At 61.1% G+C, this 120,383-nt stretch overlaps 13 protein-coding genes, 1 non-coding gene and 2 pseudogenes across 33 annotated transcripts; 11 read left to right on the top strand and 5 right to left on the bottom strand.

The window, feature by feature from the left end:
• Positions 1-5,439: 5,439 nt before the first annotated feature.
• On the top strand, positions 5,440-7,419 carry PRR35 (proline rich 35). Its single transcript, XM_060119975.1, has 2 exons — positions 5,440-6,533; positions 6,798-7,419. Exons 1-2 carry the CDS (start codon positions 5,440-5,442, stop codon positions 7,417-7,419), a joined length of 1,716 nt encoding a protein of 571 aa, XP_059975958.1.
• Positions 7,420-10,170: 2,751 nt separating this feature from the next.
• On the top strand, positions 10,171-10,572 carry NHLRC4 (NHL repeat containing 4). Its single transcript, XM_060079397.1, has one exon. The coding sequence runs from the start codon at positions 10,201-10,203 to the stop codon at positions 10,570-10,572; it is 372 nt and encodes a 123-aa protein (XP_059935380.1). The 5' UTR covers positions 10,171-10,200.
• A 1,648-nt stretch (positions 10,573-12,220) lies between these two features.
• Positions 12,221-31,268, top strand: PIGQ (phosphatidylinositol glycan anchor biosynthesis class Q). Of its 4 annotated transcripts, none has more exons than XM_060077782.1 (11): positions 12,221-12,357; positions 15,726-16,424; positions 18,235-18,366; positions 18,508-18,628; positions 20,187-20,313; positions 20,610-20,763; positions 20,896-21,007; positions 21,622-21,702; positions 22,247-22,361; positions 23,891-23,952; positions 24,780-26,159. In XM_060077782.1, exons 1-11 carry the CDS (start codon positions 12,221-12,223, stop codon positions 24,930-24,932), a joined length of 1,893 nt encoding a protein of 630 aa, XP_059933765.1. In that variant the 3' UTR covers positions 24,933-26,159. The 4 variants fall into 4 exon arrangements, with proteins under 4 accessions (XP_059933765.1, XP_059933768.1, XP_059933766.1 ...); XM_060077785.1 differs by lacking the exon at positions 24,780-26,159 and adding an exon at positions 31,021-31,268 and having other exon boundaries at positions 12,274-12,357; XM_060077783.1 differs by lacking the exon at positions 24,780-26,159 and adding an exon at positions 26,550-29,318 and having other exon boundaries at positions 12,274-12,357.
• Positions 31,269-32,006: 738 nt separating this feature from the next.
• Positions 32,007-62,288, top strand: RAB40C (RAB40C, member RAS oncogene family). Of its 3 annotated transcripts, none has more exons than XM_060120349.1 (7): positions 32,007-32,030; positions 32,789-33,007; positions 49,738-49,798; positions 50,278-50,338; positions 59,279-59,356; positions 59,638-59,860; positions 60,392-62,288. In XM_060120349.1, exons 2-7 carry the CDS (start codon positions 32,866-32,868, stop codon positions 60,670-60,672), a joined length of 846 nt encoding a protein of 281 aa, XP_059976332.1. In that variant the 5' UTR covers positions 32,007-32,030; positions 32,789-32,865; the 3' UTR covers positions 60,673-62,288. The 3 variants fall into 3 exon arrangements, with proteins under 3 accessions (XP_059976332.1, XP_059976334.1, XP_059976331.1); XM_060120351.1 differs by lacking the exon at positions 32,007-32,030 and adding an exon at positions 32,186-32,205; XM_060120348.1 differs by lacking the exon at positions 32,007-32,030 and having other exon boundaries at positions 32,665-33,007.
• LOC132476403 (protein TFG-like) lies at positions 53,881-56,408 on the top strand (annotated as a pseudogene).
• A 1,943-nt stretch (positions 62,289-64,231) lies between the features above and the next one.
• On the top strand, positions 64,232-66,593 carry WFIKKN1 (WAP, follistatin/kazal, immunoglobulin, kunitz and netrin domain containing 1). The gene is made up of 2 exons (XM_060078750.1): positions 64,232-64,402; positions 65,115-66,593. Exons 1-2 carry the CDS (start codon positions 64,232-64,234, stop codon positions 66,591-66,593), a joined length of 1,650 nt encoding a protein of 549 aa, XP_059934733.1.
• Positions 66,594-67,040: 447 nt separating this feature from the next.
• Positions 67,041-68,814, bottom strand: METTL26 (methyltransferase like 26). 4 transcript variants are annotated; one of them, XM_060077926.1, is made up of 6 exons: positions 68,509-68,814; positions 68,194-68,356; positions 67,913-67,972; positions 67,487-67,554; positions 67,333-67,411; positions 67,041-67,253 (listed from the first exon to the last, which is right to left on the bottom strand). In XM_060077926.1, exons 1-6 carry the CDS (start codon positions 68,703-68,705, stop codon positions 67,206-67,208), a joined length of 615 nt encoding a protein of 204 aa, XP_059933909.1. In that variant the 5' UTR covers positions 68,706-68,814; the 3' UTR covers positions 67,041-67,205. The 4 variants fall into 4 exon arrangements, with proteins under 4 accessions (XP_059933909.1, XP_059933907.1, XP_059933910.1 ...); XM_060077924.1 differs by having other exon boundaries at positions 67,041-67,411; XM_060077927.1 differs by lacking the exon at positions 67,913-67,972.
• Positions 68,815-69,215: 401 nt separating this feature from the next.
• On the bottom strand, positions 69,216-69,286 carry TRNAG-CCC (transfer RNA glycine (anticodon CCC)). The gene has a single exon. It is a non-coding gene; the product is annotated as a tRNA-Gly (tRNA).
• Positions 69,287-75,741: 6,455 nt separating this feature from the next.
• MCRIP2 (MAPK regulated corepressor interacting protein 2) lies at positions 75,742-80,818 on the top strand. Its single transcript, XM_060078453.1, has 5 exons — positions 75,742-75,978; positions 76,084-76,201; positions 79,958-80,085; positions 80,321-80,422; positions 80,651-80,818. The coding sequence occupies exons 1-5, from the start codon at positions 75,927-75,929 to the stop codon at positions 80,719-80,721; spliced, it is 471 nt and encodes a 156-aa protein (XP_059934436.1). The 5' UTR covers positions 75,742-75,926; the 3' UTR covers positions 80,722-80,818.
• A 1,126-nt stretch (positions 80,819-81,944) lies between these two features.
• On the top strand, positions 81,945-98,055 carry WDR90 (WD repeat domain 90). 3 transcript variants are annotated; one of them, XM_060079489.1, is made up of 44 exons: positions 81,945-81,992; positions 82,191-82,282; positions 82,412-82,588; positions 82,681-82,789; positions 83,004-83,165; positions 83,421-83,535; positions 83,699-83,766; positions 84,140-84,243; positions 84,321-84,539; positions 84,678-84,740; positions 85,004-85,072; positions 85,716-85,826; positions 85,896-86,041; positions 86,112-86,169; positions 86,611-86,729; positions 86,822-86,965; positions 87,068-87,198; positions 87,270-87,386; positions 87,716-87,951; positions 88,158-88,297; positions 88,503-88,633; positions 89,147-89,277; positions 89,567-89,728; positions 89,928-90,056; positions 90,238-90,368; positions 90,456-90,496; positions 90,688-90,819; positions 90,965-91,132; positions 91,217-91,306; positions 91,440-91,537; positions 92,111-92,213; positions 92,442-92,563; positions 92,736-92,895; positions 92,993-93,183; positions 93,272-93,440; positions 93,581-93,692; positions 93,849-94,020; positions 96,015-96,137; positions 96,290-96,464; positions 96,573-96,703; positions 96,811-96,954; positions 97,024-97,143; positions 97,257-97,341; positions 97,629-98,055. In XM_060079489.1, exons 1-44 carry the CDS (start codon positions 81,983-81,985, stop codon positions 97,784-97,786), a joined length of 5,568 nt encoding a protein of 1,855 aa, XP_059935472.1. In that variant the 5' UTR covers positions 81,945-81,982; the 3' UTR covers positions 97,787-98,055. The 3 variants fall into 3 exon arrangements, with proteins under 3 accessions (XP_059935472.1, XP_059935470.1, XP_059935471.1); XM_060079487.1 differs by having other exon boundaries at positions 81,959-82,282; XM_060079488.1 differs by lacking the exon at positions 86,822-86,965 and having other exon boundaries at positions 81,959-82,282.
• A 269-nt stretch (positions 98,056-98,324) lies between these two features.
• RHOT2 (ras homolog family member T2) lies at positions 98,325-103,959 on the top strand. 4 transcript variants are annotated; one of them, XM_060079485.1, is made up of 19 exons: positions 98,325-98,457; positions 98,577-98,635; positions 98,734-98,815; positions 98,899-98,942; positions 99,851-99,904; positions 100,399-100,451; positions 100,530-100,638; positions 100,734-100,835; positions 100,908-101,006; positions 101,135-101,243; positions 101,338-101,458; positions 101,660-101,744; positions 101,821-101,963; positions 102,047-102,147; positions 102,233-102,363; positions 102,460-102,540; positions 102,653-102,775; positions 102,867-103,069; positions 103,352-103,959. In XM_060079485.1, exons 1-19 carry the CDS (start codon positions 98,421-98,423, stop codon positions 103,476-103,478), a joined length of 1,863 nt encoding a protein of 620 aa, XP_059935468.1. In that variant the 5' UTR covers positions 98,325-98,420; the 3' UTR covers positions 103,479-103,959. The 4 variants fall into 4 exon arrangements, with proteins under 4 accessions (XP_059935468.1, XP_059935469.1, XP_059935467.1 ...); XM_060079486.1 differs by lacking the exon at positions 98,734-98,815; XM_060079484.1 differs by lacking the exon at positions 102,867-103,069 and having other exon boundaries at positions 98,331-98,457.
• A 1,853-nt stretch (positions 103,960-105,812) lies between these two features.
• Positions 105,813-108,518, top strand: RHBDL1 (rhomboid like 1). Of its 3 annotated transcripts, none has more exons than XM_060120135.1 (8): positions 105,813-105,946; positions 106,396-106,554; positions 106,772-106,996; positions 107,081-107,229; positions 107,358-107,470; positions 107,545-107,645; positions 107,729-107,789; positions 107,864-108,518. In XM_060120135.1, the coding sequence occupies exons 1-8, from the start codon at positions 105,908-105,910 to the stop codon at positions 108,133-108,135; spliced, it is 1,119 nt and encodes a 372-aa protein (XP_059976118.1). In that variant the 5' UTR covers positions 105,813-105,907; the 3' UTR covers positions 108,136-108,518. The 3 variants fall into 3 exon arrangements, with proteins under 3 accessions (XP_059976118.1, XP_059976116.1, XP_059976119.1); XM_060120133.1 differs by having other exon boundaries at positions 106,393-106,554; XM_060120136.1 differs by lacking the exon at positions 107,545-107,645 and having other exon boundaries at positions 106,393-106,554; positions 107,358-107,479; positions 107,864-108,081.
• Positions 108,519-108,663: 145 nt separating this feature from the next.
• On the bottom strand, positions 108,664-110,058 carry LOC132503581 (uncharacterized; annotated as a pseudogene).
• Positions 110,059-110,157: 99 nt separating this feature from the next.
• On the top strand, positions 110,158-112,580 carry STUB1 (STIP1 homology and U-box containing protein 1). Its single transcript, XM_060120137.1, has 7 exons — positions 110,158-110,442; positions 110,959-111,157; positions 111,246-111,411; positions 111,613-111,700; positions 111,857-111,913; positions 112,002-112,118; positions 112,196-112,580. The coding sequence occupies exons 1-7, from the start codon at positions 110,284-110,286 to the stop codon at positions 112,319-112,321; spliced, it is 912 nt and encodes a 303-aa protein (XP_059976120.1). The 5' UTR covers positions 110,158-110,283; the 3' UTR covers positions 112,322-112,580.
• JMJD8 (jumonji domain containing 8) lies at positions 111,472-114,267 on the bottom strand. 5 transcript variants are annotated; one of them, XM_060120142.1, is made up of 9 exons: positions 114,138-114,267; positions 113,962-114,060; positions 113,702-113,750; positions 113,528-113,624; positions 113,370-113,438; positions 113,156-113,275; positions 113,001-113,068; positions 112,794-112,923; positions 111,472-112,709 (listed from the first exon to the last, which is right to left on the bottom strand). In XM_060120142.1, exons 1-9 carry the CDS (start codon positions 114,227-114,229, stop codon positions 112,693-112,695), a joined length of 741 nt encoding a protein of 246 aa, XP_059976125.1. In that variant the 5' UTR covers positions 114,230-114,267; the 3' UTR covers positions 111,472-112,692. The 5 variants fall into 5 exon arrangements, with proteins under 5 accessions (XP_059976125.1, XP_059976122.1, XP_059976123.1 ...); XM_060120139.1 differs by having other exon boundaries at positions 112,789-112,923; positions 113,019-113,068; XM_060120140.1 differs by having other exon boundaries at positions 112,789-112,923; positions 113,189-113,275.
• Positions 114,268-114,481: 214 nt separating this feature from the next.
• Positions 114,482-119,842, bottom strand: WDR24 (WD repeat domain 24). The gene is made up of 8 exons (XM_060078722.1): positions 118,728-119,842; positions 117,358-117,535; positions 116,537-117,209; positions 115,889-116,007; positions 115,689-115,810; positions 115,491-115,595; positions 115,066-115,406; positions 114,482-114,891 (listed from the first exon to the last, which is right to left on the bottom strand). The coding sequence occupies exons 1-8, from the start codon at positions 119,206-119,208 to the stop codon at positions 114,538-114,540; spliced, it is 2,373 nt and encodes a 790-aa protein (XP_059934705.1). The 5' UTR covers positions 119,209-119,842; the 3' UTR covers positions 114,482-114,537.
• Between the last annotated feature and the right edge of the window lie 541 nt (positions 119,843-120,383).

Below are 120,383 nucleotides of genomic sequence, written 5' to 3'. Positions count from 1 at the left end.
TCCCTGGACTCCTGCTTTTCCCAACATGCTGAGGCCTGGCCTCCTCCCCGCTCTCTGGTGCTCCTTGGTCACCTGGCTTCACTGGGCTGTCCCCTCCACACGCTGAGAGGCCCCTCCCTTCCCTTGGAGGACGGTAACACCCTCCAACCAGCCCGACCCCTGTGCTGGCAGCATGGCCTCCCCAGACCCTCGGAGGAGTCAGCAGTTCAGGGCCAGGAAGCATAGAGCCGTCCCTGAGACCCCCACCCCCACTGGCTCAGGGTGACCTGTGCCCCCTGCCCTCTCTGGGCAGTGCCCAAGATAGGGGCCCGGGCCTGGCTGAGTATGTCCGGAGTGGGGTCTGTGTGCAGAAGGAGCAGGCCTCCCGGCCCCCACTCTCCACAGGGCTGCTGGCGTGACGACCGCTCAAGCTGTCTCCCGGCCTGGGGCTTCCTGCACGGTCAGCTGGTCAGCTGGGCCAGGCCAGGCGGGCAGAGAGGACAAGGCTGGTGGGCTGTGCCACCCACAGCAGTCCTCCAGACCCCCGCTCTGCCCTGTGGACTTTACGGGGAGAAATGGGGTCCCCCAGGTTGTGTCAGGGAAGGTGGCACTGGGCAGTCACCCTCACATCAGTGTCCTTGCACTGGGCACCCCCAGGATATGGCACCCTGCTCCTTACAGACGTCTGTCGTGGCTGACCAGAGCCCCAACAACTGGGCCATGGCCTGTCACCCTCCTGCACAGCTGGGGAAACTGAGGCCAGGTTCACAGGGCCCAGGAGGCACTAGACTCTAGACCTAGTGTTCTCCATCCCACAGACCGCTACTGGATACTCCTTTTTTCCCCAAAGCACCCCAGCCCCCCAAGCTGAGCTTGGGATACCCCAGGAGCCTGTAGCTGAGCCTACAGGGAAGGCCAAGTAGACCCTCACGGGGACCTCTGTGCCTCCACGGAGTGGGCCTGGGGCAGCACACACCCCTCCGACGATGGCAGACCCCACCCCATGCCTGAGATGGCACATCACTCATCTCTGGATTAAGGCACATTCCCCTGAACAAAGGCACAAATTTCTTGAGAAATGTGACTGGCCTGTCTTGAGTATCTGTGTCCACTTCTGGAATGGTCCTGGCTGGTCAGATGAAATTCCGCTAGGACCCAGCTGAGAAGTGGGCTCCAGACTGTTATGTTAAGTCTGGACAGTTCGGAGATCAACATGGAGCCTAGTACCCTGGGAGGTGGGGCTGGGAGCAGCTCTGGCCGTGAGGACATTAGGGGCGGGGGTTTTCTGGTGGGCCCTTTCCCAGGCCCCGCCTCATTCACCCGGGTCCTCCCAGGAGGGACAGCCAGTGGAGAGGAGTCCTGCCAACAGCAGGCAGATGCAGCCCTCCTTGGGCACCTGCCAGGGGAGTGAGGAGTGGGGGCTGGGGGGTGATGCTTCTAGAAAGGGGGAGTGAGTGCATGTGACCCTCTTTCTGAGCCGGTGGCCGTCAGTGGGCAGGACAGGGGTTTGGGGGTGCAGACCCATTCAGCCTCCTGTTTGGAGAAGAGGGAAGGGTACTGCAGGCAAATCTTGGCCAGAAAAGGAGGTTTGCTCCACCGTGTGTGCTGGGCTCTGCTGCCGGCTCTCCGCTGCAGCCCTCCCCGAGCTAAGTTCTGTCCCCTCCCGGGCTGGGCTGCAGCCCTCCCCAGGCTGGCTCTGTTCTCCAAGGTCCCCCTGTCCCGGGGCTCAGCCCAGAGGCCCTGGCTCAGGCGGAGGGGCTGTTAGGGGCCAGAGCCCTGCCCTGACGGATGAGTGCTGACGGCCCCACTCTCTGCGTCCTCGGCCGCTGACACCCCATCACACCGCTGCGGGGACCCCGGGAGACCTGGCTGCCTCTGCGCACCCCCGCGGCAGCCTGCAGGCGACGGGGGCGGGGACGGTGCCAGGAGCCCCTCATTCGGCAGCACACCTGCGTCTCCACTCTCGGCTCTGCCGCGACGCTGCCCGTCCCTGCCCTGCTCGGGTGGTGCCACTGGTGTCACCGGCCACGGCTCCATCCAGGAGTTGTCGGCGCGGCGGAGACTGCTGAGCCGGTCCCGGGCCCGCGAGGCCGGTGAGTGCGCGGAGGGGGCGACTGTGGGCAGGGAAGTGGGAGAGACGGGGGTGCACCTGAGGTGGCCGGGGTGGGGGGGGACCGCTGCCGGCGCTCGCGCCCCCACCCCCACCGCGAGCCCGGGTCGGAGGTCGCTGCGCCCCCCGGAGCCCGGCGCCGTGGCGCACGCGCGGCCGCTCCCGCCGCCAACTTCTGTAGGTGCGAGTCGGCGTCGGGGGGACGCGGTCCTTGGCGGAGGCTTCGGGGACACGCTGCCTAGTGAGTGACCGCAGACCGCGTGGGGGCCGCTCCTCAGTTTCCCAGGCCGGAGTCCGAGTTGCGCCCCGAGAGCTTGTGCGGGTCCCGCGGGGTGCGGGGTCGCGGCAGGCGCCGGGCGGGGAGGGGCGCCGGGCGGGGCGAGAAGTTCCCGCGGGGTCTCGGGGCCACGCGCTGACTTATCGGGGCGCCGCAGGCTCCGCTCCGTCCAGGGCGCAGGTACGGCGGGCACGGGCGGCGGCGGGTCGGAAGTTTGGGGGCCGCGGGGACCCGGCAGGGCGTGAGGGGCGCCGGAGTGGCGGGACGCCAAGCTTGTCGGGGCGCGGGCGGGGCAACCCCAGTCCCCACGTCCCCCACTTCGCGGCGTCCAAGCTCGGCGCACCGGGACCATCAGGGCGCAGCAGCCCCATCCCTGTAGGAGGGCGCCCTCCGGGCTTGTGTGTGGAGGGAAGCGGGGAGGGAGTTGGGGTCTCGACTTCAGCCGAGGAGGAGCCTGGTCACCTCCTCTGTACCACGCCCTGTGGGGGTGCTCCCAAGTCCCAAGGGCGCCAGCCGGGATGAGTGAGCTATAATCAATCCCCTGGTGGCTGGTGGTGGCTCCAAGCGCTGGGTGCCCCCTCTCCCACCCTGGGTGAGGCCTCCTGCACCTGGTGTGCCACCAGTTCTCCCCCAGACAGGGAAAGGTTAGTGGGACCAGGTGTCTACGCAGGCACACGGGGTGCAGGCCGCCCTGGGCACACGCACCCAGTCACGGGTTGGGACACACGTGCGAATGAATGTGACTTTGTGGGGGTGTGCTGCTGTCTGGGGGTGTCTTCTGCTTGTGCACAAGCACGCTGGGCAGGTGCCAGGTGTTCTCTGGGCCCCTGTGGGGTCAGCAGCTGCTGAGATGGTTCCCAACTAAGCCCCCCCACCCCAAGCCAGGTGACTGATCTGAAGCAGGAGCACAGGAGGGGCCCCTCGCCCCCTTAGTCCAGAGGCCTAGGAGGAGCCCCCCCAGCCCAGGGGCCCGGCTGGGAAGTGGGGTGGGTGGTGGCACCAGGTGGCACAGCTGTGTGGCTCCCAGGGCTGGGTGATCGATGGCCCCCGCACAGCCGCCTCTGTCTCCAGAGCACACACACCCATTTGTCATCTGTATCTTGGGGGGGTGGGGGGCAGGGATGGGGCCTGCCTCTGCACCCACCACCAAGTCCAGGGAGTGTCTGCAGCCCCTAAGGGAGCCCCAGTTCCTCTCCTGAGCACAGCCCCCTCCTCCCAACCGGGTGCTCCTCTGGGGGCCCTGTCCCCTCCCTGATGTGGACATCCCTGCACAAACCAGTCACTTAGCCTCTGCTCACCCTGCCCTCCACACCCTAGCCATGGCTATGACAACCCCACCTCCGCAGGGCCCATTTCGACAGGCAGCCCTCTCCACCCCTGTGGCTGTTTCCATAATGGGGGTGCCCATCCAGTGTTTGGGGGCAGCAGACATGACTGCCTGCCATGTGCAGAGCCCGAAGGCCAGCAGGGAGGACGACCTGCTCCCAAAGGCTGCCCAGCTACCCCAGCCCTGCCCTGCCCTGCTCAGTGCCCTGGCCGTCCCTGAGCCCCGGGAGCAGGGCAAGTGTACATGTGTCTACATCGTGACTGTGACCCTGTGTGTCCTCGGGTGTGCGTGTGTGTGTGTGCATGTGCCCTGTGCTTGTTCACACCCCCGGCCGTGCCGAGTGCATTCATGTGTGCAGTGACCCCGTCCACTCTGAGTGGAGTGTGAGCCTCGTGTGCCCGGGCCCCTTGCATTTTGGAGGCCGCCCTGCTCTCTGTTCTGAGTCAGCCCAGCCGTGCAGAGGTGGTCCCTCCAGGCGCTGAGTGAGGAGGGCTCAGCGGGAGCTGTACGCTTGTGTGCACACACTCGCCAAGCACCCGGCTGAGGCGCACACTGGGGCGGTGGACAGCCCAGGTGGCAGCCCAGATGGAGTGCAGAGCGGCTTCTGAGCAAGCATGCGGGGGCATGGGGAGAGGAGGGTCTTGGCCAAGCTCTGCCGCTGCAGGCTCGGCTGCCGACCTGCCGGCAGCCACCCAGATGGAGCCAGGCTGAGCAGGTGGCTGTGCCGTGAGGCCATGCTGGACATCCACGCCCCCCAGCCTGGCCTGGCCCACACAAGGCTGGCTCCCTCAGAGACCACAGTGCCCACCCAACGCCCTGCAGAGCAGGGACACTGTGTAAACAGGCGCTCAGAACCTCTGCTGGTTTCTCATCTCACGGCTCTTATCTTGGCTTTCCGGCGGGCAGGAAAGTCTCTGGAGGGGTTAAGACAAGGAAGGGCCGTGTCCCCAGGAGTGAGTCTGGTCATACTTGGCTTCCTCCGGTCACTCACCCAGTGCCCGTGGGGTAGACGGAGACCCGGGCTCTGCTGGTGTTGGGGAGATGGGCGTGGATGGAATCACACCAGAAATGGGCCTGCTGGGGACTGGCCAGGCCTGAGGGGCGAGATGCGTGTAGGGTCAATCAATAAAGTACAGGACTTAAGCTTAAATTTCAGATAAACAACAAATAATTTTTTGAGTGCACATTCCAAATATTGGCTAGGTCATACTTACACTAAAAAAGTATTTCCTGTTTACCCGAGTCCCATTTACCTGGGTGTCCTGCATTTTTTTATTTTTATTTTTTTTTTATTTTTTTTTTATTTTTTGCGGTATGCGGGCCTCTCACTGTTGTGGCCTCCCCCGTTGCGGAGCACAGGCTCCGGACGCGCAGGCTCCGGACGCGCAGGCTCAGCGGCCATGGCTCACGGGCCCAGCCGCTCCGCGGCATATGGGATCCTCCCAGACCGGGGCACGAACCCGTATCCCCTGCATCGGCAGGCGGACTCTCAACCACTTGCGCCACCAGGGAGGCCCTGTCCTGCATTTTTTCTGCCATGTGTCTGCTGACCCTACAGAGAGTGAGGCAGGGAGGCCACTTCTGCTGGCAGAGACCGGGGAGGGGGATGGGGCGGGTGCCAGTGCCTGGACGCTTAGCCTCGAGCTGTGACGGAGGGGAGGGGGCATCGGCTGGGGGCGGCTGGCAATGACCGAGGTCCTGTCCACAGGTGGCCATGGGGCCGGGGCTCGCCCGTTAGCAGCTGCCATGTCCGGAGAGGCAGGCTCATGCCGCCTGGGCCCCGGGGCACGGGCCCGGGCGAGGAAGCCTAAGAAGCCACACTATATCCCACGGCCCTGGGGCAAACCCTACAACTACAAGTGCTTCCAGTGCCCTTTCACCTGCCTGGAGAAGTCCCACCTCTACAACCACATGAAGTACAGCCTCTGTAAGGACTCCCTCTCCCTCCTGCTGGACTCCCCCGACTGGGCCTGCCGCCGGGCACCGGCCGCGCCCCGGTCACGTGCACCCACCCCAGGCCACCCCGTGGACTCCTCGGACCCCATGGACCCCAGCGGCCGGCCCCGAGGAGCGCTGGACGCTCCCGCCACGCCCGACCACGTGGTCACCGACGTTCTCTCCCTGCACCGCTGGGTTGGGGGCCCCAGGCCAGGGGCCCAGGGGTCCCCAGAGACACTGCTCCCTGAGGTCAGGGACCCCCAGAAGGGTGTGGGCCTCGGTGGCCTCCTGGCCGAGTCGTGGAAGCCGGGGAGAGGTGGGGACCCGAGGAGCACGGCCGGGGTGGACGCGCCTGCCACGGGCCCTGAGGGCAGTGTGCCCTGCTACCCCCCGCCCACCCCCGGGGAGTTCCCTGAGGCCCAGAGCCTCCACCTGTCCCTGCTGGGCGTCAACTACCCTCTCGGCCCGGGCCTCTTTTCCTACCTGGGGCCCTCCCTGGCTGCTGCCGCCCACGTGCCCTTTCTGGCCTCAGCCAGCCCCCTGCTGCCCCCGGCCACTGCCTTCCCTGCCCCACAGACCACCGAGCGCCCGGCCCTGGTCCCTCGCCTGTACTACCCCCTGCTCCTGGAGCATAGCCTGGGGCTGCCGGCAGGCAAGACTGCCCTTGCCAAGCCCCCCGCCCCCACCAAAGGGCCCCCCGAGACTCTGGTCCCTGGGCTGCTGAAGTTGCCAGTGCCTGGGCTGGGTGGGCCCTGGCCCCGTGGTGCTCTCAGGGACCCGGGGCAGGAGGGGGAGCTGGAGCAGCCTGCCCAGAGCGACCCCAAGAGGAAGCTGGCCTTGGGAGGCAGGCCAGAACCCCCGCAGGACCCCTGCAGCAGGATGAAATTCAGTTCCCAGAGCAGGTGGGTGTCAGGGGCCCCAGTCGTGGGGGTGTTAGGAGAGGTGGGAAGAGGGCTGGGGGAGAGGGTGGCTTGGTCCCCAGCTGGAGCTCAGTCACCAGGAATAGGGGCTTCAGGCCGCAGAGGGGAGACTGAGACCAGAGAGCCAACCTGTCCTTCCTTCTGGGGTTCCGAGGCCCTAGGCCAGGGCGCCAGGCTGGACAGGGGAGTGAGGGGGTGGGGCACTGTGCGGGCAGCACAGCCTCCTGACTGGCTTCTGCCCGCCAGCCTGAGGACCGGCCCATCCGTGATGCTGTGGCCTGAGGACAAGGAGCTAAGTGACCTTGAGACCCCTGGTCCTGCGGCCCCCCTGCCCCAGCAACCGCTGGGCCTGGTGCTGGGGGGCCCTGGGCACGTGGGCGAGGACCTGACTCGCGCCCTTGGCGACTGTGCCAGGGTGGAACAGCGCCTGGGCCAGTTGGTGCCTGCTGGGGGCCTGGCCCCACGGCCTCTGCGGGAGCAGCTGGGGAAGATCCGCCGGGAGCTGCTCACCATCCACCAGGCACTGGAGCGGGCCGTGCGGCCACCTGACACTCCCCTCGACCTCTCTGTGAAACGGGCACCCACCAAGGGGCATGAGGTGCCCCCAGGGCTCTGGGGGCAGCCGGAGCTGGGCCCCATGCTGGTCCGGGGGACCCCCAAGCCACCCGGCATGCTGGCAGCCCAGCCTCTGTCCAGCCACACCACCAAGTGTGAGGCTGACTCCAGTGTCCCTCCCCCGGGTCTTCCCCTCCAGGCCCCAGAGGACCCTGTCCTTCCTGGCAGCTGGGGCACCCGCGGTGGGCCTGGGGGCTCCTGGCCCCCTGAGGCTGTCTCTGGCCTGCAGAACCCCACGGGTGCCGAGGTCTGACCACAGCTCCTGCTGCTATCTCTGTCCTTAACAGACAGGGGCCCTTCTCCAACCCCATGCCTGCTGCCTGGCCCCCCACCTGTCCCAGCATGCCCGTGGACAGACCCCACCCGCCGTGGCCACACCCATCTCTGGGGGCACACAGGCACAGCAGAGGGTCATGGCTCTTTAGTGATCACAGTTGTGGACATTAAAATGGAAACCACCTTCACACCCCGTCTGGGCCTCCTTCATCCCTCGCTGGTCTAGCGTCACCTTCCGCAGAAATGTCCCCAGACTGAGTGTCAGGGGGGCAGTGTCCGGACCTCCTCTTGTGGACTGGGCTCTCCCTGGGGGGCCGGAGTCTGGGGAGAGAGTGGGGAGCTTTCTATGGGGGGGCAGAGTGGGGCAGGGGGAGGCAGGTGTGCACGGTCTCAGCCCTGGTCAGGCCTGTGTTTCTGCACATGGGCTGTGGGCAGGGACCCCTGGACATGCTCCAGCCCCCATCTGGCAGGACAGGCCTAATGTCAGATTCATGCAGGAGGCCGCTCCCTCTGTGGTTAAACGGTGCCCCCACATTCTGTGGCCCAGGGCTGTTCGCCCAGCGTGGCCTCCACTGGGCCCCTGCCAGCCCCTGCAGCCATGATAGGCATCGGTGGCCTTCACAGCTCGCTGCCTCCCTCCCAGCACGACCAGACTTGGCTTTTCCCACAGGCGGTGGTGGGGGACGGGGGGCAGGCGGGGAGGGGTGCCCGGCGGACCCTCGGACCCAGCGAATCACTTCTGTTCCTGGGAGCTGGCCACACCTCCACGCCCACTCAGCAATGGCCCCAGGGAGGGCAGTTCCTGCCTGTGCCTGGCTCCCCACGCTGGGCCAGCCGGGCTGGGGCCAGTCGGATCAGGACCTGCGGCCGCCCCATTAACCGCGCCAGTAGCAGATAGCATCGCCGCCCGCCCCTCCGCAGTGTCCAGAGCTGGGGTGCAGGCGGTCAGGTAGGGAGTGCTGTGGGTCACAGACATGGCTGACCCCCACCTTCCAGTGGCTTCCTGGAGGGGCTGCGGGCTGAGTCAGGCGGTGTCTGGAGAATCCCCAGGTCCTGAGTCTGAGGGAGACCCACCCCACCTTGGCCTCCCATTAGCACCCCTACCTGGCTACCGCACCCCGACTTCTCATCACCCAATGGACAGACATAAGCCTGACCCGGCTGGCAGTGCATGACCCCAGCTTCACAGGTGCAGAAACAGGATCAGAGAGACAGGACCCAACCTGTCTAGTCTGTGGGGGTGCAAGATGCAGCCCCTGGAGGCCCCCGCCCCGGACTCTGGTGAGTGACCCAGCCAGCAGGTCGGGGGCACAGCCCCTTCCCCCAGGTCCTGAGCTTTCGGTCCTGCTGGGGGACGGAGGCGGTGCTGTCCCCTGTGACAGCAGGTGGTGGAGACCCTGAGCCCCCTGGGGAGGGTGGGCTGAGAGGACCGTGAGTGCAACCAGCCGTGCAGGGGCAGCGTGAAGAATGTCCCAGAGGCCAGAGCACAGGCCCCGAGGCAGGAATGTGGCAACACTGGAAGGTACCTGGTGGGGTCAGCAGCTGAGTGATTAGACTCCTCAGAGCTTCCTTGGGTGCTGCTCACAGGTGGCCCAGCCAGAGCTCTGCCTCCCTGCCCCGCTCCCCCCTTCCCCCCTCCTCTGCCAGGTGGCTCCTCCCACCCCCTCAGGCTCTGGTTTCCAGCAACAGAGCGCGAGCCCCCCAGGTAGGAGACCCCTCCCCACAGCCAGAGAGGCCTAGGAAAGGACCCCTGCTTCACCCCTGAGGAGTTGGAAGTCTCCAAGGGCTGTGTGGGGCAATGGGCAGGGGCTTGGGCTGCCCCCAACAAGGGCCACTTTCCCTGCCTGGAGGAAAGGTTCTGTGGGCAGAGGCATTTGAGAGACACTGCTCATCTGTCACCCCTCCCCCCACCTCGGACACCTAGATGCCCCTGAGCTCATTCCGGCCTCAGAACAAAACCCACAGCAGCCCTCCTGGGTCATGTGTCTCCCAGAATTGTGTTCAGGGACCACACCTGGGAAAATAGGGCCCAGAGGCACGGCTGGCGGTCGGGACCTGGTGGAACAGAGCCAAATCTGTAAAACAGGAGGAACTAGCACCGCCGTCTCACTGCTTGGCACATGGTGGGGTGTTGTTTCTCTTGCAGCCCCAAACTTGGCCCAGTTGGAGGACTGGCTCAGAGAGGCTGGGACTGTGATGTCTGCCCACCCGCCAGCTCTCTGGCCTCTTACCATGACCTCTTGGGCCTCCCCAACTAGCGGGTCAGCCGCGTCCCAGGGACCGTGCCTCACGCTGGACCTGCCTGGAGACCCCGCTCACTCCTGGCGGCCCCGGCTGCTTGGGTGGATCCCAGTGCCTGCAGGGGCTGCAGGGGGGCCCTGGGGCCTGCACTGCTCCCCAGATGGCCTGCTCTTCCTGACGGCTGGGACTGCACCCTGCATCCATGTGCTGGACCTCTAGGGACGCTCCATCTGCCACCTGCCCTGCCTTGTGCCAGGGGCCAGGGCCTTCGTGCCGGAGGACGTGGCTGTGACAGCTGCTGGGCTCGTGGTGATCAGTGACCTGGTCCACAGGGCTGTCCGTGTGCTGCAGCACACTGCCCGAGCACCTCAAGGCCACTGGGTGACAGTGGGCACCTTCTTGGCCCCCGGGGCTAGCTGTGGATACCCTTGACCACCTCTTGGTGACAGACTACGTGCCCGGGGCCGTGCACAGCTTCACACTGGGCCCTGCCTTGGAGCCACTGGCCCCCGCCTCCATGCTGGGCCTGGAGGGCCCCTGCTGGGTGGGCCTGGGGCCCGATGGGGGCCTGGCTGTGAGCGAGGAGTTCGGGGACGTGTGGCTGTTTGGCAGTGCCCGCCATCCCCTGTGCTCCCTGGGGGACCTGACTGGGCACCACTTTGGCAGTCCGGCAGGCGTGTGCACTGACGCAGCGGGCAGTGTCATTGTGGCGGACAAGCAGCAGCGCCAGGTGACCCTGTTCCCCCGGGCCAGGGCGCCCATCTGCCTGGTGTCCGAGGGGCTGAGGTGGCCCCTGGGTGTGGCCTGTGCACCCCAGGGCCAGCTCATGGTGGCGGACGCAGAGGACGGCTACATCAAAGTGTACCAGTCCTACTTGGAATTGGCCTGATCCGGTGGGCTTGAACGGGAGCAGCCCCTCACTGTGCGTGGGTCCAGCCCCCGGAGTTTGGACCATGACAGGAGGAATGTTCAGGGTTTGCAGGGTCCTCCAGGGCTGCTGGCCATGCCTTCCTGACCTTGTACATTTGCTGACACTCCTGAGCACTGCTGTCGGGCCCAGGCCTGGCCTCCTGTCTTCTTCCTGGAGAGGATTCAGACTTGGTCCGCTGCCTGGATCAGCTGCTTCCCAGCCTCCAAGGCCCAAGAGGCCTGCGCTTTGGGGCTGGCAGCTGAAGCCTGGAGATCTTCAGCGTGTTGGGCCAGCTACCAGCACTTACCCAGGCAGGATCTCCCACCAGGTGCCCCAGCCCCAGCCTCCTAATCAGACAGAGGCAGGCAGGGAGGGTGTGACTGGGCGGGCAGGGCCGGGCTGGGCTGGGCTGGGCGGGGCAGCCTGGGCAGGGGTGCGGCCCTGCACTGTCCACCATTTTCAGAGGTGCCCCAGGTGCCAAGCCTCCCGAAGCTTCTCTGGGCCCAGCTGAGGTAAGGGGGGAGCAGAGGAGGGGCCCCCCCGGAGGTGCCCTGGGGTGACACATGGCTGGGTTGGAAGCCTCCATGCTCCTGGTCCACTTCTCCCATGTGACACTGTCTGAGCCTTCATTTTCTCCACTGCGAATGAGGATCAAACAGCTCCATGCTCAGGGGTGGGGTTGCTGGGAGAGTTCTGGGCAGTGGTCAAGTGCAGAAGAGCCTTCCTGTGAGGACAGACTCCTGCTGCTTAAAAATAGCAGGAAAATGGGGCCGGAAGGGGTAGGGGGTGTGTGGGGTTACTCTGAGTCAGGGGCCCAGCCAGGCTCCTAGTTCCAGTGGGTGGTCTTCAGGGGAAAGGGCCAGTCCCTAGTCCTGCCCCCGGGGGCTGGTGAGGGGATGGTCTCAGAGGTCTGTGGTTTAGGCCATTGCCTGACAAGGTCCCCTCCATATGTCCCAGCCCCTGCAAAGGTGGGGCAGTATTAAGTGGGTCGGTGTAAGGAAGTGTGTGGGGCAGGTGCTCTGTAAACTTTAGTAGTTGCTGCTGGTGCTAGGGGTATTGTCCCCTGGAACAGGAGGGGCCAGGGTTGCCTCCTGACCATCAGATCAGATGGCTTCAGACCCTGGGCCTCCAACCTTTGTAGCTCACTTGGCCTCTGCAGGGACTGGGGTGCAAAGGGGCCAGTCTGGGGCTGGGGTGGCAGCTTCTTCTGGGACCCCACCCAGGGCCTGGGGGTCCTTTCACCCTGGGATGGTGGAGACAAGGTGAGGTCTGGGACCCTCAAATGTCAGGTCTACTGGATCCCTCAGATGAAGAAACCAGGCATGGGGGAGGCTTGGTGGCTGTGGGAAGGTGGGGAACTGGAAGGCAGGGGTGTTGGGGACACTGTGGGTAGACTGGAGGGGGAACAAATATGCTGCGAGGGGGACAAGGACATGGGGGACAAGGACGTTGTGCACAGGGCATGGGGAGGACAAGGACGCAGGAGGGACAAGGGCGCTGCGCGCACGGGCCACGGGCTCCGGGGCCCGGAACGTTGCGCGCACGGAACGCTCGGGCGAGGGCCGGCGGGCAGCCCGGGCGCCTTTGGGGTCGGACCGTCGCGCGGCAACGCCGGGAGCGGACGGAAATGGGGCTCGTGTCCCGCGGCGCCGCCGAGGCGGGGCTGGGGGCGGCGAGCGCTGTTGACCGCCCGGGCCCGCCCGACGCGGTCCCCAACCCCATCCCGACCCCGCCAGCTGAGGGCGCGGACCCGGGGAGCAGCCGGTGAGCAATCGGGGGGCGGGCCGGCGTCCTTGCGGCGCGACCTTGGGGAGCCGCCCCCGCCGGGCTGTGGGCCCCGACTCTTGCCGCGGCGGCCGCGGAAGCAGGCCCGGGAGCCCGAGGGTCTCCGGAGCCTCCTCCCGGAGGCGGCGCAGGCCTTTTGCCTCTCGGAGCCTCTATTTCCTCATCTGTAAAATGGGGACGCCGCCGGCCGCCGGCCGCCGGCCAGGGTGGGCCTGAGACTTGGGAGGGCAGTGAGGACCCTCCAGCCCCTGCAGGAGCCCGCCCGCCCAGCCCCGGGTTTGTGGCCGGGCCGCGTGGATGCCCTGGCGGGGAGTCGGGACCCCCGCCCTGTGGGGTGAAGGGCGGCCGGCCGGTTCCCTCTGGCCCACCCCAACCCGAGTCCCTCTCTGGACCCTTTGGAAGGGCATTCATGGTCAATGGAACTGGCTGTCAGAGCTTCACAGTTGTTCCTGACTGCAGTACAGGGCAAAAAACAGAGCCCGAGATTCGTGTCCATTTTTCTGAAATGAGAGAGGGGAAGAGCATTCTTTACTGAATGCTTGTTGTTTTTTAAACACGAACACATGGAGTAACAATGAATTCTTGTGAGCTACTGAGGAACAGTGACCAGGAGGCTCCGCAGAGGATGGTTTTAGCCAGTGAGATGTCCCTGGCTAGTCATAACTGGGCTTTTGCTCTGAATCAGTTCTTGTGGAGGATGACAGGATGTCCACTTCACAAGGTAGATGGTTGAGTTCAGGTTATGCGGGGAGGGTCGTTCTAGTGACTGATCTGGAATGGGCTGGGTCACAGGGAACCAGGTGTCATTCATAACAGAAGCAGCTTTCCCAGGCCTGTGCCCTTGTTTTTATCACAGTCTTTAAAGACGCACACGGCCGCGTGTTACTGCCCCGCTTTCTCCCATCTGCATCTCTGCTATCGATTGCCTCCTCTTTCATCTTTTCCTGGCTGTCTGATCTGAGCGGACTTCTTTGTGTTGGTCACTCCCAGAGGCTGAGGTAGTGGTGGGGATGGGAACTTACCCCGTGATTTAAGAGTTCTCTCTCACTACCCCACAGATGGGAACACCAACCTCTGCCCTCTGCTCTTCCCCAGACATGAGGAGCTTTTTTTTTTTCTTTAAGGTAAACTTTGTAGATGAAGCATAAAACACACAAAGAAAGTGCACAGATCGTATGTGTACAGCTCAGTGAATTTTCTGAAAGTGAACCCACCGTGTAACCAGCTTCGCCCAGAGCATCTGCTCACTGTTAGGCCAGTTGTGTTTATTTTCTGACAGTAGCTCTCGGCAGTTTTCCTTAGCTCCTGTGAAAGGAGTCCCTGAGCAGGGTGTGATTGTGTCATTTGGCTGAGCTGGTGGGTCCCGACAGGCTGGTGCTGAGAGGCTTGGACCATGATGGCTGGTCCCCTATGGTGGTCACCAAGCGAGATGTACTGGGATTCTCACAGGCAGAATTGCTCTGTGCCTCTCACGATGCCCGTGTAGAAGTGTCAGGAAGACAAGGTGGTCCTTGATGCCTTTGCTGATGGCCACAGGAACTTAGCCCTGGGGCTGCCTTTGGGCTCCAGGCTTTCCCCTGCTGACACCCATGTTTCCTGCCCTCTCTGGTCTCTGGGGGGGAGAGGCATTTGGGAGTCCAGCTGCTGCTGGACTCAGAGGGACGCTTTTCAGTCAAAACCCACAGGTGGGAGAAGCCTCGCCCCTCCAGCCCCGCTCTGGACTGCAGGGGAGGAAAGCGGCTCCACCAGTTGCCTTTTTTTTTTTTTTGGCTACGTTGGGTCTTTGTTGCTGTGGGCGGACTTTCTCTAGTTGCAGCAAGTGGGGGCTACTCTTCGTTGCGGTGTATGGACTTCTCATTGCGGTGGCGTCTCTTGTTGCAGAGCATGGGCTCTAGGCGCGCGGGCTTCAGTAGTTGTGGCACACAGGCCTAGTTGCTCCGCGGCATGTGGGATCTTCCCAGACCAGGGCTCGAACCCGTGTCCCCTGCATTGGCAGGCGGATTCTTAACCACTGCGCCACCATGGAAGTCCTACCAGTTGCCTCTTAAGCCCTGGGCATTTGAGGCCCCTCCCACAGCCCCCCGACCCTCAGGAAAGGGCTTCCTCAATGTCGCACCTCCCCACCATGTGTGTCCCTCTCTGTCCCCCTCTCTCCGAGGGCCTGTTGAGCACTGGGGCCTGGAGGGCCAGGCTCAGTCTGAGGCCTGTGTCCCTCCCTCAGGTGTAGCTCCAACTTGGGGGTCTTAGCTCAGGACAGCTGCTCTGCCCTTTGCGCTGACACAGTGGGGTAGTTAGTGTCTAGGAAAGGGCGAGCTCCAAGGTGAACCTCCTGCCCATCAGGCCCTTTCTAGGAGGGCTCAGGTGGGAAATGAGTTGCTTACTGAGAATCCACATCCGCAGTGAGCTGACTCCTGTGCAAGGCAGGGCTCACAGTCCCGCAGGATTCAGGAATTGCAGCTGCTTGGGGATGTCCTTGCTGCTCAGAGGTCCTGGGAAGGCTGGTGTCCCCTCAGCCATTCTCCAGGGCTGGAGAACTTCTCCAACTTCTCCCACCCCCATTTCTAGAACACTACCTGGTTGGGGGAATAGGTAGTCCTGAAGGAGGTGCTCAGCTGTGACAAGAGGATGGGGCTCCCAGGGAAGGATGGGCACAGCCGCAGGCTGGAGGGTTGGGGTAGAAAGAAGCAGAAGCCGCATGGAGCTGAACCTGTTCCCTGAGCACCAAGGCTCCCCCAGGGGGCTCACTGGGAAGGGAGGTGGGCTTTGGCACCAGGCATGTCCCCAGGCATCTTCTTGGGCACCTGTACCAATGCCCACAGCTGCCAGCAGTGTGGACGCGTCTGATTTCCCTCAGCTCAGCGGCAATTTGTTTAAATGTTCATCTTTATTCTTGCTAGCTTAGTAAGTAAATCAAGGTTTGTTAGATTTTTAATTTAACTTACTTTAATTGTTAATGAGATTGTAGATTTTTCCATGTGCTACACATCAGAAACGAATCAGTTCCCTAAAAACAAAAATTAAACCCTTGTGCTCACCCCGGCACAGCCTGTGAGCAGTGCTGAGCAGGTCACGTGACCTCACATGTATCAGCCTGCCTGTGTCTGGAGGGGGAAGCGTTGCCCTGCCTCAGGGTAGGGATGGGAGTGGCCTGGGCCTGTACTCACAGCAGCCAGGGGCAGAGGTGGACAGCTGGGCCCCCCTGCCAGCCTCGTGACCAGACCCAAAGCTGGGTCGCCCCCACCTATGGGCCCAGTGGCCACGTGGATGTGTCTGTCAGGGCCACCCCGGGTCCTCGGGGCACAGTGGCACTGGCAGCAGCTCTGAGCTGAGCCCCTCCTCTCTTCCAGCGGCCCCGGCATGGTGCTCAAGGCCTTCTTCCCCACGTGCTGTGCCTCGGCGGACAGCGGCCTCCTGGTTGGACGCTGGGTCCCGGAGCAGAGCAGTGCCGTGGTCCTGGCTGTGGTGCACTTTCCCTTCATCCCCATCCAGGTCAAGGAGCTCCTGGCCCAGGTGCAGCAGGCCAGTCAGGTGGGCGTGACTGTGCTGGGCACCTGGTGCCACCGCCGGCAAGAGCCGGAGGAGAGCCTGGGCCCCTTCCTGGAGGGCCTGGGCGCCATTTTCTCCCACAAGCCCTGGTTCCAGCTATGCCGGGAGAGAGGCAGCAAGTCCTGGAGCTGCAAGACCACCCGCTGGCAGGGGCCCGCCTCTCCCGCCGCCTCCGGCGAGGACCAGGTCATGCTTATCTTCTACGACCAGCGCAAGGTGCTGCTGTCCCAACTGCACCCGCCTGCGGCCCTGCCCGACCGCCAGGCCGGGGACACCACAGCCAGTGCGGGGGGCCTGGCCGCTGTCTTTGACACAGTGGCGCGTAGCGAGGCACTCTTCCAAAGCGACCAGTTCGATGAGGGCCCCGTGCGGCTGAGCCACTGGCAGTCGGAGGGCGTGGAGGCCAGCATCCTCGTGGAGCTGGCCGAGTGCGCGGCAGGGCCTGTCTGCCTCTTTCTGACCTGCCTGCTGTCTCTCGTCTCGGCTGCCAGCGCCTGTCGGTAGGTGCCCCTGGGCCAGGTGAGGGAGAGTCGGGCCCCTGAGACCTAGGCCCACCCCTTGGTGTGCAGGGGTCATGGAGGCCCAGATGGCCCTTCTGAGGCTCACGGCTGCCCCCTGCACCCCGGTTCTCATCCCATGCTCCCTCTGCACTGTAGCTCAGAGGACACCCTAGTGGTGGTTTCTGTTCTGGTGCCCCTCGCTCCTGTGGCAAAGCTAGGCTTCCTGGAAGCCCCTGTGGTTGTGTGGGACACACTGAGTAGGGATACATGGTGACCCTCAGACAGCTCAGGCCCCTGAAAGGAGAATTAGATGATGAACAGACCTGGGTTGTTGCCGCGCAGGGGCCGCTGTTTGCCTTGCTGGCGAGTTGCTTGTCCTCCTGCAGACCCACAGGCCCACCTGCTTCCCTGGCCCCGGCCTCGTGGGAGAGGCAGCCCTGGGAGGCTGTGGGACAACATCCACTCGCTGTCTATGGGGCTGGGGGCGTGGTCCCCAGCCTGGGCCGCTGTCTAGAATTACCGGAACACTCCTGGCTGCAGGACTGGCCGAGGGATTTGTAAAAGCCCCTGGGGGCCCTGAGGATGCTGGGGCAGCACGCGGGTGTTCTGACGAGTTAGCCACAAGACCCTCTCTCTGTGAGAAGCCACCTCCCTGGTGGCACCGCCTGGTACGGGACAACTGTGCTGCATCCTCAGGTCCAGGGGTTCGGCTGTCAGGTTTGGGGACTGGCCTCGCCGGCTCACCAGGAGCTCTGGTAACGCTTGGGCCTGTCCCTGCAGAGACACCCCAGCAGCTATGTGCGCACACCACCTTGGGCTGTGGGGGCTGCTGGGTATCCTGACCTGAGCGGTGGGTTTCAGAGCTTCACAGCCCCTTGGGATGAATCGTGTGAAAGTGTGTCTGGGCCTAGGTGCAACTTTGGGAAGAGAAATTCCTTTTGTCAGCTCTCAAAGAATGCAAGAAAGGTTATGAACCGCTCGAGTGCCCTGAATCCCGATCTGCCCCTTAGGCAGGCAGGTGCTGGCTATTGGCGGAGGTCAGGAGCCCTGTGACGTCCATGTGGGGCATGGCTGTTGCTGCCCAGGGCAGGTGCAGGTGCTGCCCAGGGCTGGTCTGAACCTCGGGGAGACCCTGCATGGAGGTCTCTGCAGCCCATGCGAGGCTGCCTTCCACTGGACTGGAACGGGGGGTGCAGTGCGGACCACACTTCACTCTTGGAATTGGGTCAGAGTGGCTTGGCTGAGGACAGAAGCTTCAAACCTTCAAGGTCAAGACCTCCTTCCTCCCGAGGGCCTGAGCGTGGTCATCTGGCGGCTCTGCACTTTGCACGAGCCCTTTAGGTCCCTCCTGCCGGCAGTGGGGCTCTGGGTGGGAGCCAGGCTCTGAGTTGCCATTGGACGCTTTCTCCACCTTTGCTTGAGAACATCTCCCCTCAATGCCTGCATGTCTGTGAAGTGTCTGGTGCTTTCTTTGCTGCGTGAGAGATCATTCTCGTTGAGCAGTCAGGTCAACTGAAACCCTTGACACGGACACCCGTCCGGCAGGCACTCAGCTTCAGTGCCTGGAGTCAGCACCTTGCGTTCCCAGTTGATGGTCGTGAGCGACCGCAACCCCTGCTGGGCTGCCCACCTGGGTCCTCCCCCCGTGTCCCTGCCCTGCTGAGTTCAGGAGTGTGGTATTTGGGGCGACGAGGGCCCTTCCTCTCTGCACGTTGAGGGATATTGGCCACGGCTGAGACGGCCCTCCCTCCCTGGCGGGCAGGAGAACCCCAGAGGACCCGGAGGCCCATCCTTCTCCCCTCCTCCGCAGGGTGTTCAAGCTGTGGCCACTGTCCTTCATCTGGAGCAAACTCTCCACGTGCGAGCAGCTCAGGCACCGGCTGGAGCAGCTCACACTCATCTTCAGCACCCAGAAGGCTAAGAACCCCGCCCAGCTGATGAGGTGCGGGTCCTGCCCTGTTCTCCTCCACAGTGGCCAGACGTGCCACGGGCCCAGCCCCTTCCCCACAGCAGACCTGCCCAAGCTGACCCTTTCTGGCCATGCCACCCTCACCACTCGCTCCTGTTGGACCTCTCCTTCCAGGAAGGCCAACATGCTTGTCTCTGTGCTCCTGGATGTGGCCCTTGGCCTCATGCTGCTGTCCTGGCTCCACAGGAAGGACCTCATCGGGCAGCTGGCTGATACCCTCATCCCTGTGGCTGATGTGAGTTGGTTGAGGTGTACTTGAACACCTGTTTCCCAGGGTTGGGGGGCAGGACCCTTCCTGGGGGCAGCAGAGGCCCCTCAGCCAGCCAGAGCAGCTCACCCCTGACCCCAGACAAGTCCCCTAGGAGCTGCTGTGTCTTACAGAATAGGTGGGGCTGTGTAGACCTGGGCCCTCCAGCTCCTGGCCTCTTCCTGCAGGTGGCCTGTCTGGAGCCCCCTTGTGTTGGAGACTTTTAGGGGGAGCCACCTCCCTGCCAGGCTCAGTGTCATGGCATCCCCATTGCCTCCCCACCGTGCATGACCATTTCTGCTCTCCTGGCTCTTCAGGGTGGCTCACTTTCGGCCTGGGCACTCTGCACAGTCAGCATCACAGAGACCTTGTGTGTGTCCCGGTGTCTGTGTGGTCGAGCTCAGCCTCCCACCCTGCTCCCTGCACCAGTTCTGCATCTCCCATGCTGAGAGCCAGAGGCACCAGCTCATCGGCTGTGCTCCTGAACTTGCCCTGCACAGTTTGTGCGCCGTTCCCAGGGCCTGGGCGCCGCCCCAGCCTCCTCTCCCTTCCACAGTCATCCTCCCACTGTCTGTCCATGCTGGCTCTGAGCCTTCGTCTTCTCTGCCTCCTTCGGAGGCCCTGTCCCTTCTGTTGGGAAAATGTCTTCTTGCCTAGGGCAGGCCCTCTGGTCCCTCAGTGCCCCCCCACCCCCTCTGCCCAGGCCTCTGTGGGGCTCCTGGCCCTGGGTGTGGTAGAGCCGCTGCAGCCTGGCTGCGAGGTCCTTGTGGGCTCAGCCGCTGCCTGCTGTCATCAGCGTCCAGGCACAAGTGTGCACTGGGCCTGCTTGTGGCCAGGCCGGGACCCTGCAAGCAGGAGCCCCTACAGGCCAAGAGTCCCATAGCTTCCCAGTGAGGCCTGGCCCAGGAGGGAGGAGGGAGGACCCAGGGGCTGGGGAGGGGGCTTGGCTGCTTCGCCCTGCTCGTCCATGCTCTGCCTTTTGGCCAGCTTCATCCTAGGCCTCCCTTTTGCAAAATTGCTCAGAAATATAAATATTTAATTTAAAAATGAAAGCCTCTTCCTGCTGCCAAGCTCTTCTCCTTTAAATATTAAATAAGGTCTATTTGTAAAGAACATTCTGTTCCCCTTCTCACTGCTCCTGACACGGCAGAGGCCTTCACCCAGGGTTGGGAAAGGCCTGCATTGGTACGTGGGAGGGAGGTGGCACACTGGGGGGCAGGGATGTCAGTCCTGTGGCCTCAGTGTTGGTGATGAGGCCAGGAGTCCTGCAGGCCTGCCTCCCAGGGCTGGCACAGCTTTCCTCTTGGGGCGGCCAGGACAGCAGTCGGCCTCCCTGCTCGCTTGTGAGGGTCCCTGTGCTATCTCTGGTCCTCGCTTGACATTGTTCTTCCCTCTGCGGGACCCTCCAGCACCCACCTCTGCCCCGTCTGCCTGCTACGGGGGCCCCTGATGGGCTTGACCCCCTCACTCTTACTCAGGGTCACCCAGATGGGTAACCGACGTGGGGCCAGTTGATGGACGGTGTGGCCCTCATGTATCCTCGCAGCACGTGGCCGAGGAGCTCCAGCATCTGCTACAGTGGTTGATGGGCGCACCCGCTGGGCTCAAGATGAACCGGCCGCTGGACCAGGTGCTGGGCCGCTTCTTCCTGTACCACATCCACCTGTGGATCAGTGAGTGCCAGCGGTCAGGCGGGCCGCATCAGGGTTTCACCCAGCCCCACTGACCTGCACCTTGACTCCTGAAGCCTGTGCCCCCAGGGACATAGACCCTGGCTGAGGGGGGGGCAGTGGGGCCCAGCCAGGCCCTGTCCCCTTGGTCTCTGCTTCCTGTTGACCCAGCATCCCTTGCTATGCTGTGCTGGCCACTCACAGTTTCCAGAAGCTTGGGGCAGCCATCCTCATGGTGGACTTGGGGGGACCAGGACCTCCCTGGGCTCCCCCCTCAAGGCTGACCCCCATCCCACCAGGCTACATCCACCTCATGTCCCCCTTCATTGAGCGCATCCTGTGGCACGTGGGCCTCTCAGCCTGCCTGGGCCTGACGGTCGCCCTGTCCATCCTCTCAGACATCATAGCCCTCCTCACCTTCCACATCTACTGCTTCTATGTCTATGGCGCCAGGTGGGTGTGCACCCCCCCACCCCTGCGGGCTGACCCAGTGCAACCCCCGAGCCCTGGGCACCACAGACAGGCTTCCGGGGCCGGGTGGGCATGGGGTCACCAGCCCAGCTCTGATGGTACCACGTCCTGCAGGCTATACTGCCTGAAGGTCCATGGCCTGTCCTCACTCTGGCGCCTGTTCCGAGGGAAGAAGTGGAATGTTCTGCGCCAGCGCGTGGACTCTTGCTCCTATGACCTGGACCAGGTACCGGCTCCAGCTCCAGTCCAGCTGCCCCTTCGGATGGGCCGGCGCAGCTGCTCAGGCACCACAAGAGGCAGCCTCACTCCTGTTCTGCAGGGCTCCAGGGGTTGTGGGGAGCTGCAAGGGGTAGGGTGTATGCGGGACCTCAGACAGGGCAGAACCTTGCCCAGGCGGGGATGGACCCTGCTCTCGGGAGGCCACCGGGCTGCAGGCGCTTAAGGTGACCTCTCACAGGGCTTGGCTCTGGCTAGTCCCATTAGCTTGCTCAGACCTGACACAGGGACCCTGAGTGCTGCCTTCCAGGGCATGTTTTTTGCTGCCTAATTTTCACCACCCTCCTATCTTTGGTGTACGGGCTGTATACCCTATCAGCTGGTGTCCCCAACCCCTGTCACCCCATGTGTCACCGGGTCTGGAGGCAGGTGTCCCTCCCATTACTGGAGAGAGCTGTCCTGAGCGGGCTTTCCCAAGTGGTCTCAGGAAGCCGGCAGGCGTTCCATCTCTGCTCAATTACAGGACGGATTTGGTGGGATGGGTATCAGGGGTGTGCCCAGTGCTGGCAGGGCTGTCGCCCAGCACGGGGCTTTTGCTGATGCTGGCGTCCTTTCTCCCTGTAGCTGTTCATCGGCACCTTGCTGTTCACCATCCTGGTCTTCCTTCTGCCCACCACGGCCCTGTACTACTTGGTGTTCACCCTGGTGAGCCAAGTGCTGTGTACCATGTGGGTGCTGGGCGTGTCACCTGGCCAGTGGACCTAGCCCACAGTGCTTGGAGTGGTGACTGCCAGCAGCTATGGGCAGGTCGTCCATCCCTGCCAGCCACATGGGGTGTGACTGTTTTGGACTCTGGGCGTGTGTGCTGGCCCTGTAACAGTCAGGGGTCCCACTCGGGGGGGACACCACTCACTACTGCTCTGGGACACACAGCTGGGTTCACAGAGGGCAGGGGTCTCCCGTGGTATGGGGGAGGCGAGTGCAGACAGCAGGAGGGGAGTGGCCCCCAGGTGGCTGGGCCGAGGGCCCAGTGGCATTCCCGGGGTTGGAGCACCACCTCCTCTGACCTGGCAGCAGGGCAGACCGCTCCAGCCTGCGGCTTCCCTGCCTCCCTGTGCTCAGGCCTCAGGTTCAGGGCGGGGTCCCTGCCCCCTCCTTGGGACCTGTTAGGCTGTTCTGCTCAGGGGCATGCAGTGTGGCTGTGGCCACAGTCCCAGGTCAGAGACCCTGAGCACTGTCTGTGATGCAGCTCCGGCTCCTGGTGGTCGCTGTGCAGGGCCTGATCCATTTGCTTGTGGACCTCATCAACTCCCTGCCCCTGTACTCACTCGGCCTCCGGCTCTGCCGGCCCTACAGGCTCGCAGGTAGGTCTGCGTGCTGGCTAGGCGGCGCACCTGTGGGCCCTGGATGCGGCAGTGTGTGGGGCGGGCAGGGAGGACAAGAGCCTGGTCCCGGGGCGTGAGCCGGAGGGAGAGGCCCCCCGCCCTCAGGTTCAGAGGCCGCACAGGCAGCCCTCCCGCCTCCTCAGCCTCCCCTGTGACGAGTGTGGACGTTTGCTCTGAGGTCTGTCTGCAGTAGTCCTGTAGGTGGTGCCTGAAAGTGGCTCAGAAAAGACGTGTCTCGTGTGGTTGTGTGGAGCTGTGTGTGCCTGCTGGTGCTCCTCCTCCTGGAGGGGACCAGCCAGGGTGGAGGACGCCGGGCTGGCCAGAGCTGTGTGACAGGCGTGCCTCCCGCCCCGCCCCCGGCAGGCCACCACCTGCGGGGACAACACGCACCAGCCCAGCTGCTCCTGCCATCCCCTCTGCAGGCGATGCCCCTGTTTGCATGCTGACACCAGCCACGGGTTGGCCAGATGCCCCTGACAGGAGGCTGTCCCCACTGCAGGCCTAGGGAGGCCCGACCCAACTGGTCACTGAGTTGTGGGTTGGCTCATCCAGTTCAGGGGCTTTGAACATAACAGGAAACTTGGGGAGTTGCTGGCACGGCCCCGGAGCTGACCAGCATGCCCAGGAGGCCCTGGACTAGTTTGCAAACGGCAGCTCAGCCGCACGCCAGAGTTCACGGCTGCTGCTCCCAGCCAGTTCCGAGTCAGAAGACATGAATGTGCGTGTTCCCTGGGCTTTGGGCCTTGAGTCTGCCCGCTGGATGTCCTCAAACCCTCTTTCCAAGCCATGTTCTCCACAGACCCCCAGGTGGCCCAGGCCAGGGGCCCATGTGTAGTGCTGCCCATGCTCCCTGGTCCCCCAGCCCTCACCCACACTTCGGCACGCCTGGAAGCAGGCAGGTGGAGAGCCTGGCCCCGGCACCTTCCTCTCCCAGCCCTCAGCTCACGGCTGGAGCAGAGTCCTTTTAACTTCACATAAAAGGCCACAGATGCCGCCTCTTCTCTCCACCGAGTTTGCCTTGGGGCCTCTTCATCAATTGATAATTAGCTCCTGTTTCTCCTTTCAAGAACCTTCCGCCTTGGGAATCCCCAGGCTTGAGAGCCCACACTGCAGGCCAGAGTGTGGTGGGTCCCTGAGTCAGCCTGTGCACACAGCAGTTGGAAGGCACTGAGATGCCAGCAGGGTGCCCACCACCCAGCAAGTGCCTCGTCCACTCTGGGAAAAACCCCATCCTACTCAGAAAGCAGCACAACCTGCCGGCTTTTCCCCGCCTGCCAGACCCGCGGCTTTGGTCTCTCAGTGCAGTTCTGCAGGAGGCCCTGACGAGGGCCAGGCTGCAGCTCAAGGAGGCAGATGGGAAGGACGGGCTGGAGAGGCGAGCTGCTGCCCGGGCAGCCTGTAGCCCTCGGAGTGCCGCTCGGAGCAGGAGTGCTGGTGGGGGCGGCCTGTGGGGCCCTGGGAGCCCTGGAGGGCCACCCTACCTCACGGGGACCTTGCTCTCCTTATAGCTGGTGTGAAGTTCCGAGTCCTGGAGCACGAGACTGGCAGGCCCCTCCGCCTCCTGATGCAGGTAAGGCCTCCACGCAGCCCTCATGCTGTTGCCTGCCATGAGGCCGCCCATGTTCTGAGGCATGTTCTGTGCCGTCCTGGGTGTGGGCCTCACGGGCCTGGGTGAGGTGCAGGCAGGAGGGCCCAGCAGAGCTGAGGGGTGGGGCCAGGGGGAGGCTTGCCCACCCCCAAGGCCTCTGGGCACCATGATCCTCTGTGCCTGGAACCTCCCCCAGCAGGGCCCATGTATGGGGTCCCCTATGCTGTGCCAGACACCCTCAGCCACCCAGGGCACCTGCCTGCTGGGCCTGCATCCCTGTCTCCTGCCCTGGGCCCCCGGGTTCTCCTTCCAGGCAGAATAGCAGAGACTTGGCAAAGGCCTCGGGACACACCTGAGGCCTACTCTGTTGAGCTCCTTTATCTTAAGCAGTCTGGGGACTGTCTTGCGGGAGGGAGCAGACCAGGTGCCGGTGTTGCTGGTTGCACGTGTCCGGTTGGCCTGAGGGGAGAGGCCAGATGCTGAGGCAGCCGGGCCCTGTGTGGTTTTCTTGAGGGTGTCCTGAGTCCCACTTGAGGAGGCTCCAGGGAGCTGAGTGAGTCCTGGAATGGAGGGGTCGGTGCCCCACAGCCGGGCCAGAGTGGAGCCCGCCTGACCGTGGCCCAAGCCTGCCTCCCAAGCCACTCACCCCACCGTGTACCCCAGGCGAGAACGCATCTGGCACAGAGCTGGCCCTGCCCCACGGTTGTCCAGCCCGGGGACCCCCCACGAAGGCCTGCTGGGCCTACAGAGCTGGACTCCCAGGGAGTTGGGGGCTGTGTCCTGGCTGACCGCTGCCCTTGTGCTTCCAGATAAACCCCCTGCCCTACAGTCGCGTGGTGCACATCTACCGCCTCCCCACCTGTGGTTGCCACCCCAAGCACTCCTGGGGTTCCCTGTGCCGCAAGCTGTTCTTCGGGGAGCTCATCTACCCCTGGAGGCAGAGAGGGAACAAGCAGGACTGAGGGGCCCTGGCCACCAGCCGGCCCAGCACCACCTCCTGCCAGGGTGTCAGGGTAGCACATGGTCCTGCTCTTTGCCTTCCTGCCCCTGGTTGTCTGGGGCCTCTGCAGGCCCTGCCGGGGCCCTGCCCATCGCATCTCCTCCTGACTCTGAGGTCGTGGGAGTAGTGAGCAGGAGGATGCGGGAACGGCCAGTCAGGCCAGCGGCCCACGCTCCAGCACCAGCACATTTGCCTCGGGAACCCCCTTCTGACCTGTTTTGATGGCACGGTTAACCTGGTGCACACTGGCCCCCCCAGGCCTATCCAGGAGCCCCGTCCTGCCCCCCACCCCAGTCTATACCCAGACCCTAGGAGGGGGTGCAGAGCCCTGCCTCTGCCCACCATGCCCGTTCCCAGTGGGGTGGGCTGGCAGGTCTTTCTGGCTGCTCACTGGCGCCCCACCCTGTCATGAGGTGGAGGGGATCCTTCCCAGGGTGCACTCAAGTGTCCTTGAGACTCTGGCCCCCAAGCATCTCCTTCTCTGGGGGATGCCCTCCTGGGTCCCCAGTGCCTTCCAGCTGTCTCAGTGGAGCCACAGCCAGTCTGGGGGACCCAAGCCACTGCTGACCCCAGTGCAGTCCAGCAGCTCCAGGAAGCTGGGCAGCAGCGCCCCTCACGCCCTGATTCGCACAGGGCTTGTTGATGCTCCTGGAGAGACTGCTCTGCAGGAGGAGCTGCCCTCAGGGCTTTGGGTGTCCCTGTGTGAAGCCAGGCCACATGGGGTGCCTGGATCTGTCAGCAGAGACCCACACACCCAGCTGCCCCGTTCCTGCCCTGTACCCCTGCAAATCTTCCATCTCGCTCACTGGCTTCTCCTGGGCAGATGCTCCTGCAGCCCCCAGGGAGGGGTCCTAGCACTCAGGCTGCATCTGCCTGCTGGCCGCAGGCAGAATCTGAGTGTGGGTGTGAGCCCCAGAATCCCCAGGGGGAGGAAGCCTCAAGATGCGGGTGGCGTCACATACGGTGTGTCATCGTGGAGTTGGAGATGTTCATGCTGTAGGCAGCGGGGCAGCGCTCTCTGTCCATCCCAGGCACTTGGGACTGCCCACTTCTGCCACCCACGCTCCTTGGCTGTGGGCCACTGGGAGCGGGCCTGGAGGAGTCCCCACCAGCCCAGGGTCGGGCAGGAGGGGTACTGGCTCTGTCTCTTCTGCTGGGACAATAAAGCCTCCCACATATTTGGAGTGTGCGCTCTGCCTTCCCATCACCACGTGGGCAGTGGGTCTGAGGAGGCGCCCCTTCTCCTGGGGTGGCGAGACAGCTGGCCCCCACTGTTTGTCTTGAGATGACTACCATACCTGTTTCCTGTTTATTGCCAAGCTGTGGGGCACTGGGCTCCCTGTCCCCTAGAGCAGGCCTCTTTGCAGGTCTGGTGCGTGTGTACGAAAGGCTCTGGCCTCTTGAAGATGTCCTCGTGTGGACGGATGGACCCAGGGCCACTTGCTTTCCAGTTTTGGCCTTGCCGTGGCCTGAGGAGCTCCCAGGGCAGGGCTGGGGGCAGGGGTGCAGCCCTCTCTGGGAGCAGGGGTGAGCTCTGATAGATATATGTCACCACCTGAAACCTGTGGACTCCACACAGGAAGGGGCTCTCTCTGATGGACTCTGCCTGACCTGCAGCCTCCAGGGACCCTCAGGTGGCTTCCTCTGTGCCTGCTGTACTGGCTATGGAGGCGAGGGGTTGGAGCCCAAAGAGGTCACTCAGCAACTGCCAGGCCTGCATCACCACTGAGGGTCAGCAGAGGGCCCCACATGGCTCCTGGTGGGCAGGACCACACCCCAGAGCCTGCTGAGAAGAGCCTCCATCACCTGCATTTCTGGGGCCACCTTCCCAGTCACCAGATGCCAAGACACGGAGGCGGCCCGTGGGGCCTGCCTCACCTCCCGCTGAATCCTCTCCCTTGCTCCGCCCAGCCTGCTGGGCAGTGGTGGCTGTGTTCCAGGCCTTTTCTGGCAGCTGTCCCTCTCGTGCCAGGTGCGGGGCTGCCTGCCCATCTCCCGAGGGCCAGCCCAGGCCTGGCACCAGAGCTGGCCGAGGGAACAGTGGTCACTCCAGCCACTAGCAGCCACCAAGACGTGCCACCTGCATGTCCTAGGCTGCTCCCATCCTGTGTGTCGTCCCTGGACCTGTACAGCCCTTGCCTAGGGACAGTCTTCATCTGTGGCTCCTCATCCTCAACCCAGGGCTCTGACCACCCCTGCCACGCTGACCTGGCAGAGCCTTGTCCTACAACTTCTCTGAGGCTGACCCTCAGACTGCCCTGAAAAGCGGACGATTCCCCTTTCAGCTGGGGCCGCCACCTCCCAGACAGGTCCTCACGGCCACCCACAGAGAAGGGCCCCGTGCTCTTCCAGTGTGGAGACAAGCTCAGAGAGGGGCGGTGAGCTGCTGAAGCAGGCAGTCTGAGCCACATAGTTCACTCCCGCCAGCTCCCTCCCGTCCTTGAAAACTTACTTTGATGTGATTTCAACTCAAAGAAACAGCTAGCACATCACAACCTTCAACAAATTTCCTGGGGCTAATATTCTGCCACAGCTGCTTTTTCGTGCTCATGCTCTAACTTTTCTAAACCATCTGATCATCAGTTGCCCCTAATTGTGCTCCTAAGATGCCCAGTGTATGTATATCTTGTAAGGCCAAGGACTGACCTGTGTAACCAGGGCATGGCAAGGAGCATGGGTGGGGCCACCTCGCTTCCCGTGCTCCTGGGCACCAGTCTCAAGGACCCTTTGCCCTCAACCACCCCACAGCCGTCTCTGCCTTTCCCAGCACTGGGGTCCTCAAAGATCCAGCCAGTCACTTGGTAGCCTGTCCCTATGTGGGGTTCGTCTGATGATTCTTGAGATTCCGCTCCTGTGCTCTTAGTGGGAACATGTAAATGCCACTGTGTCCTTCTCAGGCATCGCCTTGGGAGGAACACCGTGTCTGCCCAAACCAGTGACGTCAACCTGACCCACCAGGTTCTCTTCTGCAAAGCTACTCTCCCTTTTACATAACAAGTGATTAGTACAGAGATATTTTCGACCACATGACCGTCCTGTCCCTCCTCCCCCTCTGGCCCACTAGCTGGCAGCGTCCACCATTGATTCTTGCCGGGTGCACACAGCTTTCCACGGCCTCTGCCTGTAGGACTTGAGTGGGGCCTCTCCTGGCAGCAGGCCTGGACTGGGGGTCAAGTAACTGACACTCGTGTGAGAGCTCCTAGGGCACAGGGCCAAGGTCTGTTTGCCCCAATGGGTGGTCCCCAGGCCCTTCTCAGAGTGGACAGCTTTGGGTATCCTGGAGTGGGGGGAAGGAGACACCCCAGACCACTCGTTTGTTCCCTCCTGGACAGAGGCTGAGTCTGGAGGCCTAGCCCCCATCCTCGCTCGGAGCCAGTGGGTGTGGGAACTGCAGGGGAGACTGTCAGGGCTCTTCACCAGACACCTCTGGGGCCTCCAGAGGGACTCAGAGTTACCCTCGACCACCCAACACCTGGGCGCCTCGCAGGGCTGACCCAGGACCTGGGAGCGGAGGGCTGTTCTGGGCTGCTTTGTCCTTGGCCTGAGGTTCCTCCAAGGTCCCCTGGGCCAGGCCTGGCACTTAGTGGGTCCCAGAGCGTCCTTGCAGAAGGGCATGCAGCTACGTTGGAGGCCAGCTCCTCCACCCACAGGGCCTCCTGGACAGTAGGGAATGGCACCCCTCCAGCCATCCCTCCCTCGACTGGGCCCCACTGCCCCAGACCCTGTGGGTTCCTGCGGTGCCTTTCTGCTCTGAGGTTGGGAGGTCGGAGGTCAGAGGGAACCGGAGCAGCACAGGAAACCAGTAAATCAGGAGGACAGGAAGCACCTGACAGAGGTTGCTGAGTCTTGCTCCCAGGATCAGGCTCCGTGGACAGGTTCTAGGGATGGTCACGCCTGCTGCACAAGCTGTGCTGGGAAGGACCCAGCCGGCCTCACTTCGTCCCTGGTGATGGAGAACCAGGCAGCGGGGCCTACAGCTGCTAGAGCCCCTTCGGGGGAAGTCCTGATGTACAAAGGGTGCTTTTGGTTTAAATTCTCTGCAAAGTGGAATGATAATAGTTTCTCACCCATCATCCCTTCTGGGCAGCCTCAGAAACCGAGGACATGTCAGCCCCACATGGCTTCCGGCCCCAGAGAGGGGCCTCAGTGACTTCAAAGCAGGGAGTAGGCAAAGCCAGGCTGAGGCGGGCTCCAGGTTGGGTGTAGTGACCTCTGCCAGAGAGGCTGGCTTGGCCATGTTTGGGGTTGGCAGGTGGTGGGGACTCAGCTCCCTGCCCCCACCAGCTGAAGGCTAACAAGACTCCGCCCACTGGCTGTCATTTCTGTAAACACTGTGCTGTGGGTGCATGTGCCCTTTCTCTTTTTTTAAAAAAATAAATTTATTTATTTTTGGCTGTGTTGGGTCTTTGTTTCTGTGCGAGGGCTTTCTCTAGTTGCGGCAAGTGGGGGCCACTCTTCATTGCGATGCACGGGCCTCTCACTATCACGGCCTCTCTTGTTGCGGAGCACAGGCTCCAGACGCGCAGGCTCAGTAGTTGTGGCTCACGGGCCAAGTTGCTCCGCGGCATGTGGGATCTTCCCAGTCCAGGACTCGAACCCGTGTCCCCTGCATTGGCAGGCAGATTCTCAACCACTGTGCCACCAGGGAAGCCCCATGTGCCCTTTCTGTACACGCTGGGGGCCGTGTCTGCTGTAAGCCATCATCCAGTGTTTGGCCACTCTGTGGATTACGAATGAGCAGGTGGCCTTGCCCATCCCTGGCCAGCCTCTGCTCTTGAATGTCCCAGAGGGCCAGGAGAATACCAGGAGAGCCTCTCCCTGAAGGCAGGTGAGAAAGGCCCAGGTGCTTGCTGCCCACCCAACAGAGAGACCAGCTCCTCAGGAAGGCTCCCCAGGCGCCCCACCAAAGTGAAACAGCAGAGTCCACATGGCCCACTGCCCAGTGAGGGTTATCTGCAGCTTGTGGGGGGTGGTCACTTGGTGTTGTGCCCTACCCAGGCAGGGGTCTGCCCTCTGTGAAGACCACCTGCTGCTGGAGACACAGCCCAGGCTCAGTGATCCCTTGGGAGGAGTTCTTGCTGCCGTTTCTCGCCTGCTGGACAGATGTGCCAGCCCAGCTGTCCTCAGTGCAGCCCTCGGGGCCTGGTCACTATGATGATGTGCTTGTTCTCTCTGCACAGATCTGCTTTTTAGGGAGCCCCAACTCACACGTGGCCTCTCCCTAGCACGCACCCTCAGTGCCTCGTCCAGCTGAGTCTAGTGGCTCAGCTTGGACAATGTATCCTTTTGATTGATTTATTATTTTTAACAGCTTCATTGAAGCATATTTTATATATTATAAAATTCACCCATTTCAAGTGTGCAATTCAAGGATTTTTAATAGCTTTACCAAGTAGTATAACCATCACCAATTTTAGAACATTTTCATCACCCCAAAGGGAAACAGGGTACCCACTAAGCAGTTACTCACCATTTCCCCCTCCCCCAGGCACTGGCAACCACTAATCTACTTTCTGTGGATTTGCCTATTCTGGAAGTTTCACATAAATGAAATGTAGCAGGTATCAGCACTTTATTCCTTTTTATGGATGAAAATCCATTGTGTGGATAGGCCACATTTTGTTTATGCATTGATTTGCTGATGAATGTTTGGGTTGTTTCCACCTTTTGGCTATTGTGAGTAATGCTGCTGTGAACATTCATGCACAAGTTTTTGTGTAAATGTATATTTTCATTCCTCTAGGAGAGAAATTGCTGCATTTTATGGTACTTTTATGCTGAACTTTTTGACTTACTAGTTGTCAATTACATGTCATATGTGAATATGTTCTCGTGAAAATGTTATCAATGACGAGAACATCACTCTCCACCTCCAACCCCAAAGGAAACGATGCTGTCCATTTGGTGAGCATCATTCCAGGTTTTATCCTGTGCATACATTACATTTCGCTATATGTAAATCTAGAATGAAATGAATTAAGTTTTTAAAGCACAATCGTTGAAGTTACACTGGATATACTGTACTATCATTTGCTTACTTGTGTTCTCAGGTCGGTATTGCCTGCATCTTACCTTGTTCATCGAAGGGGCTGCGTGAACCTGGTTGATTTAATGGCACCCTGTCGGGGGCTCCAGATGGCTTCACTGCTTTCACCATCACCACAGCGCTACAGTGAAATTCTTTGAGCTCATTTCTGAGAATTTCTCCAGGCTCAATGAGATACGGAATTATTAGGCTGTTCAACCTCCCTCCCAGAGAGCTGTTCCCCACATCCTGGCCCACATGCGACATTGCCAATCTGATATGTGAAAAGGGTATTATTTTGCTTCACTTTCCATCTTGCAGAGTAAAACTGTATCTTCGCACGACTTCATACGCTTTTCATAACCCATCCATTCTGTAAACAACCCCAAAGTCACTTCCTCCTCGAGGCCCCTGGTCAAGCCTCAGAGCCTCACGCCCTGACCCTCTTCCTGGGCCCTCCTGGGTCCCCCACCCGGCCTGACCCCAGGCTGCCGTCGTCTCTGGAGCTGGAGGACCACCAGCCCGCTGACCCCGACGTTCCACAGCGTCGGGCTTTCGGAGCGCCGCTGTCACCTGCAGGCCCTGCCCAAGGGAGGGGCAGACGAGGGGCCAGAGCAGAGCCGCCGCGCTGGGGACCCTGCGCCCCCGCCAGCACACCTGCGTCACCCCACCGCCCCCACCTTATCTTACCCAACAGCCCCTCGGCCCCGCCCCCCACGCGGGAACGGAAGTCTCGCCTCCCAGGCCATTCCGAGCGCCGATTGGCCGCCTTCATCCCGCCACGCCCCCGCCACGCCCTCGCCGCGCCCCCGCCGCGCCCCCGCCGCGGGACAGCGGCTATCGAGAGCGCTGTTCCGGTTGGGTCCCGCTGTCCTTTCTGGGGTCTCTGTGGGAGCAGCGGCCACAGCTTTCTAGGGGGTTCAGTATTGCTGGACCCAGCCGCGTCCCCTCAACTCGGGGACCGCCACTATCCTGCTCCGTCTGCGGAAGGAAGGGGGCGTATGCAAACAACCTGGAGTTCCAAGTTCCTGATTGGTGAGCGTCTCGGAAGGGAGCGGGAAGCTCGGGGTGAGCAGGGCGGGCTTAAAGGGCTGTGATCGACGTGCGGAAGGTCCAGTGGCTCTGGGAAGATCGGCAGCGGTGGCCAATGGCGAAGGGGAGGGGGCGGGCGAAGGCCAAGGAGTTGCGGAGGCAGTGGGCAGGGTTGCTGGTGAGTCTGGGATGCTCTGCGGGAAGCGGCGGGGGCGGTAGTGCTGTGACGGACGTGCAGGCGGACCACTGTTTCTGGGAAAGCGGGAGGCGAAGGGCCAATGGCGACGGCTGGAAGGAGGGGCGGGGCGACGATGGGACGGGGCAACCGGAGGCTTCGCAGAGCTGCGTGGGAAGCGGTGGGGGCGGGGCATCTGTGATGGACGTGCGCACGGGCCAATGGCCGCGGGAAGGGGGCAATGGGTGACCTATGGCAACAGTGTCGGGGCGGGGCGGTGACGGGGCGGGGCGAGCGGAGGTCTCGCAGCGAAGTCTGGGAAGCGAGGAGGGGGCTGGGGCGCTAGTGGTGCTGACGGATGTGGGCAACGGCCAATGGTCGCGGGAAGGGAGGTGGCAGGTGGCCAATGGCGGCGCGCGGGGCGGGGCGGAGCGGCGGGTCTGCGCGGCGCTGTGCGGGAAGCGGTGGGGCGGCGGCGTCGGCGCTGAGGCTGAGCAAGAAGAAGCCAGGCGGGGGCGGTGGAACAGGTGCGGGCGGGGCGGCCTAGCCGTCCGCCGGCCCCGCTCACCCGCGTCGGCGCCCGCAGGTCGGTCGGAGGCCTCCGCCGCCGGGCTCCGCGGCGCAGTGGGCATGCGGGCGAGGCCCGCGCGCGCGTGAGCGACGATGGGGACGCAGGGCAGCCCGGTCAAGAGCTACGACTACCTGCTCAAGTTCCTGCTGGTGGGCGACAGCGACGTGGGCAAGGGTGAGATCCTGGAGAGCCTGCAGGACGGCGCGGCCGAGTCCCCGTACGCCTACAGTAATGGTAAGGCCGGCCGGCGGGCCGCTGCGCGCACCTGGCGCCGCCCGGCGACCTGCCGTCCGCCTGGTCTCGAGCCGGGGCCGGGCGGGGGCCGGGGGAGCAGCGACCCGAGCTCGCCGAGGCCCTCTGGGGCCCGCGGCGTCTTTGGGGGCGGAGATTTGGCCGCGGGCCTCCAGAGGAAGAAGGGCTTTTCTTTGGTCGAGGGTCCGCACCAGGTATGCATACTTGGGTGTACTCAAAGGCAAGCCGTTGGCTCAGGGCTCAGAGCATCAATGCCTTGTGGTGGAGGAAGATGCCCGTTCCTGACGGGATTAAACGTTCTCTCCGGATTTCTGGACGTGTGGCCAAAATACACAGCAAATACCCGTCATTGGCACCTGCCTGAGCTCCCCTCAGCTTCCGCGGTTGAAGGGGCCAGTGCAGTCCTGTGGCCGTTACCCCTGCCCTGCGGCCCCTCCCAGGCTCACGGGCCCTCCCGCCCCGAGGACCTTCGTGCTCCTGGCTGGGCTGTCTTTCCTGAGGAATTCTGCTTCTTGGCGTTCTCATTCTGCACACCCTTTGTGGCTTTGTGTCTTGGGCTGTTGTCGGTCCCGCCTGACCACCGCGAGCGACGGCTGTTTGCTAAACTGCTTGCCTGTAGCGGCCGAGAGTGTGGGCGCTGCTTTCCCACTCTTTCGTTTTAGGACTCGTTAGGGTCGTGGGGTTACCTGGGCTGGCCGAGCACCCTTCCTGCTGGGGGCTGTGCCGCCTCCCCGAGCACATGCTCCCAGCCCCAGCGAAGGCCGGGAAAGCAGGGCCCTGGGTTCGTTTTAGGGGCGGGAGGGAAAGCGGGAGGTCTCCGGGGCTGAGCCGGCCCCTTCGCCGCCACTGCCAGGTGTTCCTCCAGATGCAGATGGTGGGCGCTTGAGTTGCCTCCCCAGAGGTGTTGTTGCTTCCCGGGAGCCCCACGCCCAGGAGGCTGGCGGTTTGTGTCCGGCAGAGCGTGAGGGCCTGGGCTCCGTCAGGGCGGCAGCGGTTTCCCAGGACGTGATCTCTGCTTCCGAGGGTCCTCCAGCCGGGTGCAGCGAGTGCTCGGGGACACACAGCCACAGGTGGAGAGGGGGACCCGCCTCCTGTCCCCGCTGTCGGAGAGTGATGTGTTGCCGCACTTCCTGTGACACGCTGACCGAAGCAGGGCTGAGGCCTGCCTGAGGTGGTGGAGACCGGAGGGACTCACAGTGACCTGGGCCAGCGGGAGGGCCGTCTGCCAGACCGGTGAGGAGAGCCCCCTTTTAGACAGTCCTTTCGGTCAGGGCATCAGCTCGCTCCCCTCGGGAGCTCTGATTTCCTTTCTCTTAATACCCAGTAGTGGTCTGAGGGGAGGGGTCTGTGCCCGCGTCAGGACTTGGCGGCGGCGGCGTTGTCGAGGCTCCTGAGGGCCGGCCGCTGGCTAGTTAGCAGGAGTCTGCATGGTGGAAGCTGGCAGGAGGGAGGGCCAGGCTCTGGAAGCAGCTTCTCCCCAGTGCAGCGCCAGACTCTGCTCCATGCTGGTGGGCCCTTGGGGCGCTGGGCTAGTGTTGGCACCGAGGCAGCATTCCGGGTGCGCCCCGGAGCTCGGGAAGCGTTCTGCTGCCATGCTTGGGCCCTTCCCACTCTACCGAGGGCGGTGAACAGCCTCCGTTAAGGCAATTCCATTCTCCGTATCCTGGTTCCCAAGAGTCTTCACGTGGAGGATTGGGGGCCTACAGGAAAACACATCGTGGTTGATGTGCCCACGTCCTGGAAGGCTAGAGAGTGGGCATAACTCCATCCTCGTTGTCCACTCCTTGGGGTCAGTGTTGGTGGGAGCTCGCCTCCTTTGAGCCCAGGGCGTGGGGGAAGGAAGGAAGGAGGTCTGATGGCCGGAGGATCAAGGTGACTGTGACGGGTGTGCACAAAGCACGGCCAGCGTGGAGGTCTGCCCTGAACCTGTGGGGCCTGCTGGCTGTTTCTGTTTCCGGGACCCAGTGATGCTGTGTGCCTGCGCCCCAGCGTGCCAGTGAGTCACCATGTCCTTGGACAGTTCCAGGTGTTTCTCTGGCTGGAAGTTGGTTTCTGTCCTCAGTGAAGTTCTAAGGGAAACTGCATCTTCAGATGCTCTCGTGCTGGACTTTGCACGCCTGGTGTTTTCTCCACTGCTTTGTCCCCAGTGCGAGCTTGAGAGCTGCACGCGGGAGGTGCAGAGAGCAGCCTGGTGTGGCACCCCTGTGCTGATGGTCACCACGCGACCCCTCCCAGTCCCTTCTCTTTCTCTGTGCTTGCCTGGGTGCCTGTGTCTGGATCTCACCCACTTTTCTGGGTGATTTTTTTGGGGTTGCCTTTCCTCTGTGAGATGCCAGGTTCTGAGGTGAGGTGTGGGCCCAAATGTGATGTGTGCCAGGCACTCCTCATCCTTTCCTCCCCACCACCCTGGACGAGGCACCAGTATCCTCCCATTTTATAGGTGAAGAACCGAGGCTCAGGCAGCGCTGGGCAGCTGGGCGCTGAGCTCCCGCAATTAGAGTCTGGCTGCCAGGAGCCCGGCACTGTGGTTGCGGGGGTGACCCCTTCTCACCACTCACTCTTGGGCCCTTACCCTCGCCTCCACCCTGGGCCTGGGCCTGGCTCCTCTCTCTGATGACCACAACCCTCCCCTCCAGCGCTTCCTGTCCTCAGTGCATCCCAAGCTGAGCTCTTTCTTTTCTCCCGGCACTTTCTTGCCCTCCTGGCATCTCTGTCCCAGGTCCTGGGGCCCCTCCCTCTGCTTTGGGGCCTGGGACCAGTCAGCAAGGCCCATTTGTTCTAACTTCACTGCAGTGCTCCTGTTCTGCCTGCCTCTCTCCTGGGTGTGCCAGCAGAGCCCCAGGAGTGCCCAGGGTCAGCCACTAACCAGGACAGCAAACCACCAGTTTCCAGAGAAGTTTCTGGAAGCCAGACAGGGCCACACGTAGACCCATCTGCACGCCTGGCGGGATTCCTCTAGTCTGCCCCTTTGTGGGAGGTACTCACGTGCTGCATGTGGTGTAAAAACCAACCTACCCTACCCAAGAGGATGGCAGGCTTTGAGGGACGGATTTTGGTACCTGCTTTGGATTATGCTAGTTAGGTTGATTTGTAATTTGGATAGGCATGGCTTTTGCTAGATTTTCAGGTAACAGTTAAGTGTGTAGCTAGAATATTTTCAGTTTTAGGAAGCCTTTCCCCAGCTTTCAGCACATGCTGTAAGTTTGAGCAGAGGACAGCGAAGGCTTCAGTGGCAGGCGCGGGCAGCGCAGAGCTGGTCTCCCTTGAGGGGTTGCGTGGTCCTAGCAACACTGCTGTGTTGTGTCGTGCACACATGATATCATTGTTCCCATCAGCAAGAGCGTTTGTGGCTTGGATGATGAACCAGGTAGAAGTGTGTTTCAGGAAGGAAACCCTAAGAGGGGGTGGGGAAGCAGGTGGGAAGGGTCCTGGGGCACTTTTGGCTCCTGTTCTATTTGAATTGGAATTGGCAAGGTGCATGGTGGCTGGTCCGTGAAGAGCTGGCCACTTACCTGGTCTGGGCCTGGGTGGAGGAGGAGGAGGAGGAAGAGGAGGCAGGGTTGCAGCCAGGCTGGGGAGCAGGGAGCATCTAGTGTGGGGACACGCTGCTCACAGGGTGTCGTGGGGCCTGGGGCCACATCAGTCAGGGCGTCGTCCATCAGGCGCTTGGAGAAAGTGGGGAAGGTCTCAGTGTCCGTGACTTGGAGTGAGCTGCAGAAGGAATGCGCGAAGGGAGGGAGAGATGGCGGGTGGGCCTGGATTTACTGCCCTGGGCGCTGGGGAGAAGGGCGTTGGAACTGAGTGCAGGCATCAGAGACCGAGATGGGGCCCTCCGCGCCAAAACCGGGTGTGCGGGGTCACCCTTAGTGTGGGAAGGTGGGCCCTTTAAGTCCTTTGGGAATGAGCTGGGAAATAAAAGTAAATAAAGTGAACTTGAACTCTGAGGGTAAGGTGGTAACCTAGGTTTTCCAGTCATGACTGAGGTCTGATAGTGACGGGCAGACTCCGGTGTCCACAGTGCTGCACGATTTTCTTCTGCGGAGGTCAGAATGTCCAGGACCTCGTTGGCTGTGGACATATGTCTTTCAGAAGGTAGAGGAGGGACAGGGGAACAGAGGTGATGGGGTAAACTGATGCTAATGGAGGCGGTGGGGCATGATCAGGCAGCCTCGGCTCTTCACGGCCCTTTGGCTAGAACGCAGAAGAGGAAAGCTGTTCACACAGGAGGAGGGCTGCTTGTCAGACAGGCTTCCAGAATCGTGAGGAGGGAAGGAAAGTGAGGAGGGGTCTAACCGAGGTTTAGCCAAGGAGTGCAGAGGGTGTGGTGTCATGAGGCCGGCATACAGAGAGGAAGCCCCCATCCCCAGAAAGGAAGAACAGAGTGGAGAAGGCCCGAGCCCTGGACATGGACCGGCTCTCCACAGGCAGCCAGGTGCCAGGTCTGGGCGAGGGAGTCAGTGTCACCTCTGGGCAAAGGTCTTGGCTGGTGATAAACACATGTTTGTGAGCCCGGGAGGCCACCCGGTGTGTTGTGTGAATCAGAGCAAAGCACTGTGGTCCCTGGGGTTGGGCAGATGCGCTGGGACTGAAGCGGTTCTTGGGGGCGTAAGCTGAGTTGTCGCCGGCCTGCACCTTCCCGCGCAGTGGTTGTCCATCACCTGGGCAGAGGGAGGGTGGGTGCCTGCAGATGAGGTCTGTGCGACATCTCGCTGGGAGGGCTGATAACAGGGACATAAGATGCTTTATGCAGCCTTGGAACACGGAGATGTCTAACAGGGTGCCGAGGGTCTGTGTTTAGGTCCAGAAGCCACCGCGGAGGATTTGGGAGCTCCAACTCGGCAGCAGCGTTGCCTGGCCACTTTGCCCACCTGCCGCTGTTGGCCATTACCTCCTAAGCCCTGGGCTGGTGTGGCTTTTAACAGTCCCCTAGTTTTAGCCAGTTGTTTTGCATTGATCTATGCTTCCCCTTGTTTAGGCCTCTCTCTCTTCCCGGGTCCGATGTTGTTGGTCCTCAAACCACCTGCTGGTCCACCTGCTGGAGTGTGTTGGGAGCTGAGTCTGATTTTCCTGCTGACATAGTTGGGGCAGGAGGAGGTGTGTCCTTGAGCACGGGCTCCGGTGCAGCGTGGCTGGCAGAGGCCCCTTTCAGCGCGGCCTACGCTCACTGGCTCACACGTGCACAGGCACACACATGCTCAGGCACACACATGCGCACAGTCTTGTGCACACGGCTTGGGTCCCAGTCGGCAGCGATGAGGCCCCTCAACAGGTAGGAACAGCTTGGTCGTGTTGTCATTGCTGGGAGTATCTTCCTTACTTCAAGTCACTTGGCAACACGTAGACCCTTCAGAGAGGAGGTTCTGGTGAAGAATACATGGGAAGATGTTTAACCTTAAAATCCAGCAGGATGGAACATTCACCCGGGAGCTCCTCACAGAGCAAGTCTGACGGCGCTTGCCGTCTTGCCGGGGGACTCAGCAGCCTGTGTCCGAAGCTGTGAGACACTTCCCTTTCCACCAAGTGATCAAGAGTCTATCCTAGGGAACATAGGGGACACAAGTGGAGAAAAGCAAGGCCTTTTTTCTTTTTTTTTTAAATAAAAATGAAAAACTTGAAGCAGCCCAGGGGTCTGGCAGGGGACATATGGTATATCTGTAGAGTGAGATATTATAGGGCCTTTAAAAATGCTGATTTGGAACAATATTTAATGAATATTCAGTGATATGGGGAAATCTCTCTGTTATCTTGTTAAGTGGGGAAAAAAGCATGTCGAATTACGTAGTGTATAAATGTACGTAAGATGAAGGACAGAATCGTCGAGTGAAATCTAGGAGAATGTTAATGGTAACCTTTGAGTTTTGGGGTTATGAGGAGTTGTGTTTGTTTTTATAATGTTCCGTGTTTCGCCAGGTGTTGTGTGCGAAGTGTGCTTGCTCTTTATGGATGGCAGAAAGCTTTTGCTTTGGTTTGGTCTGGCATGGTTTTTAAGGCATTGAGGAAACCAGCCCACAAACCGCCCTCGAGCTGCTCCCCATCCCGCGTGCCAGCATACAAGGACATCTTGAATTGTATGAGGTGTCCTCTGTGTCCTCTCTGTTCCTGAGCAGCCCTGGCGGCAGGCTGGCACATGCACCCATGGTGCCGACCCTGTCTGGAGAAGGGCAGGTGCTGGAGCCAGCAGATCGTCCTTGTCCCTAGAACGTCCGCATGGTCAGCACGTTAGATGTGATTCTCTTGTGCCCCTTTGGGTCCCCACTGGCCTGCTTCTTGTGCCTCTAGGTTCCTTTTGCCAGTGCTTCCTGTAAGTGGAACCATACAGCATGGCCTTTCTCATCTGCTCGTTCAGCTCAGCAAGTCCATTCACATTCTCATACTGCAGCGAGTGCCGTCCTATCCCTGGTAGCACTCCTGTGCACGCAGGCACCTGGTTTGTTTGTCCATTTACCTATCAATACGGTTTGGGTTTCCTGATTTTGGCTACTGTGAATGATGCTGCTATGAACATTCTTGTACAAATCCTTTAAAATTAAAAAAAAATTTTTTTTGTGGTGAAATACACATTTATCATGTTGGCCCTTTGTAAATGTCTGGTTCAGTGACATGAGACATTCAAATGCACAAATCCTCATGTGTACGTGTCTCTGGGAGTGGGGTTGCTGGCCATGTGTGTGTCTGCTTCCCGTACAGGGAGTGGTCAGACTGGGTCCTGAAGTGACCTTTCATTTTGAGTTCCCACCGGCAACATGTAGAGTTCTATGGCTCTACCTCTTGGCCAGCATCGGCTGTTGTCAGCCTCTTTCCCTTTTAATCAGCTTTATTGAGGTATAATTTATGTAACCAAGAACCTGTATCTGTGTAAGGCCTGAAGTTCAGTGGCTGTGCTGACAGGTGCACTCACCTGAGAAGCCATCACCTCCCTCCACTCTTTGCAGACTACACCCCCTGCCCCAGACCTGGCCACCGCTGACCTTTACATCACAGACTGGTTTGCATTTCTGGTGTTTTTCTATGAGCGGAACCACACGGTGTGTAGCTGTGTTTGGCTTCTTTCTTTCCCCGTGTCATGTGGGCTTCAGCCACGTCGCTGTGTGTAGTTGTGGTTCATGCCTCCTTTGTGTGCAGCGTTCCACGCGTGAGGACAGCAGTGTATTCATCTACTCTGCACGTGGGCTTTGGGAGACTTTCCGTGTTTGGGTCACTCTGAGTAGTGCTGCTGTGAAAATTCTCACATGTGTTTTTGGTGAGTGAATGTCTGTGTTTCTGTCTGAGAAGCAGTGAGGGGTGGGATTGCTGGGCTGCAGGTGCAGCCTTAGTAGATACCACCCAGTGGTCCAGAGCAGTTGAGCAGTTTCTGTCCCATCAGGAGGGTATGAGAGTTGTGTTCGCTCTTCCATCCTTGCCATGCTGAGGGCCATACAGCATTCCATCCTGTGGATCACCTCCTGTTAAATCCTCCCAGTGGGTGGATTTTTAGCCTGTACTGAGTCTGTTTATAATCGAAAACGATGCTGAGGTGAATACCATCGGTTACTGGTACCCTGGGACGTTCCCTCTCTGTTGCTGCTGTACCTCGTCACCTTACTCTTCTGTAGGTGTAGTGATCAGTCACAGTGTAGGACCAAGGTCCCTGTTCCTTTGCTGGCTGTGAACAGAGGGCTGTCCCAGCTTCTCAGGGTCACCTGAACTCTTCACCATGTCCCCCTCCTCCACCTCCAAAGCCAGGTCAGGACCCTCCTTCCGTCTCATCTGTCAGACTCGTTGGCAAAGGGTCCCCACTCTGAGGGCCCCAGATGACATTGGGCCCACCCGGGTAACCTAGGGTCCTCTCCCTTCTTGAGGCCCATAACCCATCACATCTGCAAAGCCCCTCTGCCCTGTGGGAAGCATGTCCCCAGGTTCCAGGGACTAGGACTCTCCAACCACAGCCTGATGAAAGATTCTTTTTGTTATTTTGTGTTGGTAGGGTTTTACAGGCTGGTCGGAGGAGTGCACGTTTGCATTTTTGTGAGATACTGCCAGGATTAGTTACTGCTGTGGACTGAACGTGTGTCCCCCCAAATTCACACACTTACACCTGACTTTCAGGTGGTGGTCTTAGGAGGTGGGGCCTTCAAGAGGTGATCAGGTCAGGAGGGTGCGTTGTTGTCCTTGTAAAAGAGACCCTGGAGAGTTCCCTCGCCCCCTCTGCCCCTGAGGACACAGCGGGAGGCCGCCCCACCAGGCACAGAATCTGCAGCCGCTGTGGTCTTGGACTCCCGGTCTCCAGACAGTGGGAGATAAATGTCTGCTGTTTGGAAGTCCCAGTCTGTGGAATTCAACCCAACCAAGAAATACCACAAACTGAGTGGCCTAAAACAGCACCTACTTATTAGCACCCAGTTCCTGTGGGTCATGAATCTGGGCATGGCTTGGCCGGGCCTCACAGGGCCTCTGTCTCTCACAGGCTGTGCTCAGGTGTGGGCTGGGGCGGAATCCCTTCCGAGCTCATGTGGTTGTTAGCAGCAGCCGGCCACCCTCCTTCCTGGCCACGGCCCTCTCCCCGGCGCGGCTTGCTTCACGGAGCAGCAGGACAGTCCCGTGCAACGTGATCACGGAGGGGACGTCGTCACTTGGCCCTATTCCAAGGGTCAGAAGCCAGTCTCAGATCCCACTACCCTCGGGAGGGGCATGTTTGGGGTGGGAGTGCCGGGAGGCAGGACCTGTGCCCACCTGCTAGTGCCCACACACTGTTCTGAGACCCTCCTCTGTCTCCATGCATGCCATGGTGCGAGGTGTGTGGCCTTGACAGAGGCCTGTGCTGTGGCCTCCCCCTTGGGAGGATGCGTAAAGGATGGTCAGGCATGTCCAGGAGGACCGCTTAGCCTAGGGCTGCCTGCACGGCAGTGTGTGGGTCCCAGACACTTCTGTGTGTGTGCCTGTGTCACTGGAAGTTTTTTCTGGTTCCAAGAGGACCTAGACATTTTTTTGTTTTTGTGTGTCTCTGGGAACTCGGCGAGACCTTATTTTTCCTCCCTAAGGAGTAACACTAAGAACAGCGGCTGCCTGTCTTGGGTTTGGGAGCAGCGCCCTGATGCTGTGCGTTGGCTTCGTGTTGGAAATGCATGGGGACCCTGACTGGGTCCAGGAGGCGAGGTCTGGGAGCTCTACTGGAAAACCAACTCCTCCAGCATGGGAACCGAGCTGCATCTTCAGGCCCTCCCCACCCCGTGAAACTGCGGGCTCCCCTGCTGCCTGCAAGGGCGTGTGCTTGGGGCCACGCTGCCTGGGAGCTGTGTGCCAGTTTTAGGTGCTGGATTTAATACTGCAGAGGAAGGCATTGATTAACATTTTCTCTTTCATTCCTAACTCAATCTTTTATCACTCAGTTTTTGTTCTTTGTTATGAATTTTTAACAAGTTGTCCTGTGGCTTTTCATGTTGTTGGAAGGTAGCTGGATGGTTAGGCACTTAGTGTCAACTGAACAGACATAAAGACAGAAGAGAGGTTGAGGGATGTGCTGTGTGGTGGGACATCCCTCCTTGCCATTCCCTGCAGGTGGGTCTGAGTTGAGCCTGGACAGGTATGTGGGAAATGCCTCCACCCGGGGTCAGTCAGGCTGTGCCTAGTGGTCTTCATTCTCACTGGCTCCTGCTCCCTAGGAGTGATGGAGAACTAGGCTTTAAAACATCTGCAGTCTTGATTTGTACACACAAGCTGAAGCTGAGAACTAACTTGGTTTGTTCCCTTTGCCCTGATTACTTGATAATTTCCTAGGGGTGGAGTGAAGATAAATTTTCTAGGGGTCTTTTGTTCTGAGTTGGTGCCAACAGATGTGGGAAGTGTGACTCCTGAGGGAGGACCGGCCGTGTGGGAGAAAAGGAGCCCAAGGAACGTGGCTTCTGCACCAGGTCAGGTTGTCCTTGACAGGCTGGCGCTGTGGCTGTGGATGCCCCACTCAGGTGGAAACGCCCCATGCCCGAATGTGGGAGGCTGCGAAGACAGGGGTGTGTCCTGCTGGTCAGTGCCACCCAGCGCTCAGCCTTCCTCCTGTGTGTCCCTGTCTCGGGGGGCCTGTGGGGGTGCCCGGTAGACTCCCTAAATCACTAGGATGTGGGCAGCTGTCAAGATGAAACTTGAGGAATTCCCTGGTGGCGCAGTGGTTAAGAATCCGCCTGCCAAGGCAGGGGACATGGGTTCGAGCCCTGGTCCAGGAAGATCCCACATGCTGCGGAGCAGCTAAGCCAGTGCGCCACAACTACTGAAGCCCGCACGCCTAGAGCCCGTGCTCCGCAGCAAGAGAAACCACCGCAATGAGAAACCCGCGCACCGCAATGAGGAGTAGCCCCCTGCTCACCGCAACTAGAGAAAGCCCACGCACAGCAACGAAGACCCAACACAGCCAAACAAACAAACTAACTAACTAAATAAATAAATAAAAGAAAATATTTGTTAAAAATCTTAAAAACAAAAAAAAAGAAAAGAAAAGATGAAACTTGAGTGACCTTTTTAGTAGCCTTCTTCCTTCTGCCTCCCCCATCTCTGAATCTGTGCTCTGAAGCACCTCTTGCACAAGCGGCAGCATCAGCAGCCAGGCAATTACAGTGCTCCTGCCTCTCCAGCCTGTCACATTTTCCCAGAGCTGGTGAGCTGCTTGGTGCCTAGCTCCTCCCTGCTGGGTGCAAGGCCAGCGACGCAGAAATGGGGTCAGGAGGCCGGCAGGACCACTGCTCTGCAGCATCCCCTTTACTGTCCTGGAAAGGAGTGAAGTTAGGAGATCATCTGTTCTACCCACACTAGGAGCTAAAACACACACGTACGTATACATACTTCGGTAACGTAAAGGAGGAAGAAGGGGGTGCAGTGGGATGTCGTAAGATCGTTTGTGGTTAAGCAAGTCAGTGCTTGGGGACAGTTGTACTAGATGCTGAGAAAGTGACAAGGAAACTGTACCTGGTATAGGTATTACTGTGGGTGATGTGATTTTTTTTTCCAAAATGGTGAACAATTCTCATTAAAATTCTGAACAAACAAGACACAGTCTCCGGTGATTCACAAGGTGGAAGCATCCCTGCAAAACGTGGTGTGAGGGTGGGGCCCGCACGTTGTGCGGGGTGGGTCAGGGTCTCGGCTCAGAGCGAGAGCCACTGGTGCTGTGCCGTGAATACCCAGCCGGCAGGGACGCGTCGGTGGGAATCTGAATGCTCAGGCTGCAAGTCCTGGCCGGGTGCTCCCCGAGACAGCTGGGTGCCTGGTGGACAGTAGAAGTTTAAAAAGCCTCTTGTGTCAAGTGAATTGCACTCCTTTCAGAAACCCCATGAAACAGTAGGAAGACCTTCTTGAGAACTTGTGAACACCTCAGATGAGAGGGGCTGACAGTCCGGGAGGTGCAGAGAGCTGAAGCCTGGGCTGTGACGGGCCAGCAGGAACCCCCGAGCCAGGGGCCAAGTGGCTGGGCGGCCCCCAGTGGGGACACAGGAGGTCTTCTCTGGCCCCTGGTGGCCTCCCAAGCCCTGTGTCCATCAAGGAGTGTCTGCAGTCCTAGAGCCTGAGGCCTGGTCACCTGGGGACCCCTCCTCTTGTGTGAGCTGCCCCTGCCCCCTTGCGCACCAGGCAGCTGCCCCAGCTCCTGAGAGCTGGTTTGTGTTCTCAGCAGTCATGCCTGTGCTGTACAAGGTGTTAGATGCTTTCCATGAAACCTCTGTTCCTCACGTTCTCAAGCACGGGTGGGGTGAGGTGAGAGAGAGGTGATCGAAGTTCTGCAACAGCAGATATTGAGACCTAAGAGCTGTCGGAGCTGGTTCAGCCGTGGAGCCTGGCTGGGACCGTCCTTGCCTGCAGGAGGTGCTGCCTCTTCGGGGAGGCCTCTCTTTGGACTTGCCGTGTCGGTATTTTCTATGAATTTATAAAGCACGCCGTACATTTTTATCCAGATTTGGGAGGTGGGCAGGTGAGAAGCAGAGCAAGCGTGAAAAATACATGTGAGTTTTTTTGTTTTGTTCATTTAAATTTTTTGGCTGCACCGCACAGCATGTGGGATCTCAGTTCCCCCACCAGGGATCAAACCCCTGCCCCCTGAAGTGGAAGTGTGGAGTCCTAACCACTGGACCATCAGGGAAGTCCCCTATTTGAGGTGTTTTGTTTGTTTGTTTGTTTGTTTGTTTGTTTTGTGGTACGCAGGCCTCTCACTGTCGTGGCCTCTCCCGTTGCGGAGCACAGGCTCCGGACGTGCAGGCTCAGCGGCCACGGCTCACGGGCCCAGCCGCTCCGCGGCATGTGGGATCTTCCCGGACCGGGCCACGAACCCGTGTCCCCTGCATCGTCAGGTGGACTCTCAACCACTGCGCCACCAGGGAAGCCCCCTACTTGAGATTTTTTTGACCTCCGAGGGAGCATGTCAGCCTGCGGGCTGTCCGTGTTTTCTGCACGGCCGGCTCCCTGGCCATTCTCAGCTGGACACTGCCGTCTGCTGTGGCGACCTGCCGTCCACCGCCCTCAGTCCCCTCATAAGGCTGCTCAGCCTTTCTGGGGGTGCCAGTGCTGCACTGTAGGGAGGGCTCCTGGGCGGGAGTCTCACTGGTTTAGTGGCCCATTCCCTGGGATCCCTGTTCTCCGGGAGCCCTCTGACCCAGCTGGTGGACTGTGGGAGGTGCCGGGGGGCGTGCTGGGAGGAGAGCAGAGCTGACCCCCCATGGTGCCCGCTCCTGGCTCTGAGTGCCTGTCTCCACAGGTCTCTCTTGGGCATTTGGCAGAGCTTTGAGCAGAGCCCCTGGAGGGTGGGGACTGGTCATCCTTTCTGAAGTTGAAGTCGTGAGTAAGGGGTCGGTCAGGCGCAGGTGGTGGGTGGGCAAGGCGCCCAGCTGTGCAAGCCTCACGGTGTGCAGAGGCTGGCGTCCTCCCCAGAGGTGGGCGAGGGCAGCAGCCCCGCTCCCTGTGCCCTGCTTCCTCCTGGGCCCTTCCTGGGCGCCCGCTCCTTCCTGCAGCTCCAGGCTGGGCCTTTGGGCCATGGTGCCACCTCGGTCGGGGTCCTTTCATGGGGGCTGCCCTTGGCGGAGGGTGTCCAGTCCCTATGGCCAGAGCCTGCTGGGCTGATCCACCACATGGAGGTGACATTGCATAGAGGATGGGCATCCCCATCCACAGCCTTCCTGGAAGTTGCTGTTTCCAACACTGTCCTCATGGGGCCCAGCTCACAGCAGCTGTAGAGCCAGGACTGAAAGGAGGGTGTCCTGGGCCAAATCTGAGCTTCCTGTTTGACAGAGAATTCCAAGAGTTTCCACCCAAAGAAGTGGGTTATCAGCACACAGTTGGGGGGAGGGGTGGATGCAGAGGAAGGACGGTGGAGACGGGCCTGAGTTCTATTCCTCCCTGAAGAGTGTTTCTTTAGCTTGAGAATATGTGCAGGAGAATCTTCTTTCACTTAAAAAAAAAAATGTGGCAAAATATACACAACATAAAATTTACCATTTTAAATATTTTTGGGTGTACAGTTCAGTGGCACCCCCATCAGCTCCAGAACTTTCTCATCTTCGCAACTGAAACTGTCCCCAGTAAGCACTAACTCCCCACCCCCTCCTCCAGCCCCTGGCGACCTCTATCTACTTTCTGTCTCTGAATCTGATACTCTAGGGACCTCCTAGAAGGAATCATACAGGATTTGTCCTTTTGTGTAGGGCTTATTTTACCGAGCATAATGTCTTTAAGGTTCATCCATGTTGTAGCATGTGTCAGACTTTCCTTCCTTTTTATTTTTTTTATTATTTTTTAAATTTTTTACTATTATTATTATTTTTTTGGCTGCATTGGGTCTTCGTTGCTGTGCACGGGCTTTCTCTAGTTGCATCAAGTGGGGTCTACTCTTCGTTCCGGCGTGTGGGCTTTCATTGCGGCGTGCGGGCTTCTCATTGTGGTGGCTTCTCTTGTTGCAGAGCGCAGGCTCTAGGAGTGTGGGCTTCAGTAGTTGCAGCATGCGGGCTTGGTAGTTGCAGCATGCGGGCCCTAGAGTGCACGGGCTTCGGTAGGTGCAGCGTGTGGGTTCTAGGGTGCGTGGGCTTCAGTAGTTGTGGTGCTCAGGCTCTAGAGCGTGGGCTCAGTAGCTGTGGCGCACAGGCTTAGTTGCTCTGCGGCATGTGGGATCTTCCCAGACCAGGGATCGAACCCATGTTCCCCCTGCATTGGAAAGCAGATGGTTAACCACTGTGCCACCAAGGAAGTCCCTTTCCTTCCTTTTTAAGGTGGAATAATATTTTGTTGTACAGATGGACTTCATCCATCTTTGGACACTTGGGTTGCACCCACCTTTTGACTATTGTGAATAATACTGCAGTGAACATGGATGTGCAAATATATACGTGTTCGATTTCCTGCTTTCACTTCTTTGAGGTATAAACCTGAAGTGGAATTTCTGGATTACGTGGTAATTCTGTGTTTAATTCTCTGAGGAAATGCAATACTGTTTTCCATGGTGTCTGCACCCTTTTGCATTCCCACCAGCAGTGCACAAAGGTTCCGATTTCTCCACATCCTCACCAATGCTGCTTACTTTCTGGGTTTTTGATGATAACCATCTAATGGGTGTGATGTGGTATCTCATGTAGTTTTTTCTTTATTTTAATTAATTAATTAATTAATTTTTGGGCTGCGTGGGGTCTTCATCATTGGGTCTTCATTGCTGCACGCAGGCTCTCTCCAGTTGCGGCAAGCGGGGACTACTCTTCGTTGTGGTGCATGGGCTTCTCATTGCGGTGGCTTCTCTTGTTTGGGAGCTTGGGCTCTAGGTGCGTGGGCTTTGGTACTTGCAGCACACAGGCTCAGTTGTTGTGGCTTGCAGGCTCTGGAGCGCAGGCTCAGTAGTTGTGGCACATGGGCTTAGTTGCTTCGCGGCATGTGGGATCTTCCTGGACCAGGGCTCGAACCCTTGTCCCCTTCATTGGCAGGCAGATTCTTAACCACTGCGCCACCAGGGAAGTCCCTCTCATGTGGTTTTGATTTGCATTTCCCTACTGATTAGTGACGTTGAGCTTTTTTTTTTTTTTTCCCCGGTACGCGGGCCTCTCACTGTTGTGGCCTCTCCAGTTGCGGAGCACAGGCCCTGGACACGCAGGCTCAGCGGCCATGGTTCACAGACCTAGCCGCTCCACAGCATGTGGGATCTTCCTGGACCGGGGCACGAACCCATGACCCCTGCTTCGGCAGGCGGACTCTCAACCACTGCGCCACCAAGGAAGCCCTGGAGAAAGTCTTTTGCCCATTTTCTAATTGGATTTTTGTTGTTGTTGAGTGGTAGGATTTCTTCATATTTTCTGAATATCAGTCCCTCATCAGATATGTGATTTGCAAATATTCTCTCCCATTTCGTGGATTGTGTTTTCATTCTGTTGAGTGTCTTTTGATGGGTGGGAGCCAGGTTTTGACACATGGTTAGAAGTTAGCCAGATGGAAGGACATTGGGGGTAGAGGCTTCACGTGCAGCTCTCTGAGGTTGGCTTTGCACATGCACACACAATGTGTGAGAGCAGTGTCTGCATTAAAAATGCCCATTTCCGGGCTTCCCTGGTGGCGCAGTGGTTGAGAGTCCGCCTGCCGATGCAGGGGACACGGGTTCGTGCCCCGGTTTGGGAAGATCCCACATGCCGCAGAGCGGCTGGGTCTGTGCGCCATGGCCGCTGAGCCTGCGCATCCGGAGCCTGTGCTCCGCAACGGGAGAGGCCACAGCAGTGAGAAGCCCGCGTACCACACACACACACAAAAAAGCCCATTTCCAAGCCTTCTTAGAGCAAGTGTTATAAACAGCCAAGAAGCTGATGACATCTTTAAGGCTTAAGGGAGGAGGAGGAAAGACAGCTTTTAGGAAGTTTCCTGATGGCCCATAAACCAGTTGAAGATCTTACATCTAAAGTAATGCATCCAGCACTGGCCCTGCTCCTACCCACCTTTCTTTTTTTTTTTTTTTTTTTTGTGCGGTACGCGGGCCTCTCACTGTTGTGGCCTCTCCCGTTGCGAAGCACAGGCTCCGGACGCGCAGGCCCAGCAGCCATGGCTCACAGGCCCAGCCGCTCCACGGCATGTGGGATCTTCCCAGACTGGGGCACGAACCCATGTCCCCTGCACTGGCAGGCGGACTCTCAACCACTGCGCCACCAGGGAAGCCCTAACCACCTTTCTTGAACTGACTTTTTTCGCTTAAAAGTATGAAAAAATAATAAACAAGGATCTACTGTGTAACATAGGAAACTATATTCGATATCTTATAGAAATCTATAATGGAAAAGAATCTGAAAAAGGATAGATATATATGTATAGCTGAAGCACTTTGCAGTACACCTGAAACATAATTCAACTATACTTCAGTTTAAAAAAGTATAAAGAATAAAAACTAAAGACATGGCAAGCAGAGGTTCTCCAGATACCTCTCCAGAGAAATGGCATTTTAGACGTTACTGTACCACTAAATCATGCTCCAAGCACACTCCCATTGTCAGTACCTGGGAGCTGCGGTGAACTCAAGAACTCAGAAAACCCATTAGCTTTGAGAAGCACACAACGTGGGCCGATGCTGAGACCAGCTGCCCTCCCTTTGGCCGGTGCCATTGGTACCCGGCTTGGGCCTCTGGGGTGACAGGAGGGTGGCCAGCTGGGGTCACTGGGCTCCCTGGGCTGGAGCCACACTTCCCCTTGGCTTCAGGGACTGGGCCCTGGCCAGGTGGGTCCTTCAGCCACCCTCTGCTTCCTTGCAGGGATCGACTACAAGACCACCACCATCCTGCTGGACGGCCGGCGGGTCAAGCTGGAACTCTGGTGAGTCAGGCTGTGCGGCCAAGGTGCCTGGCTGCCACACTTCAGTTGTTGCGCGGGCTGGGAAGCCAAGTGAAGTGACTCAGGAATCCTTAAAGAGACTGGAAGCCGCCCTGTTTACGTGTCAGTAGTCTAGCTGTTGATACCGCCCCTATATAAACATGGGCTGGAACGTGAGGCAGAAGGCCCAGGGCTGCTTGTTCGGGCAGAGCCCAGCTCCCTTTGCCCACAAAGACTCACTTCCACAGGGGCCATAGCCCCTCTCGCCTCGCCCTTTACTGGGCTCCACGTTAAGGGCATTTCCAGAACCTCAAAGTTGAGATGTAAATCCCTCCATGTTTGGGGTTCCCCAGCCCCGCAGTGCAGTCTCCTGGGGTGCCCAGGCCCATGGAGGTTGGCCAGCATGTGCAGCAGAGTAGGAGGGGGTCATGCTGTGCATGCTGGGGTCCCACGGGCCGCATCCCCAACCCCCTTTGTTTCAGGGACACATCGGGCCAGGGCAGGTTCTGCACCATCTTCAGGTCCTACTCCAGGGGCGCACAGGTAAGACCAGCGGTGCTGCCGGGGCTGTTCTCCAGAGGGGCCGCTCTCCTCACACGTGTGGTGCTGTCAGACACCACGTGCAGGGTTCTTTCCAAGGAAGTTTTATGTTTGAACATCAGCCTTCCATCCAGGAGCCCAAACAAGGATGCTCCCGAGTGGAGGGGCCTCAGCCTTCAGAGGGTGCCAGGGCCCCACGAGCTCCTGTGGCCCTTGCTGCCCAGAGCTGCTGCGGGAGGTGTGTGGGAACCCTGTACTGTGGAGAGGTCCCCCATCACCTGGTTCACCAGAGGTGACTTCTCCCTGTGCTGAGTGAGGAGGCTGCTGGAGCTCCCAGGGCCAGCTGGTCTGGATCACTCATCAGACCGCGGGACTGGGAGCTGGAGCCGCCATGGGAGGGGCTGCCACACATCCTAAAGGGCAGGGCATTAGCAGGGAGTGGAGATGGGCGCTGTCCCGGGCGGGGCCTGCCCTGGAAGAGCACCTAAGCTGTGGCCTGCGCAGGGGCGAGGGGGCTCACTGGGGGGCCTGGGGACTTGCTCATCCTTCTCTGTGTCTCCTGGGCTCCCTACGACAGGCTTGCACGCTGACCGGGTCTGTTTGTGATTCAAGGCTGGAAGGAGGGGAAGAAGCAGTTGTGTGAATAGACCAGCTACCCACTCGCTGCTTCAGTGTGAGGGGACTAGATTCAAGACCAGCCCTGTCTGTGCAGGGCGGGGCCATGACCCCTTGGGCTTCTGGAATTGCTGAGGAGAGCCCTCAGTCAGCCCTGTCCAACCGTTCTCCCCAGACAGGGTGCTCTGCCAGGGGGCCCATGGGCCCGTGTCAGGGCCTCTGGCTGTGTGGGGCCTGTCACCCCTTCAATCTGGCCTGGGTAGTGGGGAGCCCCAGGCGTCCTTTCTGCCTGGTGAGCAAGAATCGATGGTGTCTTCAGGTGACCTCCTGAGCCGGAGACGCTCAGGGGTGGTGAGAGCGCCTCCTTCCCGCTGAGGTGTGAATATGGGTGGAGGGCCCTCAGGCTGGGCTCAGAGGCTCCGTCCTGCGGTGGTGCTGCGGTGGTGCTGCGGTGGTGCTGCCTGTCCGCTGGCTCCACCCCCCAGTGTGTGCCTGGTGTGAGGGGCCGCAGAGGTGGTGCTTAACCTGGCAGTTCCACCTGGAGCAGCTGGTGCTAGGTGGTCAGGGACAGCAGCCCTCAGGTGTGGATGGCACCGGATGTAAGGTTAAGGAACGACAAGGCCCTCACAGCCGGGCCCTCAGAGGACGCACGGGGAGCGCTTGAGCACCAAGGAGTGTGTCCCGCGGGCCACCCTCTGTAGAGGAGGGACCCTGACAATGATTCATACATACAAGGAAGTGAGAAAGCCATGTTCCGAGGGGAGGTGTTCATTATTTCTGGACCATGGGATTACTGATGAGTTCTGTTGTCTTCCCTTTGCTTTTGAATGTTTCCCAGTTTTTTATGGCACACACGTTGTTACTTTTTCGATAAAAAAAGAAAATGAAGAGATAAGGGGAGTAGTTACCTTGGGTTATGATAATTGGGTGATTGGGAAATATCAAGGAAGGTCCTGGGAGACTGAACCTGGACGGGCTCAGATGTCCGCTTGCTCGGATGTGAACACGGAGCAGGACAGAAGGGCACGCCTGAGAACCTGGGCATCCGCCAGAGCACGCGCTTTGGGGAAGGGAACACCTTTACCACGTCCACATCCTCTCCAGAGCAATCAGCAGTCAGTGTGTATGTGTCGTTACTTGCGCTTAATTCTGTGCTAATTCCAGAGGTTCTTGTTGCTTCTGGGCTGTAGGAGCCAGTTGCAGATTCTGAGTGCGCATCTCGGGCCTGGATGGTGGGTGGATGGGTGGTTTTTGGCCGCAAAGCTGACCGTGGGTGCTCCTACCTAAACAGTAGTGCTTCGCCTTTCCTGTTTCCATCCTGCTTGGTTGGTGTTTTCCGGAGTTGGCACCAGCGTGGCTTTGTGCGGCCCGATGGTGCAGACTGCCATAACTGTCTTCCCAAGTCTTGTTTTTCCTGTCACCCTCCTACCCTCGGTTAAGAACAAAGAGGCCTTGCAGATCTCTCAGGGCCTAGGCCACAGAGCCACCGACCAACCCCTGGCCCTCTGTCTTGTGGCCCTTGTTTTCTGTTGCCGAGGTCTGAGGTGGCCACTCGTGGCCCAGGAGGCCCATGCTTCCCGCTCAGGGGGAGAGTGGTCCCCTGCGCCAGTTCCCCTGGGGCTGCGCGTGTGGAGGAAGCCAGGGGTGGGTGACGTCCTGTTTAGTTTGGGTTTGGGGTCAGCTGGATTAGGACCAGAGGGAGCTCAGTCAGGCACTGGCCTCCTGGAGGGAGGGTTTCGGGTTTCACGTGGGGAGTGGTCTGGGTGCGTGCTGACTAGGACACCAGCCTGCCACTTGGCCCCGCCTGGGTGGGGCGCCTGTGGGTCAGCAGCTTTGACGGCTGCTCCCCTTGTCAGTGCACTGGCTTCTGGGCAGAGCCCATGCATATATGAGCGTGGGCAGGTGTGTTCAGCCACAGTCTCTGGTTCCTTGGCAGCTTTATCACACAAATGCATTACTCACTCCAAAACTAACTTAATTAAAAACCGCACCTCTGTGCTCTAGTTGGAGTGGTGATTGCACAGGTATATATATTTGTCCAAAGTCATCAAACTGTTCATACCTAAAACCTGTGCGTTTTTTGGTGTATAAGCTCAATAAATCACCTTGGCAACAATAAGGGTGCGCACTCCTAGGCCCAAGCTACACATCCAGATTCTCTCTTACAGCTCGAGTTATATCGCTGATGTTTGTAATAAAATTAGGTGCATTACCTGAAACCCAACAGCAGTGCTAGCTGATGAGCCTGGCATAAGGTGCTGGCCGCTGTGGGGGAAGGGCCCTGCTGGTGCCAGGCGGTTTGCACCATGACCCAGTCCGGGTTAGGAAACGCCTGGGAGATGCTTGAAAGACAGGTGATTTCTGGGCGGGTTAAGGGACCAGAGCTTCTATTTATACCCTAGAGTACTTACTAACTTTTAAAAAGCTAAGCAAAAAAAAAAGAAAAGAAATATAGTGAGAATCTCTTTGCCCCTCCTCTGGCTCTTTGAGATACACAGCTGATCTGGAGTCCTTTGAGGGGGTGGTCCTGGTAACCAGGAGCCTCATTTTGGTTTCTCAACTATCCCACCTGTGGTCGACCCTAGGTGTTTTTCCCTGCCAAGCCCATGATCACTTTGGTCCCCGTCTGCAGTGTGACCAGCTCTGTGTCCTTCCTCCTGTGACCTCTCTGTCATCACCCTGCCCTGTCAGACTTAGGTGGTGGTGGGCAGAGGCTGGCGCCAGCCAGGGAAAACAGCCAGGGGCAGGCTCCTCAACAGCCTCAGGGTGCAGTTGAAGCCTGAACCCAAGAAATGGGCTTCTCCTCATTTGCTTGAGCTTTTAGGCCCGCCCCTCTTCTTTCCCCACCTGCCAGTACTGGCCCGAGCTTTCGCTAGGCTTGGTGGGTCTGTGTGATTGGCCGGGGCCCGTGAGAGCCTGCCGGCAAGATGCAGCAGCCCTGGGGAGGACAACCAAGTGGGCTGTGACCACAGCCTTCCCCCAATGCCGCAGAGTCCAGCAGTGGCAGCCTCGCACCGATCTGATCAGCAGAGACCTGTGGAGGGGCAGCAGCAGTGACCTGGACAAACCATCTTTCTCTAGACTTTTATATATAGAACATCCTGGAGTCCAGCATGATTGGGCAGTTGAATCTGAGTGGGAAGCTAATCATTAAAGCTCAACTTGGGGAGGATATTCAGCGAATCCCATTCATAATGAAGATAATATTTATGATGAATTAGTGCTATTGATGCAGCGACTCTTCAGAGGAAAACTTCTGAGTAATGATGAAATTACAATAAAACATAAACATGAAGATGGAGTTAACAGTTTTTGATAGTTCTGACCTTTCCTTTGCAATTCAGTGTAGTAGGATACTGAAACCGACATTATTTGTTAGCTGCCAACCAACACCCCTTGAATCAAGTCAGGTGAAATACCTTCATCGAGAACTGCTGGAACTTCTAAATAAAGTGAATCACTTATTGGATAGCTTGGAACCACCTGGAGAACCAGGACCGTCCACCAACATTCCTGAAAATGATACTGTGAATGGTAGGGAAGAAAAGCCTGCTGCTAGAAAAGGACATTAAAAAAAAAAAGCCTGCTGGGCTTCCCTGGTGGCACAGTGGTTGAGAGTCCGCCTGCTAATGCAGGGGACATGGGTTCGTGCCCCGGTCTGGGAAGATCCCACATGCCGCGGAGTGGCTGGGTCTGTGAGCCATGGCTGCTGAGCCTGCGCATCTGGAGCCTGTGCTCCACAACGGGAGAGGCCAGCCACGACAGTGAGAGGCCCGCGTACTGAAAAAAAAAAAAGCTTCTGATTCTTCTGGAAAACAGTCTACTCAGGTTATGGCAGCAAGTATGTCAGCTTTTGATCCTTTCAAAAACCAAGGTGAGGGTGGGAGGGAGGGAGATGCATGAGGGAGGGGATGTGGGAACAGATGTATATGTATGACTGATTCACTTTGTTATAAAGCAGAAACTAATAAAAAAAAAAAAAAAAAAAAAAAAAAAAACCAAGGTGAGGGACTCCCTTGGTGGTCAAGCAGTTAACACGTTATTGACCGGAGATGTATCAATATGTTTTTAGAGAGTGATAACAATTAACATCACCATGCAAAGTTGTTAGAGCTTAAAAATGATCATGGGTTCATTATACAACTTAACGATTGTCGTTATCATTCACATTTTGCTCCGTTAGGTTTTTGTTCCAACCTTGTGTATATTATAAATGTAAAATTTTCAAAAATGATGCATCGCGAAATTTTGAGTGAAGTAGAATATTTCGGTGAATTTTATGCAGATATTTTCTCTGATTGTCCAAGCGACATATGCACTAGTGTCTCAGGAGATGACAGTTCTTCAGAATATAGTTCTGATTCAGACGATGTGAATAGTAGACCAACAAAAAGACAAAAAACCTTAGTGATTGATTCTGCTACGGCACGTGAAAATGAAACTCCTTTGCTTCTGCAGAAAAGTGGATCGAAGACAACATTTCTCAAAAATTAGAGGACTTTACAGGTTTGTCAGGTGTAACTATTGAATGTGATAACCTGCAAAGTGTTAGTGAAATAACAGAACTAACTTTTTGGCCGGCCAAACTAAAAATTGCCAACCACAGGCGTTAGTTTCTGCAAAAATCCTCCGGTCCATAATGAGTTAAGGTTCCACACTCCCAATGCAGGGGGCCCAGGTTCGATCCCTGGTTGGGAACTAAGAGCCCACATGCCACAACGAAGATCCTGCATGCCACAGCTAAGACCCGGCGTGGCCAAATAAATAAATAAAATAAATAAATATCTAAGGGAAAAAAAAAAAACCAAGGTGAAATCAATAAAAATGTCCTGTCAGCGTTCGGCTTAACAGATGATCAGGTTTCAGGGCCACCCAGTGCTCCTGCAGAAAGAAGACTGTTGAGGAACTCGCAACAGCATTGCTTCCTCCTCTGCAGCTTACCCACCAGGAATTCAGCCACAGCAGCCACCATGTACAGGAGCTCAGACTCAAGCAGGTCAGAGTGAAGGTCAAGATGTGCCAGCAGTACCTGCAGCAGGCCGGCCATGGCACTCAGCAGCCACAGGCACCTCCCAGCCACTACAGCAGAATGGTATTCAGTATTCAGGCTGTATCGGCCAAATGTACCTCAACAGCCTCAGCAGTTCCAGAGACATGGCCAGCAACCAACTTCTCAGGCACCGGCTCCTGCCTTTTCTGGTCAGTCTCAGTAACTTGCCTGCTCACCCGGCTCAGCAGTACCAGGCGAGCAGTTACCCACCCTCCATAGACTTACAGCCCACTAATTACACTGTGGCCCCTGCCTTACAACCCAGTATGGCTCCAAGCCAACCCAGGTCCTGTCAACCAAGATCAGGTTTCACTCTACCTCCTGGAAGTACCAAGTGGGTCTAATCCTTATGCACGTAGCCGTCCTCCCTTCTGTTAGGGCTATACCCAACCTGGACCGGGTTATTGATAAAGAGGCTCAGTTACACTCCCAAAAGACTCCAATACTACTATTTTAATTCGTACTGAAGTACAGAAATTTTAAAAGCAGAGTATTTTTTATGATATCATTGTTGCTGTTAATTGAAAGTATAATTTGCTGGGGAAATAAAAGACCAAAATGAAAGGTTTTTTTCCTCCCCTGCTTAAAAGTAGCAGCTTCCTAGTCATTTTGGAACACTACTCTTACATGTGCACAAAGTGATTGACTTTTCTAGCTTGCCTTGTCCAGAGGATATTAAAATGCTAGGTTGGGGACTTCCCTGGTGGCGCAGTGGTTAAGAATCCGCCTGCCAATTCAGGGGACACGGGTTTGAGCCCTGGTCCAGGAAGATCCCACATGCCGTGGAGCAACTAAGCCCGTGTACCAGGACTACTGAGCCTGCACTCTAGAGCCCAGGAGCCACAACTACTGACGCCCGCGCACCTAGAGCCTGTGTTCCGAAACAAGAGAAGCCACCACAATGAGAAGCCTGCGCACTGCAACGAAGAGTAGCCCCCGCTCACCACAACTGGAGAAAGCCCACATGCAACATCGAAGAGCCAACGCAGCAAAAAATAATAAATAAATAAATTTATTTAAAAAAAAATGCTAGGTTGAAGTTCAGCCATCTTACTTGGCTTTTTACTATTAACACGATGTACTAAAGTAGATCCTTTTTTTCTTTTTCCCCCCACCACACGGCATGTGGAGTCTTAGTTTCCTGACCGGAGATTGAACCCATGCCCCCTGCAGTGGAAGTGCAGAGTCTTAACCACTGGACCGCCAGGGAAGTCCCCTAAAGTAGATCCCTTTGAGAACACAACTAGATATTATGTATAAAATGTAACATTGATAGGTTAATAAAGATGGTAGAATCCAAAAAATAAAAAAATTAATAAACATTACATAGGAAGCATAAGCAAGAAAATAAGTCCCCGTCCAGCCCTTCCATGTGTGGTCACGTCTGTGGAAACCTTTTCTGTGTGGTGTGTGGAGTGTTTATACTTGTATTTTTAAAATTAATTTATTTATTCATTTATTTAATTTTTGGCTGCATTGGGTCTTCGCTGCTGCACGCGGGCTTTCTCTAGTGGCAGTGAGTGGAGGCTACTCTTTGTTGCGGGGCTCAGGCTTCTCATTGTGGTGGCTTCTCTTGTTGCAGAGCACAGGCTCTAGGCGCGCGGGCTTCAGTAGTTGTGGCGCACAGGCTTAGTTGCTCAACAGCGTGTGGGATCTTCCCGGACCAGGGCTCGAACCCGTGTCCCCTGCATTGGCAGGCGGATTCTTAACCACTGCGCCACCAGGGAAGCCCCTATACTTGTATTTTTTTAAAAACTGCCCTGTATGTAACGTTTGGGATCCCTGTTTGTCACCTTGCAGTCTGTTATGCATGTGATCAGCACGGGTGCTCTCAAGTGAATCCTTACTTTCATCGCCTGCCTGCCTGCCAGGGGAGTCTGCACCTCGCTGGACTGCTCAGCAGCCCCGGGGGCCGCATGTTTAGTTTGTTTCCTGATCTTTGTCTTACGAGCAATGCCGTGATGAGCATCTGGCAAGGCTGGTCTTTAGATAAGTCCTCAATTATTTCTTAGAAGGGGGTTTCCAAGTTGGAAGGCGGGTGGCTCTACCCCCATCCCAACACCACGGGAGAGGGCTTTGGTCCCTGTGCCCCTGGGAACAGGATGAATTCCTTGTCAGTGTACTCTGTCGACCACCACAGCAACCGATTCCCCTCCAGGCCTGGCATTCCTCCCTAGCAGGCAGCTCCGCCCTGCTCTGCGTAAGACTTTCCATCCAGGGAGCAGCAGCCACCAGGATAGGTTCGAGTAATCTCAACCTTTGTCTTAACAGGACCTCATCTTCTGGAATTTGAAGGACATTTTTAAGGGGAAAGGCTTTAAAATTCCTCACTTTGAAATGGAGGGTGCCCTGTTCCTTCCATCTCAGCTGCACTTTTCTCCTCCCCTGTGTGTGATAGAGACGTGGGCTGAATGAAGAAGACTTCCTGGGGTGGGGAGGGGTGTGAGTCCTGCTTGGGGTTGGGTTCTGGCGGAGACTGCTTCAGGGTGGGCTGTAAGGCCAGAGACAGGCAGTGGGCTTGGGGGCCACACTCACTTGCTGGAGTTGCCTTCCTGAGGCTCGTGACAGGTCCTCGCTGAGATGTACCAGGCACAGACGACAAGGAGAGCTGGGCAGATGGAGTAATTGGTCTCTAAGGAACGTGACAGGAAAGTCCCTGCAGCACATCCTCTGTGTGGCTTGTGGGGGCAGCTGCCAGAGTGACTTGAGTCCTCAGCAAGTGTGGGTTGGAAAACTCAGAAACACCTCTGCTCGGTGCCCCCCCGGGAAGAATGCACTGCTGGGTAGTGTGGCGATACAGCCCCTCACCATACCTGGTCCTGTGTGCACCTTAGGTCGAGTGACTTAAATGATCACAGGGTAATACAACGTGCTTGGAGGACAGACACTGAAAAAATGCCAGTTCTGCCCCAGCTGAGTCCTCAAGGGGAGGTAGGAGGCAGTATTGAGTCCACGAGATCCCTGACAGTCAGGCGGCCCCCACACACGGACAGCGTCCAGGGCCACAGGGCCAAGCCATGGTGAAGAGACAGGGACAGGGCTAGCTGAGCCCTGTGCACAGAGCCGCCCTGAAACACAAAGAGGAAAGCTCAAAGCACATTTCCCACGATGCCACCTGTTGAGTAAACTGTATGGTTCACCAGACAGCTGTCTGGCTGGTGCCCCAGTGTCCCTGGCCCTGCCTGTGCTGGGAGGGAGCGGTGTAGGGCCAAGCCTGAACAAGACCCCTTTCATCCGGGCGGCCCCTGGGCCTCGTAATGCCCGCGTTTCCCTTGCAGGGGATCCTTCTGGTGTATGACATCACCAACCGCTGGTCCTTCGACGGCATTGACCGGTGGATCAAGGAGATCGATGAGGTAGGTGTGCTCCTGTGGACACCCCCTTCCAGGGTCACCCCTCCCCAGCATGTGCGCTCCCATCCCCCATGAGGAGACTCTGTTACCCCCATTTTCAGCCCCTCCTGTGCCCCGGCTCTGCATCTTCTCATGCACTGACTGCTATGGCACTCTCCCAGTGGGGTCCTGTGCCCCAAGGAGCCCCACCTCATCACAGAAGCGACAGAGGGCCCCCGGGGGGGGCAGCACAGAGAGGGGGCGTCCCACGTTCGTGCCTCTGCTGAGTCCTGTGCGCTACCCAGCACGCACCCGGGGTCCCCCGGATCCTGGTTGGGAACCGGCTGCACCTGGCCTTCAAGCGGCAAGTCCCGACAGAGCAGGCGCGTGCCTACGCAGAGAAGAACTGCATGACCTTCTTCGAGGTCAGCCCACTGTGCAACTTCAACGTCATCGAGTCCTTCACTGAGCTGTCCCGCATCGTGCTTATGCGGCACGGCATGGAGAAGATCTGGAGGCCCAACCGAGGTGAGGAGTGTGCCCAGCGGGGCTGGTTGTGGGGCTGGGGGTGTGGTGCAGGAGGGGAGGGGCCGTGACTGACCTGTCCCACCCGCAGCAGGCAGACAGGTTCCAGGCTCCGCCTCCCAGGCCCTTGGACTCAGCAGTCCCACCAGAGCAGAGCTGCCAAGGCGGCCAGGGAAGCTCAGTAGTCGCCCAGGCTGAGGGGCTGGAGGTCTAGCCGCCGAGCCCTGCAGGGTCTCCCAGGGCATCTCGGTGTGCCGTGGCTCCGGGGATGAAACGGGAGCAGGGCATCCAGTGGCTGCTCTCTGCATGCCTGGGGCAGGGGCAGGGTCCAGGGGTGTTCTGGTTCAGGAACCCTGGGAGCTTTGCAGACCTCCCCAGTCCCCAGCCCCTTCTAGGCGTCACTTGGGCTTACCTGCTGGCGAGATTGCCACTGGCCACCGAGATCTCCCTGCGCCTCACACCCACCTGCCCATGGTCTGATCCTCCTCCCCACGGTCTGACCCCGCCCCCCCATCTTCTGACCCCCACCTGCAGTGTTCAGTCTGCAGGACCTCTGCTGCCGGGCCATCGTTTCCTGCACCCCCGTGCACCTCATCGACAAGCTCCCGCTTCCTGTTACCATCAAGAGCCACCTCAAGTCCTTCTCGATGGCCAATGGCATGAACGCTGTTATGATGCATGGGCGCTCCTACTCACTGGCTACTGGAGCAGGGGGCGGCGGCAGCAAGGGCAACAGCCTCAAGCGGTCCAAGTCCATCCGACCACCCCAGAGCCCACCCCAGAACTGCTCGCGGAGCAACTGCAAGATCTCCTAGCTCGGCAGGCCGTGCCCATCCAGATGCACTCTGGGAGGGCTCACGCTTGGGGAGTGCTCCCGGCTGGGCGCTGGGCCCAGCGCTGTGTGCAGGGAAAACTTTGGCCACACAGTCCCTCCTGGGAAGCGTGGGGATGCCCCTAGTAGGCTGGTGGTCTCAGCCAGACCAGCTCCACGGGACAGTGGAGGGCCATGCTGCTGGGATGGTGGCGGATCACGCCCAGGACCCCGAGGTGTGGCTGCGAAGACCCCCGGAGGCGGCTCTGCCTGGCCCCAGCCTTGAGGGGGCTGTCCCTGGGGACTGGGAGACCAGGTTCCCTTCCTTATTTATGTAAAAGATGGTTCACCCCTTTTGTACATTTTTAAAGGACCAGCAGGGAAGCCTCCGTGCAACCACGCAGTGAGCCCATGACAGCTGAGGGGACGAGCTTTGGGACATTGGGAGAGAGGAGGTGTTTGAGGCAAAGATGGGAAAGAATCCACCATCAAGGCTTGAATTTGAATTCAGATAACACTTCACATGGGGCTATGGGCTGTGTGGGGGCCAGTGGAGAACATGTGGAAGCTTTGGGCAGCAATCTTGGACTTCCCAGCTACATGCATTGGCCTTTCTGAGCATGGTGGTCAGTGTGCCCGCCATGTGCTGAGGGTGCGGGCCCCAGTAGTCTGCGTGGTGGAGCTGCAGTTTCCAGGGCTCCCACCAGCCTTCCTGGATGACATCCGTGTGTGTCATGGAGCTACGGGTTCAGAGCCAGGGGTGACTCGCAGGTTCCCACGTTGCTTGGAAAAGGGGAAGCGGGGTGCACCTCGCACGTCCCTCCCCAGCTCCCTCTGTCCCCACGTGGGGGCCATCAACCTTCCTTCTGTGATTCTGCACCTTCAGTTCCGTTTACATCTGTTGCTGCATGAAACTGGCTCAGCGTCTCTCCGAGTTGACACAGAGCTATTTGTAGACAGTGCTCACTGGGGCCACCAGGCCCTGGGCAAGTCTGGACTGAGCCTGCCCCACTTGCCTCCTGGGGTGTCTAGACCCTTCTCTGGCCAGCTTCTGTCTTCTGACCTTGGGTGTGATCCCATAGCTGCTCCTCACCCAGTTTCACCCCTCTGTGAGGTCACACGCCACCAAAATCTTTCTCACCCGTTTCTTAGTGGTGGACGCTGAGCCCCTCCTCGAGGACCCACCGGCCAGCCTGAGCTGGAGGCCTGGCCTCCTTCCGTCCACCTGGCTGGTGACGTGGCCACAGGTCACTGGTGCTCAACTCTACCTCCTGCCCATGGGCCCCTCCCTGGCCTGTGACCCCCTTGCTCGGGACTGTTCTGTGGTGGGTGCCCCGAGGGCTGCTGTTATGGGAGGTGAGGTGGGGAGGGGCTGCAGCGCCTGTGAGCAGGATCCTGGCTGAGGCCTGGCTGCCAGCAGGGTTGGGTGGGCAGAGGAGGCCCCACCCATCCTGTCCTGCCAGCAGGAGCCCCTTGTTTGGACATTGTTTTGAGGAAACGGACGATCCTGCATTCACCATATCAACACTACCCTTTGCTGCTGTCCACACTTGCACTATTCCTGGGCTCGTTTTGGACAGTTTTAGTTTCTTTGTATAGTAAACATAATTCAGCTCTGGCCTCCAGGCTGCGTTGTGAGTGAATGAAAGTCGCTTTAACCCACTGGGCTGAATGGCAGGTGGAGGGGTGGCACTGCAGAGGGCTGCTTTGTTCCCGCTCCATCCCCTATGACTGCCTTGCTGAGCTCCGAAGGGTTTCAGGCCTCCCTGCGTTTCTAGGTGGACCTGGAAGCAGCTCTCCCCAGCTGTTCCTGCCTGTGCAGTAGTTCAACCTATGGCCGTTGGGACCATCTGCTGCCTGCTGCCCCCGGGGCCGGAACCTGGGATACTGAGCCCTCACTAGTGCCCTGGGCAGGGCCTACCAGGTTCCCTCTGCTGCTTGAGCAGGTGGCAGACCAGAAGAACTGTCCCCCGAGACTCACCACAACTGAGAACCCAGGCCTTGGGGCCAGCACCCTCAGTGGGAGAACCACCCACTTAAAAGGGTATGTAGGGCTCAGCTCAGGGGTGCGGCAGATGCCCTGGAGGTCAGCGGGGCTGGGGTTAGGGGGGCAATTGCTCTGAAGGTAGCCCCCACGCTTAGAGACCGCTGCCTCTGGCTGTGGCTATACAGGGCAGGGGATCCATGGTGGTCTCCACACCTGGTGTCTCTTGGTCTCATTTGGACCAAACCAGGCTCTTATTACCCTGCCTCTCAGGTCAGCCAGTCAGACACAGGGTCGCAGGACACTCTCCCATCCAGTCTCAGAGCAGGCACTCCTGGGGCCCCAGACCCCTGGGAAAAGCACATGCTGGCAGTGGCTGCGTTTGATCTCCCCGCTGCCCCCACGCCCAGGAGGAGCTTCCATCCTTCCTGAATGTTACAGGGGCCTGGAGGGGCAGGCGAAGACCTTTGGGTCCTTGCAGTTCCTTAAGCTATCCTGGGACACGCTGTTCTCAGGGTGCTCTTAGGTGCCCTTGGTCTCTCTCAGGACTGCGCTACCCCATGCAGGGCCACACACAGCCGCTGAGATTCAGATCAGTCCAAGTAAACACCCTCACCGCGTCTCTAGTGTCCACAGTCCTTGTGACCAGCGCCTGTGCCGGCCCGCTCACACAGACCGTTCCCTCCCTGCCCACTGCTCTAGTACCCCCCTTTTTTGGCAACCACCATAACCCTTTGAGGAAGGGCCTGGACCAGGAGACAGGTGCCTGGGTTTCAGCAGGGGCAGGAAGCAGGCTCTCTAAATGCAAAGTTGTGCCATGCCTCAGCCTCCCCCAGGCCATGCCCATCAGGTACCTTTGTGCTGCAAAGGCCTCACCTCCAGCAGGAAGGGTTTAGATTTGACCCCAAGACCTGCTGGCATGGTGTGACCTCGAGAAGGGGTATGGGGAAGGTTGTGGAATCCTCCTTAGGAAGGGAACAGAACCCCACCGTTGCTGGGCTTAACAAAGAGCCCCTGCACCTTTGCCTGGATGTAGTGACTACCAGGTGACAGGCCAGCCTGGCCTGCTCTGGGGAAGACCCAGGCCCTGGGTTGGATGGGGGAGCCAGAGGGGTTGGCCAGCCCTGCCCCCTCTTGCAGGGCAGCTTTGATCCCAGGGCCTGCAGGGAGGAGGGGCTCTGGTTACAGCGTTTCCCCCTCCTCTCTCCGGCCGAGCCGCCCTTCTCCGCCCCTTGGTGACCCTCATGGCCAGTGTCTCTGTGCTCCTGGGCGCTGGCCCCTCCCCAGCCTTCCTCTCCTCTCCCCGCCCCCTGCCCTGAGCTGACCAGAGTGGCCAGGAGGGGGAGGGGCCGGTGCCACAGGCACAGACTCAGCTCGGAGAGACCCGGAACCCACCCAGCCTGAGACTTGAGCGTCTGCTGTGAGCTCCGACCTTGGGGGACAGAGGGGAGTCCAGGGGCAGAGGGCAGGGGCACAGATCACAGATCTGGGAGGGTGGATGCCTGCAGGGAGTGGGGATCGGCAGGGTCTGAGGAGGGGCTAGCGGCCACACCCCCCACCCCCTGGTCCCTCGGTCCCCATGCCGGCCCTGAGGCCACTCCTGCTGCTGTTGCTGCTGGTTGGGCTGACTGCGGGGGCCAGCCTGCCGCCGGAGCCCGGGAGCCACCCGGGTGTGTGCCCCAACCAGCTCAGCCCCAACCTGTGGGTGGACGCCCAGAGCACCTGTGAGCGTGAGTGCGTCAGAGACCAGGTGAGCACAGGCACTGTCACCACTGGCCCAGCTTGGGGGGAGACAGAGTACGTTGGGGGCCCCTGGTCAGCATGGGAGAAGCCCGGACCCCCCCCACGCCCCAGACCTCGCCTGCAGAGGGGACCCTCAACCCTGGAAGTCACTTCCTCCTCGGGCTCCCCACTCTTCTGCTGGGGTTTCACACTGTGCTCCGTATGAGGGGCCCTGGGGACAGCCACCCCCAGTCTTTGCCTTCATGTGTCTGAAAACTGGAGTCCCCCTTCTCAGTCCTCAGACCTGCCCACCCCCACCCTGCAATTAGCTGTTTTCAGGTCCAGCGGGGCAGAGCGGCGGGAACCTGTTTGGAGGTCCCGCCTTTGCAGCCCGGCCCTGCACCACTGCAGTGGCCTTGAGCACGTTTTCCGTCCTCCCCGAGCCTCAGTGTCCTCATGTGTATGATGGCATAACAAAAAAAGCCGCTCTGGGGCCAGGGGTCTGAGGATTCCGTGAGGTCCAGTGAGATGACATATGTGATGGGTGCGCCAGACAGTTGTAGTTCATTGTCCAGATGGAAAGCAAACCTGCAAACCTGCTCAGCTCCCAGACAGGAAACAGATTCAGAGAGAGGCAGCAGGGGACTCACCCCTGCCCTCGCTGGGCATGCTGGGGCAGGGCTGAAGGGGGAGGGGTATTTGGGTGTCCGCTGAGCTGTCCGCCCCCGCCCCCTCCGCAGGACTGCGCTGCCACTGAGAAGTGCTGCACCAACGTGTGTGGGCTGCAGAGCTGCGTGGCAGCCCGCTTCCCTGACAGCGGCCTGGCCACACCCAAGCTGGCGGCCTCATGTGATGGCTTCGTGTGCCCACAGCAGGGCTCCGACTGTGACATCTGGGATGGGCAGCCTGTGTGCCGCTGCCGTGACCGCTGTGAGAAGGAGCCCAGCTTCACCTGCGCCTCGGACGGCCTCACCTACTACAACCGCTGCTACATGGACGCCGAGGCCTGCCTGCGTGGCCTCCGCCTGCACGTCGTGCCCTGCAAGCACGTCCTCAGCAGGCCACCCAGCAGCCCCGGGCCCCCCGAGACCACCGCCCGCCCGACACCCGGGGATGCCCTGGTGCCGCCTGCCCTCTACAGCAGCCCCTCCCCACAGGCAGTGTATGTAGGGGGCACAGCCAGCCTCCACTGCGACGTCAGTGGCCGCCCGCCACCCGCCGTGACCTGGGAGAAGCAGAGTGACCAGCGGGAGAACCTGATCATGCGGCCAGACCAGATGTATGGCAACGTGGTGGTCACGAGCATCGGGCAGCTGGTGCTTTACAATGCCAGGCCGGAGGACGCCGGCCTATACACGTGCACCGCACGCAATGCTGCTGGCCTGCTGCGGGCCGACTTCCCGCTCTCCGTGGTCCAGCGGGAGCCGGCCGAGGACGGGGCCCCAGTGGCCGCCGCCCCAGCCCAATGCCTGCCCACCACGCAGGCCTGTGTCGGCACCCCCTCTGGCCAGGTCCTCTGGCACTTTGACCCGCAGCGGGGCGGCTGCATGACCTTCCCAGTTGGCAGCTGTGCCGGGGGTGCCCAGGGCTTCGAGACCTATGAGGCGTGCCAGCAGGCCTGCGCCCGTGGCCCCAGGGACGCCTGCGTGCTGCCGGCCGTGCAGGGCCCCTGCCAGGGCTGGGAGCCGCGCTGGGCCTATAGTCCGCTGCTACAGCAGTGCCACCCCTTTGAGTACAGCGGCTGCGAGGGCAATGGCAACAACTTCGAGACCCGCGAGAGCTGCGAGGACGCCTGCCCCGTACCGCGGACACCGGCCTGCCGGGCCTGCCGTCTCCGGAGCAAGCTGGCGCTCAGCCTGTGCCGCAGCGACTTCGCCATCGTGGGGCGGCTCACGGAGGTGCTGGAGGAGCCCGAGGCGGGCGGCGGCGGCATCGCTCGCGTGGCCCTGGACGACGTGCTCAAGGATGACAAGATGGGCCTCAGGCTCTTGGGCACCAAGTACCTGGAGGTGACGCTGAGCGGTATGGACCGGGCCTGCCCCTGCCCCAACGTGACGGCTGGCGACAGCCCGCTGGTCATCATGGGCGAGGTGCGAGACGGCGTGGCCATGCTGGACGCGGGCAGCTACGTCCGCGCGGCCAGCGAGAAGCGCGTCAAGAAGATCTCGGAGCTGCTAGAGAGGAAGGCCTGCGAGCTGCTTAACCGCTTCCAAGACTAGCCCGCTGACCCGGCCCGCCCCGCCCTCCCCACAAACCACCCACTCCCGGCCGGGCCCGCCCTCCCCGCCCTCCCCGCCCTCCGCCTGAATAAAAGCGTCCTGGAGCTCATAGCCTGCCTGTGCTGGGGGTCCTGCCACCACACGGGGATTTGGCTCCAGTCTGAGGTCACCAGGGAGCACCAGTGAGGACCAGCCTCTGAAGCGGGTGCCACCTCCCACGGCTGGAGGGCCAGGCTGCCAGCTCAGTCCTGTCTCAGCAGTTCCTGGGTCCTTCCTCCCTCCCTCCCCTCTCTGCCCGAGCGGAGCAGCAGAGTCCAGGATGCCCCCAAGCCCTGACCCACAGGCCAGACCCTTCTTGTCCCCAGAATGGAACCCTTGGAGACACAGCCTGCCCACCCAGCACCATGCAGGGGTGCTCCCAGGAGGAGGCATGGCAGATACCAGCAATGGGACAGCAGGAAACACTTTATTCCCAGGCTCTTAGCAGCCCTGTGGCCACTGGCTAAGAATCCCCAGTCTGGGGAGGGCCAGTCCCCATAGTCTGGCCCCGGGTGGTAGGGGCTCTGGTGATCTGGGTTTGTCCCAGGAACACAGGCATGGCGGAGAAGGGGTTTACTCTTTCCGGAAAATTAGGCACTTGTTGTTGGCTGGCATGTCCACCTGGGGGAGATACTTTGGCTGGAGAAGCTGCTCCTGGTCCCCAGGGAGGCTGCGTGTGACCACAGTCCTCCCCACCTACCATCCTCTCCAGGAACAGCTGGCTGGCTTGGCCCAGGTTCTCCAGAAGGGCCGTGTCCCGCAGCCCCCACTCTGGGTTCCTGCAGGAGAGAAGGAGGTGGAATCGGCCTGCGGGTCACCCAGCCCACCTGCCCCCCTACCCACCCAGCTCTGACCTGCATCTGAGGCTGAGGTCAAAGTCCACGTTACTCTGGGGAGAAATCTTCCCATTGATGGCGTAGGGCTGTGGAGACGGAGAACACAATTCTGTCCGCTATCCACAGGCTCAGCCATCCCCTGTCATCCACTGGGCAGACTTGCAGGATGGCACCCACAGAATGGAAAGGACACACCCCTCACTGCTTCCCAGAGGGGGACAGCTGAGGACCAGCTGCTGAGCCAACGGGGTGCAGAAAGACTGGCAGATGACAGTGGAGTGTTGGAGAGGGGAGGGCCTGGGTGTGTTTCAGTGATAATGGGAAGCTGGGAAAAAGGGCAACTGAAAATACGGAGAAAAGAAAGGAGTCCTGAAAGGTGGGGACAACCAAGGCCGGCTGGGGTGGTCCTGCCAGGAGAGGCCCGTCTCAGGCAGGAGCACTCACCCCATAGGTGATGAGGAGCGCCTTGCGTTTGAGCAGGTGTCCTGCTGCTCTGAAGAGCCCCTAGGAAGTGGGGGAAGCAGGAGAGCAGTGAGGAGCCTTCCCCAGGGCCCAAAAGAGCCCTGGGCCCGGGACTGGAATTTCAGCCTGACCTCCCCGGGCCTGAGTGCCCTGTCTCTGATTCGGGGCAAACCTGGCATCCCGCTCCCTCCCAGTGTAGGGGAAGGAATGCCGCACGGCTCAGGTGGGTGGCCCCTGGGTAGCTCACCCACGGTCCCACAGACCTCGGTGCAGCTCAGGGGGCTGATGTGGCTCATGTTGATGCAGAGTAGCAGGTCCAGAGATTGCGGCAGGATCCCGCCCCACTGCTCCCAATCCCACCTCACGTCCAGGTACAGCGGGGCCTTCACGTTGGGCAGTCCCTGGGCCTGAGTGGTGGCCAAGATGCTGCGGGAAGGCAGCCCGTGGGTGGGGTGGCCTGTGCAGCCGTTTCTGCAACCCTACTGGGGGGAGGCTTAGAGGGATCACAATAGCGTGGGGATCCAGGGCAGCGGGACGGGGCACATTTTCACCCCCGGGGTCCCGGCTTCCCGCCGTACCTGTCCAGGCAGCGCTGGTCCACGTCGGACGGCTGCCACTCGGCGTGGGGAAAGGCCCGCGCGAAGTGGGCCGTGTGCTGGCCAGAGCCCGAGGCCACCTCGAGCACGCGGACGCCGCGCTGGGCCGGGTCCACGTACTGCCGCAGCACGCGCAGGATGGGTTCCTTGTTCCGTTCGGCGGCCGCCGCCACCAGCATCTTTCTAGTCCCGCGCGGCGGGGTCCGTTGTGCGTGTTAGTCCAGCACCGCCGGGCCCGTCGGGACTGGTGGTCCGGCACCGCGGGGCCCGTCGGGAGTGGTGCTGTGGTACCGCGGGGCCCGTCGGGAGTGGTAGTCCGGCGCCGCGGGGCCCGTCGGGAGCTGTGGCCTGGCCGCTGAGCAGCCGCCCCCCCACACCCCCCCCAACGGACTACAATTCCCAGGAGGACACGCGCCGCGCCTTAAAGGCCCCGCAGCCGCAGAGGCGGGTAGCGAGCCGCGGCCTCCGCAGGGGGACGGGGCGAGGAGCTTGGCGGGCTGGTTTACAGGCACCCATTGGCTCAGCACCCGGTGCCCGTGGCTGTCCTGGCACATTTTCATAGCGCTTGTTACTCCAAAGTTGTCTCGTTCGTGTCGCATCGGAATGGGATACTTCCCTCTAGTTTTTCTTTCCTTTATGAAATCTGTCGGGGTTTTTTTGAGTTGAGGGGAAAGAAAAAAAATACGAGCTGCGCCGCCCGGGAATCGAACCCGGGTCGCAAGAATGGGAATCTTGCATGATACCACTACACCAGCGGCGCTGTTGATAACGACTTCGCCCGCGAGACTTAGGAGATTGTGACGCAACTACCAGCCTCCCCCACTACCGTTCCCACCCCCGCTTCCCCGGCTCCGCGCAGAGACATTAGCGCGCATGCGTCGCTAATGGTTAGGCGCACCAGGTTTGGCGGGGTCCGCGATGGTGGGGGGGTCTCGGGGTGTCTCTCGGGCACCCAGCGCTCGAGGGGAAGGAGCGGGGATGAGCTACGTGGGCTTGTAGCCGACTGGATTCTAGCGTGCTCCGTGGAAACCATGGCAACTGCGGCATTCGGAAATTGTGGGGGCGGGGCCATGGGAGGGCCTTTGTAGCTGGGGCGGGCTCCTGGCTGGGCGGGGGCTGCGGGTGGGTGGGGTTGTGTGGCGGAGCTCCCTGTGGTGGACTGGGCTCCGCTGGGGCGGGGCTGGGGCTGCAGCTGGGCGGGGTTTGGGGGCGGGGCTCTTATGTGGGCGGGGTTGTGCTCGGCGGGGCTCCTTGCGGTGGGTGGGGCTCCGGGAGGGGCGGGCCTGCCGGAACTGAGCCTGTGATGCTCAGGGCTTCTCTGTGACACTGAGATAACCAGCGCTAGCCTAGGGTTCACGGATGTTGTGAGGGGTCGGTGACCTCTGAGTCAAGTCGGAGGCCGATTTATTGTGTCCACGGTTCTTCCCTGGTTGTCTTCTTGGGGCCCATGTCTCAGAAGGGGCCCTTTCAGCAGGCTGGAGACCGTGCTCTGCAGTCAGGACTAGCTTATCTCCTTTGCTAGGCACTTTTTCTCGCGTGAGACACCCCTCCCCCCATACCCAACGTCGCTCTGGCAAGAGCTCTGAGAGTGGCACTAACCGAGACTTTAGCCTGGGATTGCTGTTGAGGGGGCATGCAGAGTGGGACCAGAGGCCGCTGTCTGAAAGTGGTCAGAAAAGGAGGACAACCTTGCATCTTAGGGACGGGAGATGGGAAAGTTCCACTCAGTGGGCCAGCCTCCAGACAGCCCCTTTGGCATTCTGCATTACGACCACCCCTTTTTTCGTAGCTGACTTTCCCATTTCATGGCCCTGAGCTTTCATTACCTGACTCACTTTTGCCTCACCTCCTAGTTTGTTGGCTGAGCATTTTCTGTGTCTCCAGGTGGAGAAGAGGTGTCCCTCAATGTGAATCCCTGACCCTCACCTGTAATGATCAGTGGTCATCTGAGGCCTCACCAACCAGGCCCCTCAGCCCTCCTTGCCCACTCGAGAGGCACCACGCTTCCTGCTGACTTAACATGGCATTCCTGGGCATGGGCCACCTTGTCATATTATAGTATAATAAGAAACAGATATTTGGTCTTCGTCCTGGTTCCTGGAATAGAACTCTTAAAACCCTGAAGATTTCGTGAGTGATGGGGTGAGAGGAGCATATGTTATTCATAACAAGCCTCTTTCAGCCTTACCTGGATTTATACCAATGAGGTGACTCTTGGAGGATGGGGGCTGGTTGCCAGGGGAACCCTGTGATTAAGGGGTTGGAACTTTCTGCCCCACTCAGACTTCTGACTCCTGAGAGGGGGAGGGGCTGGAGACACAGCTAATCTCCAATGGCCAATGATTTAATCAGCCCTGCCCTTGTAATGGAGCCTCCATACAAACCGCAAATGGAGGGGTTCAGGGAGCTTCCAGACGGTGAACTTGGAGGTGCTGGGAGGGTGGCTCCCAGGGAGGGCGTGGGGGCTCCGCACCCCTTCCTCACACCTTCCCGGGGTATCTCTTCCACCTGGCTGTTCCGCAGTCGTGTCCTTTATGATAAACCAGTAAATATAAGTAAAATATTCCCCTGAGTTCTGTGAGCCATTCTGGCAAGTTATGGAACCCAAGGAGGGGGTAGTGGGAACCCTGACTTACATCTGGTTGGTCAGAAGCACAGGTGACGGCCTGGACTCCTCATTGGCATCTGTGGGGGTGGGGGGTGGTGTTGAGGGACTGAGCCCTCAGCCCGTGGGTCTGCACGGACGCTGCGCAGTTAGAGTTAGAATCCAGTTAAATTGTCAGACACCCAGTTGGTGTCCAAAGAGAACTAGAGCATTCTCACTAGAGAGCCAGTAAGAACCACCCCCCCAATTCTGGTGTCAGAAGTGTTGTGAGTACAGAAAAAGAAGTTTTTCCTTTACACTCATATCCTGTAAGAGGGAAGGAGCCTGCTTCCCCCATGTTGTATGGTGCTGCTTGAGGAACTGCCCACAGGCCCTGCAACATCTTCTGTTTAACGGCACTTGACCTCAGGTTGACGTCCCCCTGCCACGTTCATCACTCTGGACTGGATGCTGGGGGAACTGACACCTGCCCTCCGCACTCACCAAGCTCAGAGCCTGGGACAGAAGCAGCTGGTTGCAGCCAAGCGGTGGCCTTTGCTACAGTGCGTGTGTGTGTGAATGCACGCATGTGAGCATGTGTGAGCTGCATGAAGTGTGAGCACACATTTCCTATAAAGTGCCGGATGTGTGTCAGACTCTGGGAGGGTCCAAGTCCCCCAGGGGATGCTGAACATGGGACACCTGGAAGTGCCCCAGACCCGGGCCTGTGCTCAGTGGTACGTACCTCCTAGGGTTGTGTCTCCTGCGATTACTGTTGGAGCCGGAGGGGCCTCTCCTGCTAGTCATGCTCATCTACAGAGGGCTGTGGAGTAAGCCCCCCTAGTGCTGCCCCATGATGTCCAGAGCCCACAGCAGGGTCCAGCTTCCTTCCTGAGGTCCAGGCCCACGTGCCCACCATTCACTGAACTTCCTCCCAAGCCCTCCAGTGCTGCACCCTGGGCACTTCCCCTCCCATTCCCTCACCCTCACCCACTACCACTTCCCTCTGTATATTAATTTTCTAGAGCTAGTATAACAGATTACCCCAAAACTTGGTGACTTGAAACAAAAATTTATTTTCTCACAGTTCTGCAGGCCAGAGGCCTAAAATAAGCATGTCAGCTCCCTCCAGTGGCCCTACAGGAAGCCCTTTCGTGATCACAGCTTCCGGCTTCTGTGTGGCTCCAGGCGTTCCTGGGCTTGTGGCCACCTCACTGCAGTCTCTGCCTCTGTCTCCACCTGGTCTTCTCTGTGTCTCTCTGTGTCCAAATATACCTCTCCTTTCTCTTACACGGACACTCATCATTGGATTTAGGGCCCATCCTAATCCAGAATGACCTTATCTCGAAATCCTTGCTTTAATTATATCTGCAAAGACCATTATTCCAAATAAGGTCATGTTCTGAGGTTCTGGGCGATGTATCTTTGGGGGTCCACTGTTCAAGTCACTGCACTTGGGTATGGGAATGGGCAATCCCTTGGGAATTCCCTGGCGGTCCAGTGGTTAGGACTCAGCACTTTCACTGCTAGGGCCCAGGTTCAGTCCCTTGGTCAGGAAACTAAGATCCTGCAAGCCATGAGGCCAAAAAAAAAAAAAAAAAAAAAAGGAATGGGCAATCCCTAGAAACTTGGTGGCAGGTGTGGCAGCATCCAGCCAGAGCCTTTCCTGGGGGCCACTGATCACCCTTTATTGGCAGAAGCCCATCCTCTAGTCTGGGTTGGTGAGGGCATGGATTTCAGATCTGGAAAGTGATGGAGGATGACTGAAAACTTAAACTTTCTCCTCTAACATGACACTTTAGTATCATATTTAGAGCCTTTTAGAAGAGAAAAACCGTACTTGTTTTTATTATGGTTAACTGGGGTCAGTGAGGTGAAGGCCTTTCCTTGCTATGACACCCATTTTTTTCAGCCTGCTGGGTGAGGCCCCTGCCTCCTCTTCAACTGCCCATGACTCCAACTCCAGGATGGGTTTCCAGCCTCTCTGACAATAGGGAATGTTGCTGGCTGCAAGACGCTGTCTCTACAGGGGCTTAGCAGGCTGGCCCGCCGTCATGGACAGTGTAGTCCAGGGAAGGCCAGGCTGGCCAGGGTTCCTACCCTAACAGGAGAACCAAACTGAGATCTTGACTGCAGGCCCATCCAGACCCTGACCTCTCCCAGGCTCTGGCTGGGCCCTCCCCATTCCCCTTGGCTCTGTCCCGGGGCCAGGGCAGGTCTCACACTTGAGTCCTGGGAGCAGTGAGGCCGGAAAGGTGCCTCAGGGGGAGATCAGCCCCACCCTCCTCCCTGCCCTCCTCTGCTGCCTGTCCCCTACAACCGGGCCTTTCTCTCCCTGGCTCCCCTCTCCCTTAGCTCAGTGTCTTTTGGGGACCTCTGGGTTCTCTCACTTCTCCCCAAGGCCCAGCCTGTCCTGCACCCCCTCCTCTCCTGCCTGTCGGGACCATTCCTGTTCTGCTCCTCTTTCCTGGAGCCCTTCCAAGGGGTCTTGGACCCAACCTTTGACCTCAGACAAGGCCCGTAGGCAGGGCTGGGACATTAGAGTCTAGCAGCCTTGGCCACCATCAAGGCCAGGCCTATCTGCTCATCAACAGGCCCTGTCCTTCCCCTCTTCACGCTGGCCTGAGGGGGTGCCTGGGAGATGAGGAGCTCTCAACTCATGTCAACCTGGCGGGAGGTACTCCCCCACCCCAGGGCCTGGCTCCTTCTGCAAGAACGTGTGCCTTCAGGACACAGGCCCGCCCAGGCCCCTCACCCTGCGGGGTCTCCCCAGCCTGAGTGAGTTAGCATTGTGCTCGAGGCCACCAGGGAGACCAGGGAAGCCAGCACAGATGACGCAGGGCAGGAGCGTGGTGGCCTTGACACAGCTGGGGGGAGGGACGAGGGATGGGCACCTCGGGTGGAAAGGGGGTCCGGCTTGGCCAGGGGGTGTGCTCATGCCCAGACTCCCTGGACATGCTCTCCCCTCTCAGGGTCACAGGCTTTGCTCAGCCCAGCCCCACAGAGCGAGCAGCTGGGGCCGGGGATAGGGGTCTTATCCTTTGGCCGTGGGTAGAACAAGACGCAGAGCCAAGGGGCTATGGGGGACTTGGGAGGAAGGGCAGCCCAGCTGCCCCAGGAAGCAGACTTCCCTGAAGGAGCCCCAGCAGGCCCAGTCCCCCCACCTCAACCAGCAGCCACACAGGTACATGGGGTAGTGGGGTGGGGGCATCCTCCTGCTGGTTGCCCCCACCCTAACCCTAACCCCACCCCCCGCCATGTTGTACACAGTACTTGTTGTCTGGACGTGATACGAGGAGAAAGACGCGCTCTAGCCCCTGACCTGGCTTCTCAGCCCTGCCTGGGTGGGAGGCTTCAGGCCCGCTCAGGTGTGGGGTGGGGGGGGAGCTGGGCTAGGTGCCCTACAGGAGCCCACTGGGCCACAGTGCTGAGGGGAAGCCTCCTTGCCCCCTGGGGCAGCGGCTCCCAGACTGAGACACACCCCAGGCTCTGGTGCTGGCCCGACTGAGCCTCCCCAAATACTTGTGGGAGCAGTGCAGGAGCCCTGAGGGACCAACGTGGTTGCACAAGCCTTTGAGGCGGATGACACACCCCCTGGATGACCCTGGGCAGAGTTTTTTTTTGGGGGGGGGCATTAAGGATTGAACTCAACCAAAGGGAGGATGGGTGCCTCCTGCAGAATCCAAAAGGCCCTCAGGCTCACAAACCCAAGAGTTCTGTGGTTCCCCCTCCCCCAACCCAGGCTGCTGTGTGTGAGACCCTGTGATGACCCTGCCCCCACTGACAGCCTGAGGCAGCCCTAAGCAGCCTGTGAACTGGGAGGAAGGGGCATCTCTATCTAATCCTCAGGAAGGAAACCTGTGGGTAGATCCCCCTGGGAAGGGGCTGCCTGGCAGATTAGGGCACAGCAGCCCCTCTCCTCCGGCAGGTCTGGCTCCTCCTGAGGCACTGTCACTGAAGTAGGTCTTGCGGCTGACCCCACTGCCTGGGGGGTTTGGAGGAGTAAGTGCTCTTTCTCCCCTGTGGGATGACATAAGCTGGGTTGCTTCACCCGCCTTCTCCACCCCCCACGATGCTCCTGGATTGGTAATCGGCCTCCCGCCTCCCTGGGGTTGGGGACAAACATCAGCATGGAAGGCTGAGCTGCGGCAGAGTGTACTCTCTGCTCCTGCCCCCATGGGATGAAAGGGAGATTCCCAGGGCGTCATGTCTGCCCAAACCCGGGGGCTGACCGCCTTTTCTCATCTCTGACCCCCTCAGTCCCATGACTGGGTGAACCGGCGCACTGGCCCAGGCCCACCCAGGCACCTTGGAGGAGGGTCTCCGACGTGAGTGGGAATACCCTTGCTTCCAGGGTCCACACAGCTCACTCCCAGCGTCTGTCAATGCCTCAGCTCCTTGGACATCACCGAGGGCCTGGGCCAGAACCTCGCCACGTCTGTGTGCCTATGGCTCCCCTAGCCTCCTGTGGCGGACGGCGGCCCAGGCCTCAGGGAACTTCCTTGACCTAGGCCTTGGGCCAGAGGGGCGGGCTCTGCTTGCGGCCGCCCAACCCCAGCCTCGGGCCCCGCCGCGGATCCAGCCAGTTTCCCAAAGGCCCGAGCGCCACCCCTGCCGCGTGCCTCGGCGCGGGCCCTTTAAGGGCCGGGGGTGTGTGGCGGGCCCGCCCCCTCCCCGCAGCGCCGGCCGCCCGTTAAAGGGGCCGCGCCCTCGGCACCCGCGGAGTGTCAGCCGGGCGGAGGGCGCGAGATCTGGCCGCGGGCCGGCGGGCGGGGAGGGCGCGGAGGGCGCGGGCGCGCTGCGGCCCCTCCGCACCATGTACACCATCACCAAGGGACCCAGCAAGCTGGTCGCGCAGCGGCGCACAGGTGCGCAGCGGGGGCGGGCAAGGTAGGGAGGGGATGACCGGAGTTCCGCACGCGCTGCCCGCCCCCAGCGCGACGGCGGCTGACGCGCCCTCCCCGTGCCTGCAGGTCCCACGCAGCAGCAGGTGGAGAGCAGGCTCGGCGAGCTCCTGAAATGCCGGCATCTCTCGCCGCCGACCCCGCAGCCCCCACGGGCGCAGCCGCCGGGACCCTGGCCCCTGTCGAGGTGAGACGCGCGGCCGCGGCCGGAGCCCGGCCCTCCCCTCCCCCGCCGGCCGCCGCGGGGCCTTGAGGGTGACCTTGGGGAAAGGTTAGCGGAGACCGGGCCACATGCTCCGGCGGGCGCGGAGGGGGCGGAGCACGCCGACCCCGCCCGCGCGTGCAGCTCTGGCACCGCACCTCCGCCTCACCTGGCACCTGGCTGGGTCCGAGGGGGCTGGACCGGATGTGCGTGACACACCTCCGAGTCCTCTGGGATCCCGCGGACCCCGAGTCGGGAGAAAGCCGACCGGCTCCTGGATCTGAGGGGCTCCAGGCGGCTAAGTCAGGTGCCTGGGCCGACCTTGGGCTTCGAGGCCAAGGCTTGAGACGAGCTGCTGGGGACTCGCCCTAGAGGGCGGGAGCGCAGTGGCCTAGGACGCTGGCCCGCAGGTGGCCTGCCTCTGCCTGCGGCTGGAGGCTGCCAGCGCCGTGCTTGCGGGGCAGCTGGGGGAGAAGTGCACGTGGTTCTCTCTGGCCCTGCCAGGCCACTGCTCTCCTCTGCCCTTCACCCCAAACACCCTGGCTGGGCACGGAGACCCCCGCAGATGTTTGGGGCTTGCTGGAGTTGTGGTTTTTCCGCCTTTTTTGACCAGCAGTTCTGCCATAGGAGGCTCAGTTCAACCACTTTGGCCTCCAAGTGACCGTGACCTGGAGGTCATATTCTCCATCCCCCAGGACTGAACCTTTCACTTTTTGGCTCAGGTCCTGGCTTCTGGTTTCATTTATTCTATGCATGTTCTGGGTCCAGGGCTTAGTCCAGGCCCACACAGGCCTGAGGGCTCCTGAGCTGGGCTGTGGATGGGTGGGGGCAGCAGACTCAGGGCCCCGAGGCAGCGCTGACCAGGCCTTGGGATTTCTTCCCAAGTTGAGGACAAACAGCTTCCAGGATTGGCTAAGAGGTGGGGGCTGTGTGCTGCAGGCCACAGCGTGCCCTTCCCCCTCAGTTACTGGCCTCAGATGCCACAGGTGGGGGCAGCCTGTGAGGACCCTTCTTGGCTGAGGCCCTTTCTAGGGGCCTCCTGCTAGGAGCATGTTGACACTTTGAGACTGGTCCTAGTGAGGAAAATGTTCCAGGCCGGCCACAGGTGCCTCCTGGGGAGAGGGGTGAGTGGGACCTTGGGGGGCACTTCCCAGGACCCAGCTGTGCTGTGACACTGCCTGTGACATCAGCCTTGGTCCTCACAGCCGCCCTACCTCCCAGGGGAGAAAATAAGGCATCGGTGTGTAGCCCCACCCCTATCACCCAAGCAGGGAGCCCTCCCCCCACACCTTACCTGGAGAAACTTGTTGCTTCCTCCATGGCCCCTTTGCTGGGGAATGGGGAAGGAAATGTGCATCTGTGGCAGGATTAGGGTGCTGGGGAGAGAGATAGGAAAGACAGAGCAGAGCCCTTAAGATGTTGCAACCTGCCAGGTCCCGGGGTTCAGGGGGGTGCTGGTGCTTGGTCCCTCAGCCTACTGCAGTCCTGTGTGGCACTGTGAGTGCAGGGGAGCGGCAGGAAGGCAGAGTGTGTGCTGGTCATGTCGTCCCCCCTTCCCAATGAGGTCACTCCTTCCCTGAGCTGCCCCCTGCCAGTCTCAGGGACCTTGAAGAGTACTCCTGCTGGGAGGCCAGAGCAGCCAGCATGTCCTCCACACCAGGAGCCCCTGAAACTTCTGAAATCACTCCACCCAGACTTCCTGTCCACCCTCCCTCACCCAGACTTTGCCCAGGAGGAAGGAGTCTGAGCCACTGCTGCACCCTCTGTGCCTGGTGCATCACAGGTGCTCAAAGCATCTGACCTGCTACATGTCCGGGCTCAGATTCCAGCCGGGCGCTGCCCGTGGTGGTAGACAGGGCACATGAGTCTGTGCCTGATGAGTTCTCCCTTCCAGCGAGAGAGAATAAGATCAACTGTTAGGGAGAAGATAAAATGGGGCCACCTGATGGTGCAGGGGAGGTGGACCGGTGGGGGAGGGGGCTTGGAAGCTGTACTGGGTTGTGGGCTTTGGGGTCAGACAGGCACAGAGTTCTGATGCTGCCACCCACTCACCACATGTAACCTTGGACAGGTCACTTCTCTGTTGAGCCCAGGTTCCTGGGCTGAAAACGGGTGGGTGGTCTACCTTGGAGGGTAGTGAAGGGGGTTAAGTAAAAGGAAGCGAGTCCTGTATCAGCAGGCACCTAGCAGGGGTTCCGGTGCTGCTGTTGCTGTGGGCGGAGCTTGCCTGTGGGCGGGGCTTTCCTGCGGGCCGAGTCCCTGGGCGCTGGCACAGAGAAGGGTGGGGAAGATGGACGCTGGACTCGTCCATAGGTGCACAGGGAGCTGTGCCCTTTCCCCCAGAGGGCCCGCAGAACCGCCTTATGTAACTGCCGGCAGCGGGCGGTCAGGTGCCCGCTTGCTGGGGCCCCTTCTCAGCCCTGGCCAGGCCACCATCTAGGTACTTGCGATTTACAGCCTTTGACTGCAATTCTATTTTTCCTTCTTTGATGTTCAGTCTCCAAATTTTTCTAGAGTTTGCGGCCTTGCAGGGCTAAGGTAGCAGGCGAGGGGCTGTTCCAGTTAAGGACAAATATCTATGCCCTCTGGTTGGTATAGCTCAGGCCTGGGAGGAGCCCTGCCCCTCCACATTCTATGTGGCCACCTGACCCTGCCAGCCTGGAGCTGGTGGGACCGGTGCCCCTCAAGACGCTCCTCTTTATTTTAGTGCCCCTCTCAACTGAGGAGGAAACCCCAGCGGCGGTGGGGCACCTGAGCCCAGGATGGCGAGCAGGCCGGCGGGACCGCGAGTGCCTGGCGGAGTGGCACGTGCAGCCCAGGACTCCCGGCTCCCACCTCCTGCTGTAGGTGTGGGCCCCGCACTCTCCATGGCCCTGTCCCGGGCTTCATGTGCACAGGGCTGGGCCAGCTGCCACTGGCCAGGGCAGCCCAACCAATGCCCTGGGCCCGGCTGGCCGGGATGGGCCCAGTGGCCACCTGGACATCGAATGCCCACCAGGGCGAGCTCCAGCACCCAGGGCCATCTCCTCACTCAGCATTCCTGCCCCCGTGGGCAAGAGCATAGCCCCTCATCTGGGGCCTGCAGGGGTGGGCCAGGGATGCAGTCACACCCTCCCTACTCAGGATGGCCCACTCAGCACTTGGTGCTGTCTAGCCAGACCAGGAGCTGTCCCTGGGGACCTGGGGCAGCTGGGAGAGGGAAGGGCAAAGGCCGCCAGCTCTTGTTTGGGTCCTTCATCCCACACTGGGGGGCATCGTGAGATGGAGAGACTTCTGTGGGGGAGAAAGTGGCCAAGAACTGCGCCTGGTGGGTGGGGTTGGGCCAAGTGACCTTTACTCAGGTCAAAACTTGGGCTGATGGAGGCCTGGCTGGTCCAGGGGAGGTGGGTGGCTGGTGGCAGTGGGGGTGCCTGAGACCCTTGGAGGGCCGCCTATGTGCCTTGAGCATGGAGCTCTGCAGGGGATCTGGGGACACAGAGAGGCCCCACTCCACCCCCGCAGTCTTAGGCCTGGCTCAGGGTGGGGGGCTGCAGTTGTGAACTGAGCTGCTGGGGGTGCAGGCCTGCACGAGAAAGGCCTTGGCCACTGGCTGCAGCACACAGCCTTCCTGTGGTTCAGGGAAGTGCCCAGGCTGGGCTTGGCCCAGGGGTGGTGAGGGTGGCCTGAGGCTGCTCCGGGAGCTCTGCCAGGTAACACCTGGGCTTGGGACAGTTGCTGACCATCTCTTCCCCCTTCCTGCAGTCCAGGGCCGAGGCTCGTGTTCAATCGGGTGAATGGCCGGCGGCCACCTGCCACATCCCCGTCCCTCAAGGGAACCCAGGAGACCTACACACTGGCTCACGAGGAGAACGTCCGATTTGTGTCCGAAGGTAGTGCTGAGGCCCGAGGGTGTGACCTGGGCCACTGGTCCTTTTCCCACTGTAACCTCACTCGAAGTTGCCAGAGGCCTGGGCTCTTCCTGGGTTCTCTGCCTGTTTCTCCTGTGACCGTCCAGCAGGCTGCCCACTCCCGGTTCTGGGCTGGGGTCCAGGGTAGCCACCATGCCCTGGGGTGGGAGACACGGTGCCAGGGGCCTGGCTCAGCCTGACCATCCTTTCCCCACAGCCTGGCAGCAAGTGGAGCAGCAGCTGGGTGGTGGCCCAGCCGGTGAGAGCGGGCCGAGGCCAGTGCAATATGTGGAGAGGACCCCCAACCCCCGGCTGCAGAGTGAGCCCTCCCCTGCCCTCAGGGTGTCCCCTCCACCTCCTCCAACCCTGATCTGGCTCAGCCAGGTTCTAGCCCCAGGGGGTTGGGAAGAGGACTGGAGCCTGACCCAATTCTTCCCAGCGTCTGCTACAGTTGGGGTCTGGGTGAGGGGCTTGTGGTCAGCTCGAGGTGGGAGATGCTGGTCAGCCTGGGAGGCGCATCATTGCCCAGCCTTCTGCTCCCCCGCAGACTTCGTACCCATCGACCTGGACGAGTGGTGGGCACAGCAGTTCCTGGCCAGGATCACCAACTGCTCCTAGTCACAGCTTTGGAAGGAACGGTGCCCGTGCAGGGCCTGGCCCTGCCCCACGCTGGACCCTCTGCCAGGAGAGGACCACGGCGCCCTGTCCACCCGCTGCGGTGGGCCGTGCTTCACCCTGGGTCTGGCCAGGAGCCGGCCACACCTGAAGTGCCAGAATTTGGACTTTTGCTCCTGCTGACCCCTTGGCCCAGCTGTTCCAGGCTGCCAGAGGCCAGGGGTTGAAACTGTCTGACCTCAGTCCTGCTCACTGTGCCCGGGGACCAGCCTGTGGGGCTGGCAGGGAGGAGCTCCAGGCTAATAAAGTTGAGAAACTGCCCTTTGGAAAGGCCTTTACTTGGGGGGGGGGGGTGGATGCGGGAGGGGGCGCTTGTGTCCCAGCACCAGGCCCAGCCCAACCTTCCATTGTAGCCTCATCTCCTCACAGCTGAAGCTTTTGTCTAAATCTGGTCCCCCCTGTTCTCTTGCCCAGCTGCCTTCCTGTGTCCTGGGCCAAGTCATTTTGCATAGAAGTCTATAAATGCCACCGTGCCCCACGTGACACCCCGTAGTCATTGGCAGGTGTGTGAACCCGGCCTCAAGACCCAGAAATGTTACATAACTGGCCCTGAGATGGCGCCCCAGCCACCCAGAATTGCGGTCAGGTCTCAGGATGCCTGGTGCTGTCTCTGAATCCTCCAGGTCTGGTGGGGAGCCCTCGGGGTCCTGTAGGACATTGCTTTACCTGTGGGGCCAGGTGACTTTGCCTGCGTCTGACACACGTGCCTCCAGAGGGCTAGGTAGCAACAGGGTAGGTGGGGACAGCTCCTGCCAAGTGCAGGTCACAATTTCTGGGCTGCGTCTCATTCCCTATACAAAGATGCCTCCCAGAGGGAGTCAGGAACCTTCCCGGATCCCACAGCTGGTGGCGCTAGCGTACCCCCAGGGGGTCCCGGCTTGGGAGTGGCCGCAGAGGCCTGGGGGCGGAGGCCCCTTATGCCCCGGGGCACGACAGCAGAGAAGAGTAAGTGGTCGGGCAAGGTTTTCGGGCGCCCCGAGAAACAGCTGGTGAGGTGGGGGTCCGGACCCCCAGAGCGGTCACTCACCAGTCCCCGCCCCGTCGCGCGGTCACGTGACAGTCCCCGTCCCTGAAGCGCGATCACGTGCCCTGCCGCCGTGACGGCGGAAGTGGCGTCGTTGCCAGGCGGCCGTTGCTAGGCGCGCACTGCGTGCTCTGCGTGAGGCGCCCGGCGGCCGAGGCGGGAAGCGCGAGCGGCGGCGCCATGGCCGGAGGTAGCGGCGCGCGGCGGGAGGGCCGGGGTCTGGGGCCCGAGATCCGGCGCCGCCGCGGACGGGTTGGTGCTGAGACTCTCCCGGAGCCCAGTCCGCGCGCTGCGCTGGCTGTCACAGCTGGGGAGCGCGCAGACCCTGCCCTGGCCCCCTCCCTAGACCCGCGGTGGGTCTGGCACCTCACGCCCCCGTGTCCCCCAGTGTGGCAGCAGCCGTTCCTCAACGTCTTCAGACACTTCAAGGTGGGCGAGTGGAAGCGGTCCTCTAAAGAGGGCGACGTGGCCGTCGTGACGGTAAGTGGGCCGGGGCTCCTGGCAGCAGGAGCGGCGGCCTCTCCTCTGTCTCCTGGGCCGCTTTGCTGCAGCCCTCCTTGCGCTCCGTGGGGCTGAGCGGGACGCCACGCCTCCCGTGTCTCTCTGCAGGACAAGACCCTCAAGTGCACGGTGTACCGCGTGCGGGGCCCTGTCTCTGCTGGCAATTACATCCAGCTCCCCAAAACCAGCACCCAGTCCCTGGGGCTGACCGGACGCTACCTGTACGTGCTCTTTCGGCCTCTGCCCGCCAAGCATTTCGTCATTCACCTGGACCTGTGTACCGAGGTTACAAGCTGGAGAGCGGGAGCTACCGGTGGGCGCCCTGCACTCCTGCTGCAGTCTCCTCTCCTCACGGCCATGCTATAATATACCCACAGGGCAGCCAGGTCATCCGAGTGTCATTCTCCAACTTCTTTAAGGAGTTCAAGTCCACAGCCACATGGCTTCAGTTCCCTTTCATCTGTGAGACTGGGACACCCAGGAAAGGTAACATGCAGATGAGGTGTGAACGGGTCACAGATAGTCTGGGAGAGGCAGCCAGCCAGAAGGCTCAGGGGGGAGGCAGGCCAGGGACAGCCTGGGTGGAGGGGCACGTGGCTGTGGCCATGAGAGTGGGGACAGGCCGAGGACAGATAGTGCTGTGGGCCAGTTGGTGAGGGGGTAGGCTCTGACCTTTGCTCCTGTCCTGCACACCTGGCAGGTGTGGGCTCCCCTGCTGCCCGCTGGACCTGCCTGCAGCTCGACCTGCACGACATTCTCCTGGTCTACCTGAACCAACGCTACAGTCATCTCAAGAGCATCAGGCTGTGTGCTAGCCTGCTGGTCAGGAACCTCTACACCAGTGACCTGTGCTTCAATCCTGGTGAGGGCTAAAGGTGTGCTTACCCTGCAGCCCGCCTGCTCTAACTAACTCCCTGTGTGCTGGCCTCCACACCCTCCCTGGTGAAAATGCCCATGCTGTACCATCTTTGAGCCTCCCAGCTCCCAAGGCAGCCGCTGGGGGAGGTGGTGGCTGGGCTGGTGGCCAGGCAGTACCCTGCTGGCTGGCACCTGGTGTTGTCTTGTCTGGGCTGGGAGAGGGAGCTGGGTGGGCTTCCCTGGACTTTGCTCTTCGTAGCTGTCACTGTCGCTGAAGCCCGGCGTGCAAAACTGCCCATCACCCCCATACCTCGAGAAATGGCATTCCCGGTGCCTAAAGGGGAGAGCTGGCACGACCACTATGTCCACATCCGGTGAGCAGCTCTGCCTGTCATGAGGGTGGCCGGGTGGAGGGAGGGCAGCCGGGTGGAGGGAGGGCAGCCGGGTGGAGGGAGGGCAGCCGGGTGGAGGGAGGACAGCCGGGTGGAGGGACGGCAGGGTCGCCCCGGAAGCTGACTGTCCTTTCACCCCACCGAGGTTTCCAAGCGACAGCTCAAAAACACCCTCCGAGGCAGTTCAGAAGAGCTGTTCCCCTTCTGAGGCAGGTGGGCCTGTGGGGCCAGCGGTGACCCAGGTTCAGGCCTGAAGGGCCCATGGAGCTCGGCGGGAGAGGGGGGCCTGATTCTGCATCTGGGGAGGTGAATGCAGCAGCATGATGCCTGCAAGGGTGAGGGGAGGCTGTCTCGAGGCCCCAGACCCAATGTGGGAGGTTCTGATTAGGGTGCCTGGTGGCTTCAAGCTTTCCAACTGGGAAGGGGGGCCGGGGACCATGGTAGGGTAGGCTGCAGCTGTTGTTGTGGCTTCCCTCCTGCAGAGTGGGCAAGGCCAGGGCCCACTGCTGCCCCCTGCCCAGGGCCTTGTGGCCACGTCCTCACAGGCTTGTCTGCACTCTGCTCAGTGGGTTCTTCTCAATTGCAGTCTTAGTGGGGCCTGTGCCTCGGCTTCTCCCTCACCCGGCGGCCTTCAGCAAGCCTGTTCAGGACAGCCTGGCCCTCATGGTCCAGAAGCATGGCCCCACAGCTGTGAGTGCCCTGTGCCCTCGGAGATGGGGCTGAGGGTGGTGGCCACAGGGTGCTAACAGGCACTTGTCCTCCCAAAGTCCCGCCAGGCCCCCTCTGTGCCCAGGCCCCTTCCAGAAGTCAGCGTGTCCTGTGAGCACTCCGAGGTCTCTAGTGTGGGTGGCCCCAGTGGCTGTAGCCAGGAGCCCTTGGCCTGGGTGGAGGCCACTGACAAGCACGTGGCCAGTGACAGCCTTCACGTGTCTGTGCACAAGACGACTGTGGAGCCCACGGCCCCAGAGGATGCGTCCCCACGAGAGGTGAGTGCTTTTCCCAAGGAAGGTGGGGCTTGACTGTGCCACCGAGGGGGGTGGGATGTGGACGAGGTGTGGGTGGAGGGCTGCTGGGCCTCTGTCCACTGGAAACATGCGTGGGGCAGATGGTCCCTTCCTATCTAGTCTCCTGGCAGAAAGCAGAACCAACAGGAGACGGCTTTGGGCAAGAATCGTTTTCAACAAAGAGTAAGGAGGGGGCTGGTGCCCTGACCCCAGCCCCAGTGGTTTGGTGGGGGGTGGGCTCAGGCTCCAGGCAGGCGCAGGACTGGGGTACCTGGAGGGTCTAGCAATGTGATTGGAATTCTGGTTTCCTGCCATAGAGCAGCTGGCAGAAGGCACTAGAACCAGGTGGCTTTCTTGGGAGGCAGGCACCAGCTCTGGGTGGGGCATCCCTGGTGGGACAGGAGCCTTGCCATTTCGGGGTCTCACTGTGAGTCTGCCTATTTCAGAGCTTCCTCCCGGATCCGGTCCTGAGGCTCAAGGGGGTCATCGGCTTTGGGGGTCACAGCACCAAATGGGTGAGGGGTCCTCTGTTCTTGCTGGGTCGTGCAAGTGTCAGATACACAGAGGGGACAGTGGGCACACCCCGTGTTTCCCTGAGGTGGCTGTGTGGACAGCCAAGCTCTCCCAGGCGTCGGGTCCCTTTACCGCTGCGGACGCCCAGCCCTGCCCGCATCCTCACACGCTCGGTGCTTCCTTGACGTGATGACATCCCGTCGCAGGCGTCCCTTTGTGTCGTGAACACCAGCCGGGTCGGTGCTCGTCCAATTGCTCAAGCTTCCAGAGACCTGAGAGCCCTTGCTTTCCCTTTAAAGCTTTGATGCGTGTCGTCCAGCCAAGTGGGGCCGGGTATGGGCGAGACTTGTGGGACCCTGCAGGGACAGCAGCAGGAAAGGAGGCTGTGTGCTCGCCAGGCCTTCCAGGACACGAACTCCGAGTCTTTGTGGGCTCTCTGGCCTTTTGTCACCTGAATCCCAAAGTTTCTTGTGTTGCAGACAGGGCTTAGAGGAAGCCCTGCCCATACCCACGTGCACCTGAGCTCTTTCTGTTCTTTTGGCACGTGCATCCCATTGACTCCTGTGCGTGGGGCTTAGGGGAGTGCTGGGGTGGGGGGATGAAGCCGACCAGCCTGTGACCTCAGCCTCCGGCCCCTGTGCACAGGCCCTGTGGACCCGGGATGGGGCCGCCATCGTGTACCCTTGCCATGCGGTCATCGTCGTTCTGTGTGTCAACACCCGGGAGCAGCGTCTCTTCCTTGGCCATACAGACAAGGTGGGCACCCTGGCCCAGGGGTGGCTTGTTCTGCAGGCACACACCCTCCCTCACCCTGCTGCCCCCCAGGTCTCTGCCCTGGCGCTGGACGGGAGCGGTTCCCTGCTGGCCTCAGCCCAGGCACGGCCCCACAGCATGCTGCGTCTCTGGGACTTCCAGACCGAGGAGTGCCTGTCCCTGTTCCAGAGCCCAGTCCACACCGTCTGCTCCCTCAGGTGGGTGCAGGGTCTCCGAGGCGGGTGGGGGCTGTGCCTGCAACACTGACCTCCACCTCTCCATCCGCAGCTTCTCTGACAGTGGGGAGGTTCTCTGTGGTGTCGGCAAGGACCGCCACGGGCGGATGGTAAGCGGGCCAGGCCGGGGAGGTGGGGCAGCCCATCCTGGGGTGCATGCAGGCAGCAAGGGTCCCCCGCAGGCCTCCCCCAGCCCCGCCAGGCACCACTGCGCCATACTTGCCACAGAGTATCTGTTTCATTCCCTCGTGGATGGAGCTGGCCTTTGACTGGCCTCACCCTCTTCAGTGGCAAGTCCCCCACGCCTGAGCTGGGCATGTTTAGCGTGCTGGCATCTCTGAAGTTGGGTGTTTCACCCGGGGCCTCTCCTCCACTCGTGGTTGTGTCTTCTGCCCCTTTCTGCATACACATGTCTGTGGAAGCCCCGGGTGGGCACATGTAGGTTCCTACGGGCTGCAGGGGCCAACTTCCCCACCCCCTGCAGCCCAACGCGCCTGCTTCTGTGGGAGAGGCCAGGCGGGTGGTGGGTGCTCAGCGCGGACTTGTTGCAGACGGTGGTGGTGTGGGGCACGGCCCAGGTGGGGCGAGGCGGAGAGGCCATCATCCTCACGAAGGTGCACAGCGACGTTGACATCCAGGCATTCGAGGTGGCCTTTTTCGATGAAACCAGGTGATTGGCTGCCCGCCTGCCCACCCTCCGTGCTGGGACCAGCGAGTTGTGAGCTGGCCCCTCCTCCCTGGCTAACCTCCTACCCCTCGCAGGATGGCATCGTGCGGGCGGGGCAGCGTGCGGCTGTGGCGGCTGCGAGGTGGGGGGCTGCGCTCCTGCCCTGTGGACCTGGGGGAGCACCACACGCTGGAGTTCACTGACCTGGCCTTCGGGCAGGCCCAGGACGGCCACACACTGTGAGCCCCACCCTCCCTCCCCTAATGGGAGGGGCCCGCCCATTCCCTGCCCCGCCCCTCGGCCCCTCCGCCTTCACCTGTTACCTCTGCCTCTCTGGGCAGCTACGTCTGCAGCCGCAGCGGCCACTTCCTGGAGATTGACCACCAGCGCATGGCTGTGCGGTGTGCTCGCCGCCTCCTGCCCACACGGACCCCCGGTGGCCCCCTCCCACAGAAGCAGACCTTCAGTTCAGGTAGGTAGGTCCTGCTGTGTTGGGAGGAGCGGCCCTGACGCTTTGGGCTGACCGTGCCTCCCCCCACTCAGGCCCCGGCATCGCCATCAGCAGCCTCAGCGTCTCCCAGGCCAAGTGTGCCGTGGGCTCCGAGGACGGCTACCTGCGCCTCTGGCCCCTGGACTTCTCCTCTGTGCTCTTGGAGGCAGGTGGGGCCTCGACATCACCTTGCCACCAGGGTTGCCGCAGGAGGGCCGTGTCCCCGGGCTGGACGGCAGTCATGGGGCTCCAAGGGGCTGTGTCCTGAGCTGGGGTCCACTGTTGCTGAGCCCAGAAGTGGGTGGTCACAGGGGAGGCACCTGTTGTGGCTCACAGGGAGCTGGGGCTCCAGGCAGCAGGGAAGCGCATTTCTCAGTGTCCTGGGCAGGGGGGCTGGGCACAGGCACAGCATGGATACGGTCAGCCTGCCCCGGTTGGCCCAGGTGCCGGGCCCACCCCACTACGGGCCTGGGCGGTCACCAACCCACCCTGCCTGCAGAACACGAGGGCCCCATCAGCTCCGTCCGCGTCAGCCCTGACGGCCTGCGTGTGCTATCCACCACCTCCTCGGGCCACCTGGGTTTCCTGGACATCCCGTCCCGGGAGTACAGCGTGCTGGTGCGCTCCCACGCCGCCCCGGTGCTGGCCCTTGCCACTGAGTGCAGCCGGGGACAGCTGGCCACTGTGTCCCAGGACCACACTGTCCGCATCTGGGACCTAGCAACCCTGCAGCAGGTGGGGTGTGACTGGAGGGAAGCCAGCCAGGAGGGAGGGACTGGAGGGCCGCAGGCCACACTGAGGCCCGGTGGGTGGGGCCCTGGGTCCTTCTGCCTATGTTTGGGGCCTGAAGGTTCAAGGCACTTGGAGAGAGACTGGCTCTCGGGCCTTGTGGCCAGCTGGTCGCCCCAGCCTGTCCACCCTCACATGGCCCTGTCCTCCAGCTGTACGACTTTGTGTCTCCGGAGGAGGCCCCGTGTGCTGTTGCCTTCCACCCTACCCAGCCCACCTTCTTCTGTGGCTTCAGCAGCGGGGCCGTCCGCTCCTTCAGCCTGGAGGCCACCGAGGTCCTAGTGGAGCACAGGTGGGTGGCCAGCCGGCCCTGGCCCTACAGACGATCAAGGTGGAAGCTCCAGTGGTTTGTGGGTTCCCTGGGGAGTGTGGGAGACCGGGCAGTGCGGGGGAGGGCCGTCTACAGGAAGCCCCGCCCTCTGCTGCCCCTGGGGGTTCTGCAGGAGGTCTGGGACAGTGCAGCTCAGGGGCAAGGCAGCATTGTCTCGTGTGTGCAGGTGTCACCGCGGAGCCATCACCGGCCTGGCCGCCAGCCCCGACGGCAGCCTCCTGTTCAGCTCCTGCTCTCGGGGCTCCCTGGCCCAGTACCATAGCGGCACACCCCGGTGCCGCATCCTTCGTGTGGCAGGTCAGGCCCCCAGGCCCAGCTCCAGCCCCACTCTGGCCTCCCAGCCATCCCCTGGTCAGGTTCCTGCGGGGGTGGGGGTACGTGGCACCCCCGACTGTGGTACTGCGTTCCACAGTCGCACTTCTGAGACCCCCAGAGCCAAGTGTGGTTTTAGGACTCACCAGCCCCCCAAGATTGAAGGTCGGTGAGAGTCTGTGCCCACCCTTCCCCAGGAGGAAGTGAGTACATGAAGCCTGAGCACCAGGCCAGCAGGGGAGTCGGCCCCCTCCCATGGCCACTGTAACTCAGGCCAGCCAGATGGTCACTTGGTGGTCACTCTGGGAGAGCCCCCAGCTTTCCTGGCAGTCCGTGGTGCCCACTGGGGTCTTGGTGCCAGCCCCATGGGCTGGCTGCTGTGGGATCTGCCCAGCCCAGGCTGGTGTTTTCCACACCAGTAGGTCTCTGACCAGTGTCTGTTCTGGTGCCCTCCGCCGACCCCAACCCAGCTGACTGCCTGTCCCCATGTGCCGGCAGCTAACGTGGTGTGCCAGGAGCCCTGCCCGAGCCCCAGTGCCCTGGTGGTCAGTGGGGACAGCCGCCTGCTGGCCTTTGTGGGTCCCTCCAAGTACACGGTGACCATCATGGACACAACCTCACTGGATGAGGTGAGTCAACTGGAACCCTCCCTGTGTGCAGTGAGGGCGGAGCCACGCCAGTTTGGCCCACAGACCCCGTGGGCACCCTGACCCTGGCGGCTGCGTGTTTCCCTGGGTGGGAGGCCATGCTCATTTCAGAAAGGACCTGGGCCCTGCGCCCCTCATGGCACAGAGGACATGTGAGCTGTGGGCAGCCTGCCAGATGGATGCCCAAGGCTGCCCACGGCCCGGGCCCCAGCTCTGGGGCCTCGAGCTCTGGCCGGAGATCATGGTGAGGACACTTGCTGCTCTCCCTCAGCTGCTGAGGATTGACATCAGCACTCTGGACCTGGCTGGCAGCCGCCTGGACTCAGCTGTGGCCGTCTGCTTTGGCCCCGCACCCCCTGGCCACTTGCTGGTGTCCACGTCCTCTAACATGGTTGCAGTGCTAGATGCCACGTCGGGCCGCTTGGTCCGGAAGGTGAGCCCAAGACTGTGGCTGGTGGCCTGGCCTCCCCCACCTTCCCGGCTCCAGCCTTGGTGCCTGCAGTGTCCAGAGGAGGGGAGGCCCTGGGCCGCTTGCTGCTCCCTAGAGGTTGTGTTCTGTGAGAAGGGGGCTCCCCCAACTGGTGGTCCTGTGTGCTCCGACCTTTTCCCTCAGCGATCACCCTCTCTCACAGCTGTCCTGTGTCCCCCCTGCGGCCTGCTCTGTCCTAGCTCTCAGCGGGGATAGCCGTTTTCTGCTCACAGCCGCCGACCGGGCCATCAAGGTGTGGGACTACTCAGCACAGGCCGGCCCTGGCTGCCAGGTGTGTGCCCTGGGCGGGTGCACAGCGGGTAGGAAGGAGGGTGGAGGACAGTCCCTGAGGTTCTCCCATGCCTGCTGGGGCCTGACACTGCACGAGGTCCTCTTGGTCCGTCTGCAGTCTGGTGGCCAGGTGTCTCCAGCTGTGCCTCGGTGGCCTCTGTATGTCACACTGCTGCCCTCAGGTGTACATCGGCCACTCAGAACCTGTGCGGGCCGTGGTGTTCACCCCCGACCAGCAGCAGCTCCTTAGCGTGGGAGACGCCATCTTCCTCTGGGACGTTCTGGCCCCCTCTGAGAAGTCCCCTCCAGGAAGGCAAGTTCCTGCCCTCGACATGCATCTGCCAGGCCTCCCTCTGCACCCCTCCGCCCCACCCGACCATCTCTCTTGTCACCTCTGCAGCGTCCAAGGCTCTCCTGGGGCCCCCCCAACCTGCGAAGCTGGTGAGTGGTCCCACGACACTGGCAGGCTCCATGATGATGTCTGGTGCTAGCACTGTAACCGCTGTGGGTGCACAGCGCTGTTCTTTTCCTGGGGGTCCCGATGCAGAGCTGGTTGGGCGTGAGGGGCTGGGCACGCCTCCTGCTCTGCCCTCCCCGGGACCTGGGCTCAGCCGAGCTCCTTCCGTCCTCAGGCCTGGGTACAAGACAGCTGGAGGACATGGTGTCCGGGGCCAATGGGCTTCCCCGGCAGCAGGTGCCGATGCCATCCCAGGCGTCCCCACCCTGGCTGGACATCTGTGCCAGGCCCCCCAAGGACCATGATGGTGAGGGCAGGGGTCCTGGGAGGGCCTGGAGGGGATGTGCGTCTGGCTCCTGTCCTGATATGCTTTGCTGCTCCTGGCCTGGGGGAGGGGCAGGGGCACGGGGGTGCTGTGCTCCCTCGTCTCACTGTCTCCCCCTGCTCCTCAGGCACTTTCTCCATGTCAGATGAGAGCCGTGGCCCTGAGGGTCTCCGCCAGGCCTCAGGCCCACCTGTGCTGGTGCAGAAGGAGGCTGGCAGGGCCGGTGATGGGGCCTGGGGGGCTACGGGGGGCCCCTGGGACCTTGGCAGGCCTCCCCACCCCCGTGGTTGGCCCAGTAAGCAGGGGAGGGGCAGCAGGGTGGGGCAGGGTCACTTATAACTGGACCAGGGCCCAGGTGCATATACCACGTGGACTCCAGGTGGCCTAAGGACAGACCTGGCTGCCCCTGGCAGACAAGGGATGGTCACCTACAGGGCAAATGGAGAGCACAAGGCCCCTGCTGGGCCAGGTGGGTGATGAGACGTGGCTCACCTATCTGTGCCCTTTGAACCCAAGCGTCTGACCAGCCAGGGCAGGGTGCCTGCAAGGAGGGTCACTGTGTGGTCCCTGGGGGTTCACAGTCTCATTCCCTTCCCTGACAGGTGCCTGCAGCACTGGAAGAGCCAGGGCCCAGCCCCCCACTCGCCCGGACTCCTATCGGCATTTCACAGCTCGCTACAAGGCCTCCCTGCTGGCCAAGGTTGGCTGGGTGGGGCGTCCTCATAGCCCCTGCCATCAGTGGATATCCTGGAAGCCCAGGGGTCCAGGTGGCATGGCCCTGTGGTGTCTGGGGGTACTCCTGCTCCCCGGTAGACACAGGCTCCCTGGTGTTTCCCTGGGGCAGCTCCCAGAGCTGACAGCAGCCCAGGCCTTGGTGGCAGTCACCCCACGGGTCACCCCTCCGCCCTGAGCCCCATGCTCTCACCGGGCTGGTTAAGGTTCTCACTGTCACGCGATGACTGGACCCAGGCATGTCCTGCTGAGCCCACACACCCGCTTCACTCCATGGTCCTGGCTCCCCTTCACCTCCCCCCCGGCAGGCGCCTCCCCGTCTCTTCCTCCTGCCTCCCCATCTGCGTGCTGCATGCCAGGCTCCCAGCCCTGCTGGCCACCGCGTGCAGACTTCGGTGCCCACGTTCCTGCCGTTTGCCTCCTCCTGGGAGCATACATCTCCCAAGGCTCAGTCCCACACCCGGCCTGATGGGCAGAGCTTGAGGTGGGGGGGCTGGGCCGGGTGGGCCGGTGCCAGCGTCCTGGGTCCACTTCCTCACAGGGCCTCTCCTTCCCTGCTGTCGGCGATGAGCGGCTGCACCTGAAGGCCGTCATGGGTTACAACGGGAATGGGCGAGCCAACCTGGTCTGGAGGCCAGACACAGGTGGGGGCCGCGGCCCAGACGCTGCAGGGTGGGCTCAGTTCTGTCCACCCCTAGGCCAGGCCCCATGGAGGCGCCTGCAGGTGGTTTGGGCTGCAGGGCGGGCGTGTCCTCCTGGTGGCACTTCCTGCTGTGAGCAGGAGTTCTCCTTGGGGTGGGGTTGGGGGGGTGTGGGCACGAGTGCCTGGGGCTGTGGGGCCAACGGGGCGGGCGCTTCCTCCCTGCCCACAGGCTTCTTCGCCTACACGTGTGGTCGCCTGGTGGTGGTGGAGGACCTGCACTCTGGTGTCCAGCAGCACTGGCTTGGCCACCCTGAGGAGATCTCCACGCTGGCCCTCAGCCACGATGCCCAGGTGCGTGTCGTGCAGCCTGCCTTGAATGCCCAGGGCTGATGTGTGCCTCGGAGCTTGGCTCCTTGAACTGCGTGCGGCTGGCTCTCGCTTCCAGAGCAGCCCTTTACCCAGAGCGGGAACGGGCCCGTGGACTGGACCCTTCCTGCTGACCACCCACCCGCCTGCCCACCAGGTGCTGGCCTCTGCCTCAGGCCGAAGCAGCACTGCCTCCCACTGCCAGATCCGTGTCTGGGACGTGCCGGGGGGCTCCTGTCGGCAGCTCCTTTCTCACCACGACACTGCTGTCCAGGCCCTGGCTTTCTCGCCAGACGACAGGCTCCTCGTCACGCTGGGTCAGCAGGGCGGGGGCGGAGGATGGTGGTCTCTGGACTCCCCTGCCTGTCCTGGGAACCCTGGGCAGCTGATGTGGTCACTGTGCATCTCCCCCAGGGGACTATGGCGACCGCACCCTGGCCCTGTGGAGCACGGCCACCTACGAGCTTGTATCCTCCACGTGCCTCCCAGAGCCAGTACACGGCATGGCCTTCAACCCCTGGGACGCTGGCGAGCTCGCCTGCGTGGGCCAGGGTGCCGTCACCCTGTGGCTCCTGCAGCAGCGTGGGGGCGACGTCAGCCTCCAGGTGCCAGGGTTCAGAGGAGGTTTTGGAGGATGGGGTCTGGCTAGACCCCAGGGCATTGTTGACCCAAACCGCGCTCGTGTCCCTCCAGGCCCACCGAGAGCCCATCCCTGAGGAGGTGGGGGGGTGCGAGCTGACCTCGCTCTGCTACGGGACCACACCCCTGCTCTACTGCGGCTCCAATGCTGGCCAGGTGTGTGTTTGGGACATGTGTGCCGGCTGCTGCTTCCTGGCCTGGGAGGCGGACGACGGTGAGATCGGTGGGTGTCTGACGGAACCCCCGTGACCCTTGACAGCTTGGGGCTCGGTTCTCCCTGGGAGTCCCAGTGCTGGGGCGGTGGACACCGTCTTGAGTCCCAGGCATCTGGGGACGTGGCTCACGGCATCTCCTGTCCCCCAGGAGTGCTGCTGTGCTCGGGCGCGCGTCTGGTCAGTGGCAGCAACACCAGGCGGCTGCGCCTGTGGGCCGTGGGGGCCGTGCCGGAGCTGAGGCGCAAGGGCTCCGGGGCCAGGTGAGTGTCTACAGTGTGTCTGGGAGCTGGCACTCTGTTGCCAGCTGGGCCCGTCCCCCAGGGGACATGCTCGGGCAAGGCCAGAGCCCGTGGGCCAAACCACCTGGCTCCCTCGGCTCTCGCTGCTGCCACCCCTTTGACCCCCTGCCCCTCCAGGTCTAGCTCTGTGTTTATGGAGCGTGAGCTGACCCTTGACGGGGCCGTGGTGAGTGCAGTCTTCCACGAAAGCATGGACATGGGTGTGGTGGGCACCACGGCGGGCACACTCTGGTACGTCAGCTGGGCTGAGGGCACAAGCACCCGACTCATCAGCGGCCACCGGAGCAAGGTGAGTCCGCTGGGCCACCGGCTTGCCACCGAGGATGTCTGAGGGGATCCCAGCCCACACAGGCCGGGCAGCTGCCGCGCACTCCCTCCATCCCCACCCACCGGGTGCTCCCAGCCCAAGCGCAGCTGTGAGCGTCCAGGCGTTCCCAGGACCAGCTGCACCCCCGGAACCACGCGCCCCTCCCCGTGGGCACGGGGTCCATGCCGTGTCCGCGTGCAGTAGCCCCAGGCCCTGTGGCCTTCTTGACCCTTCCTCTTTCCCACCACTTTATTCTCTTGTAATTTACGTGTTGAAGAAAACTGTTCATCCACCCTGAAGTCTTCCACCACTGTTGTTGGACATGCTTCCCTGGGGTCCGAGGGGTCTGGAAGCCGGGCCAGGGTCTAGTCAGGGCCAGCCAGTCCCAACGTCACTTCCTTCTGGGAGCGTTGTGTCTCCCACCAGTGATGCCCTCGTCTGGCGGCAGGAGTTGCAGGTGGCAGGAGTCAGATCCCTCGTTCCTTCCGGAGGGAAGTGGCCTCGAGAGCTCTCAGATTTCCCGGGGCTGGGACAGGGCACAGGTAGATGAGTCTCTCCCTCGTAGACCAGGTTCCCCGGCAGCAGTCAATGTGTTACTTTCTGAGAGCTATTAGCGGTGGTGGGTGGAAACGTGGGTCTGGCTTCCCCACCGTCACTTTCTCTTGATGCTCATGGAGTCCCGGCCTCGGCTGGTGGCACGGTCTTCAAGTTGGCTCCTCAGTCTTTTTTAAAAAAATTCTACGTTCATTTGTTCAGGTGTAACAGTAGCCAAGAAAGAAACTCTTGTGTGAGGTAGTGAGGGTTACATGTTTCCTTTTTCTTTGGTAATGGCTTTATGTCGAGGTATAACCTGTGGGCCACACACCCATGTAACGTCAATGGTTTCTGAAACATTTGCAGAACTGTACAACCATCACCGCAGTCACTTTCATCCCAGAAGGAAACCCCCCACCCATTAAGCACTCACCACCCAGCCCCTGGCAGGCGCTCACCGACTCTGTCTCTGTCGGTTTGCCTGTTCTGGATGGTCCCTGTGAACAGAAACACACTCCGTGGTGCTTTCTATCTGCTGCTCTCACTGAGCATCGTGTTTTCAAGGTCCATCTGAGTTGTAGCGAGTGTCAGTGCTTCACTCCTATTTACTGCTAAATACGCTTCTGTGGTACAGATAGGATGAGTTTATCCACCCACCAGGGCTTGAGCTCGAGGGTGCTGAGTTCTTGACCTGAGCTGGTGGTCACTGGTGGTCCCGCTCTTCTGTGGACCACAGGTGCTCCAGCCTCTCCCTCTGCAGCTCCGCCCAAGACCGGACTTGGCTGTTCCAGAGCCTGTGGCCCCTCCAGTGGGAAATGGGCTTAGAGGTCACGGTCTGAGGCCCAGAGGGGCCCATCACTTCTCAGCCAAACAGACCTAAATTATTATTTTTCTAAGATAAAATGCATCAGGAGTTTATACTTAACACCTGAAATTCCCATTCAGGACTCGGATATTTTTTTTACCTCATTGGTGCACGGCCTGTCTCCTTTTTTTTACACCAGAGATCCTGACTCTGTGTAATCACACAACTGCTTTCTCCCTTGATACACATCACACACACACACACACACACACACACACACACACACACACACACGACAATCTCAGCCCCACCCCCCCTGCTGTGATGAGGCCCAGGAGTGGCCCCCTGGGAGTCCCGTGTTCTAGGTTCTGTCAGGACAGTTCCTTCTGTGACGTCCCAGCAAGTGGATGGTCAAGTTCAACTGACTGGTGGGCTTCCTGCAATTTGGATTCCACCCAGGTCTAGTGTGGGGACACTTGGGAGGGAGGGAGGTCAGGACAGTTTCTTTGTGCCACATGGGGGGCCGCGGCCAGGTAGGCTCAAGGGGGAGATGGATGCTCTCATGAATGACCTGGCCATGCTGTGTTCCCTCTGCTTGAGGGCCACGGGCCTCAGGCAGGGTGGTGGCTCCTCACAGGTGAACGAGGTGGTCTTCAGCCCTAGCGAGTCCCACTGTGCCACGTGCAGTGACGATGGCAGCGTGAGGGTGTGGAGCGTGGCCAGCATGGAGCTGCTGATCCAGTTCCAGGTGCTCAGCCAGGTACTCGGGGGGCGCCTGGGGCTGGGGTGCATGCCTGGGGCTCCGGCAGCCTTGTCCTCTCTCCAGCCTTAGTGTCTGTCTGTGGCCTTGGTCCCGGGCCCCTTCCCCCCTCCCCAAGGGAGTGCTAATGTTTTCCCACCGTGGGTCCCCAGAGCTGCCTTTGCCTGTCCTGGAGCCCCCCATCCTGCGAACGCCCAGAACAGCAGTGGGTGGCAGCAGGCTACAGTGACGGCACGCTGCGGCTCTTTAGCATCCCCCGCATAGCGATGGAGCTCAAGATGCATCCCCACTCGGCTGCACTGACGGCCATCACCTTCTCTGCTGATGGTGAGACCGGGCTCACGGTGACAGCACGGCTTCTGCCTGGCCCAGGTCACACCTTTGGGCTGAGGGCTAGGGGCTCACGAGTAACAGCGTGGTCTCTGCCTCGCCCAGGTCAGACCATCCTCTCCGGAGACAAGGATGGGCTCGTGGCTGTGAGTCGCCCTCGCACGGGGATGACCTTCCGTGTGCTGAGTGACCATCGGGGAGCCCCGATCTGCACCATCCAGAGCACGAGAAGAGAGGTGAAGTAGCCTCGTGAGCCTGCAGGGCCTGGCCTGACCGAGGGTGCTGGCAGGGAAGGGGATGGGAGAGCAGGGCAGGCGGCACCTACCAGCCTTTATGCCCCCAGTATGGAGACTTCGGGGCAGAGGGTGTGGACCTGTGGCTGGCTGCCAGCGGGGACCAGCAGGTCAGCGTTTGGGCCTCCAACTGGCTGCAGGACCGCTGTGAGCTCGTGGACTGGCTGAGCTTCCCAGCGCCCGCCCTCACGGAGGTAAGAGTCCCGGTGGCCCTGTGGGCGGTGTGCCCCCCACCCTGCCACAATGTGCTGTGCCCTCCACAGGTTCCCGGCTTCCTGCCGCCCTCCCTCGCCGCCTTCTGCCCCTGGGATGAGGCGCTGCTGGTGTGTGCGGGCCTCAGCGTGCACCATGAGGTGGTCTTCTACAGCCTCTTCCAGAAGCAGGCACGTGCACCCCTCCATGTGGTTCTGGGAGCCTGAGGGACCCAGGGCTGGGGAGGGGCAGATCTCGGGGCCACGGGAACCCCCGCCCAGTGCCTCACGCTTGCTGTCTGCAGGTAATGGAGAAGATCCCACTGCCTTTCTTTGCTGTGTCCATGAGCCTGTCCCCTGGGGCCCACCTTATGGCCATTGGCTTCTCTGGTGAGTGCTGGTGTCTTGAGTGGGACCCAGTGGGTACACCTGTGCCCCCACACTGAGCCGTACCCCTTGCCCCTGAAAGTGGGGTGAGGACACCTGCTCCAGGGGAGTCTTAGATAGGGTCAGGAAACGAGGGGTGTGGGGTGCCAGGTTCCTCCAATGAGGCACTGGCCCCAGCTGGAGACACAGCCAGGGTGGGAGGAACCCTGGGTCCTGGAACTATACAGACACAGGCACAGGGCCCACAGCACCCTACCTGCCCCAGCCCACCCCATGCTGTCCCCTGGCAGAGCGTGTGCTGAGGCTGGTGGACTGTGCTTCAGGGGCCGTGCAGGACTTTGCTGGCCATGATGACTCGGTGCAGCTGTGCAGGTTTGCTCCATCTGCTCGGCTGCTCTTCACGGCGGCCCACAATGAGATACTGGTGTGGGAAGTCACAGGCCACTGACCCCCAGTGGGGAGTGCGGGGTCAGGTGTTGCCCTGCTGGTCAGCCAGGCACCTGGCCTGGGCAGAGGCTTGGCTGAGAAGCTGGGTTGGCCGGGGGCCTTGTGTTGGGCCAGGATGGCTGGGTGGGCTTCACCCCTCCACACCCGGCTGCCCAGGAGTGTGTGCAAATCATCAAGACCTTGAACATGTATGAAGTGCTTATTGCCTCTTTATCTTTGGACTTCTGTTTCTACCTTGTACAGTTCAAATAAATGTGGGTGTTGCACTAAGGCATTGTCTCCTGGTCACTCCAGACTGCCTGAGCTCAGTTTCTGCCCAACCTACAGACCTCCTGCTCGCTGCCAGGGATCCTGACCCCTGCAAGACCCACGGGAGCCAGAGCAGGAGCTGCGGGGGCGGGGCGGCACAGGGCAAAGGCCCCGCCCCCCTGGCCGGCGCGGCGCCGGCAGTGCCCGGCGCGCCCACGCGGTGGCGCCGCCGGGCAGCTACGCCGGTCTGGCCCGCCCGCCTCGCTAGTGCGGCTGCGCGGGCGGGGGCCGGAAGTGCAGGCGCAGCTATAGCGCGGGTCGGGGTCGCAGTCGTGGGCGGGGGCCGGGCCTGCACCGGGGTCGGGCCGCAGCTCCCGGCGGCCAGCATGAAGCGGGACGTGCGCATCCTGCTGCTGGGCGAGGGTAGGTAGGCGCCTGGGCCTGGGTCGGGCGGGGGTCGAGCCTGGTCGGTGATCTTGGGGCCGGGGTGGGGAGAGGCGCCGCGACCTTGGCCGCCGCACTGACCGCGCCGACCCGCGCAGCCCAGGTGGGGAAGACGTCGCTGATCCTGTCGCTGGTGGGCGAGGAGTTCCCCGAGGAGGTAAGGCCGAGCGCGCCCCCGCGCCCAAGAAGGGCCCAGGTCCGGACGCCGCCGCCCTCCGCCCTTCGCGGCTGTCCTCACGGCCGCGTCTGCCCCAGGTTCCCCCCCGGGCAGAAGAGATCACCATTCCCGCGGACGTCACCCCAGAGAAGGTGCCCACCCACATCGTGGATTACTCAGGTAGAGGGACCGCCCGCCCGCGGTTGCGCCCAGGAGCGGGCGTCTCCGGCAGGTCTGCAGTAGGGTCTCTTTTTTCCACCCAGAGGCTGAGCAGACAGTCGAGGAGCTTCAGGACGAGATTCACAAGGTACGGTGGGTCCTGGGGAAGGGGGTGCTGGGCACGGGGGTCAGGGCTCAGGCCTTGGGGGTATGGCTGCCCTGGCTTGATCGGCTTCATTCTCTGAGAGATTGGATTAAGGTGCCCAGAGTGTCCGCAGCCTCGCTAATTCTGTTGTGACCTGTTAGCACTGAGAGTCTTTGGGGTCCCCGTGACGCACTCTGCTGGGAGCCAGGAGGAAGACCCATTCCTTCCTCCTGCATGCGTGTTTGGCCAGCCCACAGCCCTCCGTGCCGAGCCTTCCCTCTTCTGGTGGACCCTGGGGAGCAGTCTCCAAGTCCTTGAAAGTGATCCCTTGGACAGCTCTGTGCCCAGCACCCCCATTCCCCACTCCTTAGTCCAACCCACTGTCCTGGGCCTCTGGACTGCACCGGGTGTAACGACCAGGGCTGTGGGCTGCACAGCTAGTTCTCTGCTCTGCACAGGAGGACCTGTGCCTGGACCAAGCTCCTGGTGGGGCTGCTGCCCCTGCAGCATCTGCTGTGTCCTGGGGGTGCTACTGGGCAAGGGTACAGGCCGCAGCCACTGTGTTGCCATCATCCCCTACCTTGTGCTGTTGTCCTCTGTCTGCTGTTGCCTGTAGTGACCAGGGAGTGAAGGGCTGAGGCTGGGGCTGGGGAGTCAAGTTTAAGGGTGGCTGTGTCCTGAGCCCTCAGGGGATTCGCTGACCAGAGCTGCAGTACTGGGGCCTGGTATCTGCAGCAGAAGTGGGTAGGGAAGGGCTGGCCTGAGGTGTGCGTAGCCAACAGCCAGTGACTCGGCCTGGGAGCAGCTGGAAGGGTGGGCTCCCCCAGTCTCTGAGCCCGTTCCTGTCCAGCTTGTGAGTGGAGCAGGGAGCTTCAGATCCCACCATACGTCCCTCTCCCTGCCCCCAACAGGCAAACGTGGTGTGCGTGGTGTATGACGTGTCTGAAGAGACCACCATTGAGAAGGTGAGCAAGGGAACTCTCTGTCCATCCTAGCTTTCTGTCACTGGCGCCCAGCCTGGTCGTCCACCTGTTCTCTGTTCTCTGCACACACCACAGGCGGACGCTCAGTTGACCCGGGTTCTGGGCAACTTGCACCCGTGGCTGGCCCCACTGGGGAGCTTCACGGAGCCACCCTGGCCAGGGCCCCCAAAGCTTCCCCCGAGTTCCCATGACCCTGTCTCCCGCCGAGAGCGTGGATGGCCTTGCGTCTGAATGTTTTAGGCTTGCGGGAGGAGTTGCTGATCTCAGGCCCTTTGTGGGTGTTTGGGAACTGCTAGGATCAGATGAGGTCCTACCTGCCCGCTGCTCTTCCCCACTGGTCTTGTTGCCAGCGGCCGTGACTTTGGCTCTCAGTGGCCCTCAATCTCCCCCATCTCTCCTCGAGCCAAGTGAGAGTTCCACATGGGAGCTGTGGGCCGGGCAGGCCCCCATCCTCATGGCCAGGTCTTACCTTTTAGATCCGAACCAAATGGATCCCGCTGGTGAATGGGGATACCAAGAGGGGGCCCAGGTAATAGGCAGGGCTTGGGGAGGGGGGCTGGGCCCCGCCAGCTCCCTGATCCCTGGTGACCGTGGGTCTCTCCCCCAGGGTCCCCATTATCCTGGTGGGCAACAAGTCGGACCTGCGGCCGGGGGGCTCCATGGAGGCTGTGCTGCCCATCATGAGCCAGTTCCCTGAGATCGAGACCTGTGTGGAGGTGAGCAGGCAGGGCCCTGGGGGTGCCAGGACTGCAGAGGCGAGGACAGGGGGCCTCCCTGCCTCCCCTTCTGAGTCTGTTCCCACGTGTCCCAGTGCTCGGCGAAGAACCTGAAAAACATCTCAGAGCTGTTCTACTACGCACAGAAGGCCGTGCTACACCCCACGGCCCCCCTCTATGACCCTGAGGCCAAGCAGGTGGGCCGAAGGCACTGGTGGGGAGGGCAAGCAGGAGGGAGCGGTGGGGGTGCTGAGCCGCTGTCCCCACAGCTGATGCCCGAGTGCGCCCAGGCCCTCACACGCATCTTCAGGCTCTCAGACCAGGACATGGACCAGGTGCTCAGTGACCAGGAGCTCAACGCTTTCCAGGTGCGCCCCCTTCTGTCTCCTGGCGGTACCCACCCTCCCAGCTGCAGCCGCACCCCACGCCTCGGCTGCCCTTGTGACGGGTGGAGAGGGCAGCTGGCTGACTAACAGTGACTTTCTCTCGGAAGCAGATGTCCTGCTTCGGGCACCCTCTTGCCCCGCAGGCCCTGGAGGACGTGAAGATGGTGGTGAGCAAGAATGTGGCAGGAGGCGTGCGGGATGACCGGCTGACCCTGGACGGTGAGGCCCGACACCCTGCCTACATCGGGCGTGGGGTGTGGGGCAAGGCCGGGCTGTGCCTGGTGTTACTCCCTTCTCTGCTTCTCCTGAGCAGGCTTCCTTTTCTTGAACATGCTCTTCATCCAGCGAGGCCGCCACGAGACCACGTGGACCATCCTGAGGCGCTTTGGCTATGGCGACTCGCTTGAGCTGACGGCCAACTACCTCTGCCCACCGTGAGTGGCGTTCGGGCTCAGGGCTCGCCTCCCATCTGTGTTGGATGGGGCCTGGGGCTCCTGGACCCTATGCTGGGGGCCATCGGGGCGTCTCTCCCTGGCGGGGGGACTCTGCCTGCCTGGACGGCCTGTGTTCGGAGGAGGTGCCCTGCGGAGCACAAGGAGGTGTGCACAGCCCCACCCCCATCCTGGCACCCGCAGGCTCCGTGTGCCCCCCGGATGCAGCACCGAGCTCAACCATCGCGGCTACCAGTTTGTGCAGAGGATGTTTGAGAAGCATGACCAGGTGAGGGTGCTGGGCCCCACTGAGCCCCGCCTCAGCCTCCCGCCTGCACGTGTCACCACAGCTCCTCTGCCCGCAGGACCGGGATGGTGCCCTCTCGCCAGCAGAGCTGCAGAGCCTCTTCAGCGTGTTTCCTGCTGCTCCCTGGGGCCCCCAGCTCCCTCGCACGGTCCGCACCGAGGCCGGTCGGTTGCCCCTGCACGGGTATCTCTGCCAGTGGACGTAAGTGCAGCCCTCACCCACTGAGACATGGCCTCACCCTCTGCCCTGCTGTAACGCCACATCCCCACTTCTCCCGTCCCCAGTCTGGTGACCTACTTGGACGTCCAGCACTGTCTTGAGCACCTTGGCTACCTGGGCTTCCCCACCCTCTGCGAGCAGGATTCCCAGGCCCACGCCATCACAGGTGGGTGCCCGCTTTCACACCGGCCCCCAGCCAGTGCCTCCCCGGCAGCCCCTCCCTCATATTCATCCTTGTTCCCTGCCCACAGTCACCCGGGAGAAGAGGCTGGACCAGGAGAAGGGACAAACACAGAGAAACGTTTTCTTGTGCAAGGTGGTGGGGGCCCGCGGAGTGGGCAAGTCCTCCTTCCTGCAGGCTTTCCTCGGCCATGGCCTGGGGGTGAGTGTCCGTGTGTGCCGTGCGTGGACCTGGGGGCCAGGGGTTCTGGAAAGAGTCCGAGCAGTGAGTTCCAGGGGCATCCCTCCTCTGCACCAGGATGCTGGGGAGCCTGCCGGGGAGCCCTCTGCCTACACCATCGACACCGTGCAGGTCAACGGGCAGGAGAAGTACCTGATTGTGAGTGCGGGGCTCACCAGGGTAGGCCTAGAGCGTGCACGCTGAGGGAGCCGCCCAACGCGGCCCTGGGAGACCTAGCCTGTGCCCCTCTGAGGCCACCCTTTCTGTTCAGCTGTGTGAGGTGGGTGCAGACAGCCTCCTGACCGCCTCGGCCGACGCCACCTGTGACATCGCCTGCTTGATGTTTGACAGCAGCCACCCCAGGTCCTTCTCGCTGTGCGCCAGTGTCTACAAGGCAAGGTCCCGCCCACCCTGGGGGCCCTGCTGTGTAGCAGGGCTGTGGGCAGGTGTCCCCCAGCACACTCACATGGCCCCTCCCCCTGCAGCGCCACTACATGGACAGGCAGACCCCCTGCCTCTTCGTCTCCTCCAAGGCTGACTTGTCCGAAGGCGTCTTGCTGCCTGGTCTGTCTCCGACTGAGTTCTGCCGTAGGCACCGGCTGCCCGCCCCCGCCCTGTTCTCTTGTGCCGGCCCAGTCGAGCCCCGCTTGGCCATCTTCACCCGGCTCGCCACCATGGCCGCCTTCCCGTGGGTACCAGGATCAAAGCCCTTGTGTGGGAGACCCTTCCCTGTCCCATGAGAGTGGCACAGCTGTGGTGTCAGGACTGGAGTCAGTCAAGGTTGCAGGGTGGGCCTTGGTGCCCGTGCCGATGCCCAGGTGGGGCCCGTGGGGCCTGGGCTCACAGGCTGCCCTCTAGTCTGGGGGTCCTGCCATGCTGGGCACTGACACGGAGCAGCTGAGTGGGGCTCTGGGACTTTGTAGGAGACGGAGGTGGGGTTACAGCAGCAAGACTCCCCTCTTTCCTGCAGACACCTTGTCCACGGGGAGCTGCACACCACCTCCTTCTGGCTCCGGGTGGCGCTGGGGGCCGTCGGGGCTGCCGTCGCTGCCGTTCTCAGCTTCTCACTCTACAGGGTCCTGGTGAAGAGCCGATGAGGTCCCAGACCCTGCAGTCTGATCTCAGGGTGCTGGTGTGGGGCCACTTGCTTGGTGGGGGATAGAGACCCTCTCAACTTTCCTCCTGAGGACAGTCCATCTGCTGCCCCACCCCTGCCTCAGCCCCGAGGGTGGCCCCGGTTCCCAGCAGCCTGTGTCCGGCCTTGCTGCAGGTGCCGGGCATGACCCTCTTCTGTGGGCATCGTGTTGGAGGGACTGGGAGGTGTGGGTGAGGAAGTCAGTGACCCCAGACCCGAATTCTCAGGGCTCCACTCCTCCTTCCTGGTCCCATGTGGCCAGAGGGTATGAAGTGGGTAAGAAGGCAGAGCTTTGGGCCAAAGGCAGGAGCGTGGAGGCAAGAAATGGCTGGACCATTGTGCGTGCCCCCACCCCCAATCTGAAGACAGGTCCAGGGCTGTGCCTCTCCCAGAAGACGTATGAGATTGGGTTTCCTGATTAAACTTCACTTGTGTCTTTTCCATATTGGGTCCTGCTTTCTGAGGATGACTTCTTTTTTTTTTTTTTTTTTTTTTTTTTTCTGTACGCGGGCCTCTCACTGTTGTGGCCTCCCCCATTGCGGAGCACAGGCTCCGGACGCACAGGCCCAGCGGCCATGGCTCACGGGCCCAGCCTCTCCGCGGCATGTGGGATCTTCCCAGACCGGGGCACGAACCCGTATCCCCTGCATCGGCAGGCGGACTCTCAACCACTGCGCCACCAGGGAAGCCCAACTTCTTGAATTAACTAAAACGTGTCTTTGGTCTGGGTGTGGGCTGGGAATGTTGCTCCTGACCCCCCCCCCCCCCCGCCTCCTCTCTGGGTCACCATCCTGAGGTCTCAGGCCAGGGTAAGGACCAGTTATGGCCCAGCCGCAGCCTCAGAGCCTTTAGGTACATTGAGGTCCATGCTGGCCTGAGGGTGAGAGGCTGGAGGGGGCCTGATACCTGAGGACCCCCCTGATGTGACCCCTCCCTACAGCCAGGTGTATCCACTACCCAAGCCTCAGCATCCTGTCAGGTTGGCTGAGGTGTGCTGAGGATCTGGGGTTCTGGGATGTGCTGAAATGTCCTGGTGCGCGAGGTGACCCTGGTCTGGGCGAGCTGCCCTGTTTCTCACACCCCACCCAGAGGCCTCTGCCCCTCCCACTGGGCAGGAGACAGCCAGAGCTCCAGCCTAAGGACAAGGGGACAGAGAACCTTTCTTGGGCTGAGGAGGGGGCTCAGCTTGGAGGTTAGGTGCTCGCTCTGGCGTGCATTCTGGGCGTGGAGCAGAGGCAGTATGTGGTGTGCTTGGGTGGAGGACCTTGGCCACACAAGTACCCCCTCTACTTCCTGTAACTAGTCATTCTTTGCAAGGCAGGCCTTTGGGCCAGGGCCCCTCCCTCAGCCCTGACAAGCTGTTTCTAGAGGCAGGGGAGCTGCCTTCTCGGCAGGCGATGCTCAGGCCTGACCCAACGGGCTGGGGGTCACACCCTGAAGTTGTTTCAACCATCCCGCTGGCCCCCCAGCTCCAGTGACCTGAGGACCCCTGGTGCAGTTCTTACTAAAGCTGGGCAGGGCAGGATGCTGCTTCTAGCTGCTGCATCTGTCCTGAGGCTCAGCTGCACAGGCGTTCTGAGCGGTGCTGTCAGGGGTTGCTATGGTTACACATTCCCATAGCCTGTCACTTTCCTTATTGTAGGGGGTCTACCTGTCCTCCCTGGGAAGTAGGGCTCCTCTCCATCCCAGCTGCGGTCTTGTCCATTGGGGGCTCTCCCCACCCCCATGTTCATGGGTCAGTTTAGCACTGTGGCCACAGGAATAGTCAGGAACCTCCAGCCCAAGTTGTGTTGGTCCCCACCCACTGAGCAGGGCCTGCTGCAGGGACCTCCCTCAACCCTGCTAGTTGCCCTGTTGGCTTCAGTGCTCGCCACTGGCGCCGTGGAGCCTTCTTGTTGCCAGGACGGGCAAGCATGTCAGGGAGGGAGGTGCCTTCAGGGAGCCCGGCGCGGGGAGTCCCCAGCAGTGGGTTGTTCTCTGAAGCCTTCCCCGAGGAGGTGGCATCGGCTCTGAGGCCCAGCCCGGGACAAAGGGGTGGGCGCAGAAGGGGCTTGCGTGCCGCGCGTGACTCAGTTTCCCGGCTGCTGCCCCGCGGGACGAAGAGCTGCAGCCCGGGGCGGGGCGGGGGCGCCGGCACTGGAGCCAAGCGCCCCGCGCCGTTCTTGCCCGGGCACGTCCGCGTGCGGGGCGCGCGCGTGTCCTGACCGCGAGTGGCTGGGCTGGCAGCGGCGGCGTGTGCGGCGGGGGCGGGCGGCTCCGTGACGCGACGCCGAGCGGAGTGGGCGGAGCCGGAGGGCCGGGGCGGAGCGGAGTAGTCCGCAGAGAAGCCCCTCCCGGCCGCGGCCGCCGACCCCGGCCCCCGGCCCCAGGCCCCCGGCCCGGCCTGGCTCTATGGACAGGAGCTCGCTGCTGCAGCTTATCCAGGAGCAGGTGCGTGGAGAGGTGGGGGGCGCCGGCACCGCCCCCGTTGCCGGCCCTCCGCCCTTGGGTGGGCCGGGGGGACGGAGTTCTGAGACCCTCAGCGCAGCCCCTTCTCTGCACGACCTTGGCCCCCTGCACGAGACCCCAGGAAAGGGCGAGCCAGACTAGGGCGCTTGAGGAAGGGCCAGAGGGTTGGTGATTGCCCTCAGACCTTGGCCCTACCCTTCCAGTATGGGCAAGGCAGAAATGAGGTGGGGAGACCGCTGGAGAGCTAGCGGAGCTGGAGGCCTGGGACCTAGGTACCGGTGCCTACAGCTAGCTCCTGGGACCATGTGGGCACAGGGGCCTGGACCCAGGGTGCTCGGAGCCTGCCTCTCCCGCCTGACGTGGCTCAGCCCTGTGGTCGTGGGGCCTGGCCCACCCTCAGACCTTGGCCGCTGGCCCCCCGACCCCAGCAGCTGGACCCTGAGAACACCGGCTTCATCGGCGCGGACACCTTCGCTGGCCTGGTGCACCGCCATGAGCTGCCCCTGGACCCGGCCAAACTGGACATGCTGGTGGCCCTGGCCCAGAGCAACGAGCGGGGCCAGGTCTGCTACCAGGAGCTGGTGGACCTGGTCAGTGCCACAGTGGGTGGGCAGCTGGGGTGTGGGCGCAGTGCCCTGGCTGGAGTGGGTTGGGCAGGCGGCCCCTCCTCCCTGCCCTTCCCATTGGGGAGGGCTATAGCCATGGGGCAGGGCTTCAGACCCTGTGATGGACGAGCTGGGTGGACCACTCAGGAGGGGCGGCCATTGGGGGGAGTATGGTGGCCTATGCCTAGGCCCCGCCCCCCAGATCAGCAGCAAGCGCTCAAGCAGCTTCAAGCGGGCTATCGCCAATGGACAACGGGCACTGCCCCAGGACGGGCTGCTGGACGAGCCAGGCCTGGGTGTCTACAAGCGGTTCGTGCGCTACGTGGCCTACGAGATCCTGCCCCGAGAGGTGGACCGCCACTGGTACTTCTACCGGCACCGCAGCTGCCCACCCCCCGTGTTTATGGCTTCGGTCACCCTCGCCCAGGTGGGCCTGCCCGTCCACCGCCCACCACCCCGGGAGCCTCTCTTATCCTTGGTCTTGCCTGGCCCCAACGCTTGTCCCTCCCAGATCATCGTGTTCCTGTGCTACGGGGCCCGTCTCAACAAGTGGGTGCTGCAGACCTACCACCCTGAGTACATGAAAAGCCCCCTCGTATACCACCCCGGCCACCGTGCTCGGGCCTGGCGCTTTCTCACCTACATGTTCATGCACGTCGGGTGAGTGGGCCCACCTCTGGTACCCCTCAGATTGGATTGGGAGGGCTCAGTCTCTCGAGGTGGGGGCAGGGGGCTGGTAGCCCCCTGGCGGACCCCACCCTTCACACTCATTTGCCCCATACGGCCAGGCTGGAGCAGCTGGGGTTCAACGCACTCCTGCAGCTGATGATCGGGGTGCCCCTGGAGATGGTGCATGGCCTGCTCCGCATCAGCCTGCTCTACCTGGCTGGTGTGCTGGCAGGTGAGGCAGGTGCGTGCGCCCTGGCCACCTCACTGGTGGGCCTCACCCTCACAGCTCTCCCCTTGCTCACACAGGCTCCCTGACCGTCTCCATTACTGACATGCGGGCCCCTGTGGTGGGGGGCTCCGGCGGGGTCTACGCCCTGTGCTCTGCACACCTGGCCAATGTCGTCATGGTAACGGGGCAGCCCCTGCGGCGGGGTGCGGGGAGGGGCCCATAAGGCCTCCCTCACAGCCTTTTTTATTCACACCCCATCAGAACTGGGCTGGGATGAGATGTCCCTACAAGCTGCTGAGGATGGTGCTGGCCCTGGTGTGCAGTAAGTAGGGAGCCAGGGTGGAGGGGCCTCAGCCTATGGCTAGGGTGCCTCTCACCTGCTGCCTCCCTCTGTAGTGAGCTCCGAGGTGGGCCGGGCCGTGTGGCTGCGCTTCTCCCCGCCACTGCCTGCCTCGGGCCCACAGCCCAGCTTCATGGCACACCTGGCGGGCGCGGTGGTGGGTGTCAGCATGGGCCTGACCATCCTGCGCAGCTATGAGGAGCGCCTGCGAGACCAGTGTGGCTGGTGGGTGGTGCTGCTTGCCTATGGCACCTTCCTGCTCTTCGCCATCTTCTGGAACATCTTTGCCTACGACCTGCTGGGTGCCCACATTCCCCCGCCACCCTGACAAGGGTTCCCAGGGCCACACCAGCCAGGGCGCAGCATCCGTGGGCCAGCCACTAGGGAGGCCTGCATGTTCGTCCTCTGTGAATGTATGTCTTGAGGCTGCTTCTTCCTGGTGGGGGCAGGTGGCCCCTGTGGCCCACTGACTCCAGGCCAAGCCTTACACCAGCCCTGGCCGCCCCCTCCCAGGCCTGGAGGGATAGGACTGCTGGACTGGGCTGAGTGGTGGAGGTCCCCAAGGGTGGCCCCAGAGGAGACCCTGCCCTGGCCTCTCCCATGAGACTTGCAGTCTGAGCCTTTTTGGAGAATGAATAAATATTTTACACAGCACCAGGTAGCTGTACTGGGCACTGCGGGCTGGGCTGTTCTCCCCCCAACTCACTGATCAAACTGTGAGGGCCCTTCCCTCCACACAAGCAGCAGCCTGGGCTTCCCCCTTGCTTTTCTGCACCCAGCATGAGGTGTCTCTGTATGGGAGATGGGAGCCCGTGGGGAGGGTCATGGGCCTCATAGTCAGGTTTGAGTTCAGCAAGCATTTATTGAGCTCCTACAGCAGCCAGCCCCCTGTCCAAAGACTTGTGCCCTGAGATCACAGGGTAGGTGTGCAAGCCCTGGGCCACAGCCAAGTCAGTAGGCCTGGGTCCTGTGCTTCTTGGCTGGCCTGGTGTCCTCAGGGGTGGCCAGGCTGGGACCGAGGTCAGGCAGCAGGTCAGGGCACAGCTTCTGCCCTACAGCCCAGATCCACAGTGCTGTCTCCACACGGTGAGGGGTCCACAGCCTGAGGCACTGCCTGGGGAGGTGCAGAGGGAGTCTGGGGCTCAGGGGCACCAGTCACCCTACCCTGCTGGATAACTCTGCACATCACCCTGACCAGAGTCCTGGATGCCCTCCCTGGCCGCCAACAGACTGCACCTTGGCTCAGGGCTGTGGCACGCTCCTGCACCCGGCCCAGGTAGAGCAGGTGGTGCTTCAGGGTGTACTGCAGGGCTGGCAGATCGGGCGCTGCGGCCACTGCCTCATCAGACATGAAGACTGCTACCTCGAGAGCTCTGGCAGCCAGGACTGCCGCGGGAAGTAAATGGCGTGGGGCTGCCATTCCCAACAACTCTCGGTGTCACGTATCTGGCCATCTGGCCATTTCACAGATAAGGCCACTAACACGCCAGGTCCCGCCCACGACCTCGCCGGGGGGACGCCCAGCTCTCCCTGCTAACGCGAGGTGACAGCCGGGCCCGCGCCCCGGAGGGCGCACAATTCCGTGACCGCTGCGTTCACGTCTGACAGGGGACGGAAGGCGGCGGCCGAGCGCTGCACCACCAGCTCCGGGGAGTTGGCGGTCACGAGCTGCTGCAGGTGCGGCCGAAAGCGGCCCCTAGGTGGTCAGGTTGGGTCTGGGGTCACGGCTTGTGGACCTCGCTAGGGGCCCCGCCCCCAGGAGGAAGCCACGCCCACGGCGCTACGTCCCGCCCCGGAAGGCTCCGTCCCCCACGTGGGAAGCTTCTCACCGCCAGTTTCCACGCCTGCAGCTGATCCGGCTCGTCGCGTCACGTGCTTCTCCGCCCGGCCCTCGATGGCTGCGGGCAACTTCTCTCGATACCTGGGGAAGGGCGGTGACGGGGAGTCCGAGCCACAGGGGTCGGCCCGCCCGCCCGATGTCCCCACCGCCCTACCATCGCTCCAGGGTTTCCAGCCGCCCCTGGGGGCGAGCCGCGCGCGCCCGCAGCACTTCCCCGTGGCACCCCAGGACAGCAGCCCAGCTGCTCGGGTCCTCACAGCCCGAGCCCGCGGGCAGTCGCCATCCCCACGCGCCTGGGCGGAGCCTCGGGGGCGGGGCGTCGGAGCGCCCGAGTGGGATCCTGCCCCGACGACCTCGGCGCTTCTCAGGCCTCAGATGCCGCGCGTCGTGTTGCCGCGAGCGCATGCTCCCCCGCCTGCCCCGCCCCCGCCCCTCCTCCGCCTCGCGTCTGGTGCACGCGCGGCCCCGCCCGCTGGCAGGCCATCCTTCCCGCTGGCCCCGCCCACCTGCACGGCCGGAAGTTCCGGTGGCGGAGCGCTGGACCGGGCCCGAGCGGATCGCGGGCTCGGGCTGCGGGCGTAGGGCGGGCCCGGCGCGGAGCCTGGGAGCGGAGCCCAGGCCGGGCCGCGCGGCGCCATGAAGGGCAAGGAGGAGAAGGAGGGCGGCGCGCGACTGAGCGCCGGCGGCGGGAGCCCGGAAAAGAGCCCGAGCGCGCAGGAGCTCAAGGAACAGGGCAACCGGCTCTTCGTGGGCCGCAAGTACCCGGAGGCGGCGGCCTGTTATGGCCGCGCCATCGTGAGTGCGCCCGCGCCGCGGGAGGGGGCCAGCGTCCGAGCCAGGGGAGGGGCCGGGCTGCGGCTTGCCTCAGCGTCCTCCCCGGAGCCCCTGTCTGGCCGCCCCCGCCCGACTTTCGGAGGGGGGTGGTGCTTGGGCTCTGAGAACTCAGTGATGATCTTGTTCCAAAGGGGCCAAGGCCACGGCTCCCGAACCAGTGCTGGTTGCCAGAGAACTGTGGCGGGTGGGAGCTTCAGAGTGCTTGAGGCCCACTCGCCTGGGGGCCAGGGACCCTTGCCCCTTGAGGAGTCCAGGCCCAAAGCTGGTGATTTCCACAGATCTGGAAAAGCTACCTTCACAAGACTCACTGGAGTCCAGAGGGTGGGCTCAGGTAGGCTCCACCCTCCCTCAGAACCCAGAGGCTTGGAAGCTGAGAAACCTGTAGTGTCTTGATTCCAGCTATGGGCTTCAAGCTGGGACAGAGGGGGTAGGCTGAGCTCATTCCCTCACGCTGGCTGGTCTGCCCTTGTTCTCCAGACCCGGAATCCCTTGGTGGCGGTGTATTACACCAACCGGGCATTGTGCTACCTGAAGATGCAGCAGCATGAGCAAGCTCTGGCTGACTGCCGGCGCGCCCTGGAGCTGGACGGGCAGTCTGTGAAGGCACACTTCTTCCTGGGACAATGCCAGTTGGAGATGGAGAGCTATGATGAGGCTATTGCCAACCTGCAGCGAGGTGGGCTTAGAGGCTGGCTGGTGCCAGGGTGCCTGGGACCAGGCGGGTGGACTGGCTGGAGGTTTATCCAAATCTTCTATTCCTCCAGCCTACAACCTGGCCAAGGAGCAGCGGCTCAACTTTGGGGACGACATCCCCAGTGCTCTGCGCATCGCGAAGAAGAAGCGCTGGAACAGCATTGAGGAGCGGCGCATCCACCAGGAGAACGAGCTGCACTCTTACCTCACACAGCTCATTATGGCCGAGCGTGAGAGGTGGGCTGTGGTGATGACAGGCGCCCCCCCGAAGTCACCACTTCTAGGTTAACTCTTGAGTCGTGAACACAATCATTTATTGAAGGGCAACTCTGGCACGCAGGAGATGGAGGGGAATGAGGCCTGAATGAGCCTAAGATTGGAGTGGAGTCTGACCTCCCGGCCAGACCCATCTCTGATCAGCTTTTGGTCAACCTCCAGGGAACTGGAAGAGTGTCAGCGGAACCATGAGGGTGATGAGGACGATGGCCACCTCCGGGCCCAACAGGCCTGCATTGAGGCCAAGCATGTGAGGGTGCCCCAGCCCAAGTGTGGGTCCTGTGTGTATTTGCATGCGTGTGACGGACGTGAGGTGCCCCTGGCTCCTGCTGGGTCTGTGCTTTTTGGTGCCTGGGGAAGGGAGATGGGGTGTCAGGCCCACATATAGCTGCTTGGTTCTTTGCAGGACAAGTACTTGGCAGACATGGATGAGCTCTTCTCCCAGGTAGACGAGAAGAGAAAGGTGAGCTGCCTGTCTTCTGGGGTCTGTGGGTAGCAGGAGTCGGAGCAGTGCCCCTTCCCAGCCCCTGACCTGACCCTGTGTGCTGCAGAAGCGAGATATACCCGACTACCTGTGTGGCAAGATCAGCTTTGAGCTGATGCGGGAGCCCTGCATCACACCCAGTGGTATCACCTATGACCGCAAGGACATTGAGGAGCACCTGCAGGTGAGGGCCCATGGGAGGTGGGAGCAGGACCCACACCCACTGAGCACCTCCTAATTCTGATTCTGTTGTCACTGCAGCGTGTGGGCCATTTCGACCCTGTGACTCGGAGCCCCCTGACCCAGGAACAGCTCATCCCCAACCTGGCCATGAAAGAGGTCATTGACGCGTTCATCTCCGAGAATGGCTGGGTGGAGGACTACTGAGGCAGTGCGGGTGTGTGAGCCACTCACCCGCCTTGCCTGGTACCCTGGCTCAGGAGGGCCTTGGGCAGTAGTCTCTAGCCGCTGTACATAGTTTGTTTCCCTAGATCCCTGTCCTGGTGTCCCCAAGCCCACCCCCATCAGTTCTGCTGGGTCATGAGCCTCCCCCATCCCCCTCTGGGCCAGAAACAGCGGGTGAGAGTGGGCTGGGCTGAGGCTGCCACTGCCACCTCTGTCCCTGTAATAAAATCTGTGAGCACTATAGGGGCATGTGCTGGTGTGCGACGGGCTCCCCAGCCACCCCCTTTGGCTAGCTGAGAAAGGTAGAGATGAAGACGCTGGTGTCGAGGTTGAGTGTGGCGTGCCACCATCGGTCAGGGAAATACAGCACCTGGGAGTTGGGGGGACACAGGGATTGGTTGGGGGCCCTTGGCCCAGCCCAGCCTGGCCCCTGTCTGCCAGCCACTGACCTCACCAGCGTGGATGGTGCATTCCAGGGGCCGTGCAGATAGTGCCAGGGCCGGGTATGTGTCCCGGAGCCAGGCCAGTGTGGTTTTGTTGGGGTGGAATTCAGGTGTCTTTGCAGGAGGGTACAGGAACCAGCGCTGAGGGTGGGAGCAGCAAGGTCACTCTTTGTGCTGTGGTCAGTGAACCCAAAGTCTCAGTCCCACCCTGTGCTGACCTTTCGGCCATAGATCACCTCTGAGAACCCGGGCCCGTGCCAGTGGAAGGGCACCCCAGAGCCGGCACCTGTGTGGTGAGTTATGAGCAGCTGGTTACCAAGCCTAATCCTCCCCCACCCAGTTCCCAAGTCCCCTGGTCCTGCAGGGCACCCACCTGCAATTCCAAAGCTATAAGCAGGAATGGTACCTAGCAGGCTGAATGGCGGTGGAGAGTAGTGCCGAAAGAGTGATGCCCATTCCGTGAAGTTATTGTCCCCAAAGAAGTACAAGGTGTCTGACAGCAGAAAACACAGGAGGATGCAGGGATCTTGGCACCTGGGTACTCCTAAGTCACCCCACCCCACCCCATGGCCACCCGTCTGGCTCACCATTGCCCATGGAGAAGGGGTCCTGGGGGTGCAGCATCTGTTCCACATACTCCTGAAAGGGCAGGTCCACTGCAGTTTGAAAGGGGTTGGTCAGGACTGATTGGTGCTACCTTCAGGATGCTGGCAAGCAGGCTGGGCTGCAGGGAGGGGCAGCTCACCTTTCTGGTAGGAGTAGGTGTTGGCAGTGCTCAACCGGACCACGCTGTCCCCAAACAAGGCCAGCAGCCTTTGACGGGAGCACAGGTCCCGGAACCTCTGTGGGTGCGGGGAAAGTACTCAGGGGCCAAGCTCAGCACGGGCGAGTGGTGGTCGCGAGGACCGTGAGCACTCACCGAGTTGTCTGTGAGCCCCTGCAGAATGACAGGTCTGGAAAAGGCGTAGCTAGAAGAAAAGGCGGAATCATGGCCTCAGTCTGATCCGCGCCCATCCTCCGCCCCCGCCCACACGCGCTCGCACGAGCTCAAGGGGAAGAGGCCTCAGGAGGTCCGGGAGGACGGGCCGGCGACCAGTGCGCGGCCTCTGCGGTGCAGGGTGACGGAGCCCCAGGGTTTTCGGGCGTGGGAGGTGTGGCCACACAAGAGAACGCACTTACCGCTGCACGAACTCGGCATAGCTGAGGTCGGCCCGGCGCTCTACGGTGCAGCGTTCCTCCTCTGCCACGGCCGCCGGCGCCCCCGGCCCGGGCTGCTGCCTGCCGATACAGCTGGTCAGTGCCCTTGGCCGCCCCGCCGCACGCCCCACTCCGCCCTGCCACCCGGCGCCGCTCACCACCCTCCGTCGCCTGCTTCCCGGAGACTCCGGGCCGGAACCACCAGCGTCCAGAGCGCGAGCAACAGGAGTAGCCGCACCCCCAACGCCATAGCCCGCCGCCGCGAGGCATGCCGGGAGCTCCGTCGTCGTGGCAACAGGCCGGCTCCCGGAAGCGGCTTCCTTTGGCCCGTCCTGGAAATAGGGAGCACTTCCGGAAGGCGGGACGAAGGTCACACCAAGAGCTGCTATTGGCTACTGCCAGCTCTCGTGGACGCACTGCCACCCGCCCACCAGAGTCGCCCGCGCGGGGACTGGACCGTAAGCGACGCGACCGGTGACAGGCAGCCTCAGAATACGTCTCCCGCTTCCTTTATTTGGTTCACAAGCCCAGCACACCCATCCAGGTCCGGCAGGCGGGTCAGGAGTACTCGCACAGGTGGCCGCATCCGGCGGGGCAGTGGGAGCTGCCCTCCAGCCACTTCATGATGTGCTGCAGGTGGCCGCCGTGACTGCAGCCCTGGCACCACACGAACAGACCCTTGACCACGTGGTGGCAGACGGCGCACATGCTGGCGCAGTGGTGGCACCTGTCGCAGACCCAGCCCCGGCTGCTCATGGGCCGCTTGCAGTGACTGCAGTTGACGTGCAGGGTGGTGGAGGCCTGGTTGAGGCAGCTGATGGCACGGCTGGTGCTGAGCTTGACCACCTGGTTGGACACATTCCAGAGGCAGAAGCGCTGCAGCAGGTCGATGTAGGACGTGTACCAGTGCTCCTGGTGGTGCAGGGAGGGGAGGAAGGAGGTAAGAGACCAGGGTTTCGGGCACACTGAAGAGCTTCCCCCAAGTGTGCTGGGCACAGACAGAGGGGCGGGTGCAAGCGGGGCGTGCAGGGGTAGTCCTGGGGGTGGCAGCTGCTCCAGGGAGACCCCCCACACCCTATCACCCACCTGGGTCTGCTCGTCGATGTCTTTGCGCACGCGTTCACCCAGCACAATGAGCACGGACACGGCCATCTGCACGTCGCCCTGCTCTGCATAGAAGCGCAGCATATCGCACACCAGGGCACTGAAGAAGTCAGGCGGCAGGCGGCTGTCATACAGTGCGTGTGAGACGGAGATGAGTGAGAAGGAAGAGTCCACAGGCACCAGGGAGGCTGCATCTGCCTCACTGCCACTCACGTGGGGCGAGTCGGCCTTGTCTTGCAGGTGCTCAGGCCCGGGTGGGGTGTCCACAATCTCGTGGCGCAGTGGGAAGGCTTCCTGGGGCAGCACGTACTCGGGCTCCTCGGCTGCGAAGCGGGGAGGGTGGGTAGGCAGGGTATGAGCCTCTGGCCCCGCCTCCTGGCCCCAGCCCTCCCCAAGCCCCTACTTACAGTGAGCATGTTCCGGGTCCAGCAGGTACAGCTCGTCATCCTCACCTTCCACATCGCCCAGCAGGTAATCGGCAGGCACGTCGCTGCCCTCGGTCTCCTCGTTATCTGCCACAGGGAGGGAGAGCATTGCAGGGCCAGCTCACTCTGGGAGGCCCCAGTCTCACTCCCATGAATGCCCTGCGTCTGCTCCCAGCCTACCTTCGTTGGTGATAAGCGTGGCTGAGGAGTCCAGCAGCACTGTGTCACTCCGTGCGTCACCCTTGCTGCGGTCCAGCCGAGTCTCACTGCCCAGCCCTGGGGCCATATCCTTTAGATTGAAACTGGAGGCAGGGAAGGCCGATGGATAGGTGGGCCCCAACAATCCCACCCTCTGGGGAAAGCCACCCCCAGGTGTCTACCTGTTCATGAGTGGCAGGCCACAGGAGCTGCCCTTGCCCACGCTGTGGTTGAGGTTGGTGGTGGACACCAGGCCAGGACTACAGTAGATGATCCGTAGCATGGTCCACGTCTGCGCCACCTAGGGGTGGGCACTGGTCACTCACGGGGGTCCTGTGTCCCTGGCGCCCCGTGCAGGCCCCCCTCTGCCTGGATAGAACCACAAACCCTCAGCTTTCAGCTGCCCCAGGGACCCAATGTCCTGGCCTGCCCCAGATGGGAAACTGATGCCCATGGAAGGACAAAAACCCTAGCCTCGATCCTGTAGAGGCACAGAAAGAAACATGGAAATGAGCCTGGGGTCCCCGGGAGGTGATAAGCGAGGCAGTGTGGGCCTTCTCTGTAGGGCTGGACACCTCGGGAAGTCTAAGAGCAAGGATAAGCCAGAAGAGGGGGGCTCCAGCCCCACAGCACCCCAGACCTGCATCCCAGGAATGGCATTGGCATCTGGCCCACTTGGGGCTCTGGACACCCTTAGTTACTGGGGCAAGAGCCAGTGGTGACCTCAACCAGAACTGAGCACTGAACTCAGGGCAGGGTCTGGGTGCAGCAGTCAGAGGAGCTCCCTGACCCTGCACCAAGGTCATGACCCTCAGCCCAGCCCTACGTACCTGGTTGCGGCCCAGCTCCCGAGCCACTTTTGCGTTGTGGTCACAAAGCTCGGCCAGTGGCCGGCCAGCCAGGGCATAACGCTCAGCCGTGTCCACGAACCAGCTCATGCTACTGCTGCCAGGCTCCATCTCAAAGACACTGAGGGCACTGGAGGCGAGGCCTGAGAAGGGCTCAGCAGGGTCCAACTTGCGCTTGAAGAAAATTGGGTGGCGCCGATCCCCAGTGTAGGGCTTGCGCCCCGACTCAGTGGCCACTAGGCTCTCCTTGGCTGCGAAGGCCAGATCCCCAAAGAGACCATAGCAGAGGCCCTCAGGGTTGGCGCGCTCAACAGGCTGGCTGGCATCACGGAACAGGTGCTGGCATAGGGTGCTGTCCTTGGAGCCGGAAAGCAGGAAGGAGGGATCGTGCGGGTGGCGCCACGCAATGCCTGTTGTGACATCACGGTGCTCCTCAAACATGGCAGCTGGCACAAAAGGCCGGCGCACGTCCCACACGTAGATGTTGTGGTCCACCATCATGGAGCACGTAGCTAGGTGGTGGCGGCACTCAGGCCGCCACTTGACTCTGGCCACAGATGCAATGGTTTGCACGCAGTGCACCTCCTTAGCGCGGTGTGTGGTCATGTCCCAGACCTTTACCATCTTGTCACGCCCACCTGTGGCCAACCAGCCCCTGTGGAAGGCCCGTGAGGTCCTCAGTGACCTCTTTTGGGGTGGGAGGGCTCCCCACTCTGTCTCACAGGTCTTGAGGCAGTGAGAGAGCCCTTCCATAAGCCCCACCCATCTTGCCCCATTGCCCCGGCCCCCACCCCACCCCACACCTGTCCTCGGGGTGCCAGTCGCAGCAGAAGACAGGCCCATTGTGGGCCGTGAACATTCTCTCACAGCGGTCGGGCCGCCGAATGTCCCAGAGCTGCACGTTGCCGTTCTCAAAGGTGGAGGCGAAGGTGAAGTAGTCCCGGATGCTGAACTGGACGTCACGCACACTCTCAGACTGGCCTGTGGGCAGGACATCAGTGGAGGGAGAGTTGGGGGTGAGTGGGTGGGTGGGTAGCCTACAGGGACTCCAGGAGGGAGAGCAACCAAGGGGGATCCCTTGGAATGAATGTGGACTGGTGTCACATGCCTGCCCATGGCGCAGGCCAGGAGGCCTAGAGGGTGGAGTAGATACTGCCAAGGCCTGCCCAGGGTGGACAGGGGCGAGGAGAGGCCTGGCAGAGCAGACACAATAGCCTGGGCTGGTAAGAGGGACACAAGACGTTGGGTGGTTTTTGACACAGGCTCCTGGACCTCAATTTTCCCTGGATTCTGCACCTGATATCAGTCCTTGGGCGAAGCTGTGGTTGGCTTCAGGACCAGGTATCAGCATTGAATGAACAGGGGTCTCAGTGGGCCGAATACAATCTTTGGAGGCCTCAGGCCCACGGAGGCATGGATGGGATGCCCCAGGATCTGCCCAGTCCCTACACCTTGAGCTGGAGCTGCCAGGTCAGCCCCGGAGCACTGGACACCTTGAGGGTACATGTCCACCCCTGTGGACCACCACACCAAGAGCCTCTGAGTGCAGTATCCAGCTTTTCCCCAGCACAGGTAGTTCAAGGTCTGTCTTAAGAAGCCCTCAGATTCTCTCTGGGCTCTGCCCTGTGCTTCACTTGGGCTCATCGAGGTGAAAAGGGAGAGCTGGCTCAAAGGGGGTTGTCAGGGAGCTGGGCCTGCTGGGAAGAGAACTGGGGGGCGACCAGGCAGTGCACCACTCCCCACTGCTTCCCTGGGCTGAGGACCCGGGAGGTAGACTTTGTGCAATGAGGTGGCCTGGAGCTCTGAGGCAAGGAAAGAGGAGACAGCAAAACAAACTCTCTGCTCGGCTGCCCAGGTAGGCTGTGGATCTGCTCAGGCCCTGCTCTCTCCCTGATCCCACACTCAGCCTTGATTCCTGCTGAACCAGTTTGCATCAGAGCTGTGATCACACTCCAGGTACCCCTCACACTTCCACCAGGCCTACCCTGCCCTGCCCCTCCCCTGCTCACCTCCACCCACTCTTCCAGTGCCAGCTCGGCTGGCTGCTCCTCCAGGAAGCCCTCTGAGAGCACATCTGGGGGCCTTTGATGCACACAGCATTTCTCAACCCGCCTAGACAGGCCAGCCACCTGCAGAGATGCACACCTGCCCGACCCGCCTCCAAGGGCCTCACCCGAGAAGGTGCTGACAGAGTCCTTCCTGCGAAGGTCGAAACACTTCATGAAGCCATCTTGGGAGCCACTGAGCAGCACGTGGGCCTCAGTGGGGTGGAAGCAGACTTTGTTCACCGTGCGTTTGTGCTCCGTAAACAGCTGGTCCTGCTTGTTGCGGGATGGCCGGCCCAGGTTCCAGGTGACCACGACGCCATTGGTCGCCGCCGTGGCAAGCAGGTTCTCGTCCATCTGGTGCCAAACAACATCTGCACAGCTCAGGTTGAGCGAGGGCTTGCGGCCCACACGAAGGTTCAGCTTCTCCACAAACTGCTCCTCCTCAATGGCATAGATCTTGAAGATGCTGCGGCCTGCCACGACCACCTGGGCCGCATCACGGCACACACTGATGGCGTTGGCTGGTGCATCCAGGTGGCAGTGCATGGTGCGGCCCGTTAGCGTGCTGCCACCCAGGGCTGTAGTCACGCGGGACATCTTCTCCATGGCTGCACAGGTGGTGGGGATAGGTCAGTGAAGGTGGCAGGGCTGGTCAGCCTGGGGGTAGGGACCTGTCAGTTCAGAGCCTTTACCTTGGGTGGTTCCTCCAAAACTGCTTAGTCCAGGGCAGTCCACCATTAGTCAGTCAGTCTGACAGGCAAATTCCATCACCCTGGCTGGGCAGTCAGAAGGCGCCATAGCTGCCCTGAGGCCAGTGAGTCCCATGTCTGACTTCTGGGGAAGACCCTACCTCGTCAGTCCCAGGCCAGGCCACCTCTCCAACCCCCCAGTTGCCAGATTAGGATAGTCACTGGACGTTCGGTCAGTCAATCCCGCCCGGGAAGCCAGGTGGTTCCCACCGTCCGCAAAGTCGGCCTCTGAAAGGGGGGCAGAAGGATAGAGGAGCCCGGAGAACACAGGCTATAGAGGCGCGAGGGACACAGAGGGACTTCAAGGACCGAGGTGTTTAAGGAGCCTGGGGGGCTCTGGCGGGACCGGAGGCAGGAGAGGCTGGCGGCGCGGAGGTTGTGGGGGAGCGGAGGCAGCGGAAACAGAGCCAGCCGAACGGAGAAGTCTCTCCTTCCGAGAGCACCCGAACCATTTCCTAAAATTGCCGGGCCGGGGAGGAACCGCCGCGCCGGAAGCAGCCCGTCTCTTTCCCGCCCCCCGCCGGACGTGGTCCTTTTCTTGCCAGCCCCTCGCCGGAGGCGGGTGCACACTCTACAAAAGTTCCGGATCAGGGAGCTGCGCTGGTGGAGGTGGAGGGGTTGGACTAGGTTAGAGGGGCTCCCCCGGTTCTGCCTCGAGTGGTGGTGGTGGTTTTTTTTTTTTTTTTTTTTTTTTGCGGTACGCGGGCCTCTCACTGTTGTGGCCTCTCCCTTTGCGGAGCACAGACTCCGGACGCTCAGGCTCAGCGACCATGGCTCATGGTCCTAGCCGCTCCGCGGCATGTGGGATCTTCCCGGACCGGGGCACGAACCCGTGTCCCCTGCATCGGCAGGCGGACTCTCAACCACTGCGCCACCAGGGATGCCCCTATCGCAGCATTTTAATGCTAGTGCTCATCTCTGCCCCAAGGTCCATCAGCAAGTCCAGGCATCCCTAAACTAGTCCTGGATCCCTCCATCATCTCCGCCTCCTTTCTCGCCCTCCCCGGGACCCCAGGAGCAGCCTTCTAACGG

This window comes from Mesoplodon densirostris, chromosome 16 (genome assembly GCF_025265405.1).
Source record: "Mesoplodon densirostris isolate mMesDen1 chromosome 16, mMesDen1 primary haplotype, whole genome shotgun sequence".
NCBI lineage: Eukaryota > Metazoa > Chordata > Mammalia > Artiodactyla > Ziphiidae > Mesoplodon > Mesoplodon densirostris.
This window is presented reverse-complemented; position numbering and strand designations above follow the sequence as displayed.

Coding starts and splice junctions, on each gene's coding strand:
- MCRIP2 (XM_060078453.1), top strand. CDS start 75,927: ATGTACACCATCACCAAGGGACCCAGCAAGCTGGTCGCGCAGCGGCGC. Junction 75,979..76,083: donor GGTCGCGCAGCGGCGCACAG/GTGCGCAGCGGG, acceptor CCGTGCCTGCAG/GTCCCACGCAGCAGCAGGTG. Junction 76,202..79,957: donor GGACCCTGGCCCCTGTCGAG/GTGAGACGCGCG, acceptor CCCTTCCTGCAG/TCCAGGGCCGAGGCTCGTGT.
- WDR24 (XM_060078722.1), bottom strand. CDS start 119,208: ATGGAGAAGATGTCCCGCGTGACTACAGCCCTGGGTGGCAGCACGCTA. Junction 116,008..116,536: donor GGGAGCTGGGCCGCAACCAG/GTACGTAGGGCT, acceptor GCCCACCCCTAG/GTGGCGCAGACGTGGACCAT. Junction 115,596..115,688: donor CACGCTTATCACCAACGAAG/GTAGGCTGGGAG, acceptor TCCCTGTGGCAG/ATAACGAGGAGACCGAGGGC.
- RAB40C (XM_060120349.1), top strand. CDS start 32,866: ATGGGGACGCAGGGCAGCCCGGTCAAGAGCTACGACTACCTGCTCAAG. Junction 59,357..59,637: donor GGATCAAGGAGATCGATGAG/GTAGGTGTGCTC, acceptor TGCGCTACCCAG/CACGCACCCGGGGTCCCCCG. Junction 59,861..60,391: donor GATCTGGAGGCCCAACCGAG/GTGAGGAGTGTG, acceptor CCCCACCTGCAG/TGTTCAGTCTGCAGGACCTC.
- STUB1 (XM_060120137.1), top strand. CDS start 110,284: ATGAAGGGCAAGGAGGAGAAGGAGGGCGGCGCGCGACTGAGCGCCGGC. Junction 111,412..111,612: donor ATTATGGCCGAGCGTGAGAG/GTGGGCTGTGGT, acceptor GTCAACCTCCAG/GGAACTGGAAGAGTGTCAGC. Junction 111,701..111,856: donor CCTGCATTGAGGCCAAGCAT/GTGAGGGTGCCC, acceptor GGTTCTTTGCAG/GACAAGTACTTGGCAGACAT.
- JMJD8 (XM_060120138.1), bottom strand. CDS start 114,229: ATGGCGTTGGGGGTGCGGCTACTCCTGTTGCTCGCGCTCTGGACGCTG. Junction 113,439..113,527: donor CACCTACTCCTACCAGAAAG/GTGAGCTGCCCC, acceptor TTCAAACTGCAG/TGGACCTGCCCTTTCAGGAG. Junction 112,924..113,000: donor AGGTGATCTATGGCCGAAAG/GTCAGCACAGGG, acceptor TCCCACCCTCAG/CGCTGGTTCCTGTACCCTCC.
- WFIKKN1 (XM_060078750.1), top strand. CDS start 64,232: ATGCCGGCCCTGAGGCCACTCCTGCTGCTGTTGCTGCTGGTTGGGCTG. Junction 64,403..65,114: donor GTGAGTGCGTCAGAGACCAG/GTGAGCACAGGC, acceptor CCCCCTCCGCAG/GACTGCGCTGCCACTGAGAA.
- PRR35 (XM_060119975.1), top strand. CDS start 5,440: ATGTCCGGAGAGGCAGGCTCATGCCGCCTGGGCCCCGGGGCACGGGCC. Junction 6,534..6,797: donor AAATTCAGTTCCCAGAGCAG/GTGGGTGTCAGG, acceptor TCTGCCCGCCAG/CCTGAGGACCGGCCCATCCG.
- NHLRC4 (XM_060079397.1), top strand. CDS start 10,201: ATGCTGGGCCTGGAGGGCCCCTGCTGGGTGGGCCTGGGGCCCGATGGG.
- PIGQ (XM_060077782.1), top strand. CDS start 12,221: ATGGGGCTCGTGTCCCGCGGCGCCGCCGAGGCGGGGCTGGGGGCGGCG. Junction 20,314..20,609: donor CCACATCCACCTGTGGATCA/GTGAGTGCCAGC, acceptor CCATCCCACCAG/GCTACATCCACCTCATGTCC. Junction 22,362..23,890: donor CCGGCCCTACAGGCTCGCAG/GTAGGTCTGCGT, acceptor CTCTCCTTATAG/CTGGTGTGAAGTTCCGAGTC.
- METTL26 (XM_060077924.1), bottom strand. CDS start 68,705: ATGCTGGTGGCGGCGGCCGCCGAACGGAACAAGGAACCCATCCTGCGC. Junction 67,555..67,912: donor CGCTCCTCATCACCTATGGG/GTGAGTGCTCCT, acceptor CCGTCTCCACAG/CCCTACGCCATCAATGGGAA. Junction 67,412..67,486: donor GACCTCAGCCTCAGATGCAG/GTCAGAGCTGGG, acceptor TCTCTCCTGCAG/GAACCCAGAGTGGGGGCTGC.
- RHBDL1 (XM_060120133.1), top strand. CDS start 105,908: ATGGACAGGAGCTCGCTGCTGCAGCTTATCCAGGAGCAG. Junction 107,230..107,357: donor TACATGTTCATGCACGTCGG/GTGAGTGGGCCC, acceptor CCATACGGCCAG/GCTGGAGCAGCTGGGGTTCA. Junction 107,471..107,544: donor CCTGGCTGGTGTGCTGGCAG/GTGAGGCAGGTG, acceptor TTGCTCACACAG/GCTCCCTGACCGTCTCCATT.
- RHOT2 (XM_060079485.1), top strand. CDS start 98,421: ATGAAGCGGGACGTGCGCATCCTGCTGCTGGGCGAGG. Junction 101,459..101,659: donor GCCAACTACCTCTGCCCACC/GTGAGTGGCGTT, acceptor TGGCACCCGCAG/GCTCCGTGTGCCCCCCGGAT. Junction 103,070..103,351: donor GCCACCATGGCCGCCTTCCC/GTGGGTACCAGG, acceptor TCTTTCCTGCAG/ACACCTTGTCCACGGGGAGC.
- WDR90 (XM_060079487.1), top strand. CDS start 81,983: ATGGCCGGAGGTAGCGGCGCGCGGCGGGAGGGCCGGGGTCTGGGGCCC. Junction 86,170..86,610: donor AGGACCGCCACGGGCGGATG/GTAAGCGGGCCA, acceptor GACTTGTTGCAG/ACGGTGGTGGTGTGGGGCAC. Junction 86,966..87,067: donor GCCCAGGACGGCCACACACT/GTGAGCCCCACC, acceptor CTCTCTGGGCAG/CTACGTCTGCAGCCGCAGCG.